Genomic DNA, 121,896 nt, shown 5'->3' with positions numbered 1-121,896 from the left:
TCATTCTCCCCGGTGTTTTTAGTGAGAGGCGTTACCAGCTTAGTACCAGCAGAGAGGAAATCGCTTCAGAATCTCTGGAGGTGGTGGCCTCCTAGAAAGATCGCCGGGAGGGGAGGAGTCGTGATTGTCCTGGAAGAAAAGCATGGCCCTATCCGGGAAGTCACGGCTTGCCGGGAGGCTGGGGTTGGCGACTTTGGATCCTGGAGGTGGCAAACGCGGGAGCCGACAACCTCGGAGCTGTGGCCTGAGCGGCTGGGGGTGGGTGGGGGGTGGGGGTGGGGGAGTGCTCGGTGTGTGCAAGTGAAAGAAACAGCCGGTCGGGGCTGAAACTGACCAGGGGCCATCCTTGCCTGGCGAGCGCAGCGAAGCCTGGGATCTAGCCTGCACCGACGGACGCCGCGAGCCCTGGGCCTCGCGGGGAGCGGCAGCCCCTCCCTTCCCAAGCCCGCGCTTCCGCCCGAGACCCGGCGGCAGCCGTGACCGTGGCTGCGCCGCGCCTTCCGCCTGCTTCTAGGAGCTGCTACCGCGCCCACAGGCCGCGGGAACGGAGAGCGTCCGGACCCGGGGACCTCCGCCACGCGCCGGAGACCCTCATGGAACTGGACGCGGGAGGGCTCCGCTAGCCCCACGTTTAGCTCCCGCCAGGGATGGGCTACTCGGCACCTGCGGCCTCTCGGGAGCGGGGACTTGGCGGGGTTATGACCGGCGGCTGCCGCCCGGGCGCGGTGGAAGGGAGAACGGAGGTAGCGGAGCTTCCTTCCTCTCTCACACTCACAGTGACACTGGAGGGCCAGACCCCCAGCGCGAACGGGTGGGGACCTCGGAGGGAACCAACTGGATCCCGGATTTCCTGCTGCCACCGGCGGCTGGGGGGTGGGGGGAGCGCCAGTACCAGCTCTGTGAGCCTGTAATGGGACTTTGCCGTTGTTGTCCACTACACCCTCCGCCGGGAGTGTCTTCCCGCTTAAAGTCGGCTGTGGAAGACGATTCTCCTCCTCCTTCCCTCCCTCCCTCACCCCTCCCTTCCCCCACTCACCTTCGTTCATCTCTCTTGCATTCTTCCCAAAGGGCCAAGGCAAATATGCACACGAGTGAACAACTTGATACTACAGTGTGTGAATGTGTGGTTTGTGTAGGGAAGCGGTAATGGGGTGGGACAAAATGAAAATAAAATTAGGACTATCTCGACTGTGTAACAATAACCTCCTCCCTTCCCACCCCCCGCTGCTAGCAGTCTCTCGACTGTTGTCCAACGGGTGACAAATTTTACACGATCAGACCTAGGAGGAAATTAGCCTGGGGTTACCGAGAGCTTTCTTTTCAATGTTTTGTTTTTCTGAAGCATATTCATATTCCTACCAAATAAGCAGCATCCCCAGCAGAGAATTTAGCATGCTATAGGGAGGCCATTCCTGGACACAACTGAGGCAGCTTCTGGGTAGGGTAGCTTTTGTCACCTCTGCAGCAGAGGTCACTAGACTCTGCTCAAGATGTTACATGAGGGGACAGGTGTTTGGGAACACACACTGCTCTAACGAACCACCCTATCCCGGCGGAGGGCAAATGCTTTTCTTAAGGATGAGATGGGCTGGTGAAAGGTGGAAAGCATAAACTGAACCTTGAATGTATCTTGCACGCGCCCCGCACTCCCGCTCCTCCCCAGCCTTCACAGAAGCAGCGACAGACTCCTCTCGACAGCCCAACATCCCCTCCCTCACTTGCTAACACCTGCATTAAAACACCGCAGTCGGAGGGGAGTGTCTGCGAAAGGCAAGCTCCCTGAGAGTCCTCTTGCTACTGCTACTGCGTAGTCATGGAATATTCTTTATTCAAGAGGCCCTTCTAGTTGATTCTAATCAGGCTCGGGTTATTTTGCCCCTGGTCACCAACAGGGGGCGGCAGATGCCCTGTGATACCCCCGCCGCTTGCAGGAAGGGCGTCCTGTTGTCTCTGGGAATCCAGTTTAATTGAACATGTGGGGTGAAAAGGGGGACCTACCGCCGGTTCGTTCGTCTCGGCAGCCCCGGGGTCTGGGGTCCTGGGCGCCTCCAGGGGCCCCTGAGGGCCTCCCTGTGCAGCGAGTGGGCGAAGCCATCAGTGCCCCTAAGCAGTGCCTGTAAACTTACCGGACAAAACAAATACGTTAACCATAATACGTTATGGTTAACACGATATACACACGTTGGAAAGTGTCACAGAATCGATTGAAGCTTTCGGTCGTTTTTAAAGTTCTCTCACTAAACAGAGAATTAGAAAGTACGGTTACCACGGGCTGAATGGTGGCAGTGGTAGGCTCTGCTCAGTTATTTTGAATTTTAAAAGGGTTTCTCTCGGAAGCTGGGAGCTACTGTTGAGGCACAGAATCGTCAGATAAGTGTGGAAAAGGTTCCGAGGCATCTAGCAAGGGAAACCAGGTGGGCTCTGCTGGTTCGGCCAGGGTGTGTGTCTGCGAGCGTGGCGAGGCGTGTGCCGAGGCGCCCTGTTCCTAGAGCGGGGAGCTGTGGCGGCGCGGATTGGTCCGGACCCAGCGGGATTCGCTACCGGCCGGATTTTCCTGAAAACCTACCTCGCTCCGTTAACTCCAGCTCTTGAGTTTCCAGAATTGTCAGAGAGGCGAGGTATATCGTCTTCAAGGCAATATTCCCACAGAAATGAGCAATTTTAAAAATCTGATACTTTTTGTAGAGCAGTAAGTTGTTTGGGAAGAAAAGAAAAATTAGAAGACGGTTGAAAAACAATTGAAGCCTGGCTATTACAGTCATCTCTAAATAGCTTTTGACAAGTGATAGCTTCCGGGTTTTCCGAATGAAAAAGGATGTATTCAATAATTGTAGCAAGGTTATGCCCTTACTCTATAAATCTCATGCACAATTAAAAACTAATTCCTAAAATACTTTTGCAAGGTAGGAGAAAATTAGTTTTTAATTGTAGACATCATCACAACATGGGGCTAAGAAGTTAATTGTAATTATGGACTAAACATATCGGTGGTATCTTAATGTTTTACCAACACTGTAATAGTTTGTGGAAATGCAGCCATAACTTCTAAAGAAGGGAAGAATTTCAACAGCACGCTTCATTGTCAGAAATTTCTTTAATGTGGAAAGTCCATATCATATTAAAATATAGAATCTTCCCGAAATAATGATGAATATTAATTAAGGTACTATAAAATTTGTAGGACAGTGTTAAAATATGTATTTGAGAAGGATGAGGAGAAACTGAGAAGAAAAGGACTGACTTGTCCAAGCGGGGGAAAAGAAAGTAAAATCGGGTAGGGAAATTGCAAATTGGGTGCAAAATCCTAAGACAAACCAGAGGCCCAGCTGCTCCTGTGGAGAGTCAATACTATAGCTGTTGAACCAGTGGATCTGGCTCATCGTGGGCTCTGAGAAAACGGACAGTTCTTTGTGTCTGACGCTAAATCTGAGCAATTTAAAATTTGCCAGTACCAACACTATTTACCTTCAAATGTGTGTAGTAAACAGTTGCACACTGAACATGGAAACATGTTTTATTATATGTTTTAAAGTGACAAAAATTGCACCAAGAGCCAACAACAAAAGATTTCTTAAAAAATTTTTGTTTGCCACGAATTATCAATACTATGAAATATCAGTAATATCAACTTTTAAAACAGTGTTTTGAACTGTAACACAACTTGACTTGTTTCCTTTATAATGATATCATTTTGTGTGCCACACAACAGCTGTATGAGGCCGATGTCATTATTTCCATTCCACATATAAGGAAACTCAAAGAGCCTAAACTATTTTCCTGAATTCACAAAGCTATCAACTAGAAAGCTACTTTTTGATTCTAAATTCCAGGCTTTTTAATACCATCTTGCTGCAAGCCGTAAAACTGCATTGAATCCCAATAATGGACACAAACTCTTTGACTATCAGATTATCTGGTGACTGAGCAAAAATGGGCAAACTCATTGCTATCACAGTTTGAGTGACTCAAAACTAAATTAAAAATAAAAACACCCACGTGCCACAGAAGATGTCAACCTCCAAATCATTTATGGAGGTAATAACGTACGGGGAGAAATCAACAATCTATGTTAAAATTTCAAAATTTTAAAATATAAACAAATTTCATGATTATTGTAGGTAGAATACCTAAAACTCCACTGTTTTTGCTTTGCCTGACTTACATGGATACAGAACTGTGTCCATGTAAATTTCCATGGCTGTATCCAAATAAACTTTCTATTTATTTTTCAATCTAAAAGAGGAAAATAAATTAACTGTTACTCAATAAGTGTAGTTTGTTTGCTAGATAATATATTTAATTATTCATTAAAAGTTCATGGAGGTTTGTAAATGATAATAAATATTAAAAAGGGGACTTTGAACATGAAAATGAACCACTGATATATTGTAAAATCTCATATTAGTTATCAGTTAGTTAATCTCAGCTAGTTATCTTGTGTTAGTCATTATTTCTGCCACTTAATAGTAGGTCTCTGATTATGAAGGAGTTTTGCTGCATTTGGGATTTTATGTTGCATTTCCACAAGTATAATGCATTGGTATGTAAATAAACTAGTGCAAATTGGTTATATTTAAAATACACCATTCATTTGGGGCCTTAAAAGATTTCTGGGGAAGAGTATGTTTGGATATGGTGTGATAACTGATCACACAGAGCAGTGATCCTTAGCTCCTCTTGATTGCTCCCTTTTCTCTAGTCCAACAATTCTCAAATATTTTAGCTTTGGGACTGCCCCCACTCACACAAACTTTGCTTATATGGGTTTCACCTGTTAATACTCATTGTATCAATATTAGAAATTAAAATTGGAAAAATGTTTAAAATGTTGGTTACTTAGCTTATAATAATAATCAGCCCACTACATATTAACATAAATGACATACTTTTAATGAAAAATAGAAAAAATTTCCAAAACCAAAAAAATTGAGAAAAATGTTTTATGTTTTGTAAAGCTCTTTAATATCTACCTGGATTTACTATTTAGCTGAATCTAAGCAACTGGATTTTCACATTTGCTTCTGCAGTCCATCTATTGTGATACAGTGTATATAGTTTAAAATAGATGAAGAAAATCTGGCTTCAAAGAGATATGTAGTTGGAAAAGGGAAACGTTATTTAAGTAGCTTTTCAGATTATTATGGGTATTGCTTATTACTACTCCAGAATTCTTCAAGTAGTAATTTTTTAAAAGTTAGTTGCACTGTGTAATAAAAATTCATATCTATAGACTTTTCACTTCTGTGGCATTAAAACTTACTGGTGTACCAAACGGACCTTTTACTCATACCTGATGAGTATGTTATGCTGCTGCTGCTGCTAAGTTGCTTCAGTCATGTCCGACTCTGTGCAACCCCATAGACAGCAGCCCACCAGGCTCCCCCGTCCCTGGGATTCTCCAGGCAAGAACACTGGAGTGGGTTGCCAGTTCCTTCTCCAATGCATGAAAGTGAAAAGTGAAAGTGAAGTCGCTCAGTCATGTCCGACTCTTAGTGACCCCATGGACTGCAGCCAACCAGGCTCCTCCATCCATGGGATTTTCCAGGCAAGAGTACTGGAGTGGGGTGCCAGTTATACACTGGTCATTTTGGAGACTGTTGGTTCACTGAATTATGCAGATCTTCCACATGTTGACTCATTTCATCACACAATATCAAAAATATCATGTTCCTTAATTTTATCACTGTTTTTCATCAGGAAACATTTTGCATGTCAGGATACTACTGGTAGTAGTAGTCGCTTAGTAGTGCCCAACTCTTTGCAACTCCATGAACTGTATCCCACTAGGCTCCTCTGACCATGTAATTCTCCAGGTAAGAATACTGGAGTTGGTAGCCATTTCCTTCTCCAGGGGATCTTCCCAATCCAGGGATTGAACCCAGGTCTCTTGCATTGAAGGCAGATTCTTTACCTTCTGAGCTACCAGGGAAGCCCTGTTAGGATACCGGTTTTCCAAAATTCTAATTTTTGTTTGAAAGTTCTGATTTTATCATTAGCAAGAAATACTATTGGTTGTTTGCTTTGAAGGACAGTTGCTCTTTATTTCTGAGAAAATACCTGCCAGATACTCAAGTCTGAGTAACCATAGTTTGTCTGTCACTTGTCCTTTCAAATAAAAATGCTACTCTGTGAAAAAAGTGGCTAATTCAACTTGAAACTCAACTGCACCAATGCTTTTCCTCAAGACAACCATTGTACTTCTGTAGGTAGCAGAAGCATTTTATGTATCCTTCCCATTTTGTCTCACAGGTTAAAAAGACATGCCCTGAAGGGTAAGGATTTGATAAAATTAATAATTTTCACTGCTTTCTCAAAGACATTTGTAAGTGAAAATGACTTTTCTTTCTTTTCCTTCTCTCTCTTTTTTTTTTTAACTGCAGGTGTGTGGTGATAAAGAATATATTGACTATTACTACAGCTTGATGCCACTCTTTTGCTTTCTGTTGAGGCAACCAGAGTTATATCCACTGTCAGTGAAAACATCAACCCTGTGAAAAAGGTAAATAGCCTCTTGATATCATCATGATACTAGCTCCAACCACACATAACCCCTGAAGAAATCTTGGGAACCTCCAGGATTCTATAGACCCCCTTTGAGAACCACTTTTCTAGTCCTAGATCAGTATTTAAGATATTTCCTTTTTTAAAAAATATTTAATTTATTTCTTTAAGCTGCACCTGATGGGCTACAGTCCATGGGTTCGCAAAAGAATCAGATATAACTTAGCAACTGAACCACAACGACAAGAACTAAATGAGGATGATGGTTTGGGTGATACATTTATTTAGAGAAAGGAAAGGAGCAAATGTCATGACATGTTATCATTTTTCCAAACAACATCAAATGGCAGCCATGATCATGTATGTGTTGCATTGCTAGTACTTAGGACATGACTTCTCATAATCAGTGTGTACGAATTCAAGTCCAGTTGTGATGCATTCAAAATATTGCAATCACTAGCACCCACCAGAGGTATGGCTTCCAACTGTAAAGGGCTTGTCCAATTTGTATGAACAAGCTGAAAAGCACAGCTGAGTTTTAGACAGTTCATTAGTTCTATTCCTTTGGGTCATGCAAGACTTCTTAAATATGTGAGAAAGTTCTGTTGCTTGAGTAATCACAAATCCATCCAGTTTGTAAATAGCAAAATGTCTGTATTTTACACTCTTCACACTTTCAGGCTTTACTGGCAGAAATTGTACAGTGGTAGAATCATCCCTAAATCCAGCAAGGGGAAGTGAAATTGTGCAGGGGATTTATTGCTGGAACCAATACCTGATTTTCATATTACTTCTCTTTTTGTAGTTAAATTTGTAGAGAATAACTCAATATGTGTGTGATTCAATAATATTAAAGAGAGGCCAAGAAATTAGATAAGGTTCCACGATTTACATTTCTTTCAACATGATTAAGATTTAGTTTTGAATTTGCTGAGTAGTAGGCCAATTCACACAAAGTGAAAGTGAAAGTCACTCAGTCGTGTCCGACTTTTTGCGGCCCCATAGAGGATACAGTCCATGGAATTCTCCAGGCCAGAATACTGGAGTGGGTAGCCATTTCCTTCTCCACGGGATCTTCCCAACCCAGGGATTAAACCCAGGTCTCCCACATTGCAGGCGGATTCTTTACCAGCTGAGCCACCGGGGAAGCTCAGTGGTCGCAAGTCTACCTTTCAATTCAGGGGATGTGGGTTTGATTCCTGGTTGGGAAAGTAGGATCCCACATGCCTCCAGGCAAAACTAGGCCTACAAGCCACAACAAAGAGCCTGCAAGTCACAGTTAAGGTCCCAGGCAGCCATATTCACGCAAAGTTCCCCATAATGTAGCATATCCAATGTCAGCATTTCAGTCTGAATTCCTGATATGAGAGGTATCCAAAAACGTAGCCTCTAACTACATATGAAATGTGGCCAGTGCCACTGAAGAACTTGATTTTTAATTTTAATTTTAATTCACTTAAATTCAAATTTGAAAACAGATTCTCAATTCAGTTATAGGAAGATTTAGTTATGTTTGGAAAAACTGATGTATATTAGCCTTCTTTTTCAGCAGTTAATTTTTGAAATCTGAACACCAAGTATTTCCAGTGAAAATTTAGCAACTAAATTGAAACATGCTATCAGATTTCAGTGACTTAAAAAGATAAAAAGAATAAAATACCTCATTGATTTTTTTATACTGATTCCATGTTGAAATGATAATATTTAGGTATACTGGGTTAAATGAAATATATTTAAAAACTTATTTTATCAGTTCAGTCTCTCAGTCGTGTCCAACTCTTTGAGACCCCATGAATTGCAGCATGCCAGGCCTCCCTGTCCATCACCATCTCCCGGAGTTCACTCAAACTCACGACCATCGAGTTGGTGATGTCATCCAGCCATCTTATCCTCTGTTGTCCCCTTCTCCTCCTGCCCCCAATCCCTCCCAGCATCAGAGTCTTTTCCAGTGAGTCAACTCTTCACATGAGGTGGCCAAAGTACTGGAGTTTCAGCTTCAACATCAGTCCTTCCAAAGAATAACCAGGGCTGATCTCCTTCAGAATGGACTGATTGGATCTCGTTGCAGTCCAAGGGACTCTCAAGAGTCTTCTCCAACACCACAGTTCAAAAGCATCAATTCTTTGGCACTCAGCTTTCTTCACAGTCCAACTCTCACATCCATACATGACCACTGGAAAAACCATAATCTTGACTAGATGGGCCTTTGTAGGCAATGTAATGTCTCTGCTTTTCAATATGCTATGTAGGTTGGTCATAACTTTCCTTCCAAGAAGTAAGCATCTTTTAATTTCATGGCTGCAATCACCATCTACAGTGATTTTGGAGCCCAAAGAAATAAAGTCTGACACTGTTTTTTACCCATTTCCTTTTACTAAAATATGTATGTGTATATATATATACATATATATATATATATTAATGTGGTTTCCCAGATAATTTAAAAGTACTTATGTGCTTCTTAAATTTCAATTGAATGATTATATTGTAGTGCATTTTCTTTCCATTCTGTGGGAATAAGAAGGCAACTGAAAAAATATTGTGTTTTAGTTTCATCTTCATTATATGAAATCTAGTTTTGCTCGAAGCAGTTGATATCTAAACATTCATTATGCACTTGATTATCATACTTCAAGGGATTTTACACTAAATTGGTATTGTTTTAAAATTCTGTATTATGTGGTACTGATCTGCTTTGTGTCAAATTTACATTCTGGGAATTTTTAACATTGAAGTTTTAAAGCAGTTTTAGGTTCACATAGTAATTGAACAGAAAATACAGAGTTACCATAAACCCCCCCGCTCCTCAAATGCACAGCCTCCCCCGCTATCAACATTCTGTACCAGAATGGTACATTTATTACAATCACTGGACCTACTTTGATACATCTTATTACCCAAATCCCATAGTTTACGGTAGAATTTATTCATGGTGTTATCCCTTCTATGGGATTTGACAAAGGAATCATTTTTTTTTTTAATTTGTTAGAAGTATAGTTGATTTACAATGTGTTCACATCCACATTCTTTTTAATATTCTTTTCTGTTATGATGTTCCCAGGATATTGAATATAGTTCCCTGAACTCTACAGTAGGACCTTGCTGTTTATCCATCCTGTATATAATAGTTTGCATCTGTTAATGCCAAACTCCCAGTTCTTCCCTCCCCTACACCCCACCTTGGCAACCACAAGTCTGTTATCTATATCTGTGAGTCTGTTTTTGTTTGATAGACAGGTTCATTTGTGTTGTACTTTAGATTCTACTTATAAGTGAAATCATATAGTATTTACCTTTCTCTTTCTGATTTACTTCACTTAGTATGATAATCTCTAGGTCCATGCGTTTTGTTGACTCTGGTATTATTTCATTCTTTTTTATGGCTGAACAAGAGTCCATTCTATAGTGGCCACAGGACTGGAAAAGGTCAGTTTTTATTCCAATCCCAAAGAAGGGCAAAGCCAAAGATTGTTCAAACTACTGCACAATTTACTCATTTTACATGCTAGCAAGGCAGTGCTCAAAATCCTTCAAACTAGGCTTCAACAGTACATGAACTGAGAACTTCCAGATGTACAAGTTGGATTTAGAAAAGGCAGAGGAACCAAATATCAGATTGCCAACATCCATTGGATCATAGAAAAAGCAAGGGAATTCCAGAAAAACATCTACTTCTGCTTCAATGGCTATGCTAAAGTCTTTGTGTGAATCATGACAAACTGTGGAAAATTCTTCAAGAGATGGGAATACCAGACCACCTTATCTGCCTCCTGAGAAACCTGTATGCTAGCCAAGAAGCAACAGTTAAAACTGAACTTGAAACAACAGACTGGTTCCAAATAGGGAAAGGAGTACATCAAAACTGTATATTGTCACCCTGCTTATTTAACTTATATGCAGAGTGCACCATGTGAAATGCTGGGCTGGACGAAGCACAAGCTGGACTCAAGATTGCCAGGAGAAACACTGATAACCTCAGATATGCAGATGGCACCACTCAAATGGCGGAAAGCAAAGAGGAACTAAGCAGCCTCTTGATGAAGATGAAAGAGGAGAGTGAAAAAGCTGGCTTAAAACTCAGCATTCAAAAAACTAAGATCATGGCATCTGGTCCCATTACTTCATGGCAAATAAGTGGGGAAACAATACAAATAGTAAGAGACTTTATTTTCTTGGGTTCCAAAATCACTGCAGTTGATTACTGCAGCCATGGAATTAAAGACGCTTGCTCCTTGGAAGAAAAGCTATGACAAGCCTAGACAGTGTATTGAAAAGCAGAGACGTCACTTTGCTGACAAAGGTCTGTATGACTATGGTTTTTCCAGCAGGGATGGATGAATGTGAGAGTTGGACCATAAAGAACTGAGTGTTGAAGGATTGATGCTTTTGAACTGTGGTACTGGAGAAGACTCTTGTGAGGCCCTTGGATAGCAAGGTCATCAAACCAGTCAATCCTAAAAGGAATGAACTCTGAATATTCCTTGGAAGGACTGATGCTGAAGCTGAAGCTACAATACACTGGCCACCTGATGGGAAAAGCTGACTCTTGGAGAAAACCCTGATGCTGGGAAAGATTGAAAGCAGAAGAGAAGGAGACGACAAAAGATGAGATGGTTGAATGGTATCACGGATTCAATGGACATGAGTTTGAGCAAACTCAGAGAGATAGTGAAGGACGGGAAAGCCTGGAGTGCTGCATTTCATGGGGTTGTGAAGAGTCAGACACGACAGACTGACTAATAACAGCAACAATATATGTATCACATCTTCTTCATCCATTCCTCGCTGATGGACATCTAAGTTGTTCCCGTGCTTGGCTATTGTAAATACTGCTGCTCTGAACATAGGGGTGGTGCATGTATCTTTTCAAATTACAGTTTTCTCTGGTTATATTCCTAGCATTGAGATTGCTAGATCATATGGCAACTCTATTTTTAGTTTTTTGGGTAATATCATACTGTTTTCCATAGTGGCTGGACCAACTTATATCTTGCCAACAGTGTACGAAGGTTCACTTTTCTCCACACCTCCTCCAACGTTTGTCATTTGTAGCCTTTTTTGATGGTGCCCATTCTGATTGGTTGAAGTGATACCTCACTGTAGTTTTGATTTGTATTTCACTAATAATTAGCAACGATGAGCATCTCTTCATGTGCCTATTGGTCATCTGTATGTCTTCTTTGGAGAAATGTCTATTTAGGTCTTCTGTTGATTTTTTGATTGGGTTGTTTGTTTTGGGTTATTGAGTCCTATGACCTGTTTGTATATTTTGGAAATTAAGCCCCTGTTGGTCATATCATTTGCAAATATCTTCTCCAAGTCCATAGGTTATCTTTTCCTTTTGTTCATGGATCCCTTTGCTGTGCAAAAACTTGTAAGTTTGATTAGGTCCCATTTGTTTATTTTTGCTTTTATTTCTTTTGCCTTGGGAGACTGACTAGGAAAGCATTAGTTGATTTATATCAGAGAATGTTTACCTATGTTTTCTTCTAGGAGTTTTTAAGGTGTTATTTAAGTCTTTATATTTAAAGAGTGTTATTTAAGTCTTTGGAGAAGGCAATGGCACCCCACTCCAGTACTCTTGCCTGGAAAATCCCATGGACGGAGGAGCCTGGTAGGCTGCAGTCTGTTAAGAGTCGGACACGACTGAGCGACTTCACTTTCACTTTTCACTTTCATGCATTGGAGAAGGAAATGGCAACCCACTCCAGTGTTCTTGCCTGGAGAATCCCAGGGATGGGGGAGCCTGGTGGGCTGCCGTCTATGGGGTCGCACAGAGTCGGACACGACTGAAGTGACTTAGCATAGCATAGCATTTGCATTTAAGTCTTTAAACCATTTTAAGTTTATTTTTGTGTGTATGGTGTGAAGGTGTGTTCTAATTCCATTGATTTACATGCAGCTGTCCAACTTTCCCAATACCACTTGCTGAAGACTGTCATTTCCCTATTGTTTATTTTTGCCTCCTTTGTCAAATATTAGTTGACCATAGGTGTATGGGCTGATTTCTGGACTCTCTTTTCTGTTACAGTGGTCCTTATGTCTGTTTTTGTGCCAGTACTATGCTGTTTTCATTACTGTGTGCTTGTGCTTAGTCACTCAGTCGTGTCTGACTCTTAGCGACCCCATGGACTGTAGCCCTCAGACTCCTCTGTCCATGGGGATTCTCCAGGCTAGAATACTGGCATGGGTAGCCATTTCCTTCTCCAGGGGATCTTCTCGACCCAGGGATCAAATCTATATCTCCTGCATTGCAGGCAGATTCTTTACTGTCCGAGCCATTTCCTGCCTTTTGACTCAAACACGTTGGCTTTTCCTGGGTCTTGAGTCTGCCAGCTTTCAGACTAGAGCACCACCATCAGCTCTTCTGCAGCTCCACTGAAGATCCCGGGATTTGTCAACCTCCATAATCACGTGTTATAATTGCTTAGTATTATTGTTGTTTTGCCACTAAGTTGTGTTTGACTCTTTGTGACCCCATGGACTGTAGCCCGCCAGGCTCCTCCGTCCATGGGATTTTCAAGGCAAGAATGCTGGAGTGGGTTGCCATTTCCTTCTCCGTTCATTACTGTAGCTTTGTAGTATTGTCTGAAGACTGGGAGGTTTATGCCTCCTGTTCTGTTCTTTTTCCTCAGGATTGCTTTGGCAATTCTGATTTTTTTGGTTCCATATAAATTTTAGGATTTTTTGTTCTAGTTCTGTTAAGAATGTCATGAGTAACTTGATAGGATCATATTAAAACTATAGATTGCATTGAGTTATATGGCCTTTTAACAATATTAATTCTTCCAATCCAAGAGCATGGACTATCTTTCCATTTCTTTTATTCATCTTCAATTAAGGAATCATTTTTTTAAATGTATGTTACATATGATGTTTCTGCTTTCCCATTAGTATACCTAATTTAAACACAGAATTGAAATAAGAGTTTTTAATGGTTTAAAAACAGCTCTTCTTAAAATGTCATATTGTTACAGAAAATTTGAAAATACATACAAATATTTTAAAAAAGAAAGGAAATCAACCTTGGTCTTACCACTCAAAAAAAAAAAAATCATTTGACAATATATTCTTAGTCTCTTTTTTCTTTGTATATAAGTATACATTATGATTATCTTGTAATATAGCTTAATAAATCTAATTTTTTTACAAATACTTGAACATTTTCCAATGTAATTATTTTTGAAACTGAATAAATAACCGAATATTAAACCTTTGAAAAAAGTGAAAGTGAAGTTGTTCAGTCATGTCTGACTCTTTGTGACCCCATGGACGGTAGCCTACCAGGCTATTCTGTTCATGGGATTTTGCAGGCAAGAATATTGGAGTGGGTTGCCATTTCCTCCTCCAGATATTAAACCTTTACCTGACATTAATGTTTAAAATTATTTTTTTAAGTTTACTCTTTGCCTTTTAATTATATTTATGATTTTTTTAACAGAGGTGCTTTACATTTTTATTAACCCACATATCAATCATTTTTCTTTATTGTTTCTTTCTTATCTATATTACAATTCAATAAATGTTCATTTTTTAAAACATAGAATTTTATTTTAAGAAACAGTTCACTCTGGGTTTTATTTTTTTATTATGAGGTAGGAGATATAGTTTTATTGTTTTTTAAAATAGTTAACCAATTATTCTGTTACCATTTATTAAATAAGCAATTTTTCCCAGTTAAAATAATGATAACATTTTTCTTTTTGGCTGCACCATGCGGCATGAGGTATCTTAATTCCCAACCAATGATCCAACCCACTGCTCTGCAGTGGAAGTGCAGAGTCTTAACCATTGGAAATCCCACAGAATGATAACTTTAACATATGCTAAATTCTCATCTATCCTAATACCATCCATTTCCGCTCAATTCATCTGTTCTTCTTTCACTGAGATTTTAAGTTATACAATTATATATTAATCTAGGGGAACTTACATCTTTGTAACTGTCAAATTACTTTAGAGGATAGAAGTGAGAGGAGGTTTTGTATATATGTCCTTTCCAGTTGGTCTATGTAGTTCATCTTTTGTAAAATATGTGTGACATTTCACAGTAATTACACTTTAAAAAACAACTTTGTTTTGGAAAAGTGCTTGATGGCATTGTCTGATTATAGGAATGGATTCTGAATAAGGAGAAAGCAGAAAGAGGGTACTGTAGATATTGCTAAGAGGACATGAAAGAAACTGGCAACTTACAATGGACCTTCTAAGTGAAGAAAAAGTAAACCAAGGAAGAGAGCAGGAAGACGGGGAAAAAAGAAAGAGAAAAGTATAAGCAAAAGGAAAAGTAATTTTTAAAATACTAATAAAAATTAGGCCAAGAAGAGATTATGAAAAACAGCTGATTTGTAAATGAAAAAAGAGCAGAGAAAAAGAGGGAGAGGGAGAGAGAGAGAAAAGTTGGTACAAAACATCTTACAAATTTTATGTTAACTCATGAAAGAGGCACTAAACTATAAAGGGAGGAAAAGCCTTCTCTTTTAGAAGCCTCAATATATACATTACAGGAAATTTTTTTTTGTAAAATGTAGATTGTTTTGGAATTATTTCCTAAAACCTTGTATCTAGATCTTTTATATATCTATATATATATCTATATCTATATATATATCTTACTTGAGCACAGAAAAATCTTAGAGCCTGTTCTTTATGCTTCATAATTTAATACCTGAAAAGCCTTGGCTTTATTAGTTTTTATTTGTGGGTAATTGTGAATACTCTTCCATTTATTATTTATGGGAATGGGAAACCTTTTACTGTAATGTTTAGTTGTTTGGATACTGATAAGTTAAAAAGATACTTAGAAATATATTACTAGCACTTAGATATATGGGGAAAAAATAACAGGATAATATATAGCTATGTTTAAAGAAAGGGAAATGCACAGTTTGGATTTAAAGGGAAACAAATTTGCCTGGAAAATTTCATGGATAGAGGAGCCTGGCAGGCTACAGTTCATGGGATCACAAGGGTCAGACACTATTGAGCTCACACACACACATAAATGAGAATACAATCTCAGGTTCCCACATTTCTTCCTGAGTTCACTTCAGTTCAGTCGCTCAGTCGTGTCTGACTCTTAGCGACCCCATGAACTGCAGCAGGCCAGGCCTCCCTGTCCATCACCAACTCCCGGAGTTTACTCAAACTCACGTCCATTGAGTCCGTGATGCCATCCAACCATCTCATTCTCTGTCATCCCCTTCTCCTCCTGCCTTTAATCTTTCTCAGCATCAGGGTCTTTTCACATGAGTCACTTCTTTGAATCAGGTGGCCAAAGTATCGGAGTTTCAGCTTCAGCATCAGTCCTTCCAATGAATATTCAGGACTATTCCGATGAATATTCCAATGAATATTCAGGACAATGAATATTCAATGAATATTATTCCTGAAGGTGGCAGTATTTCAGTGACTAAAAACGGATGACAAGTTGAATACCTACCAGGAGCTCTCAGACATCTATGAAGGTGTCATTTTGTGACCAGAAAAAGTCCCTTCAGTAATCATTTTCTGTTTCTTGGTGTGAGTCATACACCTGTAGGGACACATGCTGCCTGTCTGCTAACCAGTGACTCCTTAGGATGAGGACTATTGAGGTAGGATAACATTTTAGTTGCTCAGATATTGGGGAAATTTTTTTTTGCTGTCATTTGAGAGAGAGAGAAAATAGAAATACATTATTAAATTTAGAATTTAGTGCAAAGTAGAAAATGTAGAGAGACAAGAGGCAGAATGACATGTTTTTATGATTGACAGCTACCATCTTTAATGGGAAAGTGGTGGTTTAATTCATACTGTTATTTTTCTTAAGACAAACAAAATTTTCCAAGTGTTTGATAGATATAATGACTATATAAACCCAACTTAATTTTTGTCACTAATTAACTCATTGTTGAAAGTATTAAGAGCATTAACAAATTTCGGAGTAAATATCTAACAATCAAAAAATGAATTTTATACATTTTAAGCAGCAGATTCTGAGAAGAACATATGCACATGTATGTTATATGTATTAATTAAGTTACATATGGAGAGGTGAATACATGCAAGCACAAAAATAAATACAGATGAGCAAAACTGATTTAAAAAGTGTGTCAAACTGTAGTACTGTTTAATTTTATTATGACATTTTAAAATAATAAACATTAATGGTATTGATTGATGTTTGAGCGTTAACTCATTATTTATTTTGATCGGTCATTGCAGGCAGATTCTTTACCAGCTGAGCCACAAGGGAAGCCCAGGAATACTGGAGTGGGTAGCCTATCCCTTCTCCAGTGCGTCTTCCCAACCGAGGAATCAAACCGGGGTCTCCTGCACTGCAGGCGGATTCTTTACCAAGTGAGCTATCAGGGAAGCCCCCTTGATTGGTCAAGGCCACATTAAATTCAAATGGAATGATTTATAGTATTGTCTGATACTTAAACTATATGGATTATGGTTCTTACAAAGGAATTTGAAATGACAGAGCCCCAAGAGATACTGGGAATTATGTTGTCTGAAATTTGTCATCAGGAATGTAAACTGATTCTGGAATAGCAGCAGAGTTGCATTTTATTCAATTTATGGTATTTTAAAAATTCTTTTGAAGATAAAATATTTCCTGCTTATATTTTTCATCAATTGTGTCAAAATATACCTCAGTAGAATTGTAAATGCGTGTATGTATAATTATAACAATTTTAACTTTCCTCTTTTTTCTGTCCTAACTGTATAAACTGTGCCAGCTTATGTTGACATTTCATTTATGAGTATAGTTCCGTAAGGTTCTCGTTAGCTTAGATCTCAGTGTCAGTTAGATCTCAGTGTTTATATTTATAGACACCATAGGCATATCTTCTCATACATCCCAAATTCTAGTAAGTTAATACTCTCTTCTCTTGAATCATAGATGTAGTCTCTTTATTTCTACTCTATACTATCAATATTTACTAGAATGATACCCACTTTTAAAATCAGAAACTACCTTATTCAATTATTTGCTTTTTTTAATAGAGCAGTTTAGGTTTATAGCACAGTTGAGTAGGAAGTACGGGGTTCCCATACGTCTTCTGTCCAGATACACCTATAGCCTCCGCTACTATAACTCCTGCACTAGAGTGGTACATTTGCTACACTGACACCTCGTCACTACAAGTCCGTTATTTACACAGGGATCACTCTTGGTATTGTACATTCTGTGGGTTTTCAGGAATGTGTAGTTCTTCCCTCCTGGGCATAGTATCACTGCTATTGTTCATTTCACTTACACATAAGCATATATATATATATATATGTTTATGCATATATATATACACACATCATAAGCATACACAATCACATACATTGTTGGTATTATTATTTTGCAACAATTATCTTTTAGATCAACTAAGAATAAGAAAATGAATTTTTTTTTTTTGCCATTAGTTATTCATGCTCTGATGTTATTCCTTTCTTTGTGTAGATCCAAATTTCCCTTGTGGTTCAGCTGGTAAAGAATCTGCCTGCAGTGCAGGAGACCTGGGTTCGATCCCTAGGTTGGGAAGATCCCCTGGAGAAGGGAAAGGCTACCCACTCCAGTATTCTGGCCTGGAGAATTCCATGGACTGTGTAGGCCATGAGGTTGCAAAGAGTCAGACACAACTGAGTTACTTTAACTTCATTCAAATTTATAACCTCTGGTATTTTCCTTCTCTATGAAAAACCTTTAACATTTCTTACAAGGAAGGTCTAAGGCAACAAACTCTCTCAATTTTTCTTTGTCTAATAGTCTTTATTTCACCTTCATATTGAAGGATAATTTTACAAGCTAAAGAATTCTAAAGTGACTCTTCTCTCAGCACTTTAAATACTCTTTTCTTGTTTGCATGATTTCTTAAAAGAAGTGGAACATAATTCGTTTTTTAAAATTTACTTATTTTTAATTGAAGAATAATTGCTTTAAAATATTGGGTTGGTTTCTGCCATATATCAGCATGAATCAGCCATGGTATACATATGTCCCCTCCCTCTTGAACCTCTCTCTAACCCTCCACCCCAGTCCACCCCTCTAGGTTGTCACAGGCACCAGGTTTGAGCCCTCTGTGTCATACAGCAAATTCCCACTAGCTATCTATTTTATATATGGTAATATATATGTTTCAGTGTTACTCTCTAAATTCGTCCCACCCTCTCCTTCCCTCACTGTGTGGGATGTAATTCTTATCTTTGCTTCCATATAGGTAAGGTGTTTTTTTCTCTCTAGATTCTTTCAAGATTTTTCTTTATGTTTGATTTTCTGTAATTTGAAAATTATATGCCTGAGTGTGGTTTTGCAGGGCATGTATCTTGCTTGGTGTTTTCTGAGCTTCTTGGATTTGTGTTCTGGTATCTGACCTTATTTGGGGGGAAATCATCAGTCATTGTTGCTTCAAACTGCTTAATTCTTTTTGTCTCTTTCTTCTCCTTCTGATAGTCCCATTACATGTATGTTAGACCTTTTATAGTTGTCCCACAGTCCTTGAATATTCAGTTCTACTTTTTTCGTCTTTTTTCTCTTTGCTTTTCAATTTTAAAAGTTTCTATTGCATGTCCCCAAGCTCAAAGATTCTTTTCTCAACCATATCCGGTCTACATAGGGGCATGCTGAAGACCTTCATTATTCCTGTGATACTGTTTTTGATTTCTAGTATGTATTTTTGATTCTTAGAATTTTCATCTCTGCTTGTATTATCCATCTGTTCTTGCATGTTGTCTACTTTTCCCATTCTCAATCTGATCATTTCAACATACCTGCCATATCTGATTCTGGTTCTGATGCTTGCTCAGTCTCTTCAAAGTACAATTTTTCCTTTATAGTTGTTTGCTGAAATCTGGACATGATGTACTGACTGAAAGGAACTGCAGTAAATGGGTCTTTGGTGATATGATGGTATCAGGAGAGGGAAAACCTTCTGTAGTCCTATGATTAGAGCTCAGTCTTTTGATGACCCCGTGCTCCTCGATTGTAAACCTTACCTGTGTTCTTTTTAAACTCTTTCTTGTTTTTTTTTTTGGCCTCACAATGTAGCATGCAGGATCTGAGTTCCCTGACCAGGGATTGAACTCTTGCCCTCTGTTGTGGAAGCGCAGAGTCTTAACAACTGAACCATCAGGGAAGAATCTCACCAGTAATTCTTAATTTTCTCTACAGAAAACTAGAGAAAGCTGAGATTCCCCTTTCAGAGAAAGTTGAAATACAGCTGTCTGTATTTACCTTCCACAGATAGATTAGGCCCTGATAAAACCCCAGCAGGTTAGGCTCTGGTGAAATAGTTTCTCCTGAGAGCAAGCCTTGTTGAGAAGAACAGAAATCTCTGTCATATTTCAAAATAGTTACTTTCCCCTCTCCCTGCAAGAACCCTAAGGGTATTTTTCTGCCATCTTCACCCTGAGGACCTGGGAGAGCCCCTGGAGGTGAGACTTACAGCAGTTGGACCCCCTCCTGCCCCACCCACCTCTGTCAACACTGGATCTTTCTGAAGTTTTAAACTCTCAGACTTGTCCACATTGAGTCTCCAGCAATTCATCAAATTGAAGTTTAGATTTTTGACACCAATTCCCATGAAGTTTCTTCTGTGGGGTTTCTTGTCTGTAGGTTGTCATTCTTTGTAATCCCTGTCTGTCTTTACAATTTAAGGGGCAGTGTTTTGCTCTGAGACCTCGCTTCTCTTTCTAATCTGGGGGAGAGTTGTTGATTTTTCTGTTTGTTCAGTTTTTAACTTGTTAGGATGGAGTGACCACTTCTGAACGCCTTTCCCGATGGACTGGAAGTCTCCAGTCCTGTACTTTTTAATCACAAATGTGAGTCTGCTGTGCAGGGAAACTGAAGCAATGTACATATGTTCAATTAATTTTTATATCTAATGCTTTGCAAAGCTTTTGGAGAAAAACTTTAATGTGGTATAATCTTTATATTCTTCTGTGATGTACCAGAACAAGAGCAAAAGAAGCACAGAGTCATTCTGTGTTCATGCTGGTAGGTAAAACCTGAGGTATGCAACATTTCATTTTAAAAATTACTATCTATTTATTATGTGAGGTTAATGTAGATATAAGAAACCAAATGCACCCTCCCCGTCTGTGCCCTGACTCCTCCCTGACCCCCACTATAAGCGTGGAACTCACTTAGGAGGAACATAAGCACAAGTTGACTACATTCCTTTTTTACGTCCTTTCTTTGAAGTGTCACAAATAATTTTTTTTTAAACTCTCAAAATACAAAGTGTTCCTGACCTATTAAATATTTCTTCAGTGTAGTTAATTTTCCACATGGATTATTATCCCAGAAGGCTCATAAAATAAGTTTTTTTGGAGATTCTTGTTCTCTGTGACAACTATCATCCTTGACATTCAATAAGCAATCCATGCTGTTTTCCCAACTTTAGCTCTCCAGAAAAAGGGATTCCTAATACTTTGTAGGTATTGTTTTCATACTTTTCTTCATAAAATAATAGAAGCTGATGAACCATAAGGTTCAAAAATGATATAAAAATTCATAGGTGGGTGAAATTACCTTTGGTTGAGAGATCAAAACAGAGATCACAAGCTTTTAGTGTTTCAGGTCAGAGGGTGTACCAGTAGCTTTAAAGCTGTTCATGCCATTTTGTCTAGTTATTCCACTTGAAAGTGATTCCAGTTACAAAAGTATTCATCATAACATCATTTATAATAGCAAGACGATTAACATTAGGGAAACAGGAAAACCAAAATTCTTTTTATCTTTCTGGTGGAAATCTCAGCAGCTGTTTGGCATAACCTTAAAAATGTTTGTCGTCCCTGCCATTATCTTAGTTATCTATTTTTCAGCCCCTGACCAAGGGTAATTTCATTTACCTACTTTTACATCATTTTGAACATCATGTTCATCAGATTACAGAAAGTGTGTAGTTATCTTATTGCTGTCCATTAAACTGGAAACTTGTTGAAGTGAGGGACTTTGCCTTTCTCATTTGCATTTTTCTTGAATGTGTTACATGTAACTAGATCTTCAGGAAAAAAACAGATTAAAAACGACTAAGTCTCTCAAAGGAATTTCAGTTACCATGATTTAGTTAAATAACTCTTTGTGACCCCATAGATTGTAACTTGCCAGGTTCTTCTGCCCATGGAATTCTCCAGGCAAGAATAGTGGAGCGGGTAGCCATTCCCTTCTCAAGGGATCTTCAACAGATCAGGGTTCAGACCCAGGTCTCCCACATTGCAGGCAGATTCTTTACTGTGTGAGATAACTGGGGAAGCCCAGTTAAATAACACAGCCTCCCCTACCCCAAACAAGGTCTTCCCAGGTGGCTCTTGTGATAAAGAACCCGTCTGCAATGCAGGAGACATAATGAGATGTTGGTTCGATCCCTGGATTGGGAAGATCCCCTGGAGGAGGGCCTGGCAACCCACTCCAGTATCCTTACCTGGAGAATCCCATAGACAGAGGAGCCTGCTGGGCTACAGGCCATAGGGTTACAAAGAGTCAGACGTGGCTGAAGTGACTTACCGAAAAAAATTCCCCCCAAAAAAGACTCAAATTTCAGTGAATATGGTATGGTAATAGGGACTAGTTATATAAAGTACAAACATTATTGCTTACTCTTCAGTCTACAACTCTCTTCCTAAATCACTTTCTAGAAGAGGCACCATGACTGGTGATGACTGGTGTCCAGTCACATCACAACTTTCAAAGATCGTTGATTATTGGTCACTGGACATCTGTTACTCGATTTGTGCCCAAGCACCAAAGCGTGTAGTTGTGTTGCCTCTTTTGTCTCCCAATGATAAATCCACATAACATTTTTACAGAGGGTAATTGAAAGAGGAAATTGGCCAACTAAAATGAATATGCAGCAAAACAACAGTGGTAACACTGGAAAAGGAATTTTGAATCAAGTGTGAATAGAGTTATTGAAGAAAGTGCTGACCATGGTGATGTCAAGAGTACTGCTGTTCAAGAGAGTCTAGGTGTGCAGCCAGAAAGGAATGAAAGTGAACTTGTGGACACTTGTAAGGCACCTGCTTGTGTGAGGAAGACAATGAAGAAGCCCCAGAGGAAGTGATGGTAGCAAAAAAAAACCTTCATATTAAGGGAACTTTTGGAATTATTTCATAATATTAACAGTGTGAAGAATAAAATGATGGAAGCTGACCCAAATTTAGGGGCACCATAGTTTACCAAAGTGTAAAAACAGTGTTTGATTCTTAACATAAGCTAATATGATGAGAAGACAAGTTTTGTTCAAATTAATCTTGATAAGTTTTTTTTTACCAAGAAATAAGGCATTTTATTATTATTATTGTGCATTAAGTAAATGCTACTTTAACTTTTTTCTTTTCTCTGTATGATTTGAACAGTTTTAAATGTTTTGATAAAAATAGGAAATTTTCTCACTATTAACGTTTAACAGTGTTTATGCTAATTTTGTTTGATTCTGTCACCAAAATTAGGTTAAATAATTTGCACTATTCTGCATATAATGGTAAGAGTATAAAGCAGAATATATAATGTGCTCACTAAGATTACACTGAATTAAAAAACATCAGCAATATAAACATGCTAATACTCCCATAATAGTTATTTAAAAAGTTACCACCCCATCTCTTTGGCTATGAAACTATAATTCTTTTATAGTTAAAAATAAAGTAATAAAATAGAAAAGATAAGCTAAGATAGAAAACATTCAAAGTTAATTCTTCACTTTGGAAGCAAAACTTTAACTGTGTGCTCTTACAGGAGTGAAAAACCCACGAAGTTGCTTCACCTTCCTCCTCTAATCTACTGTCTTTGGTCTGTGTTTGATGCCTCCTTCCATTTCTTAGGACAGAAGTTGAAATTCTTCTGTGAGGTCCACTCTTTGTTGCTCCTTGATTTTCCTACTCACTGTGTCTCCTGTGTGACACTTCATCAAGGAATAAGTCCTTTGCCTTCACTGGACTCCTTTTACAGTCTAATCTCTCATCCACTGATACCAGGATTAGAAAATATCATAATATTGTTTAGTCATATTCATACTGATTTTTTAAAGTTCGTGTGTTCTTCAAAAGAATTCTTAAATGGAAGCTGAATGTACGAATCCAGTGACAAGCTCAGTGGAGGACTGGAGACCCATCTGATTTGGTATCAAGAGGAACCTCTGGGGATGAGGAAAGAGGGACCTTTGGGGCCTCTGCCTGCAAACCTCAGCTCTCAGAGCACAGTCGCAGCATCTCTGATTCAACTTACCAGTTATTCTTCACCTGCATGCTCAGGGTTTCCTACCATTTCAAGATTCCTTTTAAAGGCCCATATCTTTTCTTCTTTGAACCTAACCTTAATAAAGCACATTCAGAAGTGTTTTTTACTCATAAGTTTTACCACAAGGAGGCAGAAAGTTTACCGTCTCTCTAGATTTCACCTGCATGGTCTGGCAGATACAGAGAGGATAGGACACATTCAATCTGGATTTCTTCAAAATCAGTGACAAGACAAGCAAGGCTAGTGATATTACAAGGCTAGTCAGAAACCAGTGTTTCAATTGTTGCAAGATTGAAATTTAGGCACTATAGCTGGGGATGCATGATACAGTGATTTTTTTTAATTGGAGGATGATTGCTTTACAATGTTGTGTTGGTTTCTGCCATACATCAACAGGAATCAGCCACAGGTATACATATGTCCTCTTCCCTTTGAGCTTCCCTCCCACCTCCTTCCCCATTCCATGCCTCTAAGTTGTCACAGAGCCCCTGTGTTATACAGCAACTTCCCACTAGCTATCTGTTTTACATATGGTAATGTATATGTTTCAGTACTACTCTCTTAACTCATCCCACCCTCTCCTTCCCCCAATTTGACCACAAGTCCATTCTCTACATCTGCATCTCTATTCCTGTGCTGCAAATAGGTACATCAGCACCATTTTTCTAGATTCCATTTATATGTGTTAATATATGATATTTGTTTTTATCTTACTGACTTCAGTCTGTGTAACAGGCTCTACGTTCATCCACCTTGCTAGAATTGACTTTTTATGGCAAAGTAATATTCCATTGTATATATGTAGCACAACTTCTTTATCCATTCATTTGTCAATGGGCATCTTAATTATTTCCATGTCCTACCTATTGTAAATAGTGCTACAGCGAACATTGGGGTATATGTGTCTTTTTGAATTATGGTTTTCTCCCAGGGCATAGGCCCAGTAGTGGGATTGCTGGGTCATGTGGTAGTTTTATTCCTAGTTTTTAAAGCAATCTCCATACCGTTCTCCATAGTGGCTGTATTAATTTAAATTCCCACCAGCTATGCAAAAGGGTTCCCTCTTCTCCACAAGTGATAGGTTTTTAAAGTAGCCACGTCTGGTGTTTCACATGTCATGAGACTTTCAAACACACGCTAACCATACTGACTTACCTGTGAGTTGCACTGTAGATCATTTTGTTTTCTTTAATAAATGGCCATTTTGTTTTATTTCACTTTGTTCTGTTTTCTAAAATTCTTCTAGTCACGGCCAAGTCATCTAATATAAGAACTCTCAGTAAAAGCCCAATTACACTACAAAATGGTATAAATGTATGTTTTATATCTTGTCTTTATGAAAATGTATATCACAAGGACAAAGGAAGAGAATTCAGTGATAATTTGCATAGCAGAGTCTTCCAGGAGAGCAGTTTTGGAAATCCAGGAAGAGGATGATTTTTTTTTTTTTTAATTTTACTTATGATTAAAGCAACAAAATGCACTTCAAATGTTATTAAGTGCATTGAGTATTCTCCTAGACTTTTAAATTTTAAGTTCTTTGCTGTTTTCTTTTTGTTATCTTCCTAGTGATGCTGTTTTAGGTCAATTGACTCTGTTGATACTTAAGCAAGATTGGGATTTTTGTCAAGCACCTAGTTTTGAATTTTATCATGTAACAAAACAAATATGCCACTCTCCCATATGCCCTCCTGCTTACAATACACGTAGAGCCTTAATCAGTATAAATAATATTTAACTGCATTTGTCAGGAATAAATAGCTATTGTTGTGAAAGAATAATGGTATGGAGATACTATACTTTTGGGGAGGAGGAAGTGTAGCACAATGCTGTGTTTTCTAAACTGTTTTGATTGTATAGTTCCCAATATCAACATTTTTGAGTACAGTTTCAAAATATGTTCATTTATATATTTATAAATTACTTAAATTATATTGTGTGTTATTAGGAACATTCCAAAGTAGACTCAGAATACATTAATATTTAAATATAATTTGCTTTATTTTATTTTACCTTTGATAGTATAGCAATATGTTTAATAAGAGCACTGTTATTAAATATGCTTTACTACTTTTGAAAAAAATTTTGAGTATTTTCTTATATAGCAATTCAAAATTCTGGTTCTATATTTAATTTTAATCCTGCCTTCCTGGAAAAAATATCTCACAAAGATATATAGATTAAAATTAAAGAAATATATCAATTGGATAAACAAATTTTAATAGAGACAATTTTTCAGCTCTCTCCACTAGTTATGTTGAACTAGTAGAACAGTTCAACTTCAGTTGAAATTTGTATGGTAAGTTGCTATCTTCCTTCATGACAATCAATACTTATTAAAAATTAACATGAAGCTTTTATATTTTTAATATTGGGACTCAAATTAACCAAAACTTTTAAATTACAGAATAGAAAACTTTGTTTTCAAGTTTTTTATTGTACAGCTATGATGACATCACTTCTAGCAATAAAGTGATGGAAACATCTCTGAAGATACATTTTCAAAATTTTTTCTCTATAGCACAGTTTTCTTTTGAAAGCAATTATTATTTCACTTATTATCAAAGTGTTACCTCTTCCTCAAAAAGAAAGATAAAAGTTGATGTATTTTTAAAAAATCTGCTTAATAACATACTATTTGTAACAATTTTTCATTATAGAAAAGGTCAATAAATTAGGAATAATTTTCAGTTGTAAAAGAACAATGTATAATAAGTCCTTAGCTTTAAGAACTCTTAAGTGCTTTGTCATAAGATAACTGGTGAACTTCTATTTTCAATGGCTTTCAACAGTTGGCTACCTATAAGAATCAGTTCAGTTCAGTTCAGTCGCTCAGTCATGTCCGACTCCTTGCAACCCCATGAATCGCAGCACGCCAGGCCTCCCTGTCCATCACCAACTCCCAGAGTCTACCCAAACCCATGTCCATCGAGTCATGCTTTTGAACTGTGGTGTTGGATAAGACTCTTGAGAGTCCCTTGGACTGCAAGAAGATCCAACCAGTCCATCCTAAAGGAGATCAGTCCTGGGTGTTCATTGGAAGGACTGATGTTGAAGCTGAAACTCCAATACTTTGGCCACCTCATGCGAAGGGTTGATTCATTGGAAAAGACCCTAATGCTGGGAAAGATTGGGAGCAGGAGGATAAGGGGACGACAGAGGATGAGATGGCTGTAATCATTTAAAAATGAAACAAAAAAACAGTTCTCAGACTTCACTCCAGGAGATTCTGCTTTAATTGCTATGGAGTGGGACTTAGGTTGTGGTATTTTTCAAAAACGTCCCAGGTCATTCTCAGATGCAGTCAAGACTAAGAACCATTTGTATGTGTAGGGCAAAAATTTCCTTAGATACTCACTATCCTTTACTGTATGGGCTTTCCAGGTGGTGCAAGTGGTAAAGAACTCTCCTGCTAATGCAGGAGACATAAGAGATGTGGGTTCGATCCAGGGGTCAGGAACATCCACTGGAGGAGGAAATGGCAACCCATTCCAGGAAAATTCCATGGACAGAGGAGCCTGGCAGACTGCAGTCCTTAGGGTTGCAGAGTCAGACATCACTGAAGCGACTTAGCATGCATGCATACCTTACTGTATAGAATATAGTATACTATACATATATATATGGGGGGCTTCCCTGGTAGCTCAGATGGTAAAAGCGTCTGCCTACAATGCAGGAGACCTGGGTTTGATCCCTGGGTCGGGAAGATCTGGAGAAGGAAATGGCAACCCACTCCAGTACTCTTGCCTAAAAAATCCCATGGACCGAGGAGTCATATATAAATAAATACATACACATATATACATATATAATATATTGCAGTATATTACAAAGTATTGTGTATATTCTATTTAAGCTAATGTAACCTGTAAGTCCACTTAACTTGGTGCAGGTCAAGAGCATTATGTCCCAGTATTCAAGTGAAGAAAGGCTATGGTTTCCAAGTCAAATCCTCTGTTGTATAAAACTATCACCATTGCCTCTAGCTGTTGTGGTTTTTTTAAAATTAAAATTTAATTATTTAAATTTAAAAATGTTTACACTTTTAATTAAAAACTTTAAAGCACACAGTCTTAATCATTTTTAAGTATATAGTTCAGTGGTGTTGACTAGATTTACACTGTTGTATAAGAAGTCTCTAGAACTTTTCTGTCTTGTAAAACTTCAACTCTATACCAATCAAATGACTCCACATTTCCCCCTTCCCCCAGCCTCTGGCAGCCACCATTCTGTTTTCTGTTTCCATGATTTTGGATGCTCTGGATATCTTATATAAGTGAAATCACACAGTATTTGCCCTTTTGTGGCTCTCTAGTTGTCTTATTGCTACTCTCTCATGCACTTCATTTGTCATATGGTCATCTCACAGAGGAAGAGATGAAAGAAGAGAGCCATGTTTCCATACTATGTTCAATACTGACTGGGTTATATTCCTATTATAAATGAAAGTTCTAACATTTTTTTTTTCTCCAGCTATACAAAGATAGTCTTGTATAACTCGCTCAATGTCCTCTAGCCAAAGAATACCAGGAACATATCTGTGGTTGAACAAGTTGGGTTTATTCCTTGTTGCAGCAAGTGAGAACACATTCCATGGGAACAGTGATACACTTCAGTAAGAGGATGTTTAAAAAGACTTATTATGGGATTTGAGTGATTTTGAGGAAGATCTAAGCAAACAGAAAGTCCCTCTAGGTGGGTGCTATTAGGAAGTGAGGGCAATTTTGTGATTGGATATCTCAGTACATCTTATCCATAGAGAAGTGAGGTGAAAGCTATCCTTGGTAAAGAAGTAACAGAAACTCCTATTGGTCAGGAGGGGGTAACGTTTGGTATTCTGTGAGTTTTTCACAGTGACCATGTTTTGGTCTGTACTTAGATAAAATTTGGAGAAGGCAATGGCACCCCACTCCAGTACTCTTGCCTGGAAAATCCCATGGACGGAGGAGCCTGGTAGGCTGGAGTCCATGGGGTCGCTAAGGGTCGGACACAACTGAGCGACTTCACTTTCACTTTTCACTTTCATGCATTGGAGAAGGCAATGACAACCCACTCCAGTGTTCTTGCCTGGAGAATCCCAGGGACGGGGGAGCCTGGTGGACCGGAGTCCATGGGGTCGCTAAGGGTCGGACATGACTGAGCGACTTCACTTTCACTTTAGATTTAATTATGAAGTGGCATGTTTTGCCTCACTTTGCCATGGTCTCAGAGTGACCTTGTCTGATGCTGATGGTCTGTGAGATTATTTTTGTGCAACAAGAGGAAGTCACAGTCCAGATTTCAAGGTCAGTATCCAGTTTGTGATAACACAGAGACCTGACCAGGAGGGTCACACCAGTTCCTGGACTTCAGGAGGCACTATTTTCTTCTTCACCACTTGGAGAAATGTAGTTTTGAAATCAGGAAACCTGTGATTCAGTCTGTTTCAGCATTTACCAACAGCATGATCATGGGTAAATGACTTATTCTCTGTCACTTCAATTTCCTACCTAGAACCTATCTCAGTGGAACATGGTGAGCATTCAATGAGATAAAGCATTTAGAATGCTGAGCAGATTGATTTTTACAGAGTGGGAGCTCATGTTAGTAATAATAACCTCTTTTCATTCTCCTCATAGGGGATTCTTTTATTCATTTAAGAAACACTTACTGGATGATTGCCACGTATGGATCACTGTGCTAGGCGAACAAGACACACAAGCCTCTGCCCTCATAGAGCCAACAGTCTAGCAAGGGTTTCAGACAATTAAATAGGACATTTAATAGAGGGTGAAAGGTTCTATTACGGACTGCAGAAGTCCCTAAAATAGCATAACAGCCTCGGGGCACTGTCTCTAGAAGAAAGTGATGTTTTTGCTGATATCCATGTAATAGATGCACGGGGGTTATCTGAAGAGGAAGGCTCCTGCTAGCAGGAACAGCATAAGCTAAAACGGAAGAGTGAGAGAGAACATGACACAGGCTGTTTGGTGGAAAACAAATAAACAAATTAGAGACAACAGAAGAGAAAGGGAAAAAATGCTCACTTTTTCAGTGTATGCCGTATAAAATAGTTTCTTTCCAAATCTTGCACACAATTTTGTATGCCACTGCAATAGTAATTAGCACTCGTTAATTAATTAATGATGATACAATGCTTTGAAATACAAAGTGCAGCACATTTGCTAACAAATTGGTGATTAGCATGATTGCTGTTTCGATATAGCCTCTGTTTACTCTCTGCACTTGGACTTCCAACTGTCTGCTTGCCTTGGTGCACCACAGACAGCTGCTTCACAATGGTCTTGGCGTGGCGGCTGTTTTTGGCCTTCCTTTCCCTGGGTTGTGAATGAATCTAGGAATGACTAATAGTGGAGAGGAAAAAAGCGAATGACTTTCAATATCCTTTCCTAATAAGTTATTCTGTAATGTTTATCACTCTCTCACGTTCTGATTGGAGAAGGAAATGGCAACCCACTCCAGTGTTCTTGCCTGGAGAATCCCAGGGACAGGGGAGCCTGGTAGGCTGCCGTCTAAGGGGTTGCACAGAGTTGGACACGACTGAAGTGACTTAGCAGTAGCAGCACGTTCTGATACACCAAAATCTGGCTGAAAGTATTGGGAGTCTGCATCTGGTGAGGCAAATATACCAAGGGCTATTTTTGGTTTCATATTTAAATTTCCTTGATTAGGGTCCACCAAATAAATGTAACTTCTTGTGGCCTCCACTTACACCTCTACTATTGCACATAGTGTCCAGAGAAATAATGAGTAAATGAATTCTATGAATTGGAGAAGGAAATGGCAACCCACTCCAGTGTTCTTGCCTGGAGAATCCCAGGGATAGGAAAGCCTGGTGGGCTGCCGTCTATGGGGTCGCACAGAGTCGGACACGACTGAAGTGACTTAGCAGTAGCAGCAACAGCAGCTTGTATCTCTTCCCTTTATTAAAAAAAGAGATTTCAATGTTATCATCTTCTGCCATTTAAAAAATGAAAAAGAAAACAAGTTTTTTGTTTGTTTTGATTGTCAGCGAAGATCTGAAAGCACTCAGCTTATAATTAAATACTATCAAAGTGTTTTTTTGTTTGTTTCTGCGGCTAATAGCCAGGATAAGCAGGTATGGGTGGCAGCATCCTCTTGATAAAAATCACGTTGACTGGTAGACATAGTTCCATAAAAATGTTGGCTTTAACCCAGTCTGAAGGAAGTTTCTGGTGAAACATTTGTCTCCATGTATAGAAAGCGCTTGAGTGTCAGGTGACTCCTACACTTGGTTGGTCGCCTAGGTAAGCTGATGGCAATTAGGCTTGGAGGGCCTCCTCCAACAGACCTAGGCCTAGAAGTGGTTGAGGACTTGTTTGTGTTTCATATGCTGAATGTTTATGGCTCTCTTTTGGCCTACAGCATGGTCCCTACCATCAAGAACTTACTTCGGGTTGGGGAGAAAAGACACATTTACAAATATATTTATATTAAATTGGATAGATGGTGGCAAGTACAATAGGAGATGACAGATCCATGCTAAAGAGGAAGCAGCAGCACGGAGGGGGAAAATTACTCTGACCTGGGTAGTTTTCATGGTGGAGGTGGTTTTTTCTTGAACCAGAGAAATTATTTCAAATAGCATAGATGAAATGGTGGGTAGGAAATGGAGAGCATTCCAGGACTTGACAGTGGCGATCACAAGAACACAAAGAGAAGATGGCACTGGATGTTCAGGTCTATCTTGTCTATTAGGAAAGGGTGACCCAGTGTCCCAGTTTTGTTGTGATAGTCTCAATTTATACCCACGGTAACTGTGGTAAGCTGAATAATATCCCCCATAGATTCTGTGTCCCAGTTTTCAGGACCCCTGAGTTTGTTACCTTACATGGTTTTTAAAAAAAAGAGGGGGGGTACTTTGGACATATAATTACATTAGGGATTTGGAGATGGAGAAATTATCTTGGATTAGCTGGATGGGCCCAGTGTAATTCAAGAGTACTTTTGGAAGAGAGGCAGAAGGATCAGAGTTCGTAGTAGAAGACGGATGATGAAGCATGAAGTTGGAGTGAGGCTAGAAGGGGTGGCAAGCCAAGGACTGTAGGCAGCTTCTAGAAGCTGAAAAAGGCAAGGACACAGATCCTTCCCTCAGAGCATCTACCAAAAGCTAAGATCTTGAATTTTTATCCAGTGAAACCGATTTTGGACTTCTGACCTCTGGAACTGTAAGAAAATAAATTTATGTTGATTTAAGTCACTAAGTTTGTGATAATTTGTTACAGCAGCAATAGGCAACTAATACAGTAACTACACTGAGCCCTTTTACTCCGTCACAAATAACCTGGTCTGGTGATAAATTATATTCTTATTCTCTGCCTAGACCACAGTTATTTACAAATCCATGGTTCTATCAAAAGCAACTTTAAAAAGTAAAATTTAGGACCCCACTCCAGTACTCTTGCCTGGAAAATCCCATGGACGGAGGAGCCTGGTAGGCTGCAGCCATGGGGTCGCTAAGAGTCGGACATGACTGAGCAACTTCACTTTCTCTTTTCACTTTCATGCATTGGAGAAGGAAATGACAACCCACTCCAGTGTTCTTGCCTGGAGAATCCCAGGGATGGGGGAGCCTGGTGGGCTGCCATCTATGGGGTCACACAGAGTCGGACACGACTGAGGTGACTTAGCATAGCATAGCATAGGTCCATCTATCGAAATTGTAAGGGATTAGACCTTGGAGGTCTGAATCATTTCTCAAAGGGTACGGGGTGAGGGGGGTCACATTACCAACTAACCAGATTAAATGAGGCAAGAATCCAGAGGGATGTTATACAGACTCAAATAACATTCAACAACAATCTCGTATGTTCAGATTTCCCTGGGATGTTAAACAAAGGCTTAGCTTGGCTTTAGTCATGTCTTCTTATTCCATTTGCTGGACTCTGACATAGACAGGAAAAATAAATTATAGTGCAATATTTTCAGAACCATAGTTGCAGAAAAGTTGGGAATATTTATTTACCTTTTAGATTCAGGTGTACTCTTAAGTTCATTTACCTAGCAGCATCTCAGTTCGTTTTCCAAAAATATGGACAGAATATGTTCTTCTAGGTAAATACCTTAGTTGTATCTATAATCTATTTTAAAATAAATGCAATGGCATCACTGACTCAATGGACATGAGTTTGAGTAAACTCCAGGAGTTGGCGATGGACAGAGAGGCCTGTCATGCTGCAGTCCATGGGGTTGCAAAGAGTTGGACATGACTGAGTGACTGAACTGAACTGAACCTCTAATACCATGATTTCTTCAATTAAGAAGTCTCAAAATGTTTTAGTCAAAGAAAACCTCTCCTACTGCCAATGTCTATAATGTTTATATTGCTTGAGGGATTTAATCTTTAGTCACTTGTTTTTTATTTATAAAATGTTTTGATTCTTCAAGGATTTCCCACAAATTTCTGAGGCATTCTTTGTAGGAGAATTAATTTAAGATGGCAACTCATTCATATATGTACTCTAATGGTGTCTTGGCCCAGTTTATGATATAATAGAGAAATTAATTTCAGTAGTGACTAAGTAAAGCAGTAAAGTAATTCCATCTTTGTGACATTATAAAAGCCATCTATTTCTGTCTCATTTTTTCTCGAGCTTTTAGATTTGTTCAAATGTCTATATAAATGAGTGATTAAATTATATACTAATTTTAGTTTTCTGAAAGATATTAAAAGATTTATTTTTATATTTTAAGACCTTATGATATAAGTTCTAGGAAAATTATCACTTGGTCTTATATAAATTGACTATTTTTATCATTTGTATTGACAGAGTATTTATACCCTTTTTAATTTTCCTGTAGAAGGCTATCTGATTATTTAACTTTTCACAGCAGAGTATACATGGTTCTGATCTTGATTTTACTTAGTTTATTCTGCTTTAAATTTTAGACATTTTTTATTAAAGAAACTAAGGAAAAGTCAACAGAAGAAACAGAGACAGCTATATAGAATCAAAATAAAAATTAGCTTATGAAACAACAACTAGCATACATTAAAATAAAAACCTAGATAGCACTCTAGTAATTTGTGAGGAAACTCTCAGATAAAGTAAACAATTAAAGAAGTATAATTTATAAAAGAAAAATTTCTATCATGGCTTAATAAGTTCTTCATAACATTTTCCTTTAAAAATATCTAGGAGTTTAGATGGAAAAGGAAATGGCAACTCACTCCAGTATTCTTGCCTGGAGAATCCCAGGGATCGGGGAGCCTGGTGAGCTGCCATCTATGGTGTCACACAGAGTTGGACTTGACTGAAGCGACTTAGCATGCCTGCATGCATTGGAGAAGGAAATGGCAACCCACTCCAGTATTCTTGCCTGGAGAATCCCAGGGACAGAGGAGCCTGGTGGGCTGCCATCTATGGGGTCGCACAGAGTTGGACACGACTGAAGCGACTTAGCAGCAGCAGCAGGAGTTTAGAAATAAAATTATAGTATCTAAGAATCTATGAAGGTAGTAAGATGAAACAGTGTTAGGTGAACGCTGGAAAAAAGCAAGTCAAAAGAAGAAAAAATTGATGGTAAGAATAAATGTATATACATCAACTAATAAAGTATATGCAAATGTAGTGACTTATATAAATCAGTTTGAGTAGTACAGTCTCACATCCTCAGTAATTAGTTAGACTGAAAAAGTCTGTCCTAATTCTGGATAAATAGGAATTCAGTCTCACAGGACCATCTCCTTTTGTTAAACATTTTCATCCCTGACTGTATGAAGTAAATTGTTAAAGTGAACAAAACAGTTCATCCAAAGAAGCAAAGAGCAATAAGTAAACCAAAACAACACAGAATGTCCTAATCCATGTTTTCAGCAATAGTCTGAAATCTCTTCCCAAACTAAGGCTTCATGATTGCTACACAGGATGCTGCTGCTGCTGTCGTGTCCAGCTCCTTGCGACTCCATGGACTAAGGCCCCCAGGCTCCTCCTGTCCATGGGATTTCCCAGGCAAGAATAGTGGAATGGGTTGCCATTTCCTTGTCCAGGGGATCGTCTCGACTCAGGGACCGAACCTGCATCTCCAGCTTGGATGGCAGGTTCTTTAACATTGAGCCACCTGAGAAACTCTGCTACACGGACACTTTATCACAGACAGGGAGATCCAGTCTGTGATCCCATGTATGTCTACTTCTTAATGAAGACACATATTCCAGTCTGTGTATAGGGCTGAATTATTTTGGAATTATAGATACTTCGCATTCAGTTCAGTTCAGTTCAGTCACTCAGTCGTGTCCGACTCCTTGTGACCACATGAATCGCAGCACGCCAGGCCTCCCTGTCCATCACCAACTCCTGGAGTTCACCCAGACTCACGTCCATCGAGTCAGTGATGCCATCCAGCCATCTCATCCTCTGTCATCCCCTTCTCCTCCTGCCCCCAATCCCTCGCACCATCAGAGTCTCTTCCAATGAGTCAACTCTTTGTATGAGGTGGCCAAAGTATTGGAGTTTCAGCTTTAGCATCATTTCCTTCCAAAGAAATCCCAGGGCTGATCTCCTTCAGAATGGACTAGTTGGATCTCCTTGCAGTCCAAGGGACGCTCAAGAGTCTTCTCCAGCACCACAGTTCAAAAGCATCAATTCTTCGGCGCTCAGCCTTCTTCACAGTCCAACTGTCACATCCATACATGACCACAGGAAAAACCATAGCCTTGACTAGATGGACCTTTGTTGGCAAAGTAATGTCTCTGCTTTTCAATATGCTATCTAGGTTGGTCGTAACTTTCCTTCCAAGGAGTAAGCGTCTTTTCATTTCATGGCTGCAATCACCATCTGCAGTGATTTTGGAGCCCCAAAAAATAAAGTCTGACACTGTTTCCACCGTTTCCCCATCTATTTCCCATGAAGTGATGGGACCAGATGCCATGATCTTCATTTTGTGAATGTTGAGCTTTACTTCACATTACTGAGGTCGTTTTCTGAATGTTGAGCTTTACTTCGCATTACTGAGGTCATTTATTAGTCTCCATTTATGGCTTTTGTAAAATATCAAATTGGATATTTGAGTAGTAGGCATACTTCTAAAGTTTGTGGGCTGATTTGTAACATACCAGGGGGAAGAATTTTGGAGAGTCAGAGTCACTCTTTAGACCAGACAAAGAAATAAGTGGGGATGACTCAAAGTTCACATAAATATCGCACAGAAACCTCTGTGGGTGTATGTGAAAGAAAGCTGTAAATGGTAAGGTCACATGAACCAAGCATTTTATTATTTTTTTTTTCATTTTATATTTTAAATACGGCTTCCCTGGTAGCTCAGATGGTAAAGACTCCGCCTGCAATGTGGGAGACCTGGGTTCAATTCCTGGGTTGGGAAGAGCCCCTGGAGAAGGGAACGGCTTTCCACTCCAATGCTCTGGCCTGGAGAATTCCATGAACAGAGAAGCCTGGCAGGCTACAGTCAGTGGGGTTGCAAAGAGTCAGATGTGACTGAGCCACTTTCATACACACTCGCACACACACACATTTATAAGTATCAGATCAGATCAGATCAGTCACTCAGTCATGTCCGACTCTTTGCAACCCCATGAATCGCAGCACGCCAGGCCTCCCTATCCATCACCAACTCCCGGAGTTCACTCAGACTCACATCCATCGAGTCAGTGATGCCATCCAGCCATCTCATCCTCTGTCGTCCCTTCTCCTCTTGCCCCCAACCCCTCCCAGCATCAGAGTCAGAGTAACTACATTTACGACACAATTGACTTATAAATGCTAACTCGATATACTTTAATAAGCTTCCTTAAGTTCTGTCTCACAGTTTTTATCAGTATTAGTCAATGATTGATTACTAATAGAGTCATGTAAGCTAAACTTCAATTAAATAGGACTAGAAAGCTGTCAGTTAAGTAGGTATACTGATGCTGGGAGGAATTGGGGGCAGGAGGAGAAGGAGACGACAGAGGATGAGAAGGCTGGATGGCATCACTGACTTGATGGATGTGAGTCTGAGTGAACTCTGGGAGTTGGTGATGGACAGGGAGGCCTGGCGTGCTGTGATTCATGGCGTCGCAAGGAGTCGGACACGACTGAGTGACTGAACTGAACTGAACTGAACCCCTAAATATACATGAGAAGATTCAAAGAAAGGAAAGAACCATATGAATATAAGAAATATAGGCAAGTTTTGAATCATCAAATATCCCTTTATGAACATCAGTTGCAACTCTTTGGATGTAATATGGAAAATCTTCTATGGCAACACAGATAGGCGCACACACACACACACACAAACAGCCATTTACAGATTCCTAGATAGTGAAGACTTATTCATCATTTACTGGAGAAGAAATCTATTAGATTTTATATCTGGAAAAAATCATTTAAAATATTTATTCTAAAAAGTCTTTATTTTACAATTAGAACCTGAGCTGCAAAAAGATATCTTCACATGCATGAAAGGTCTAAAAACTACTAGGTGGCAGAAAATGTCACATCACAGGTGAGCTATTCCAGTCACAGAATGTTCCTTTAATTAACATGTATTGAATCTTCACAGCATATCTAATTCTAAGTGTTACAGATGTAGAGAGGTCCTATGGCCTGGTGGCTCAGATGGTAAAAAATCTGCCTGCAATGCAGGAGACACATGTTCTTTCCTTGGGTTGGGAAGATCTCCTGGAGAAGGGAATGGCTACCCACTCCAGTATTCTTGCCTGGAGAATCCCATGAACAGAGGAGCCTGGAGAGCTACAGTCCATAAGGTTGCAAATAGTTGGACACGACTGAGCAAGTGAGGAGAATAGAGCTAGGAACTCAGTTTCTGTCCCAGCTCTGATACTTCCTGACAAGATGTCTCTTACAACTTCAATTTTCCTATCTATGGGTTTCCCAGGTAGCTCAGCTGGTAAAAAATCTGCTTACAATGTAGGATACCTGGTTGTATTCCTGGGTCAGGAAGTTCCCCTGGAAAAGGTATAGGCTACCCACTCTAATATTCTCAGGCTTTTCTTGGTGGCTCAGATGGTGAAGAATCTGCCTCCAATGTAGGAGACCTGGGTTCAATCCCTGGATTGGGCATATCCCCTGAAGGAGGGCATGGCAACCAACGTCAGTATTCTTCCCTGGAGAATCCCCATGGACAGAGGAGCCTAGCAGGCTTCAGTGCATGGGGGTCACATAGAGTTTGACATGACTGAGTGACTTTCACTTTCACTTTCCTATCTATAAAATAATGATTATAGCATATAATAGAATATAACATTCTTCAAATGAGATTATGTGTGACCATGTTTTGTCAAAGATAAGACACATATGAGATACAATCATCATTATCTTCTGAGTTAATCTCTTTAGATATTTTTATGTTTATTATATAATAATAATAATCTAAAGTTAAGTGGGCCTTAGGAAGTAGGACTACAAACAAAGCTACTGGAGGTGATAGAATTCCAGTTGAGCTATTTCAAATCCTGAAAGATGATGCTGTGAAAGTGCTACACTCAATATGCCAGCAAATTTGGAAACTCAGCAGTGGCCACAGTTCTGGAAAAGGTCAGTTTTCATTCCAGTTGCTAAGAAAGGCAATGCCAAAGAATGTTCAAACTACCACAGAATTGCAATCATCTCACACGCTAGTAAAGTAATGCTCAAAATTCTCCAAGCTAGGCTTCAGCAATACATGAACTGTGAACTTCCAGATGTTCAAGCTGGTTTTAGAAAAGGCAGAGGAACCAGAGATCAAATTGCCAACATCTGCTGGATCATGGAAAAAGCAAGAAATCCCAGAAAAACATCTATTTCTGCTTTATTGACTATGCCAAAGGCCTTTGACTGTGTGGATCACAATAAACTGTGGAAAATTCTTCAAGAGAAGGGAATACCAGACCACCTGACCTGCCTCTTGAGAAACCTATATGCAGGTCAGGAAGCAACAGTTAGAACTGCACATGGAACAACAGACTGGTTCCAAATAGGGAAAGGAGTACCTCAAGGCTGTATATTGTCACCCTGTTTATTTAACTTATATTCAGAGTACATCATGAGAAACGCTGGGCTGGAGGAAGCACAAGCTGGAATCAAGATTTCAGGGAGAAATATCAGTAACCTCAGATATGCAGATGACACCACTGTTATGGCAGAAAGTGAAGAACTAAAGAGCCTCTTGATGAAAGTGGAGAGTGAAAAAGTTGGCTTAAAACTCAACATTCAGAAAACGAAGATCATGGCATCTGGTCCCATCACTTCATGGGAAATAGATGGGGAAACGGTGGAAACAGTGTCAGACTTTATTTTTGGGGGCTCCAAAATCACTGCAGACAGTGACTGCAGCCATGAAATGAAAAGAGGCTTACTCCTTGGAAGGAAAGTTATGACCAACCTAGACAGCATATTAAACAACAGAGATATTACCTTGTCAACAAAGGTCCGTCTAGTCAAGGCTATGGTTTTTCCAGTGGTCATGTATGGATGTGAGAGTTGGACTATAAAGAAAGCTGAGAGCTGAGGAATTGATGCTTTTGAACTGTGGTGTTGGAGAAGACTGTTAAGAGTCCCTTGGACTGCAAGGAGATCCAACCAGTCCATCCTAAAGACCAGTCCTGGATGTTCATTGGTAGGACTGATGTTGAAGCTGAAATTCCAATATTTTGGCCATCTGATGCAAAGAGCTGACTCATTTGAAAAGACCCTGATGCTGGGAAAGATTGAGGGGACGACAGAGGATGAGATGGTTGGATGGCATCACCGATGGCATCACAAACTCGATGGATGTGAGTTTGGGTAAACTCCGGGAGTTGGTGATGGATGGGGAGGCCTGGTGTGCTGTGGTTCATGGAGTCGCAAAGAGTCGGACACTACTGAGCGAATGAACTGAACTGAATATGTTTATTAGGTTCTGTAATATTTTGGTTTTATCAGACCACTGAGGGAAAAAAACTAATGAGCTTAATTCTGCTTAGGCTGGAGAATAAGTGTTTATAACATAGGTGTTTATTACATACCTTAGCCCTGTAGGGAAAGCCTTCAGAGGTTCACATACAAGAAACTATACCTACAGTTTCTTTCTTACCAAAAAGTTTTTCATGTTTTTACTGCAATAGTGGTTTTGTCCAAATAGCCACTTTACCCCTAATATATGACAACTGCCTGAGTATCTCAGGTCTTGCCCTTTGCTATTGCGATAATTTTCCTGGCTCACTCCCCTCACATGCTCCTCAGTCCATAGCTGGGGTTTCCTGATCCCCGCCTTTAGATTTAGCCTCACCCAAAGCTCTGACATCAATTAATCAATCCTGTTATTAGACAAAAGAACTTGACCCAGGATCTATTGAGTCTTGCTATTTATATTTGTGCCTGAGTTTTGGCGACAGATTCTGTCTTCCTGGATCCTTGGCTGCCTGCCTATGCTCAGGTTCTAGCCTTTGAGAAGCTGGATCTGCAGCAATGAAAGCAGGTTTCAACCCATAAGAATATTATCCAAATAATTAAAAGGTGCCAAATACTTTTTGAAAAAGATGACTATTACTATGATGAAAACAGGATGTGGAAATAGTGGGAAACAACAGTACTAAGGAATATAGGAGAGAGTCAAACGGTGTCTCCTTTTTAGATATGTATTCCCCTACTAAATATAGGCCAAGGCCTTTCCCAAGTGCACCATTAGAACTTAGCTCTGAACCTTAGTTCCAAGACTCTGTTGCTTCTAAACCTCTTTGATGCAGCTGTCTACTTGCGTTGGTCTCTAAGTTGCAGTTTTTCTCAGCTGATACTCAATGGTTGATATGTCCTCATTATATCAGCTAACTTCTCTGATACCTACTATTTATCTAACCACATGTTATCCATTACTATACTGGAAAGATACACTAATTTGATGTCTCCACTGTACTTCCTTGACATGTTGTTTGCTTAATCTTGATTTAAACCCTTCTAATGACAAGATCAGATCAGTTCAGTCGCTCAGTCGTGTCCGACTCTTTGCGACCCTATGAATCGCAGCACGCCAGGCCTCCCTGTCCATTACCAACTCCTGGAGTTCACTCAGACTCATGTCCATCGAGTCAGTAATGCCATCCAGCCATCTCATCCTCTGTCATCCCCTTCTCCTCCTGCTCCCAATCCCTCCGAGCATCAGAGTCTTTTCCAATGAGTCAACTCTTCACATGAGGTGGCCAAAGTACTGGAGTTTCAGCTTTAGCATCATTCCTTTCAAAGAAATCCCAGGGCTGATCTCCTTCAGAATGAACTGGTTGGATCTCCTTGCAGTCCAAGGGACTCTCAAGAGTCTTCTCCAACACCAAAGTTCAAAAGCATCAGTTCTTCGGCTCTCAGCCTTCTTCACAGTCCAACTGTCACATCCATACATGACCACAGGAAAAACCATAGCCTTGACTAGACGAACCTTTGTCGGCAAAGTAATGTCTCTGCTTTTGAATATGCTATCTAGGTTGGTCATAACTTTCCTTCCAAGGAGTAAGCGTCTTTTAATTTCATGGCTGCAATCACCATCTGCAGTGATTTTGGAGCCCCCCAAAATAAAGTCTGACACTGTTTCCACTGTTTCCCCATCTGTTTCCCATGAAGTGATGGGACCAGATGCCATGATCTTAGTTTTCTGAATGTTGAGCTTTAAGCCAACTTTTTCACTCTCCACTTTCACTTTCATCAAGAGGCTTTTTAGTTCCTCTTCACTTTCTGCCATAACGGTGGTGTCATCTGCATGTCTGAGGTTTTTGGTATTTCTCCCAGCAATCTTGATTCCAGCTTGTGTTTCTTTCGGTCCAGCGTTTCTCATGATGTACTCTGCATATAAGTTAAATAAACAGGGTGACAATATACAGCCTTGACGAACTCCTTTTCCTATTTGGAACCAGTCTGTTGTTCCATGTCCAGTTCTAATTATTGCTTCCTGACCTGCATACAAGTTTCTCAAGAGGCAGATCAGGTGGTCTGGTATTCCCATCTCTTTCAGAATTTTCCACAGTTTATTGTGATCCACACAGTCAAAGGCTTTGGCATAGTCAATAAAGCAGAAATAGATGTTTTTCTGGAACTCTCTTGCTTTTTCCATGATCCAGCAGATGTTGGCAATTTGATCTCTGGTTCCTCTGCCTTTTCTAAAACCAGCTTGAACATCTAGAAGTTCACGGTTCACATATTGCTGAAGCCTAGCTTGGAGAATTTTGAGCATTACTTTACTAGCATGTGAGATGAGTGCAATTGTACGGTAGTTTGAGCATTCTTTGGCATTGCCTTTCTTTGGGATTGGAATGAAAACTGACCTTTTCCAGTCCTGTGGCCACTGCTGAGTTTTCCAAATTTGCTGGCATATTGAGTGTAGCACTTTCATGGCATCATCTTTCAGGATTTGAAATAGCTTAACTGGAATTCCATCATTCCACTAGCTTTGTTTGTAGTGATGCTTTCTAAGGCCCACTTGACTTCACATTCCAGGATGTCTGGCTCTAGGTCAGTGATCACACCATCATGATTATCTGGGTTGTGAAGATCTTTTTTGTACAGTTCTTCTGTGTATTCTTGCCATCTCTTCTTAATATCTTCTGCTTCTGTTAGGTCCATACCATTTCTGTTCTTTATCGAGCCCATCTTTGCATGAAATGTTCCTTTGGTATCTCTGATTTTCTTGAAGAGATCTCTAGTCTTTCCCATTCTGTTGTTTTCCTCTATTTCTTTGCTTTGATCACTGAGGAAGGCTTTCTTATCTCTTCTTGCTATTCTTTGGAATTCTGCATTCAAATGGGTATATCTTTCCTTTTTTCCTTTGCTTTTTGCTTCTCTTCTTTTCACAGCTATTTGTAAGGCCTCCTCAGACAGCCATTTTGCTTTTTTGCATTTCTTTTCCATGGGGATGGTCTTGATCCCTGTCTCCTGTACAGTGTCACGAACCTCCATCCATAGTTCATCAGGCACTCTATCTATCAGATCTAGGCCCTTAAATCTATTTCTCACTTCCACTGTATAATCATAAGGGATTTGATTTAGGTCATACCTGAATGGTCTAGTGGTTTTTCCTACTTTCTTCAATTTAAGTCTGAATTTGGCAATAAGGAGTTCATGATCTGAGCCACAGTCAGCTCCTGGTCTTGTTTTTGCTGACTGTATAGAGCTTCTCCATCTTTGGCTGCAAAGAATATAATCAATCTGATTTTGGTGTTGAACATCTGGTGATGTCCATGTATAGAGTCTTCTCTTGTGTTGTTGGAAGAGGGTGTTTGTTATGACCAGTGCATTTTCTTGGCAAAACGCTATTAGTCTTTGCCCTGCTTCATTCCGTATTCCAAGGCCAAATTTGCCTGGTACTCCAGGTGTTTCTTTACTTCCTACTTTTGCATTCCACTTCCCTATAATGAAAAGGACATCATTTTTGGGTGTTAGTTCTAAAAGGTCTTGTAGGTCTTCATAGAACCGTTCAACTTCAGCTTCTTCAGCGTTACTGGTTGGGGCATAGACTTGGATTACTGTGATATTGAATGGTTTGCCTTGGAAACGAACAGAGATCATTCTGTCGTTTTTGAGATTGCATCCAAGTAATGCATTTCAGACTCTTTTGTTGATCATGATGGCTACTCCATTTCTTCTGAGGGATTCCTGCCCGCAGTAGTAGATATAATGGTCATCTGAGTTAAATTCACCCATTCCAGTCCATTTTAGTTCGCTGATTCCTAGAGTGTCGACATTCACTCTTGCCGTCTCTTGTTTGATCACTTCCAATTTACCTTGATTCATGGACCTGACATTCCGGATGACCATTATATCTAAAGACAAAGGACCACCCAATACCAACACTACTGTCTTTGAAGGGCAGTGGTGGTAATAGCAGAAGTGGTTGGCAGAGTGCTGGCAGAGCTGAGTTGAAAGTACCCTTTGCCCCATTTAAAAAAATGATTTAACCAATTGTCTGATAGTTTGCATGAGAGAAAACACACAAGGGTGCCCAGACTAGTGAAAAAATAAACCACCATCTTAGTTCTTTACTGGTTCTATATCAACATATAGTCTGGCTAAATATAGGAATTTATCCTACTTTCATCTCCCTTCAACATTTATAAATCTGTAAACTAACCTTTTGCTAAAGTGATACTAAATAATAAATGCTTAGTATCTTAGTTTGGCTTCTGGAAACATACTCTGAGTTGGAGATTTGTGTCCAGAAGGCTTACTGGGGCGTGTGCTCCAAAACAACCCCTATGAGGCAGTGAGGGAAGCAATGAATATGGAACAAAGGCTTCAGCGAATATAATACCACAGGAATCTCTGGAGCTGGGGTAGTTCTTTATAGTTGTTCTGAATTGAGACAAAGAGGCCTAGCCTTTGTACACACACACATGGATGAGTCACTGTGTGTGGACTGCCCCCGAGGCAAGCGGGGTGAACTTGACTGAGTCATCTCTTTCCCTGAGGGTAAGAGTTGAGAGAACTGAGTTGGGAATACTCTGTAAACAATCTGTTTCATAGCTGACAAAGTGTGTGCCTGATTTCTGAAGGGTGAATCTGGAAGGCTCCCCGCAGTATGTACATACATATGCACATACACATTCATAACAATATACACATATACAATACACATATATACACACATACAGATACACACACATACATACACATACATGTTACACATACATGTACACATTCGGCTCTAGTGCTGCTTAACATGGTTCCTTGACCTCACCCAGTACCTAGCTCGATCTTTTTATTTAAATACAGTTTCTCAAGAGAGAAGTTAGTCCTGTTTCAACAAGAAATCTTTCTGGAAATTGCAAGTTCAAATCAGGTTAGTTTATACTCATATCAAAAAGTCATTTTAGAGTCTAAAAATAGCATTCTCCCTACCTCCACATTCTCACCACTGTCCCAGAGCTTCACCAGAAAGCTTTTATAATAAATTATTTGAAATGTTTCTAAAGGTATTTCTTTTTCAGACAGAACAATACTCTCTTGTACAAAAATCTATATCTCAGCTAATGGCTAAGGATTACACTGACTAAGCCATAATGAGGTCACCATATCAGGTTAATATAAAGGATATTTCTCTTTAGCCTTTTGGGCCTAAGTGTCAGAGTGGTTATTCTACTATGATAAAAATTCTATATTCTTTTTAATTTATAATAAGAAATTCCATTATAGTAGCACCCTGACCATAATTGCTAAACTTGGACTCAGTTATTTAGTCCATTTTACTCCCAGCTGACACTGTCAACACTTTTTAAAGATTCTTTTGATGATACCAGACTAACTCCTTTTTTGTTATTGTAATGAATTCATTACTGAATTCATTGGATTAATTGATTAAAAATGTCCTATCTTGGTATGAAATTACATTAAATTAATTAAATTACATTAAAATATATCCTATATTATGACAAATTATATGTTACTTCAGTCTCTTGAATTTTGGGGGGACAGAATATATTATTACAATGGCTTCCCTGATGGCTCACACAGTCAAGAATCTGCTTGCAATGTGGGAAACCAGGGTTCAATCCCTGGGTCAGGAAGATAGATCCCCTGGAGAAGGAAATGTCAACCCACTCCAGTATTCTTGCCTGGAAAATCCCATGAACAGAGGAGGCTGGCAGGCAACAGTCCATGGGGTTGCAAAGAGTTGGACACCACTGAGCAACTAACACTTGATATTATACAATAATGTTTAAACTGATTATCAGTTGCTCAGTCGTGTCTGACTCTTTGCGACCCCATGAATTGCAGCACGCCAGGCCTCCCTGTCCATCACCAACTCCCGGAGTTCACTCATGTCCATCGAGTTGGTGATGCCATCCAGCCATCTCATCCTTTGTTGTCCCCTTCTTCTCCTGCCCCCAATCCCTCCCAGCATCAGAGTCTTTTCCAATGAGTCAACTCTTCACATGAGGTGGCCAAAGTATTGGAGTTTCAGCTTTAGCATCCGTCCTTCCAATGAACACCCAGGACTGATCTCCTTTAGAATGGACTGGTTGGATCTCCTTGCAGTCCAAGGGACTCTCAAGAGTCTTCTCCAACACCACAGTTCAAAAGCATCAATTCTTCAGCACTCAGCTTTCTTCATAGTCCAACTGTCACATCCATACATGACTACTGGAAAAACCATAGCCTTGACTAGATGGACCTTTGTTGGCAAACAATATCTCTGCTTTTGAATATGCTGTCTAGGTTGGTCATAACTTTCCTTCCAAGGAGTAAGCGTCTTTTAATTTCATGGCTGCAGTCACCCTCTGCAGTGATTTTGGAGCCCAAAAAAGTAAAGTCTGACACTGTTTCCACTGTTTCCCCATCTATTTCCCATGAAGTGATGGGACCGGATGCCATGATCTTCATTTTCTGAATGTTGAGCTTTAAGCCAACTTTTTCACTCTCCTCTTTCAGTCTCCTCTTTCACTTTCAACAAGAGGCTTTTTAGTTCCTCTTCACTTTCTGCCATAAGGGTGGTGTCATCTGCATGTCTGAGGTTATTGATATTTCTCCCGGCAATCTTGATTCCAGCTTGTGCTTCTTCCAGCCCAGCATTTCTCATGATGTACTCTGCATATAAGTTAAATAAGCAGGGTGACAATATACAGCTTTGACGAACTCCTTTTCCTATTTGGAACCAGTCTGTTGTTCCATGTGCAGTTCTAACTGTTGCTTCCTGACCTGCATATAGGTTTTTCAAGAGGCAGGTCAGGTGGTCTGGTATTCCCATCTCTTTCAGAATTTTCCACAGTTTATTGTGATCCACACAGTCAAAGGCTTTGGCATAGTCAATAAAGCAGAAATAGATGTTTTTCTGGAATTCTCTTGCTTTTTTGATGATCCAGCAGATGTTGGCAATTTGATCTCTGGTTCCTCTGCCTTTTCTAAAACCAGCTTGAACATCTGGAAGTTCACGGTTCACATATTGCTGAAGCCTAGCTTGGAGAATTTTGAGCATTACTTTACTAGCATGTGAGATGAGTGCAATTGTGCGGTAGTTTGAGCATTCTTTGGCATTGCCTTTCTTTGGGATTGGAATGAAAACTGACCTTTTCCAGTCCTGTGGCCACTGCTGAGTTTTCCAAATTTGCTGGCATATTGAGTGCAGCACTTTCAGAACATCATCTTTCGGGATTTGGAATAGCTCAACTGGAATTCCATCACCTCCACTAGCTTTGTTCGTAGTGATGCTTTCTAAGGCCCACTTGACTTCACATTCCAGAATGTCTGGCTCTAGGTCAGTGATCACACCATCGTGATTATCTGGGTCGTGAAGATCTTTTTTGTACAGTTCTTCTGATTGTAATGTTAGTCAAATTGGTTATTGAGAGATGTTGTTCACAAACATTCCCCCCCGGCCCCCAACCACCAATAACTTGTTAGGGTAGGGATCAGATTCTCCAATAATATTTTCCCAAGGTGTTCAAGCCACTGTAGACCAAAAACCCAAGTTCTTCTTTTGACATCTTATTACTTCATTCTTATCATTTGCAGTATCATCATTATCAATGACTAATTATTATCTCTACCATAGTGATGGACATTAAAGAAAAGGATAAAATAAACTCAAAGTAATGAGGTGAAATGAACTTGTAAATAAAGTGTGTAAGACAGTAGTCAGTAGATTACATTTATTAAGTGCTTAATAGTGGCAGGCAATGTCCTAAGAGCTTTTAGTGTTTTAATAGTAGTGTAAGGCAGAGATTATTTCTGGATTTTTCAAGTGAAATCTAGGCAAAGACAGGATGTACCCCAAATTACACAGCTAGTGATATTGTGATTTTATTCCAGACAGACTGGCTCCAGAGTAAATGTTCCTAACCATTATATCACAATGACTTCTAATAAAGATAATTATATTAGAAAGATTATATTTGCTCCCCCGTTTCTATATTTTTTAATATTTTCACTGTGATATAAATTATTACTTCTGATTTTTTTTCTTGAATCAAAGAATGAAATGGTAAAAGGGAACATTAGCCAAAAACCAATGACTAAAGTAGAAGATTTTAAAGATAAGTAGTTAGTGATATGTAAGGAAGGGGAATTTGTTCATGCCCCAGTCTGTTGTCATGATAAGAAATCTAACATTTGGGGATATGGTAAAGGATGATGTGAGAGCGAGAGATATTGGAGTTAGATGCCACTTTCACTTTTTAAAATTTGGGGCCTGTGTCTTGGCTAATGGTTCTTCCGGAACCTGAGATTGCATGAGAAGTGCAGTGGCCCAACTGACAGCCACAATTGTTAGACCTAATATGAAACTGGTTAATACAGGCTCATAAACAGTTACATCTGTTTGATGTAACTAACTTGATTATCTTATAAAATCTTTTGATTTTTAATGGTATCATGTAGCTCAGAGTCATTGTCCAGCCCAAAGTAACAAATTTATCTTTTTTTTATTTTTTATTTTATTGGAGTATAGTTGATTTACAGTGCTGTGCTGGTTTCACAGTTGGCCAAAAAGTTCATTTGGATTTTCCCATAACATCTTATGAAAAACCTGAAGGAACTTTTTTGGCCAACCTAATATATCTATTCTTTTTCAAATTCTTTACCCATATAGATTATTACAGAATACTGAGTAGAGTTTCCTGTACTATTCAATAGTTCCTTGTTGGTTGTCTATTTTATATAGTAGTGTGTGTATGTTAATCCCAGACTCCTAATTTATTCCTCCCCACCACGTTTCCCCTTTGGTAACCATAAGTTTGCTTTCAGAATCTGTGAGTCTGTTTCTATTTTGTAAATAAGTTCATTTGTGTAATTTTTAAAAATTAGTTTCCACGTATGAGTGATACCACATGGATATCTGCCTTTCTGTCTGGCTTACTTCCCATAGTATGATCATCTCTAAGTCCATCCATGTTGTTTGCTGCAAATGGCGTTATTTCTTTCTGTTTTATGGTTGAGTACTATTCCTTTATGTGTGTGTGTATGTATGTGTGTATATATATACCACATCTTCTTTACTCATTCATACATATTTTCTTGGAGGTAGGGGATATAGGCTCTGGAAAAATGACATCATTAAGAATGTAGTACTTGTCAACCCTGTCTCTTTCTCTTGATTTCTCCTTCAGAAGGAAGAGAGATGCCTGTTTTATACCTCTGTCTATTGGACACTGCAATTTTATCTTTTTAAACACATTTTTTAAACAAATTTTTAAATTTTAAACAAATTTTATCTTTTTAAACACTCCCCAGACCAAACTACGCAGCTGTTTGGTCTGTAACAAAGTACCACAGAATGAGTGGCTTATAAACAGCAGAAATTTCTTGCTCACAGTTTTGGAGCCTGGAAATTCGAGATCAGGGTGCCAGCATGATGGGGTCAGGGCCCTCTTCCAGGTGACACTTTTTCTTGTATCCTCATGTGGTGGAAAGGGCTAGGGAGCTCTGGAATATCTCTTTTGTAAAATCACTCATCCCATTTTTAAAAGTTCCACTGCATGACCTAGTCTTCTTCCAAAGGCCCTGCCTTCTAACACCGCTATACTGAGTGTTAGGATTTCACTATACAAATTTTGAGAGGGTACAAACATTCACCATTGCACCAGCTTTTTTTTTTGTATCAGTCTAATATTTTATATACTAGTATTAAATAAATGATGTTTTCTCACTGATAGAATATTTCCTTCTCTTCCTTCTCTTTTGACACCCCTCCCACCCCCAATTAAAGCAGCTAGTTGTTTTGAGCTCAGTGCCTCATTGGAAGAATGTCACAAGGTCAGAAAGAGCAACCAAAAGTGTCTTCCTGCTTTTGGTCTAAAAAACCCTAAGGTACCTTGGGGAAATATCATAAGTGAAAGCAATTCCTTCCCATGAGTCACCAAAGGGAAAACATCTCCCCCCAAACCTGTATTGAAGATGGAGAGAGAAAATGAGGAAATGAGAGAAGTTATGGGGATGAATAAGAAGATGGCTGGACCTGATAGGGCTCATGCAGCCAAGAATGAGGGCTGTCTGAGGGCAGGGCCCTGTGAGAGGTATTTTCAAGTGTCTGAGGGCTCACTGAGCATGGAGTCTGTCCTCGTCACCCAGAGGACACAGTTGCCTTTCCCATTGAAATCCAGTGAGAACTCGGCTGGGTGATGTCCATCAGGAGTGCTCTTGCCCATCCTGGAGCAAGCCTTTGTTCAAAACCAACCTCTGTCCAACTACATGCTGTGAATAATTCTCTCTTTCCCCCAGTTTTCATCCATAGGGGAAGAGTGAGTCCTTGAAGACTTAAGTCAGATTGGGGAATGGAAATCTTGACAGGCACTAGCTCAATGTCTACAACATCCCATAAGCAGGAACAATGTAAAACCCCTACTCTTTGGCAAAACTAATACAATTATGTAAAGTTTAAAAATAAAATAAAATTTAAAAAAAACCTCAAAAAAACAAAAACAAAAACAAACAAACAAAAAAAACCCCCTACTCTTATTCACATTTTTAATTGAGGTAGGTATCATACTTAATAGTTCTATGACATTTTGATTATCCTTGTTTCCCCCTGTATTCCCTTACTTATTTGGATGTTTCTTTTCAATCTTTGTCTCCTTCCTTTTCTCTATACATTTTACAGTGTTGGTGTTTTTTTAAAGTTCCTTTCATTCCTCTTCTCTTTTTATTTTACACAACTTATAGAGACTGAGCTCATCCACTCTCATGACATTAACTACGACTAACATCGCAGAGATTCCCAAATCTGTTCCACCAGCTTAGACCCATTTCTAAGCTCCAAATTTACCTATCAAGGTCCTCAGTAAACATCTACTATTTGATGTACCACAAACATTTCAAATTCAGAATATCTGCAATTCAATTCATTATATTTCCCCACTCCCAACTTTCTTCTTGTATTTTAAGAATATCACCACCATTCTCCTCTCTTACAGATTTGAAATCTGTCAGTCACCCTTTTGGTCCCCCTGCCCCATCCTTGCATCCAAATGACTTTCTAAATCAAATCCTTTTGAGTGTATAGAATTCTGGCCCTCATTTTTCTTGTATGGATTACTGCCTGATATATGGATTACTGCCCTCTGTACAGGGTTCCCTGCTTCTATTCTGCTAAATTCTCAAAAATGCAAATATGTTTATTCTACTTCTCCATATAGCCTTTGGGATAAAGTCTGAAATCTAGTAAGGCCTGCAAGGACCACTGTGAGGTCAGAGATTAGGCTGGTCTTGCTGAGATGAAGAGGATAGGTTTGTTTAGCCATGAGCTGGCCGAGGAGCTCAGGATTTCAGTCTCTGTTTGGACCTCAGTGTGGTATATGAGAGCAGATTGCTGGCTTCCTTTAGGCATAAGTTCAGTTCTTCAGCTTTGTTGGGCATCTTTGGAAATATCAGAAATAGCATTCAGTGCTACAGTAGTTTTATGTAAAAGAGAATATTTTCAAAGCATAATATGCTTTAATCTTTTGTAATTTGCTGTACTTGAAAATATTCATTTGTTTCAGAGGATGCTTGTTGTGTGGGATTACATACATTACATCAAAAGAACAAAGAAAAAGGGTTACTGTCACCTTCTAATATTCAAAATAAGACTTTAAGCAAGATGATATATTAGAAGATCAGTTTTTGTAGAACAGAATTGTAAAACTACCTCAGAATATAAAAAAAAATGAACCTAGAGAACTCAGAATTTAATGTTTCTTCCGTAAGTGTAAAAAAGATTTCCCTTTATCTATGACCTGTACGATGAAACGTGTTCCCTCAGAATCTACTTTTCCTCCTAGACACAGTCTAGATTACAGTTCTCGGCCTCTCTGGTATTTAGGCAGAGCTGTGTTACTGAGTTCTGCTCAGTGGAACCTGAGTAGCAGCGATTTGTGTCATTGTCACAACCTTACGTGTTCCCTAGCAGTCTCATAGGTAGGATTGCTCAAGGCTAAGAGAAAATCAGAACTGCATGATGGAAAAGACTTTGTCCCTGTAGGACCATGAAGAACGGTATCTGACCAGCAACACATGCATTGAACTGTGACACTGTAACTGAGATATGAACTTTCTTTATGTTAAGTCATAAATATTACAAGGTGTGTCTGCTTCAGTAGTTTGTGTTCTCATAACTACTACAAAGATAGGATTTTCAAAGCTCTTACTAGGTCCAAGAGATTGTGAACAGGAGGAAGGGAGGAAAGACAAAGAAGAAGAGAGTGAGATTGCCAGGCAGTGAGTTCGCTTCATCTCTCCAGGCTTTGGCTTGGACGTAGAGGTGTGGTGTGTTAGAGAAGCTAAGGAAACACCAACTACCTAAGGGCTTTTGCTTTTTCTAACATGTGGAACTCAGGAAAGAGATGCCTCATAGACATCTCCACACCAAGCTGAGAGTAATAACTCCAGCAGAATGTACTGTAAAGCTCTATAAAGTTGGGTGGGCTGGCAAAATTCCAGAACTTATCTTTCCTAAGTCACTTTCAATTCCTAAATTGTGACTGTAAATATTTTCTCATCCCCTTGAAGAGGAATACAAAATTCCTCTGGCTGGAGAGCAGGCCAATGTGTTGGAGGAGAGTCGGTATGGAGAAAGGGGTGAAGTGGCCTGAGAAAAGGGTTACAGACAGAGCTAGATGTGTGTGTGTGTGTGTGTGTGTTTGTGTGTGGTCTGTGACACTAGAGAAGGCAGAGATGGAACTGAATCCATCAAGGAGGGATATTGAATCATTCCCACCATACGGACCAACCCATAAGTTACATCAGTGTCCCAGGGTCATCCTTAAAGCTCAGGAGGGTACTCTGTTAGGTAGTGGACAAAGGATCCTGATGTGGAGACAGAAGCAAGGGTCAGAAGACCTTTCTGACCCTGCTATCTGGAGATAACATGAGCCACACACACCCCTGTTTTCTGTAATCTGTATATCATTTTAGGGATGAAATATCTGAAGGACTTAGGAGTGAGTTATCCAAAAGAGATTAAAAAAAAAGTCAGATAGGGGAAATGAAATTCTGGTAGATTGGATGTTTAAAATGAATGGAAATAGTGTGAAACAGAAAAAACTAAAATATTATAAATCGATAATTTAAAACTGTCACTACTTAGCTGGGCTTCCTGGTGGCTCAGCAGTAAAGAATCTGCCTGCCAATACAGAAGACATGGGTTCGATCTCTGGGTCAGGAAAATCCCCTGGAGAAGGGAATAGCAACCCATTCTAGTATTCTTGCCTGGAGAATCCCTTGGACAGAGGAGCCTGATGGGCTATAGTCCACGGGGTCACAAAGAGTCAGACACAAGTGAGTGACTAACACTTTCACTTTCAATACTTAGCAGGATGTTGGTTCAAAAGGAAGATTAGGCATGTTTGAAAGATGAAGGGAACCAAGTAGTATTTCCATATGAGAGTACTTTAGGTATGGTAGCATTATCTGCCCTCTGTTTTTTCTTTTTTAATAAAATCATCTCTTCAGTTCAGTTCAGTTACTTTGTTGTGTCCGACTCTTTGCAACCCCACAGAAATGGTATGAACCTAACAGAAGCAGAAGATATTAAGAAGAGATGGCAAGAATACACAGAAGAACTGTACAAAAAAGATCTTCACGACCCAGATAATCACGATGGTGTGATCACTGACCTAGAGCCAGACATCCTGGAATGTGAAGTCAAGTGGGCCTTAAAAAGCATCACTACGAACAAAGCCAGTGGAGGTGATGGAATTCCAGTTGAGCTATTCCAAATCCTGAAAGATGATGCTGTGAAAGTGCTGCACTCAATATGCCAGCAAATTTGGAAAACTCAGCAGTGGCCACAGGACTGGAAAAGGTCAGTTTTCATTCCAATCCCAAAGAAAGGCAATGCCAAAGAATGCTCAAACTACCGCACAATTGCACTCATCTCACACGCTAGTAAAGTAATGCTCAAAATTCTCCAAGCCAGGCTTCAGCAATATGTAAACCGTGAATTTCCAGATGTTCAAGCTGGTTTTAGAAAAGGCAGAGGAACCAGAGATGAAATTGCCAACATCCGCTGGATCATCAAAAAAGCAAGAAATCCCAGAAAAACATCGATTTCTGCTTTATTGACTATGCCAAAGCTTTTGACTGTGTGGATCACAATAAACTGTGGAAAATTGTGAAAGAGATGGGGATACCAGACCACCTGATCTGCCTCTTGAGAAATTTGTATGCAGGTCAGGAAGCAACAGTTAGAACTGGACATGGAACAACAGACTGGTTCCAAATAGGAAAAGGAGTTCGTCAAGGCTGTATATTGTCACCCTGCTTATTTAACTTATATGCAGAATACATCATGAGAAATGCTGGGCTGGAAGAAGCACAAGCTGGAATCAAGATTGCTGGGAGAAATATCAATAACCTCAGATAAGCAGATGACACCACCCTTATGGCAGAAAGTGAAGAGGAACTCAGGAGCCTCTTGATGAAAGTGAAAGAGGAGAGTGAAAAAGTTGGCTTAAAGCTCAATATTCAGAAAACGAAGATCATGGCATCCGGTCCCATCACTTTATGGGAAATAGATGGGGAAACAGTGGAAACAGTGTCAGACTTTATTTTTTTGGGCTCCAAAATCACTGCAGATGGTGACTGCAGCCATGAAATTAAAAGACACTTACTCCTTGGAAGGAAAGTTATGACCAACCTAGATAGCATATTCAAAAGCAGAGACATCACTTTGCCAACAAAGATTCGTCTAGTCAAGGCTATGGTTTTTCCTGTGGTCATGTATGGATGTGAGAGTTGGACTGTGAAGAAGGCTGAGTGCTGAAGAATTAATGCTTTTGAACTGTGTGTTCGAGAAGGCTCTTGACAGTCCCTTGGACTGCAAGGAGATCCAACCAGTTCATTCTGAAGGAGATCAGCCCTGGGATTTCTTTGAAAGCAATGATGCTAAAGCTGAAACTCCAGTACTTTGGCCACCTCATGCGAAGAGTTGACTCATTGGAAAAGACTCTGATGCTGGGAGGCATTGGGGGCAGGAGGAGAAGGGGATGACAGAGGATGAGATGGCTGGATGGCATCACTGACTTGATGGACGTGAGTCTGAGTGAACTCCGGGAGTTGGTGATGGACAGGGAGGCCTGGCCTGCTGCGATTCATGGGGTGGCAAAGAGTCAGACACAACTGAGTGACTGAACTGAACTGAACTGAAAAGAACCAGAGCACGCCAGGTACTCCCTGTCCATCACCAACTCCCGGAGTTTACTCAAACTCCTGTCCATTGAGTCGGTGATGCCATCCAGCCATTTCATCCTCTGTCGTCCCCTTCTCCTCCTGCCCCCAATCCCTCCCAGCATAAGGGTCTTTTCCAATGAGTCAACTCTTTGCATGAGGTGGCCAAAGTATTGGAGTTTCAGCTTCAGCATCAGTCCTTCCAATGAACACCCAGGACTGATCTCCTTTAGGATGGACTCGTTGGATCTCCTTGCAGTCCAAAAAAGGACTCTCAAGAGTCTTCTCCAACACCACAGTTCAAAAGCATCAATTCTTCGGCTATCAGCTTTCTTCACAGTCCAACTCTCACATCCATACACGACCACTGGAAAAACCATAGCCTTGACTAGACGGACCTTTGTTGGCAAAGTAATGTCTCTGCTTTTGAATATGCTATCTAGGTTGGTCATAACTTTCCTTCCAAGGAGTGTCTTTTAATTTCATGGCTGCAGTCACCATCTGCAGTGATTTTGGAGCCCAAAAAAATAAAGTCTGACACTGTTTCCACTGTTTCCCCATCTATTTCCCATGAAGTGATGCGACCGGATGCCATGATCTTCGTTTTCTGAATGTTGAGCTTTAAGCCAACTTTTTCACTCTCCTCTTTCACTTTCATCAAGAGGCTCCTGAGTTCCTCTTCACTTTCTGCCATAAGGGTGGTGTCATCTGCTTATCTGAGGTTACTGCTATTTTTCCCGGAAATCTTCATTCTAGCTTGTGCTTCATCCAGTCCAGCATTTCTCATGATGTACTCTGCACATAAGTTAAATAAGCAGGGTGACAATATACAGCTTTGACGAACTCCTTTTCCTATTTGGAACCAGTCTGTTGTTCCATGTCCAGTTCTAACTGTTGCTTCCTGACCTGCATACAGATTTCTCAAGAGGCAGATCAGGTGGTCTGGTATTCCCATCTCTTTCAGAATTTTCCATAGTTTATTGTGATCCACACAGTCAAAGGCTTTGGCATAGTCAATAAAGCAGAAATAGATGTTTTTCTGGAACTCTCTTGCTTTACCCTAAAGCAAAGTTCTTTTTCTTATTTACTTGTCCTCTTGTTCCACTCTCAAGCCTCTTTCCAAATTATCTTTTTTGCTTCACCTTCTCCACACCCCCGTATCTCTTGGTCTAAAGGAGAAAGAAGTTTTTCTGTTTTATTCAGAAGCTCACTTTGGACTTTGCTAGGCCCCAGTTTGCCTGAGATATGGCTTTTCCTTATCTTCTGCCATTTCTGAAGACAGGAAAACTCTTACCATCAAAGTGTCTTACAAGTTTCCAGGCAGAGGAGAAGGTTGTGGAGTTTTGATAGAAGTCATTTCTTGGACATCTGTGAACCAAGTGATGCCTTGTGGTATCTCTTTGTTTTGTTGTCTTTACCAGTTGAACTTTTTTGCATTGATAACAAGTAGTTGAATTTAACTTAAATTTGGATCCGTAATTCTTTGCTTAGAATGTCTGCAAAAAGATATCTTTGTGCTGCAGCACTGAAATGAAAATAAATTCTGTACACAGAAGATTGCCTGTCATGTACTGCTGGAGGGTGTCGAAGTGTCGAGAGTGCCAAATCTCTTGTAACAGAACACAGGCTTTCCAAAACAGGGAAAAGTTCGTGTGGCTAATTTCTTTTTCACATAGGACCATTTTTCAGTATTAGAATATCAATCTGTGAAAAGTTTCAGGCTAACTTTTAAGAGAAGCTATTTGACCTATTAGAGATAAGAAAGCCTTCTTCAGTGATCAGTGCAAAGAAATAGAGGAAAACAACAGAATGGGAGAGACTAGGGATCTCTTCAAGAAAATCAGAGGTACCAAAGGAACATTTCATGCAAAGATGAGCTCAATAAAGGACAGAAATGGTATGGACCTAACAGAAGCAGAAGATATTAAGAAGAGATGGCAAGAATACACAGAAGAACTGTACAAAAAAGATCTTCACGACCCAGATAATCACGATGGTGTGATCACTCACCTAGAGCCAGATATCCTGGAATGTGAAGTCAAGTGGGCCTTAGAAAGCATCACTACGAACAAAGCTAGTGGAGGTGATGGAATTCCAGTTGAGCTATTCCAAATCCTGAAAGATGATGCTGTGAAAGTGCTGCACTCAATATGCCAGCAAATTTGGAAAACTCAGCAGTGGCCACAGGACTGGAAAAGGTCAGTTTTCATTCCAATCCCAAAGAAAGGCAATGCCAAAGAATGCTCAAACTACCGCACGATTGCACTCATCTCACACGCTAGTAAAGTAATGCTGAAAATTCTCCAAGCCAGGCTTCAGCAATATGTGAACCGTGAACTTCCAGATGTTCAAGCTGGTTTTAGAAAAGGCAGAGGAACCAGAGATGAAATTGCCAACATCCGCTGGATCATCAAAAAAGCAAGAGAGTTCCAGAAAAACATCGATTTCTGCTTTATTGACTATGCCAAAGCCTTTGACTTTGTGGATCACAATAAACTGTGGAAAATTCTGAAAGAGATGGGAATACCAGACCACCTGACCTGCCTCTTGAGAAATTTGTATGCAGGTCAGGAAGCAAGACAGAACTGGACATGGAACAACAGACTGGTTCCAAATAGGAAAAGGAGTTCGTCAAGGCTGTATATTGTCACCCTGCTTATTTAACTTATATGCAGAGTACATCATGAGAAATGCTGGACTGGAAGAAACACAAACCGGAATCAAGGTTGCTGGGAGAAATATCAATAACCTCAGATAAGCAGATGACACCGCCCTTATGGCAGAAAGTGAAGAGGAACTCAGGAGCCTCTTGATGAAAGTGAAAGAGGAGAGTGAAAAAGTTGGCTTAAAGCTCAACATTCAGAAAACGAAGATCATGGCATCCGGTCCCATCACTTTATGGGAAATAGATGGGGAAACAGTGGAAACAGTGTCAGACTTTATTTTTCCGGGCTCCAAAATCACTACAGATGGTGACTGCAGCCATGAAATTAAAAGACGCTTACTCCTTGGAAGGAAAGTTATGACCAACCTAGATAACATATTCAAAAGCAGAGACATTACTTTGCCAACAAAGATTTGTCTAGTCAAGGCTGTGGTTTTTCCTGTGGTCATGTATGGATGTGAGAGTTGGACTGTGAAGAAGGCTGAGCGCTGAAGATTGATGCTTTTGAGCTGTGGTGATGCTTGAGAGTCCCTTGGACTGCAAGGAGATCCAGCCAGTCCATTCTGAAGGAGATCAGCCCTGGAATTTCTTTGGAGGGAATGATGCTAAAGCTGAATCTCCGGTACTTTGGCCACCTCATGCAAAGAGTTGACTCGATGGAAAAGACTCTGATGCTGGGAGGGATTGGGAGCAGGAGGAGAAGGGGACGACAGAGGATGAGATGGCTGGATTGGCATCGCTGACTCGATGGACGTGAGTCTGAGTGAATTCCAGGAGTTGGTGATGGACAGGGAGCCTGGCGTGCTGTGATTCATGGGGTCGCAAAGAGTTGGACGCGACTGAGCGACTGATCTGATCTGAATATGTAATGTATCAATGGAAAAACAAAATGTCGAAGTTAACTGAATAAGAAATGCAGAGGAAGAAATCCTCATATAATTTGATGTGACTTGAAATTTACTGACAAACTTTTAAAACGTCAAAACCACAGGCACCAGTGACAGCCAACTTTAACCAACCTCCAGATGACTGAAAGTGACTTATTAGAGAGGAACGCCAGATCCTCTAGATTCTCACATGCAAATATTGTGAAGAAAGTTTAGGTAGAATTCTGGTTTAGGTATTAAAAAGAGAAAGCTTAGATTGATAGATGAATGGTATTTTTTAGTTAGTTTTAAAATAAATTAGTACATGTACTGTAGTGCTTACATTTTTAACTTGAAATGTCTTGATGTGAAAGTGAAAGTCACTCAGTTGTGTTATACTCTTTTCGACCCCGTGGACTGTATAGTCCATTGAATTCTGCAGGCCGGAATACTGGAGAGGGTAGCCTTTCCCTTCTCCAGGGGTTCTTCCCAACCCAGGGATCGAACCCAGGTCTCCCGCATTGCGGGTGGATTCTTTACCAGCTGAGCCATAAGGGAAGCCCAAGACTACTGGCGTGGGTAGCCTATCCCTTCTCCAGGGGATCTTCCCAACCCAGGAGTCGAACTGGGGTCTCCTGCATTGCAGGTAGATTCTTTACCAACTGAACTATGAGGGAAGCCTGAAATGTCTTAGAGTGTGTCTTATAATCAGTGGTTTCTTAGACTCAAGAAATTTAGTTATAGTGCTCCCCCTCTTTCATGCTCTTGTCTCTGCCATCCAGTTGATCTCTGGAAACTCACTACCTGTCATTTTACAATCCAGTTCCCCTAAACAGTTTCCTGCCCTATAAATGTAACATGCTCTCTCAACTCTTTATACCTGTGGCACATCCTCTGCTTGGCGTTGTTGTTTGTTCAGTCACTCAGTTGTGTCTGACTCTTTGTGACCCCGTGGATGCTACACAGCAGGTTTCCCTGTCCATCACTATCTCCCAGAGCTTGCTCAGATTCGTGCCCATTGAGTCGATGGTACCATTCAACCGTCTCATCTCCTGTCACCCCCTTCTCCTCCTGCCTTCGATCTTTCCCAGCATCAGGGTCCTTTCCAATGAGTTGGTACTGTGCATCAGGTAACCACAGCATTGGAGCTTCAGCTTCAGCATCAGTCCTTCCGATGACTATTCAGGGTTGATTTCCTTCAGGATTGACCTGCTCTGTTCTTTAGCTATTGAATGCAATTTTCCTGGCATATTTCTCAGTAGTTTAAGACTCAGCTCTGGCGTCACTTCTCTAAAAAATTTTCCCTGACTGTGTACCGCCTCCATATTGTACCCTGTGCTTATCTCTGGCACTGCACTTAGAGTGCAAATCTTATATTTTTACTCATATCAATTCAACAACACACAAACAAAAGCAAACATATTTTTCATGCAGCATGGCCCCTAAATGGAAGCCAAATTCTTCATCTGGTGCTTCACTGAAGAATCTCTGATCTGTTTCCGTACTGGGGGTGTGTGATCGCACTGTGTGATGGGTTTACTGAGTTATTGCAGTTTGTTGTATAGAGTTGCTGGGCTCAATTTGCAAAAAGCAGAACTCATTCTACATATTTTAAGCAGGATAAACTATAATTCAAGGAATCCAGCTCATACATATTCATCAGAGTGCTGGAGACCATTGCTAAATTTTTCAGAAAAAATTCCAGAATACTGCTACCTGGCCTGTCAGGAGTGCTGCTGCCTCTCTCAGAGCAGGCATGTGGAATTAGGAGTGACCCGTACCTGCTGCTGTTCGGGGGTCAGGGAGCCAGCACTAACCCAATCGCACCTACCTCTGGACCCCCACAGAGCATGATATGGGCACTGGGACATGGCTGCGGAAAACCCAGATACCCCAGGACTGTGCCTCTGAGTAGGAGGAAGACTGGATGGTGTTCACTTGCAGATTCAATCTCATGCAAAGAATTGAAGGACTTATCCAGTTTGCACTGGAAACCTGGTGGCAAGGGGTTCTGGACCAAGTAGTTTTATCTGTTCTACTGGTGCAGGTCAGGGGGTGCTCTAGAAAGCTGAACTGAATGCTTATATCTAATTCCCTACATCTGCCATAACCAGGTGTGCTGTGTATCTCGAGCAAGGTAGAGACCTTTCTTGGGTAACTTTGTTTATACATTAAAACCAACATCTCACATGACTGTAAATCCACGATCTGTTCTAAGACAATGGCCTCTTTGTCTTAGAAGTAGACTTCCAGCTCTGAACAGTGACCGCGCTCTACTCATCTTTGGAACACAGTGGCCAGTACCGTGACTTGTCAAATGAATGAGGAATGTATGCATCAATTAACTGGTGAATAATAAAAAAAAAAAACCAAAAACCAAACCCTGTGTCCCTTTGTCCTTTTTTTGATTCAGCCAGTAGTTCCTCTGACTTTTCTTTACTGTCTGAGCCACCAGGGAAGCCCCTTTGACTTTTTCTAATCCAATGGTTCTCAATCAGGGGCAATTTTGCCTTTCCCAGGGGACATTTAGAGATGTCTAGAGACATTTTTGAGTATAACTATTTTCAGGGAGGAGTGCCATTGGCATCCACTGGGTAGAGACAGGCTTGGTGCTAAATATCCTATAATGCATAGGACAGACCCTGAAACAAAGGATTATTCAGCACAAAATGTCAATAGTGCTGGGGTTGAGAAATCTGCTCTAATTACTTTTTCTTATTCTGTCTGCCACAATATTCTTATGTCAATAGATCAGAGCCCTCGAGAATTTGGACTTTCTCAAAATTTAAATCCTCATCTGTCTTTTTCCTTTTGGCAGGGGTTTCCCCCTGTCGCCTCTCTTTCCATGTTAATCATTCTGTCCCCACATGTATTAATAATGGACCTCAGGGACACAGACTGGCCTTTAAGCTCTTACAATAGAATGTTTCTAGAGGGAAATTTTGGAGTGTCTTTCTTCAACTTCTTAATTTTATAGCTCTAGATTTTGAATTAAAATTTCATTCAACTTACAAAATATCTTTAAAAAATGGGAGATTTTATTCTAAAATATTTAGAACCTCGATGGTCAATGTATCAATTTTACTGAATTAGTTGATTTTTTACTTTACTCTTTCCTCTTTTGACAATCATCTGTCCAGTAGTCTTCAAGAGCAATGAAATCTTGCTCCCAAAATGAACTTCCTAGAAAAATTCAGTACTTCTTTTAGTTTATAGAAATATATCCCTTTTCATAGTTAAGTACTTCTGGAAGTGTAAATATATCACAATTAGATAATTAATGTAATTAAATGCTTATAATTAAAACATCAGTACTTAGTCATAATTAAAGTCATATATGTCTATGATCAGAACAGGGAGTCAATAAACCTCTTAAAGCCTGAACTAAATGAAACTCAGCTTAAGCATCCAACTCTTACTGAGCAGCTACTATTCCCCTCTGCTTGCCATTGAGAATACATTAGTGAGCATATTATATCCAGTCCTTACCCTCATGGAGCTTTCATTATTTAGTTAGGGTCTCTCTCTACTAGATAATCACACAAGTAGGATTTAATTACTATGGTGAAAATCTTATAACTAAAAATCACAAGATGGTATGAAAATAAATAGGGAATCTGACAGTATTTAGAAGTTAATCAGGAGAGTTTCTTAAGAAAATAGTGATTGAATTCATACCTGAAAGATGAAAGAGTTGGCTATGCACAATCTGGAGGAAACAACATTCCTAGCAGATGCATCTATAATATCTTGAGGCAAAAAAAGAGTTTGTTCAGAAAACACAGAGAAGGATTTTGGATGTAATATGTAGAACTGGGAAGCCATGAAATGGTTTTAGTAGAGGAATGATTTAATCAGATTTACATTTTAAATGGGCTTCCCTTGTGGCTCAGCTGGTAAAGAATCCGCCTGCAATGCGGGAGACCTGGGTTCGATCCCTGGGTTGGGAAGATCCCCTGGGGAAGGGAAAGGCTACCCACTCCAGTATTCTGGCCTGGAGAATTCCATGTACTGTGTAGTCCATGGGGTCGCAAAGAATTGGACATGACTGTACGACTTTCGCTTTTCACATTTTAAATGATTGCTGTCACTGTTATGTGAAAAATGGAGTTGGGACAAGGAAAAGTATGTTAGAGGAAACTGGAGAGAGGGTGATCTGGGTAGCCAGGTGAGAGATGATGGTGACTTCAATTGGAAAGCAGATCAATGTGGGGGCAAAGTCAACTGAATTTGTGATTGTTTTTTGGGGGGCAGAAGTGGAGTGGAGTGTGGTTAGGGGAGAATCACTGAAGGAGAGGAAGTGTTAAGAATGGTTCACAGACTTCTGGCTAGAGAGTCTGGGAGGATGCTGATATCATTTACCATGATAGGTAACGCTAGAGGAGAAGCAGTTTGGGGCAAAGTGGTTAGAGATGATTAATTTATTTGGAGAGCATACTCTGTTTCAGATTCTTATAATACATTCAAGTGTCTCAACTAGGGATAATATAAACATTTGGACAAATGAGTCTGTAACTCAGAAGAGCAACCTGGGCTGGAGATACGTTTTAAATACTATTGCCTATAGATGGTGTTTGAAGATACAGGAATAGCTGAGATCACTTTGGGAGAGAATTGAAGAGGGACGAAGACTGAGCCCTGAGGAAGTTCTACACAGAAAGATGGGTAGAAAGGGAAACATCAGCAAAGCAGGCTGAAAATGAGTCAGAAGAAAAACCAAGGAAGTGTGTACATGGAAAGATGCAAGGCAAGGAAAGAGATGGTTACTAGAGGGAGAAGTGGGATCCTGTGTACTACAGAGGAAGCTAGGAGTTTAAATAGGGAAGATGTGAGCATTTTCACTGACTTGGAAACATGTAAGTCATCGGTGGCTTAATGCTAGAATCTAGGCAATAAGAGCAGAAGCCAGGTCTATGACCATACCACCCTGAACACACCCGATGTTGTCTGATCTTGGAAGCTAAGCAGGGTAGGCCCTGGTGAGTACTTGGTTGGGAAGAATAAAAGCCAGACTAGAATGGATTGAGAATAGTAGTGGAAATTGAAGCTATAGCTATATATTTTATAACTGGGAGACTAAATAAGGTTTTAGTTGGAAATTTGTAGTCTAGTAAAATTTTGTTTTGTTTTTTAAGATAGGAGAGACACTTTAACAGGTGGTGCTGGGAAAACTGGTCAACCATGTGTAAAGGAATGAAACTAGAACGCTTTCTAACACCACACAAAAAAATAAACTCAAAATGGATTGAAGATCTAAATGTAAGACCAGAAACTATAAAACTCTTAGAGGAAAACAAAGGCAGAGCACTCTCTGACATAAATCACAGCATGATCTTCTATGACCCAACTCCCAGAATAATGGAAATAAAAACAAAAATAAACGAATGGGATCTAATTAAACTTTAAAGCTTTTGCACAACGAAGGAAACTATGGTGGTGGTGGTGGTGGTTTAGTCTCTAAGTCGTATCTGACTCTTGCGATCCCATGGACTGTAACCTGCCAGGCTCATTGTCCATGGTTTTCTCCAGGTGAGAATACTGGAGTGGGTTGCCATTTCCTCCTCCAGGAAGGAAACTATAAGCAAGGTGAAAAGACAGCCTTCAGAATGGGAGAAAATAATAGCGAATGAAGCAACTGACAAAGAATTAATCTCAAAAACATGCAAGCAGCTCATGCAGCTCAATACCAGAAAAATGAACAACCCAATAAAAAAGTGGGCCAAAGAACTAAATAGACATTTCTCCAAAGACATATAGATGGCTAACAAACACATGAAAGAATGCTCAACATCACTCATTATTAGAGAAATGCAAATCAAAACCACAATGAGGTATTATCTCACGCCAGTCAGAATGGCTGCCATCAAAAAGTCTACAAACAAATGCTGGAGAGGGTGTGGAGAAAAGGGAACCCTCTTACACTGTTGGTGGGAATTAAACTAGTACAGCCACTATGGAGAACAGTGTGGATATTCCTTAAAAAACTGGAAATAGAACTGCCATATGACCCAGCAATCCCACTGCTGGGCATATACACCAAGGAAACCAGAAGTGAAAGAGACACATGTACTTCACTGTTCATTGCAGCACTGTTACAATAGCTAGGACATTGAAGCAACCTAGATGTCCATCGGCAGATGAATGGTTAAGGAAATCGTCGTACATATACACAATGGAACATTACTCAGCTAAAAAGAATGCATTTGAGTCAGTTCTAATGAGATGGATGAAACTGGAGCCTATTATACAGAGTGAAGTAAGTTAGAAAGAGAAACACCAGTATAGTATATTAATGCATATATATGGACAAAGACGGTAACAACAATCCTATATGCAAGACAGCAAAAGAGATACAGATGTAAAGAACAGACTGTTGGACTCTGTGGGAGAAGGCGAGGGTGGGATGGTTTGAGAGAATAGAACTGAAACATGTATATGACCATATGTAAAATAGATGACCAGTGCAAGTTCAATGCATAAAGCAGGGCACTCAAAGCCAGTGGTCTGGGAGGGGGATGGGGTGGGGAGGGAAGGGGGAGGGGGCTTCAGGATGGGGGCGCTCATGTGCTCTTGTGGCTAATCTGTGTTGATGTGTGGCAGGGGCTACTACAGAGTGTGAAGTGACTGTCCTCCAATTAAAATAAATAAATAATTTTTTTTTAAAGGAGAGACAATAGTATGTTTAAATGATTACCAAGGGAGTTCAGTAAAGAAGAAAATTTTGAAGTTATGTAAGAGACAACGGATATAATCCAGAGGGGGAAGTTCCTGAGAAAGTAGGAGGAGGTGGGATCCATAGCACAGATGAAGAGACTTTCCTATGATGGAAAATACTTCCTATTTAGTTAACAGGAGGAGAGAGATAACAAATGTGAAGTTTAGAATATATAAATGTGATTCCTTTAGAGTGAAATATGACTTAAATCCTCTTAGTGATCTGAGGTTATTTGCATATATACCTCCAGAGCTTGAAATTAGTAACCATGTTATTAGGAGATTAAGATGTAGGAGTACATTTGTGGATGCCTTCCTACCTGAGGAGTACTTAAGAGATAAGGTGCTATAATCTTATTTGAAAGGAGTTGATATCTCTGTCATTCCACTGGCATGGAGCCTGGGTACCTTCACACTGCAGGTCTCACTTCTCATGCCCACAAGGTGATTTGATAAGTATCCCCAGGCAAACAACCAAAATAAAAGTTGATGGGCACTGAACAACCATGTGCTTATAGACTTCATCAGGATTGAATAACACTTTGGGATTCGTTTTTCACCCTTGTTTGGACAGCGTAGGAGTAGAAGGATTTGCTAGGCTCCTGAGATGCCGAGGCACCTTTGGCTGTGATAGTGGCAGTGGTAATGTGTCGGTAAGAATCGTGTTTGACCGCAAGAGACAAAAAATTCCACCACATTGGCCTAAACAATATGGGTTCACGTCATATAATAATCAGTTGTTTGATACAGATTTCTGGTGTTTCAGGGACAGAACAGTGTCAGGGCCAGCATCTTTGTGTTCTCTTGATCTTTCCCCACGTCCAGCCATTGTTTCTGCTTTCAAAGCGAGAAGAAGTAGGAACTTGGAAGTGCTTACTAGTTACATGTGTCCCTCTTTATCAAAGAAGAAAAATTCCGCAGAAATCACTCCGGCAGATCTCTGCTTACATCCGGGGCCAGAGGGTAAAGGAAGCTGACAAAGTATATTCTTGACTATGTAGCCTCTTTGGTGGAGGCATCATGGTGGAAAAGGGTGGGAAATAACTCTTGGGTAGTCCAATCTGCAATGTCTGTCACTTGGCAACAGGGGACTGAGGAAGCACTCCAGGAGGAGACAGAAGTGGCAAGTCATGGCCCGGGCCAAAGCAGAGGAAGTGAGTCACCAAATAGCAGTGGCTCTGAATAGACTGAAAACAGGTTGGTGTCTGAGAAAAGAAATCTTTAGGAAGAATGTGGTCTCTAAACCATTCCTTGGGAGCTTCAGGATAGTATCATATCTGTTTTACTCACCAACATATTACCAAGTACTTAGTGTGGTATCTGGTATATAGTAGGCTTTCAGTGACTGTTAAATTATTGCATGAATGAATCCTCTATGACCATGGTGAGATAAACCCAAGACAATAGTAGGAGGAACCTGGTGCTGCCTCACTTAATTTGAGATGTATTTCAATGGAGTTGGGGCCAATTTGGCAGATTAAAATCATTGATTTTGACAGACTGAGAGGAGGACATAGCTTCTTTGTTTTCTTTTCCAATGTATGTCCTAGAAAGGGGCCTATTTAAGAAAATTGCACAGAATTGAGGAGTTTGGGATTGAGATGAGTTTCAGGGCTTCTTACCCACATAGGGACAGCAGGAGAGCACAGTGGGGAAGACGGGTCCAGTGTAACCCAGCCCTGTCATGTCCACACATGTCTTTCTTTAAAGGATATTCTGCACATTCAATTAACAAGAGACCAGAAGAGTTGGCTCGGGAAATTTCACTCCTGATTAAAAATTCCATTTGTCTGTGAGCTGAGCTTATTTTAATAAATTGACAGAGAAATGAATCTGAGGCTGCTAGTTCTTTAGTCCATTTAAATGAGTCATAGTGAATTGAATCTTTCCAATTTTTTCAGTTTTCTTTAGGCTGCTCAGTCATATATTAATAGTATTCTCAAAGTTATAAATACATTGAAATAGATTTTACAATTGTGAAAGTTTAAAAGCTATGATTTAAAAAAAAATAGAAGAGGGGGAACTCTGCAATCTATCTTCTCTTAGATTCAGGAATTTTAAAAAATCTGAAACTTATATATAATCATTTTCTCCATGTTATTCTTGAATTCCTTTACATTGTTGTTATGATCAAAGTTCTGCAAAACTTGCTTATTGTAAAAGTCATTTTCAGTGGACTGAAAAAAAAAACTTCCTACTCCTCCTTAGAAATTACAAAAATAATTAACTTGTTGGAAGCCATAGAAGAACCAGAATGTTAGAACAAATAAAGAGAAGAAAATTAAATTAGGATCCTTTTTCATATATTTTCTCAGGGTGGAGAGTTCTTTTCTTAATTGAGAGACTGTAGGGAAATAATAAGGAAAAACAACTATGATCTTACAGGTGGTGCTAGTGGTAAAGAATCCAGCTGCCAGTGTAGGAGACACAAGAGAGGCAGGTTTGATCCCTACATTGGCAAGATCCCCTGAAATAGGAAGTGGCAACCCACTTCAGTATTCTTGCCTGGAAAATTCCATGGACAGAGGAACCTGGCAGGCTACAGTCCATGGGGCTGCAAAGAGTCAGATAAGATTGAGCAAAAGTAGCCATAATTAATGTTGCTTTCCTAGTTAGATTATAATTTGCTCTGGGGCCTCCCCTGTGGCTCAGCTGGTAAAGAATCTGCCTGCAATGCGGGAGACCTGGGTTCACTCTCTGGGTTGGGGAGATCCCCTGGAGAAGGGAAAGGCTACCCACTCCAGTATTCTGACCTGGAGAATTCCGTGGACTGCATAGTCCAGGGGGTTGCAAAGGGTCAGACACAACTGAGTGACTTTCACTTACTCACCTGTGTTTGAAATTCAGAATAAGGAACATTTAATTGTCTCCATTATATATAATACAATATATTTAGGGACTTCCCTGGTGGTTCAGATGGTAAAGAATCTGCCTGCAATGCAGGAGACCAAGGTTCAATTCCTGGGTTGGGAAGATCTCCTGGAGAAAGGAATGACAACCCCACTCTGGTGTTCTTACCTGGAGAATTCCATGGACAGAGGAGCCTGGTGGCAGGTTATAGTCCATGGGGTCACAAAGAGTCAGACATGACTAAGCAACTAACACACACACATAGTAAAACTTTATTCTATATTATGATGAGTTTTGTGGCCTAAGGAGCACCAGACCCACCATCTGGTATCTGGTCCAGGCTCTTCTAAGATAGGTAACTTTAGGCAAGTCACTTCTATCTATGGAGGTTCAAGGTTCCTCTTGAGAGAGTTGGACTAACATTTTGCTCCTCAGTCTTTTTCTGCCTCAACATACTGGATAGTTGCAGTATTCAGTAATAAATTCACTAGTAATAGTATATGTACTAGGGTTCTGCAGAGAGTCCAAATGAATAGAGTAAATACATGGGAAGGGATTTATTATGAGGGATTGGCTCTTGTAACCATGGAGGCTGAGAAATCCATATGTTAGATGCTGAGTTAGGGACTTTTCCTCATTTCATTCTCAGCACATGAAATTGCATTATATTTTGTGATAATCCCCAGTTTAGAGAGAGGGAAATTGGCTCAGAAAATTTAAGAAACAAAGCAAGGTCACGCAACTAGTGAGTAACATATCTCTTATTGAAAAGTGAAAGTGTTAGTCGCTTAATTGTGTCCGACTCTGTGACCCCATGGACTGTAGCCCACCAGGCTCCTCTGTCCATGGAATTCTCCAGGCAAGAATACCAGAGTGGGTTGCCATTCCCTTCTGCAAGGGATCCTTCCCAACCGAGGGTTGGAACCCAGGTCTCCTGCATTGCAGACAGATTATTTACCATCTGAGATACCAGGGAAGCTCTATCTCTTATTAATTCAGGGCTATCTAATATTTAAGTGTTTGTTCTTAGCCCCTACATTATGCTGCTGCTTATAGTCATGATTCTCAAATGGGGTGGTGATAAGTTTATGCCTCTTGACCCATGGAAAAATCATGATGTTGATCTGCCAGGAGATTTTAAAAAGCTCACTTGAATATAACCGAACTAGGTGATCTTTAGGCTTCTTTTCACAGATAACATTTATGACTTTGGGATCCTACTGCTGAGAAGGAAGGAGCAAGATTGAATCCAATAAATTCTGCTGCTTTTTGTTGTCCTCAGATAGCCTGCACAAATCTGCCACTCATCAGTTCCTCCTTGTCTCCTTCAATAACTCACTGTCTTCAGAACAGCCTCTGATCAGAAACTTCATTAAGTCAGCTCTGACTTGTCTTAGATCATACCTCTTAGATAACATATTGAAAATGCCAGTTGGGTCACCTGTGGTGCTATTCTAATTAGACTGCCTTAGGCATAATTTTGTTAATATTGCTATAACAACAAATAACCCTGTCACTGATGCCAGTGATCCAATTACAACCTGTACATCTAGCAATTATTATCTTTATAGTTGGCAAGGATAAGTTGACTGAGGGTCACTTATAAATGAGAGTCATACCCACATTTCAATTTTCTGATATCCAAAAGATGTGTCATACCTTCAGGATCTTTTCTCATGAGAGCACTCCTTCTGAAAGGACTGGCAGAAAAGAATGCATCATCAGACTCTCACCTGGGCACATTTTTATGCACTTCTTTTCCTTTCCTGCATAACAATTGGAGAGAACAGAGATGTCTAAAAGTAGGTGAGACCCTTGATTGAAGGAGAAGATTGGAAGAGTCCTGTGGAGAGCTGTTCCTGGAAGCTTTTTCAGATTCTTTCGAGCTAAAATGTAACCCCAAAATAGAAAGAGGATGACCGTCACATTTGGTTTAACTGCCTATGGAGGCACTGCCTTTTTTAAAAAGTGTTTTCAGAGCATATGGTGTAGTGCCTTCTGCCTGGTGGTATTGTGCTTAGGGCCTCCTTCATAGCTCAGTCAGTAGAGAATCTGCCTGCAATGCAGGAGACCTGGGTTTGATTCCTGGGTGAGGAAGAATCCTGGGAAGAATTCCTGGGTCGAGAAGATCCCCTGGAGAAGGAAATGGAAACCCACTCCAGTATTCTTGCCTGGAGAATCCCATGGACAGAGGAGCCTGGCAGGCTATATAGTCCATGGGGTCACAAGAGTCAGACACGACTTAGCAACTAAACCACCACCACTGTCCTTATTATATGAAAGGCTGCTCCTCCACTTCAGCTGTTTCTCATTCCTGTTGTGAGTTTTCTTTTTTCTTTCCCTTGTCCTTCCCCTTCTGCTTTGCTCTGCCTCTGACTGGGGTACATATCCCTATGTCCTACACTCTTCCACTTCAAGCTTTAGGTGAAAACAATGGGCTGGGGAAGAGGGAAATGAGTGGCTATGCAGACTTATACTATCTTCGTTACAAGAGCCTCACAAGGGCAATATTTTTACCTGCATGTTCCATTGGTCCAGCCATAGTCCTGCTCCACTAACTCCATAGGCCACTGATAGTTCATAGTTCAGAGAGGCTTGGAGTTCCATGCTTCTCACATGGAGTCCAAGTAGATTGTATTCCAGAAGACAAACAATGGAGCAAAGCCTACACGTTTTACTGCCCCCTCACCATCTGTAATGGCTCCATCACCTTTTATTGAATACCACCATGTGCCAAGACTTAGGCCAAGTGTTTTTCATGTGTTAATATAAACCGTCTCCCTCCTATTCCAGTGTCCAGTCCCCTCATTACTGTAAAAGATGACTCTGGTCCCACTTCGGCTCTTATTCCTTGGACTAAATTTTCAGGAGCCACATGGAGCCTTCTCTCTCTTGCCCCAAATCTCCCACCTCAGCTTTTCATCCCTACAGTTCCTGACGTGGTCCCCATTGGAATCCTGTCCGTTGTCTCCCTCTTCCTCAAGGTATCTTCCTGGTACCATCAACCTGTGAAATTTTCACTCTACTATCAGAATCGGGGCCCCTGATCTGCATGTTGGGATACTGCTCTTTTAGTTATTTCCCTGAATACAGTTTGGCGTGAGAATGCACAAAAGCTTAGCTCTGTAGTTAAATGCATGCCAGTATCTCAGGTGTATTGTGGTTCAATCAACTTTTACAAGTTGGCCCCAAACCCAACTCTAGTGCTGTTTCTTTGTAATATGTGTCTTGAATTGAATTCAGTGAATTTACAAATGAAGTTTTGGAGCATAATCTATTGATATGTTAGGGACAGTCTATATTTTGGATGTATATATTAATAGGAAAAGTTGCAGTTTTGTAGCTTGAAGAATTAACCTTAAAACATTGCTTTTAGGAATAGCAATGTCTTTTTCTAAATGAGACTTGAGTTGTGTCCTGTGACAAAACTAAATTAAGTTTTAAATAAAGTATGTGGCTTTCTACTCCAAATCAAAGCAACCAGCCAAAATAACTGGCAAGTGTAGAGAAAGCTATTGGAAAGTAAGTTCTTTTTTCATGAAAGGAAAAGAAAGTTTGTGTCATTTCCATCTCTTTTGGTTTACATCGAGCTCAGCTAGTTCCTGGCATAGAGTCACATTTCAATAAACGTTGGTGAGTGTTGGTTTTGAATAAATAGGATGCTCTAGTGTCTGTATCTTTGCTAGCAAGTATTCCAACTGAACTAAATTATTTATCTTAAATTGAGTGTCTTCCCCCGCTGCCCCAATACTTTTCTCTGATGCTTATTTTTGTAGTGTGCAATTAAAGGTTGGTGAATGGCTGTTACAAATGATGGCATATTGGTTGAATGCCCAGACTAGGAGGAGAGGGTCACACCCTATCTTATTCTTGTCACACTATTCTTTGGACGAGGGAGTCAAGAGTTGGTTTGGAGCTTTTGTATTCAGTCTGTCACTTGGTTTATTGTTTGTCTGGAGTCCTTTATGGTTGATGAAAGGAAGCAGAGTTCTAAATGGGAGCTCATTGAGTCAGGATCCATGTCTGTTCACCTTCATGCCCTCTTTTAACATCTAGCCTAGAGAAGGAAGGAAATAACTACCATTTGTTAAGGATCTACTGAGTCAGGCACTCTTCTGGGCAGGTTATATACATGGTCTCATTTAATTAACACAACAGCCTTATGATACAAATTTAGAGTTGAAAAAACTGAAAAATATAAGGCTTAAGGAATTTGCTAAAATCATGTAGTTATGAAATTCACCATTGTATACTCAACTCCTAGCAGTGCCTTATACATAATAAAGTTCAGTAAATAAATACTGTTCTGTCTTTAATGTTCCTGCTCTTTTCATTGTCAAATGCTGCCTATCCAGTATTTGTACTTAATTTGAGAGCCCCAAGAATGGTTTGAGACATCTGGTGAATGCGCAGGGGTTTTCATGTTTCATATATGTTATAACCATTCATCTAGTTATACCCACTTTTTTGTGGAGGAGGAGGATGCTTTCTTTTCTGTATTTTTTTTAATTCAAAAATATTTACTGAGAATCTATTGGTAAAATGGGTTATGGTGTTCAAGATAAACAAGTAAGTTTCTATCTCTAACACAAAAAGCTCAAAATGTTATGAAGGAGACACATGTGAACACACAATGACAATATGTATTACATGTATATAAAATCAGTGTCACCACTGACAGGGATTTTGTGAGAGTCTCCAGCTTCTGCCACAGAGAGACTGAGGTAGAGGTGTCTGAGGGGAAAAAAAATATTTGAGACTCAAATGATGAATTATTTGCTCATCAGCTAGATAAGAGAAAGGCATCCAAGGCCATAGGGGCAGCAAGAACAAAGATACAAGATTTGAAAAAATCTGCAAGACATTCCCAAGTGGTGCTAGTGGTAAAGAACTGGCCTGCCAATGCAGGAGACATAAGAGACAAGGGTTGGATCGCTGGGTTGGGGAGATTCCCCTGGAGATGGGAATGGCAACCCACTCTACTATTCTTGCCTGGAGAATTCCATGGACAGAGGAGCCTGGCGGGCTACAGTCCACAGAGTCTCACAGAGTCAGACACGACTGAAGTGTCTGAGCACACACACATGCAAGACATTCATGTGATTGGATGGTGGTTTGCATGTAAATTTATCATGGAAGGATGAGGATGAAGAAGTAACTTGTTAATAAATACCATACCATTTATTTCACACTTATTGTATGTCAATTAGATTGCTAAGGGCTTCATATAATCATCATCATCATCATGCCTGGCAATAACTTATGATTATTATTTTTATTTTAGGAATAAGGACACTAAGCCTTTGGGAATTTAAGCTTTGGCTTAATTCCAAAGTCACACGACTAGTGACTGACAGAGCCAGCTCTTGAACCAGGTGAGTCTGACACCAAAGCCATCGTGCCTTACCACTATAGGACACTACTTTCCAAATGTAAAAATTCAGGATAGGAATGGTTGCGTAGGCTCTGCTGAGAAATCTGGATTTTATTCTCCTCACTATGAGAAATAATAAAAAGATTTTAGAACTGTTTTAAAAAAAGCCCACTCTCTCTTTGACAGGCTTGGCAATATATTTCTGTATATCCTCAGGCAAGGGAAAAGAAAATATAAACACATGGGACTACATCAAACGAGAACGCTTTTGTACAGCAAAGGAAACTATCAACAAAATGAAAAGACAGCCTGATAAATTGAGAAGATGTTTGTAAATCATATGTGTAGTAAAGAGTTAATATCCAAAATATGTATGAAGAACTCATACAACTCAATAACAAAAAAAATACAACCTGATTCAAAATTAGATATAGAACTCGAATACACATTTCTCTAAAGAAGACACACAGATGGCCAACAGTTCTATGAAAAGATATTCAGCATCACCAGTTATTAGGGAAATGCAAATCAACACTACAATGAGATATTGCTTCATGCCTATTATCAAAAAGACAGTAAATAACAAATGTTAGCAAGGATGTGGAGAAAATGGAACCTTTATACACTGTTGATAGGAATGTAAATTGGTAAAGCTACTATGGAAAACAGTATGGAGATTCCTCAAAAAATCAAGAGTAGGACTACCATATGATCCATCTATCCCACTTTTGAGTATTTACCCAAAGAAATATGAAAACATTAATTTGAAAAGATATATGCGCCCCTTACTTCATTGCAGCATTATTTACAATAGCCAATATGTGGAAATGACCAAAGTACCTACCAGTGAGTGGATGGATAAAGAAGTTATGGTTTATATACACAATGGAATACTACTCAGCCATAAAAAGACAAAATCTTGCCATTTGCATCAACATGGATGGACCTAAAGGGTCCATTATGTTCAGTCAAATAAATCAGAGAAATTCACTTATATGTGAAATCTAAAAAACAAAACAAACTGGCAAACATAACTAAGCAGAAACAGATTCACAGATACAGAGAGCACAGCAGGAGTTTGCCAGAGGAGAGGGGCATGGGGATGAGTGAAATAGGTGAGGGAAATGAAGAAGTGCACACTTTAGTTACAAGTCATGAAAGTGATACATACATACAGAATAGGGAGTACAGTCAATACATAGTCAATAATAATGTAATATCTTTTTATAGTGAACAGGTGGCGACTCGACTTACCATGGTGATCATTTTGTAATGTATAGAAATATTGAATCACTATGTTTTACACTGGGAACTAACATAGTATTGTAGGTCAATTATACTTCAAAAAACAAATGAACAAATAAACTTACAGAGAAAGGCTTGTGGTTACCAGAGGCAGGGGATGGGAGGAGGGGAATTGGATAAAGGTGGTCAAAAGGTACGAACTTCCAGCTTAGGTAACATAAGTACTAGGGATGTGGTGTATAATGTGAGTCATATAATTAACACTGCTGCATGTTATATATAAAAGTTGTGAAGTTAGTAAGTCCAAAGAATTCTCATCACAATGAAAATGTTTTTATTTTTCATTAATTTTGAATTTGTATGAGATGATGGATGTTCACTAAATTTATTGTGTTCATTTAATGGTGTATGTGAGTCAAATCCTTCTGCCATGCACCTTAAATAATGCTGTATGTCAGTAAAACTGGGAGGAAAAAATGAAACTTTCTAGCTACCTTTTTCCAGCCTGTGGAATCACAAACAAACAAAATAAATGAAACTAAACCAAACCCAACACACAGATAGAGAACAGAGTAGTGGTTACCAGAGGGGAATGGGTAGGGAGAGGGCACAATGGGTAGAGGGGGTCAACTGGCGGTGGATGGAATCGAAACCTTTGGTGCTGAGCACACTGTAGGGTGTAGAGAACTAGTGTATAATGTGGTACAGATGAAACTTACGTAATTTTATAAACCAATGTTGCCTCCATAAAAATAAGTTAAAAATTATCTTTATTTCATATAAAAAATTACCCTTTTAGGATCGGATTATGGACATTGTGGAGCCTGGGATACCGAGAAGGAAAACGTTTCATTCATAGAGAGATATTATGGCTTCACAACCCAGATAATCCCAATGGTATCATCACTCACCTAAAGCCAGACATCCTGGAATGTGAAGTCAAGTGGGCCTTAGGAAGCATCATTACGAACAAAGCTAGTGGAGGTGATGGAATTCCAGTTGAGCTATTTCGAATCCTTAAAGATGATGCTGTGAAAGTGCTGCACTCAACATGCTAGCAAATTTTGAAAACTCAGCAGTGGCCACAGGACTGGAAAAGGTCAGTTTTTATTCCAATCCCAAAGAAAGGCAATGCCAAAGAATGCCCAAACTACCGCACAATTGCACTCATCTCACATGATACTAAAGTGATGCTCAAAATTCTCAAAGCCAGGCTTCAGCAATATGTGAACCATGAACTTCCAGATGTTCAAGCTGGTTTTAAAAAAGGCAGAGGAACCAGAGATCACATTACCAACATCCACTGGATCATTGAAAAAGCAAGAGAGTTCCAGAAAAAACATCTATTTCTGCTTTATTGACTATGCCAAAACCTTTGACTGTGTGAATCATAATAAACTGTGGAAAGTTCTGAAAGAGATGGGAATACCAGACCACCTGACCTGCGTCTTGGGAAATCTGTATACAGGTCAGAAAGCAACAGTTAGAACTGGACATGGAACAACAGACTGGTTCCAAATAGGAAAAGGAGTATATCAAGGCTGTATATTGTCACCTTGCTTATTTAACTTATATGCAGAGTATGTCATGAGAAATGCTGGATTGGATGAAGCACAAGCTGGAATCAAGATTGCCAGGACAAATATCAATAACCTCAGATATGCAGATGACACCACTCTTGTCACCCTTTGGCAGAAAGAGAAAAAGAGCTAAAGAGCCTCTTGATGAAAGTGAAAGAGGAGAGTGAAAAGGTTTGCTTAAAACTCAACATTCAGAAAACTAAGATCATGGCATCTGGTCCCATCACTTCATGGCAAATAGATGGGGAAACAGTTCAAATAGTGACAGACTTTATTTTTGGGGGCTCCAAAATCACTGCAGGTGGTGATTGCAGCCATGAAAATAAAAGACCCTTGCTCCTTGGAAGAAAAGTTATGACCAACCTAGACAGTATATTAAAAAGCAGAGACATTACTTTGCCAACAAAGGTGCGTCTAGTCAAAGCTATGGTTTTTCCAGTAGTCATGTATGGATGTGAGAGTTGGACTATAAAGAAAGCTGAGCGCCAAAGAATAGATGTTTTTGAACTGTGATGTTGGAGAAGACTCTTGAGAGCGCCTTGGACTGCAAGGAGATCCAACTGGTCCATCCTAAAGGAGATCAGTCCTGAGTGTTCATTGGAAGGACTGATGTTGCAGCTGAAACTCCAATACTTTGGCCACCAGTTGTGAAGAACTGACTAATTTCCTGACTAATCAGGAAAAGACCCTGATGCTGGGAAAGATCGAAGGCAGGAGGAGAAGGGGACGACAGAGGATGAAATGGCTGGATGTCATCACCGACTCAATGGACATTATGTTTGAGTAAACTCCGGGAGTTGGTGATGGACAGGGAGGCCTGGCATGCTGCAGTTCATGGGGTCACAAAGAGTCAGACACAACTGAGTGACTGAACTGAACTGACTGAACTGATGGCTTGAACCAAAACAGAAGTGGGGACAGAGACAGAGGATAGATTCCATGAGTTGTTGGAAGATAAACAAGGAAAGATTTGATGATTAATATAGCAAGTAAGGGAGAAGATGAGAGTAATTTCCAGTTTGGTGATGTTGATAGTTTCCACTGAGATGCTGTTAATAAAAAGGATACTGGAAGAGAAATAGGTTTGAATCATAGGAAAGAAGAGCTACTAAGGTTAATTTTAGGAAGTAAAGAGTTTGAGACTCATCCAGGTGGAGAAGAAAGTAGTCACTTGGAACTAAAGCTGAAGATGTCCCAGGAGAGGCTGGGTTAGGACTCCTTTGACTTGGGAATGATTAAAGTGAAGCATCAGTATTTTAAGGGAATTATTAGTGGCAGGGGAATCGTCTAAGAAACTGAGGAGGATCTGCCAGAGTGATGGGAAAAGGATCAGAAGACAGAGCTTGGAAGACTTGATTCTAAGAGCTGTGGAAAGAGTGGGAGAGGAGGAGGTGGAGACAGGCAGGTGGGCTCTCAAAGAGTATGATGGGAGATCAGCAAAAGAGGAGGGGAACACAGGAATGAGGCAAACAGATACTGGTATAAGCTGAGCACAAGAACTGGGAGTTGGTGATTAACCTGGAGGAAAGAACAGTAACAACTGATTAAGTCCCTACGAGGCACTGGAGGAGGAAGGTGGACAAGAGAGGCATCACTTCCTCTGAGCCATGTGAGATGGAGGTGCGTAGGCTGAGAGGCAGGTTAATTTGAAAGCAACTATTTTTTTGCATGTAGTTTCAAATTGAGTTATAATTTTAACAAGTCAGGTGAGAGCTTGTCTAGGTGATGATAATAAATAATTGACTCAAGAGCAAAATCTTCTTTCCTCACAGGGAACTTTTGTAAATTAACAAGACAGTCATCATTAGGGAAATTTTGAGATCCTGAGAAAATCAAGTAGTGTCCTTCTCACTTTCTTCTTCTCTAACATCCTTATGTGGGTACAAAACAGGTGAAAACGAACGTCGTGGGGAATCCCTGAGAGAAAAATGAGATCCACGGAAGAGTCGAAATGATAGCCTGTCAGAACTTTATACTTATCAAGTGCCTCGTGGCTTTTATTTCCCATGTTCCCTACCCATTCCTGTGCTCTCGTTTTTCCTTCTGCCTGGTACACCCCTCACCACCTCCTCCTTGCCACACCACTGCCCTCCACTTTACCTCCTTACTACAAGGCCCCTCAACCTTCCTACTCCTCTGATAGCAGGAACACTTTTTATATTGCTCTTTGCTGCCCATCTGTCATACCTTAGAGTTGTGTGTATGTCTTTTGCTTGTCCAACTGGACATTATGTGTTTACACAGGGAATGTCTTCTACTTTTTCTTTTACCCTCCACTGTCCCTTGCTGAACAAATATAATGATTCCCTTTTTATACATGACAAAAAAAAAAAAAGATAGATGAGAAACCATAAAGCTTGTGAGTATAGAATTTAAGACTGTTCAGAACTGAGGTCTTCTGATTCCAGGCTTTTAACCTAAACTCTTTTCCTGTCTAGAAACGTTAGACAAGTGCTAAGGGGGCACCTAAGGGAGAAAAAGTGAAAGTGTGCATTAATATAGAGGCTCAGATGACCCAGGAAATACCAGCTGAGTCACTTATTCTCCCAGAAGCTGCTTGTGAGGTCATCTGCCTGAGTCATGGCAGACCTTCCCTAGTTACTCTGATGTGAGGGGCACATCCAGTGGGCTCGGCTAGAGCTCAGCTGTTCTTTAAGATGAATGGATAAGAAAGCTGTGGTACATATACACAATGGAGTATTACTCAGCCATTAAAAAGAATACATTTGAATCAGTTCTAATGAGGTGGATGAAACTGGAGCCTATTATACAGAGTGAAGTAAGCCAGAAGGAAAAACATAAATACAGTATACTAACACATATATATGGAATTTAGAAAGATGGTAACAATAACCCGGTGTACGAGACAGCAAAAGAGACACTGATGTATAGAACAGTCTTATGGACTTTGTGGGAGAGGGAGAGGGTGGGAAGATTTGGGAGAATGACATTGAAACATGTAAAATATCACGTAAGAAACGAGTTGCCAGTCCAGGTTCGATACACGATACTGGATGCTTGGGGCTAGTGCACTGGGATGACCCAGAGGGATGGTATGGGGAGGGAAGAGGGAGGAGGGTTCAGGATGGGGAACACGTGTATACCTGTGGCGGATTCATTTTGATATTTGGCAAAACTAATACAATTATGTAAAGTTTAAAAATAAAATAAAATTAATTAAAAAAAAAAAAAAAGGATATCTCTGGTAGTCAGTAGAGAAAGAGAGTTTTCTGCTGCCTTTGCTATGCTAATGCTAAGTCACTTCAGTCGTGTCCGACTCTCTGCGACCCCAGAGACGGCAGCCCACAGGCTTCCCCATCCCTGGGATTCTCCAGGCAAGAACACTGGAGTGGGTTGCCAGTTCCTTCTCCAATGCATGAAAGTGAAAAGTGAAAGTGAAGTCGCTCAGTCGTGTCCGACCCTTAGCGACCCCATGGACTGCAGCCTACCAGGCTCCTCCGTCCATGGGATTTTCCAGGCAAGAGTACCGGAGTGGGGTGCCATTGCCTTCTCCATTTCTGCTGCCTTTACTGGAATGGTCTTTTACTATGTTAGCACTGTTAGCCCTTTGTTAGCACTGTTACCTATTTGACAGATATCCTTGTTTTAAGTAGGTATATGATAGGATGAAATTAAAAGACTGCAGCCATGAAATTAAAAGACACTTGCTCCTTGGAAGAAAAGTTATGACCAACCTAGACAGTATATTAAAAAGCAGAGACATTACTTTGCCAACAAAAGTCTGTCTAGTCAAAGCTATGGTTTTTCCAGTAGTCATGTATGGATATGAGAGTTGGACTATAAAGAAAGCTGAGTGCCAAAGAATTGCTGCTTTTGAACTGTGGTGTTGGAGAGGACTCTTGAGTACCTTGGAGTGCAAGGAGATCCAACCAGTCCATCCTAAAGGAGATCAGTCCTGAATATTCATTGGAAAGACTGATGCTGGAGCTGAAACTCCAATACCTGGGCCACCTGATGCGAAGAACTGACTGACTGGAAAAAACCCTGATGCTGGGACAGATTGAAGGCAGGAGGAGAATGAGATGACAGAGGATGAGATGGTTGGATGGCATCACATACTCAATGGACATGAGTCTGAGTGAACTCCGGGAGTTGGTGTTGGACAGGGAGGCCTGGCGTGCCGCAGTCCATGGGGTCGCAAAGAGGCGGACCCGACTGAGCGACTGAACTGAACTGATGACAGGATGATCCATGCTGCCCCTATCACATACTGACATATTTTCAGTTACTTTTGTTTACATCTTATCTGTACATTTGTAAAGAAAGGTCAAATAAAATGCATTTGTAGATGAACAAGTTGTAGTGTATAATTATTACCAGACTGGCTCCAAGCAATGTTGTGTCTTCTTAGCCTATTTCTCCCTTAGTTTCTTCTATACTCACCTTAGCTGCTGTTTCCTCATTTGAAATGTTCTTTGCTAACTGCCAAAGCCCTCTTTCAAATGATTAACTGAGAGTAGTTTAAAATAGTACATTTGCCAAGAATATTTGTAGTTTAACAGCTTATGATTCTCTATTGGTAGATTTCATTTACTAACTAGTGGTGAAGGAAACTTTTTTTTTTTGCAGTTAATTAGCATGATATTTAGAAAAATTACATTACAATGGCAACCTCCTATTATGTCCCGGAATGAAGTCCACCCTGGATGTGTAGTATTTATATGGTTCATCAGAAGAAAAAAAAAAAAAGGCTTTGTCATATAATATTCTATAGTGGTATAGTGTCAAGATTTAACTTAGTTCACAAATCCATCCTTGGATTTTGCCTTTTCCTCTGTATCAAACCTGTAAGATATGGCATTTATCTCATTTCATGAAAATGTGAAAAAAACCCAAACAACCCAATACCATATTCAGCTTTTCCCCCTTTTCCAATTGTTTGATAGAGATGAAGCTGAAAGAAAAATCCCAATTTTGGAATAAATATTTTCCTGGCAATACCTTGTCCTTTCAGTGCCTTACATTTTTATAGCTCTAACTTTGTCCATGTTATCTTTTGCACTCTATGCTATTTAAAATTTTGTTAGTAGAATCTGTCTCTGTGTCACAGATCTTATCTGCAGAGGCCACTAAGACAATAGTGGGGGCTACTAAAAGTGTTTCTCATTTTGGACCCCTTTATTCTTTGTTTCCAGTTATCTATGAAACGGGCACTGGAGGAGTCCTCATTAATTGCTTTTGGGAAAATAAGAAACTTGGCAGAAAATGCATCACAATTGTCTAATGGGATGATATGCCTCAACTTACTGTAGACATAAAGAAACTTTGCAGGCAGCCAACGCACAGTGAGCTAACTTTACTACCAAGGAGTTCACAGCAACCACAAAGACATGTGAATGCTTGGCATAGCCAGGTTACATTTATTTTGTACCAAGCAAAGCAGAAAATTACTCTATAGTCGAGTTACTTCCTCTTTTGAGGAACCAAAAAGACAATAAATGTAGTTGAAAACAGAGACACAGATGGTGGTCAAGTTTGTGATAGGCCCAGTGAAAAGACAATACTTCTGGGTTATGACTTGTGGTTCCTCAGGAGGGAGGGTTGGCCTGGAAAGAAGCCACTGGATGAATTCCTCTAACTTGGTTGCGCTGAGGAAAAATCTCCACTTTCCTCCATGGACAAAAGTTAGCTTGATCCATGTATTAAAGTCTGGGTAAATATAAATATTTGACTTTGCTTTTTGGAAGCTTCTTAATGCATTTTGATAGTTACTTTTCTCCAGAGCTTTGATCTGGGGAGATATTGTTTTTTCCTCAAGATGATCAGTGGACTTAGGATAACTGAGCACTTTCTCTGGTTCTGCTGAAGAGATTTCAGAATCTATAGAGGTCAGTGTGTTCTTCAGAGTTTCTGATTGTGTGACTTTGTGAAGAAGTTCTAGGATCTCTTTACCCTTTTCTCCATCCAGGACCTCTAAACAATGTACATTGGAGCAAGAATTCTGGTTTCCCAGCTCTGTCACCTTCTTCTTTAAAGCATCAACGTCTTCCTTCACAGAGAAGATATCTTCAGCTGTTGCACACTGTTTATTTTCATTAACATTCATTTTGGTTTCCAGGACTTGCATCTGCTTCTGAAAGAAGTCAGTCTTTTCCTGGATTTTTGATAATGCACAGATCATGCCAGTCATTTGGCTGAGGAGTTCAAGCTGGGTGGTTTTAATATCTTGGAGCATTACCAGAAGATTCATTTCTTCATCAGCATTAAGGTCCTCTTGATCACAATCATGGGAAGTCATAGTTGGACATCTGGTTGAATTCGGATACTGATTCTTACATTTGTGGTAAGCATTTTTAAGAGATTGTCTGATCTTGGAGAAATTTGAATTCCACATCTGCCCAGCAGCAGCTTTTACCCTTTTGGCTTGAAGTTTGTACATCTTGCATAATGAAACAAGAGACAAAGTGTTGGGAAACCTGACCAAAATCAAAGAAAGAAGCAAACAAATCGAAGAATGAAATGGTTTTTCTCTTACTCTTTGTTGGGTATCTTTCCCGGTGACATTGTTGAATGTCCTATGGAGAACATCAAGGACAATAGCAGGCCCTCTTCGATGGTTAGCTTCTTATAGGGCAGTTCAGCTGGAGAGCTCTGTGAAATACTGAGCAATTGTGTGAAATCTTTCATAGGTTGACCTGAAGCTGATGTCACAATAGCTGCTGGTCTAGAATTTCTTTAACCTTAGGGCTGTAACTGTCAAAAGTTTTAGTCACAGGACTCTTTTTCACTTGTAAAAATTGAGCACCACAGAACTTTTGTTTATGAATTATTATCACTCAATATTCCATATTAGAGATGAAAACTAAATAAATCTTGATATTAATTCATTAAAAAAGTAAACCCAATACATGTTAACATATATGACATTTTTATGAAAAAATAATTATATCTTCCAAAAGAAAAAATCATGAAAACCACAGCATTGTTTATATATTTGCAAATGTTTTAAATGCATGAATTAATAGAAGACATGCCAGGAGAAATATCAATCACCTCAGATATGCAGATGACACCACCCTTATGGCAGAAAGCAAAGAACTAAAGAGCCTCTTGATGAAAGTGAAAGAGGAGAGTGAAAAAGTTGGCTTAAAACTCAACATTCAGAAAACTAAGATCATGGCATCTGGTCCCAGCACTTCATGGCAAATAGAAGGGGAAACAATGGAAACAGTGACAGGCTTTATTTTGGGGGGATCTAAAATCACTGCAGATGGTGATTGCAGCCATGAAATTAAAAGAGCCTTGCTCGGGGAAGAAAAGTTATTGACCAACCTAGACAGCATATTAAAAAGCTGAGACATTACTTTGCCAACAAAGGTCCATCTAGTCAAAGCTATGGTTTTTCCAGTAGTCATGTATGGATGTGAGAGTTGGACTGTGAAGAAAGCTGACTGCCAAAGAATTGATGTTTCTGAATTGTGGTGTTGGAGAAGACTCTTGAGAGCGCCTTGGACTGCAAGGAGATCCAACCAGTCCATCCTAAAGGAGATCAGTCCTGGGTGTTCATTGGAAGGTCTGATGTTGAAGCTGAAACTCCAATATTTTGTCCACCTGATGCGAAGAGCTGACTCATTTGAAAAGACCCTGATGCTGGGAAAGATCAAAGGCAGTAGGAGAAGGGGACGACAGAGGGTGAGATGGTTGGATGGCATCACCAACTCGATGGACAAGAGTTTGAGTAAACTCTGGGAGTTGGTGATGGACAGGGAGGCCTGGCGTGCTGCAGTCCATGGGGTTACAAAGTGTCAGACACGACTGACAGACTGAACTGAACCGAACTGAACTGAACCTTGATTCTCATATCTGCTTCTGCATTTTATCTGTTGTTTTGGAAGAAGTAGATGAAGAAAATATGGCTTCACATAAATATATAAATGGAGAGGATATTTTAATGACCTTATCAGTTAATTACAGCTTTTATTCTTTCTACCCACTAAAATTTGACAAATGATAATTGATTAGAAGTTAAGTATATTGTGTAATCTTAGACCAGAATAATACTGTTACATTAAAATTCACTGGTCTATCTTCAATTTTTAATAGATGTGTAATATCATGCATTGGTCATTTGGAAAGTAATGATTCACTGAATAATGCAAATCTTTCAAATGGTAGCTCATTTTATTATATAATATCCAAATATCATGTTCATTAATATCCCACCAATCTCACCAGAAAAGTCTTTGAGTATTGGCAAGAGGCCAAGCTCGTGGTGGCAGATAAAATTTTCCAAAATTTTAATTTTAGCTTGCAAAACTTGAAATTTATTAAGCTTGTTAGTTGTTTTTCTTGAAGTGACAGGCTCTCTACATCCATTTTTTTTTTTTTTTGCAAAAATGCTTGCCAAATACCCAAGTATGAATACCATAGTTGGCTGCCAGTTTTTCTTTCAAAACTATGTTCCATGAAAAAAACAGCTTATTTGTAACTCAAATAAGTACTTTTCCTGGAGACAATTATATTTCTGTAAGCAGCAGAAGTGCTTTATGGGTACTTCACATTACATCATGCTTAATATTAAAAAGACATACAGAAGGTTAAGATTTAATAAAATGTAAAATTTTATGCTTCATCAAGGATGTTCTAGAGCTAAGCTGGCTTTTTCTTGTATGCCTTCTTTTTCTTCTTCTCTGATTGAATGGAGGTGAAAAATACAATCACTATTGGTAGTTTAGTACTTTTGCCTTGGCTTGTGCTAAGGTATCAGTTTTACCCACCATTGGTTTTGCAATGCCATTTGGAAAATTAAAATGACATGATAACTATGTATGTCAAGATATAGTCCCAGTTTATTAAAGAAGATATTCCTTCTTGGATCAGTGCCGGTTCCAACCCTCTACTAAATCATTCTTTCTCCTGTTTATGTTTAAATGCAGGGCCAGCTTCAGCCTAGGTTTTGGTATAAACTCTGAATTTAAGCAAAAGTAGTTTTAGAATTTTGGCTTGTCAGTGATACCTGGGATTTTTACTTTACTGTCCTGTCTTTGAATCCCAGTTGAGTAACCTTTCCAAAACTTCTAGAAACTTTACCAAACTCTTGCTGAGAAGAAATGTTCTCCAAGAGGCAGACTATCACCGAAAGTAATTTGGAGCCAGAAAAGGTAGCCTTCAAAGCTGTCCCATTTACTTTGGCCAAGACCATCTTATCCATCAAGCACTACAAATACTTAGTACTATGACATTTCAAGGGCCAATATGAATAAGTATTCAAGAGGTAGGGAAAAAAAAAAAAAAAACCTGTGCTCAGAATATCAAAAGATGCAAGATTGAAACCATAAATGTTTAATTAAATATCTCCAGAGTGTACTATTATATCATCTTCATTAATTGTTAAGTTAGTATTAAAATTTCATTACATTTGGAGGCAATTTGTACATTAGGTATTCTTGCTTTACAGAAATTCCCAATTAAATTGCAGGGACTGCTTGGAGCAATTACTCCCTCCAGGTTAATAACAGCTAAGACTTATTGGATACATACCAGACATTGTTCTAAATATTAGCTTAATTAACTGAAATCAGAGAAGTCAAATAACTTTCCTTTCTGCTAAAAAATGGGCAGAGTGAAATTTCAAATCCTTACATGGGCCACTTGTTTCTCTATTGCCACACACACAAATATAATAAAAATATGTATTTGTCAACTCAGAAAAAGACATTTTGCTTTTTAGAAAAAATACACTATATATTTATAAAAACTCATTTTCATTAAATTTTCAGAAATATGAAAAAATTAATTGTTTGCTTATTCATCAAAGCTATTTGAAGAACTTTGTAAAGACTTTAGAAGTTGAACTATCTCTAATTCAAGCAAGTAAACACGAACATTTAGAGGTTATTCTTGCCTTAATGTAGTGAAAGTATAGCAACTATAATATAAACAGATTTAAAATTTTTCAACTAAAAATATTCATGTATACTGATTTTTTAAAAAATTTTATTTAGTTATTTACTTTTGCCTGCTCTGGGTCTTCACAGCTGCATGGGGCTTTCTCTAGTTGCAGCTGGTGGGGGCTGGCTGCTCTTCACTGCAGTGCTCAGACTTCTCATTGAGTTGGCTTCTCTAGTTGTGGCACACAAGCTCTAGGAGCTCAGGCTCAGTAGTTGTGGAGCATGGGCTTAGTTGCTCCGTGGCATGTGGAATCTTCCCAGACTCAGGATCGAACCTGTGTCCCTTACTTTGGCAGGGAAGTCCCTATACTGATTATTTTTATAAAACAAAAATGAATCTAGTAGTTTTGATGCAAACATAAACCTGTCTGGGTTTTTAATTATTTATCTATTAATGTTAATGAAAGTAGCTTCAGCCTATTTGGGGCTTGTTGGATAGTGAAGAGCTGTCCTCATGGACAGTAGCCTGCCAGGCTCCTCTATCCATGGAATTCTCCAGGCAAGAATACCGGAGTGGGTTGCCATTCCCTTCTTCAAGGAATCTTCCCAACCCAGGGACTGAACCCGGGTCTCCTGCATTGCAGACAGATTTCTTTACCATCTGAGCCACCAGGGAAGCCCTGTAGTGGGAGAATGCAAGTCTATTGATTAGAGTGAAGCTGTGAGAGTAGTCAACACGTGAATGAATAACAGGAATTGAGCTGACCCCTTCCCTTTGGGATCTTACTAGAGATATGAAGCCATTTCTGCTGCTGCTGCTAAGTTGCTTCAGTCGTGTCCGACTCTGTGCGACCCCAGAGACGGCAGCCCACCAGGCTCCCCCGTCCCTGGGATTCTCCAGGCAAGAACACTGGAGTGGGTTGCCATTTCCTTCTCCAATGCATGAAAGTGAAAAGTGAAAGTGAAGTCGCTCAGTCATGTCCGACTCTTAGCGACCCCATGGACTGCAGCCTACCAGGCTCCTCTGTCCATGGATTTTCCAGGCAAGAGTACTGGAGTGGGGTGCCATTGCCTTCTCCTGAAGCCATTTAGGACTTCATAATATTGAAGTAACCAAAATAACTTGGCAGACTGGAGCGTAGTTGCTGACTCTTATCAAGGAAAAATGTCCTCCAGGTGGATGGCTTTTAAAGAATGATACTTGGAGCCAGAAAGGTTAGGGTGCAAGGCTCTCCTATTCATTGACTCTGTGTGCTTAGTCAAGTTACTAACTTCTCACAAGAGTGTAAAATGGGATAATAACAACACCTATTTTGTAGAGTGATTTTGAAGATTAAAGTGTTCAATACTTGTAAACTCTTTCTGCTCCTCTCTAACCACCTTCTTACTCTCCTTTTGAATGAGAGAGGAAATTAGCTCTGCTCTCCTTGTCCCTTACTCTGCTTTTCATTCCTCTGTTTCAGTGAAGAGGCCATTCTGCCATTCTCTGACCAAGATGTAAAGCATGTGCTGCTCACTGTTCAAAATCTACAAAGGCAGATAAATAAAGCATTTGGATTAGAAAGACACGAGAATGCATAAACAAGGTCTGACAAACTGGCATTCTGTCTCCTAGTACAGCTAGTGTAGCTCGCACAACCAGCCATGGTGTCAGGCAGCGGGGCAGGTAATAACCACTGGAGAGATGGCTCTAATAATAGATAATATTATTCATGTTTAAAATGCTGGTGTTTTTTGAGTAAGTTAACTATAAATTAATTATGGTAGAGTCATGATTATCTATATAAAATCACCCTGATTTACATCTTTTTAAACATGGTTTTTGAGTTGGGAGAGGAAGAAAAGGGGAAAGTGTTAGTCATTCAGTCATGTCTGGCTCTTTGGGATCCATCCCACAGACTGTAACCCACCAGATTGCACTGTCCATGGAATTTTCCATGCAAGAACACTGGAGTGCGTAGCCATTCCCTCCTCCAGGGAATTTTCCCCACCCAGGGTTCAAACCCCAGTCTCCTGCATTGCAGATGGATTCTTTACCATCTGAAACACCAGGGAAGGCCCCACTGGGAGAGAATGGGATAGAACCAGGTTTATCAGAACCTGCTCCCCAACCAACCCAAATATCACTTGTTACATACAGACTGAGATAAAAGATTGAGAAAACAAGAATCATAAAGGTCTTTCAGATTTGGTTAGGGTGGCTGACCCAAGGGGATAACAATATATTCATGAGGACGCCCTAATCCAATGTTACACAAAGTAACAAAGCTCTTTTCTTCTACTTTTCTTCCTCTTTAGTCATGAGGAGAAGAGAATGAGATTGAAATCAGAGTTGTTGTGCAGGATCATGGCAGGAATGCAGAGGAAAGCAGAAGCATAGTGCTTATGTGACAGGCAGAACGTGGTGCAGTGATGCCACTCTCTCAGCTGCATAAACTGATAAAACTGAGTGATACTGATAAGACGAACTGGTTAGAGTGATACATGGGGTGAGGGGGCCACTTCTACTCTGTGGCGCCAATAATGTTTATTCAGTTCAGTCACTCAGTCGTGTCCAACTGTTTGTGACCCCATGAACAGTAGCACACCAGGCTCCCTGTCCATCACCAACTCCAAGAGTTTACCCAAACTCATGTCCACTGAGTCGGTGATGCCATCCAACCATCTCATCCTCTGTTGTCCCCTTCTCCTCCTGCCTCCAATCTTTCCCAACATCAGAGTCTTTTCAAATGACTCAGCTCTTCACATCAGGTGGCCAAAATATTGGAGTTTCAACTTCAACATCAGTCATTCCAATGAACACCTAGGATTGATTTCCTTTAGGATGGACTGGTTGGATCTCCTAGCTGTCCAAGGGACTCTCAAGAGTCTTCTCCAACACCACAGTTCAAAAGCATCAGTTCTTCGGCGCTCAGCTTTCTTTATAGTCCAACTCTCACATTCATACATGACTACTGGAAAAACCATAGCCTTGACTAGACAGACCTTTGTTAACAAAGTATTATCTCTGCTTTTTAATATGCTGTCTAGGTTGGTCATCACTTTCCTTCCAAGGAGTAAGCATCTTTTAATTTCATGGTTGCAGTCACCATCTGCAGTGCTTTTGGAGCCCAAAAAAATAAAGTCTGTCACTGTTTCCCCATCTATTTCCCATGAAGTGATGGGACCAGATGCTATGATCTTATTTTTCTGAATGTTGAGCTTTAAGCCAACTTTTTCACTCTCCTCTTTCACTTTCATCAAGAAATTTAAAACCACAATGAGGTACCATTTCACGCCAGTAAGAATGGCTGCTATCCAAAAGTCTACAAGCAATAAATGCTGGAGAGGGTATGGAGAAAAGGGAACCCTCTTACACTGTTGGTGAGAATGTAAACTAGTACAGCCACTATGGAGAACAGTGTGGAGATTCCTTTAAAAACTGGAATTAGAACTGCCATGTGACCCAGCAATCCCACTGCTGGGCATACACACTGAGGAAACCAGAATTGAAACAACATGTGTACCCCAATGTTCATCGCAGCACTTTTTATAATAGCCAGGACATGGAAGCAACCTAGATGTCCATCAGCAGATGAATGGATAAGAACACACTGGTCATAGCAAACACCCTCTTCCAACAACACAAGAGAAGACTCTACACATGGACATCACCAGATGCTCAACACCAAAATCAGATTGATTATATTCTTTGCAGCCAAAGATGGAGAAGCTCTCTACAGTGAGCATAAACAAGACCGGGAGCTGACTGTGGCTCAGATCATGAACTCCTTATTGCCAAATTCAGACTGAAATTGAAGAAAGTAGGGAACACCACTAGACCATTCACGTATGACCTAAATCAAATCCTTTATGATTATACAGTGGAAGTGAGAAATAGATTTAAGGGCCTAGATCTGATAGATAGAATGCCTGATGAACTATGGATGGAGGTTTGTGACATTGTACAGGAGACAGGAAACAAGACCATCCCCATGGAAAAGAAATGCAAAAAAGCAAAATGGCTGTCTGGGGAGGCCTTACAAATAGCTGTGAAAAGAAGAGAAGTGAAAAGCAAAGGAGAAAAGGAAAGAGTCCAAAGAATAGCAAGGAGAGATAAGAAAGCCTTCCTTAGCGATCAATGCAAAGAAATAGAGGAAAACAACAGAATGGGAAAGACTAGAGATCTCTTCAAGAAAATTAGAGACACAAAGGGAATATTTCATGACAAGATGGGCACAATAAAGGACAGAAATGGTACGGACCTAACAGAAGCAGAAGATATTAAGAAGAGGTGGCAAGAATACACAGAAGAACTATACAAAAAAGATCTTCTCGACCCAAATAATCACGATGGTGTGATCACTCACCTAGAGCCAGACATCCTGGAATGTGAAGTCAAGTGGGCCTTAGGAAGCATCACTACGAACAAAGCTAGTGGAGGTTATGGAATTCCAGTTGAGCTATTTCAAATCCTGAAAGATGATGCTGTGAAAGTGTTGCATTCAATATGCCAGCAAATTTGGAAAATTCAGCAGTGGCCACAGGACTGGAAAAGGTCAGTTTTCATTCCAATCCCAAGAAAGGCAATGCCAAAGAATGCTCAAACTACCGCACAATTGCACTCATCTCACATGCTAGTATAGTAATGCTCAAAATTCTCCAAGTCAGGTTTCAGCAATATATGAACCGTGAACTTCCAAATGTTCAAGCTGGTTTTAGAAAAGGCGGAGGAACCAGAGATCAAATTGCCAACATCTGCTGGATCATGGAAAAAAAAGCAAGAGAGTTCCAGAAAAACATAATTTCTGCTTTATTGACTATGCCAAAGCCTTTGACTGTGTGGATCACAAAAAACTCTGGAAAATTCTGAAAGAGATGGGAATACCAGACCACCTGACCTGCCCCTTAAGAAACCTGTATGCAGGTCAGGAAGCAACAGTTAGAACTGGACATGGAACAACAGACTGGTTCCAAATAGGAAAAGGAGTACGTCAAGGCTGTATATTGTCACCCTGCTTATTTAACTTATATGCAGAGTACATCATGAGAAACGCTGGGCTGGAGGAAGCACAAGCTGGAATCAAGATTGCCGGGAGAAATATCAATAACCTCAGATATGCCGATGACACCACCCTTATGGCAGAAAGTGAAGAGGAACTAAAAAACCTCTTGATGAAAGTGAAAGAGGAGAGTGAAAAAGTTGGCTTAAAGCTCAACATTCAGAAAACTAAGATCATGGCATCTGGTCCCATCACTTCATGGGAAATAGATGGGGAAACAGTGGAAACCATGTCAGACTTTATTTTGGGGGCTCCAAAATCACTGCAGATGGTGACTGCAGACATGAAATTAAAAGATGCTTACTCCTTGGAAGGAAAGTTATGACCAACCTAGATAGCATTTTCAAAAGCAGAGACATTACTTTGCCAACAAAGGTCCATCTAGTCAAGGCTATGGTTTTTCCAGTGGTCATGTATGGATGTGAGAGTTGGACTGTGAAGAAAGCTGAGTGCAGAAGAATTGATGGTTTTGAACTGTGGTGTTGGAGAAAACTCTTGAGAGTCCCTTGGATTGCAAGGAGATCCAACCAGTCCATCCTAAAGGAGATCAGTCCTGGGTGTTCATTGGAAGGACTGATGCTGAAGCTGAAACTCCAGTACTTTGGCTACCTCATGTGAAGAGTTGACTCATTGGAAAAGTCTCTGATGCTGGGAGGGATAGGGGGCAGGAGGAGAAGGGGAGGACAGAGGATGAGTTGGCTGGATGGCATCACTGACTCAATGGACGTGAGTCTGAGTGAAGTCCAGGAGTTGGTGATGGACAGGGAGGCCTGGCGTGCTGCGATTCATGGGGTCGCAAAAAGTTGGACATGACTGAGCAACTGAACTGAACACATATACATGAATTTAGAAAGATGGTAATGATAACCCTGTGTGTGAGACAGAAAAAGAGACACAGATGTATGGAACAGTCTTTTGCACTCTGTGGGAGAATGCAAGGGCGGGATGATATGGAAGAATGGCATTGAAACATGTATATTATCATATGTGAAATGAATCACCAGTCCGGGTTCAATGCATGATGCAGCATGCTCCTGGCTGGTGCACTTGGATGACCCAGAGGGATGGATGGGGAGGAAGGTGGGAGGGGGTTTCAGGATGGGGAACACATGTACACCCATGGCAGATTCATGTCAATGTATGGCAAAACCAAACAATATTGTAAAGTAAAATAAATAAAACTGAGAGTAAAATAAAAAAAGAAGCTCTTTAGTTCTTCTTCGCTTTCTTCCATAAGAGTGGTGTCATCTGCATATCTGAGGTTATTGATATTTCTCCCGGCAATCTTGATTCCAGCTTGTGCTTCCTCCAGCCCAGCATTTCTCATGATGTACTCTGCATTTAAGTTAAATAAGCAGGGTGACAATATACAGCCTTGATGTACTCCTTTTCCTATTTGGAACCAGTCTGTTGTTCCATGTCCAGTTCTAACTGTTGCTTCCTGACCTGCATACAGGTTTCTTAAGGGGCAGGTCAGGTGGTCTGGTATGCCTATCTCTTTCAGAATTTTCCAGAGTTTATTGTGATCCACACAGTCAAAGGCTTTGGCACAGTCAGTGTTTATGACACCACTTTAAAATTATATGAAATAAATGCCAAAAGAATATGATTAATGGAGATGAAGAAAGGATAGAATGATTATTTTGATCATTGGTAATGATAATTTAATTTTTCACTATAACTATAATTTTATGGTCTCTTTCTGGTATGCCCTCAATATATTTATTCTCCAGTCAAATTACTACCGTTCCCTTAAAAGACAGCCTGATAATACTTTCCTTGCCCTATCCTATTCTTATTCTCCCTGTATTCTTATCAATGCTACCAACCTGTTCTGGGGCCCTACACAACAGTTAGTGAGTCTCTCTCCTCTCCAGATTGGGAGCTCCTTGAGGAGAGAGACTTGCTTTTCAATTTTGTATCTCCAGTGTCACAGATTCTAGTATATGGTTGGTGCTCAGTACATTTTAATACAATGAATGAATGAATGAACTTGTGAATGATTGTCAAGGTATACACTGGGTCTCTCTGTACCTATTTCTATGGGTAGCTAGGGAACATATTGCTTGCTTCATAAAGGTAATCTGTGATAACTTTTTTCAATTCCTGAGGGATCATTTAGCATTTGGGGATAGGGATTTGGTAATTGTTTCCCTGAAGACTTGAAGCAGTTAAATGGCAGGAGAGGTAAATCAGGTAGATGGAGATAATTACAAACCTGGAAACAGCTATGGTGTGGATCAGAGAAAGAGCCCAGTAAATAATGATAACAGCACTGGTATTAATGGCACTGATCCTGGAGGTGACTAAGGTGCCAAGCATACTTCCTCTGCAACAAATGAAGTTTTTTAGGCCCCCAGGGAACCATGGGTAATCAGTGTATTCTCCAAGCCCCAGCAGGAATGCCTGCAAACATATTTGTCATCAGCTTGGGTATGTGGGTGCTTATCTCTTTATTCATGTCATCTTATACTCTGAACTCGAAATTTACAATGAACTCTATCCAGCTTATCTGGACATACTGTTCACCGTTTAGTTCCAGTACCCTGGGGGCACATTAGTATTTTATGTAATCTCTCCTCGCTGTCATCTTCCTCCAGTTCTTTCTGTTAGGCTTGGCTCTGCCTGGTAATATGTTATATAAGGAGCTTGGTTTCTCTAATTCTTAACTTCACCTCTTGGTTTCTCTTCTCAGATATTACCTTTAAACCTCTACTCCCTTTACCTTATGATTGACACTCTTTTTTTACATTGCTTTATAAGTCGTGATGTGCACAATTGATATAGCTATTAAATGGTTCAAAAAAGGAAGAGAAAGTGAAAGAAAAGTGTTTTTGCTTAACTATCCACTTTTCTTTAATGGAACCAATGAATAAATCCAGTTAGTCTTTAAACACCTCTGTTTCACTGAATTTATATCATTTAGCAGATCTTTTTGAAAATCATTATATGATGAATTCTTCCCAGTGTTAATTTTTTGTTTTGTTCCTGAATTGCTCTATACTTCATTTATACAACCCCCAAAATTAAAAGGTATGGATTTAAAATGCAATCATAAAGTATAAAAACTGAAGAATGTTAGTTTTCTCATTTCTAATTATGAATACTGTACTTTGGATTACAAGATTCAAGGAGCTATCTTCTTTAAAGTTTTAAAGATTATAATGTGGAAGACTGCACTGGCTTTCCTTAATAGTACTCACCTTAAAAGACATCTGTTATTGTGGCATTTTGTGTTTCTGAGGGAATTTGCAACAATGTTTCTGTGAAGTAAATGTGTATTTATCACTTGGCTCTAGTTTTCCTTCTGTTATTAGTCTGTTCTCTGTCTATCTTAGGCCTATTACTTCCCATTCTGTTTCATCTGTACAATAAGAACAACGTGATGCCATGGCAGATACTCAAGGAGTGTCATAAAGGTTAACATGAAAATTTCCGCTGCACCTAATTTTTAACTTTGTATAATATCTCTTACTTGAAAACCATAAACTATATTATTATTATGCACTGTTTCTGCAGTGTTTTTCTTTAGGAATTTCATTTTTAGAATCATCGCCTCTCTTCGTTTAAACCTACCTGCATCCTTCCTCCTGTATCAGTTTGAGTTTCAAGGATCTTATTTAACTTTCCAGATGTATTATTTCTCCTTACACACTCTGATTGCACACAGAATAGAAAATGCCAGAAGGCGATTATAGAACTGAAGGTTGTTTTCTCTTCCTTCTCTATCTAGGTATTTGCAACTGTGATCTAAAGGGGAAAGTACTTAGCCATTGTTTTAGATATTTATTGAAGGCTCCCCCCACCCCAACCAAGAAATGTGTATTGCTTCTGCAGCTGTTTCTGCATGCCAGCTAGAGTGGGAAAGGTATTTGGCAATGTTTCCCTGGTAGCTCAGATGGTAAGTAATCTGCCTGCAATGCAGGAGACCCAGGTTTGATCCCTGGGTCAGGAAGATCCCTGGAGAAAGGCATGTCTACCCACTCCAGTGTTCTCGCTTGGAGAATGCCATGGACAGAGGAACTTGGAGGCTACAGTCCATTGTGTCACAAATAGCTGGACATGGCTGAACAACTAACAGTTTCAACTATAAGACTGAGAATTTATGGGATTTTTTTGGTTTTTCTAGCCATTTCTTTCTTGAAAATTGACGTCTGTTTTTGGTGGTCTGAATGTAATGTAAGTATCAAATGACAGAAACAGAGAGTGATAAGGCAGTTCTATTAGACACATATTTCAATAATTTTCAGCTTTAGCTTTTGACACTAATGGCTATGATTCTCACTATAACTTGTGAGAATTAATTACCACTCATTCTATTTATGTGCCCAAGTTGCTCCTCCACAATGTAGCACAAAGTGATAGCAAGCTAGTTTAAGCCCTTGGGCAATTTACATATTAAAATAGGTAGAAATCTTTATCATGACCTCCACTGGACTTCACATTTAAAATTTTCAATGGCACTTAAAAAGAAAAAATAAGATATTTCTGAAAATCACATTCTTTATTGTTAAAAAGTAGAGCTGAAATAAAAATGGACACCCAGGCTAACTTTTATGATTGAGAAAGTGACATAGCTGCTTGTGTTGTTCTGTGCTTAGTTGCTCAGTTGTGTCTGACTCTTTGCAACCCCATGAACTGCAGCCTGCCAGGCTCTTCTGTCCATGGGGATTCTCCAGGCAAGAATACTGGAGTGGGTTGCCAAGCCCTCCTCCAGGAGATCTTCCCAACCCAGAGATCGAACCCAGGTCTCCTGTATTGCAGGGAGATTCTTTACTGACTGAGCCACCAGGTAAGCCCCACATAACTGCTTAAAACCTAATAAAACAAAGATCTTAACTTTTTTTTGACTCCAGTATTTGTTTACTAATCCTATGAAAGCTTGGCATGCTTTCTTAGGAAACAGCATATACATACAATTTTGCATATAGTTTTAGGTAATTCACAGACCTGCATCCTCTCCCTTGCCTCCACAGGCATTTATGGGCACCATAAGAGGTACCTCAAGTTAAAATTCCTGACTGTAAGAGAAGGATTATTCTTGCTCCAATTTCTGCTTGTGGGTGTTTTGCTTCTAAGGGGTCTGGTAGCTTTTAGGTAATTTTGTTCCAGAATTTAGAATGTGTGAACTGCTAAGAGTGAAGAATGTTGATTATTGGGGATAAAGGGAGGGAGAGACCTGTAGAATGCAAGTGACTTGGGAGTGGTTCTATGAGAACCTTTAAAAATGAATGAGATCTGTGTAGATAGAAGTTGGGCTTCCCTGGTGGCACTAGTAAAGAACCCATCTGCCAGTGCAGGAGACTTAAGAGACATGGGTTCAATCACTGGGTCAGGAAGATCCCCTGGAGGAGGGAATGGATGCCCATTCCAGTATTCTTGCCTGGAGAATCCCATGGATAGAGGAGCCTGGCCTATGGAGTCGCAAAGAGTCAGACACAACTGAAGTGACTTAGCACACACGCACACACACAGAGATGAAAGTTAGGTCTTCCAGGCTGTTTGCACCATGAAGTCAGGGTCTCTGTTTGGTTTGTTCTTCACCACACCTAACATGGCACCTCCTATATGCCCCTAGGCTTTCAATAAATACTTACACAGTGCTTTGTGCCTCACTTCTACTGAGGAGCATGAGTCAAGGGAAGTGAAAGTGAAAGTCACTCAGTTGTGTCTGACTCTTTGCTACCCCCATGGACTAGTTCATGGAATTCTCCAGGCCAGAATACTGGAGTAGGTAGTCATTCCCTTCTCCAGGGGATCTTCCCAACCCAGGGATCTCACCCAGGCCTCCCACATTGCAGGCGGATTCTTTACCAGCTGAGCCACCAGGGAAGCCGTGCATCAAGGGAAATGGCCATCAACTCAGGGCAGAAGTTCTGTTACCCACTCTCCCAAGGAGATAGTTCCCAACAAGGATCCTCTTGCCCCATGGTGTTCAAGCCAGTAGAACGAGACCAAGTTTGGCTCAGACACAAAGGAAAGCTTCATTCTTTGATCAAAGAATGGAGAGGTTCCAGATTGAGCTCTAGGGTACATACCCTCCCCCACAGAAGGAACAGCTGAGGGCGGGGCTGCTTTATAGGGATCTTGTCAATGGGGAGAGAGGAGGGAGTTCTGGAGTTCATGTGAAGCTGTTTCCGTCAAGATGGCACAACGAGCAGGCGCAGCACGCGTCCTGCGGCTGCCATCTTGAGCAGTGTCCTGCGCAGTGCTTCCCTGACAGTCTGCTGAGCTGAGGGAGCGGGCACAGCCACCATTTTGCACGAGGAACTCTGGTCTGAAACTCTGGGTCCCAGGCCTCCGCACGTGGCACCCTATGAGCAAGTGAAACTAGACCAAGCACAAAGGAGAAGAAAAAGGTTAGACTTTTTTTACCAGCTAGATTCTGTTTTCATTCCCCAGGAATGGTTATGGGCTTTGCTGGTGACAAATCTCTCTTCTGTCTTTTGTCCTGCTCCTTATTCCTGAGGGGTGAAAGTCCATCTTCTGTAACTGCTTTCTGTTGATTATAGGTGCCTGTTATCATACCCTGGGTAGAGTTCTGCTCTAGAGCAGAACTTCTCCTCAGACGATTTTAGATATGTTTGTCATAGGCCTCCTTTAACATGTAGGTGTCTAGCTCTTTTGCCTGTAGGCAAACCTGTTCCCTGATGTTGAGCCTCACTGCCATGGCCTGCATAACCCTGCTCGCACTTCTGTTTTTCAGAAAAGGAGCTTCAGGTCAGAGGAAGATTCAGAATGTCACCTACATACTGGAGGAGAGTTCCCTCCTCTAGATGTAGATCTATTTTAGGTCTTTAGCTGAAATTTCCCCAAAGATGGTGGAGAAAGTTTTGTTTACTTAGGGCAGGGTTATTCAGCAGAATTCTTTTTGCTGTGTGTTTGGGTTCTGCCACTCAAAAGCAAAAATTTCCTGTGATTCTGGGGCTAATGGAATACAGAAAATAGCATCTTTTAAATTGAATACGGAATACCAGGTCCTAGTGACAGTAGAGTAGCCAGCAGGGTATAAGATTAGGGATCACTGGGTGTATATCCTAGGTGGCCTGACTGACTGCCCCGAGGTCCTGTACTGTGTGGTATTCCCCACTGGGTTTCTTTTTAAGGAAAATGGGGGTATTACAGGCTGATTGGCATGGTCCAATAAGGCTCTGGTCATTTAGGTTCTGTGTAACAGGAGCAATACCCAATAAGGCCTCCCCACAGAGAGAAGGCCTTATTTTCTATTGGATCATGTTTGTACTATCATGAAACTGACTCCTATAACTATTCCCACCCATCCCTGGGCCCAGACCTCAGGATTTACAGCCAGGAAGTTTGTCCTCAGTCATTAATGGTATCATCTTGTACCTTTGTCTAAAGGGACACCAATCTCTAGTTTGTCTCTCATTGGTGGCCTTCAATTTATGTAAGAGTCCAGCCATGAAATTAAAAGACGCTTACTCCTTGGAAGAAAAGTTATGGCCAACCTAGATAGCATATTCAAAAGCAGAGACATTACTTTGCCAACAAAGGTCCATCCAGTCAAGGCTATGGTTTTTCCTGTGGTCATGTATGGATGTGAGAGTTGGACTGTGAAGAAAGTTGAGTGACAAAGAATTGATGCTTTTGAATTGTGGTGTTGGAGAAGACTTTTGAGAGTCCCTTGGACTGCAAGGAGATCCAACCAGTCCATTCTAAAGGAGATCAGCCCTGGGTGTTCTTTGGAAGGAATGATGCTAAAGCTGAAACTCCAGTACTTTGGCCACCTCATGCAAAGAGTTGCCTCATTGGGAAAGACCCTGATGCTGGGAGGGATTGGAGGCAGAAGGAGAAGGGGATGACAGAGGATGAGATGGCTGGATAGCATCACTGACTCGATGCACATGAGTTTGAGTGAACTCTGGGAGTTGGTGATGGACAGGGAGGCCTGGCGTGCTGCGATTCATGGGGTCGCAAAGAGTCGGACACGACTGAGTGACTGAACTGACTGAAGAAGACATGGCTGTTAGTATGTTCATCCAACTTGCATTCTGCAGTGGCTCTACAAATGCCTTTTCTTGAGCCTTCCCCAATACCTGCATAATTTTACAACTCTTGTGAAAGAGTTTGCCTGGGTCTGGTGTTCAGAACCGAATAAATTGCACTGGTGTCAACTAAGAACTCAACAGGCTTTCCCCTATGTCCCATGTCAGTTGGGTCTTTTAGGGGTCAATTGGAGTGCCAGCTTAGGAGCCCTCTGGCCTCACCATTCTTCATCTGTTTGGACCATATGCCTTGAAGGGTAGTGGCCAAGATTTGCCATTTCTATTCTCCTTTGGGGGTGATAAGCGTACTCCTTTCCATTGTCCCTCTGGTTTACATATGGTGCAATGATTGGGTCCTAGTTTCCATGGGGGCTAGGGGTCACTTATCAAGAGTTGAGAGTCTCTATGGGTGGTTAGTCCAGATTCCCATGCTAATTGGTTGATTTGGAAGGCAACAGTTAGTAGGTGTGCTTGCCTCTGAGCTTTTTTATCCTTTGACTTTTCTTCCTGTATATTTTGGTTATTAAATACAGAGTAGGCTACCCCGATAGGTGAGGTAGGGATATCTGGTTCTATTTCCAATTTCTGAAGTCTACATGTAATGTCAGGGACACTTTGGGACATGAGATATGACCTCAGCTTTGCATTCCCTTCCAATGAGTCACAGACAGTGGTAGAAGATTTGCACATATTCCCTGAGGAGTTCTAGGAATGCTTAAGGTTTTCTTTTGGTTCCTGATTGATTTCATTTTTCTTATTCTAATCGACAGTTTTCTTTCCTGCTGCCTGGATGCCCTTTAGAATTATATTTTTATAATGGGTCAGTCTCTGTCTTCCACCTTGTTCCATTATCTGGGTGGTCCCAGTTGGGTTCATTATCTGGGACCATTTAATTCCCTGGTCTCAAAATAGCTTGACCTGAATTGTTTCTGTTCTCTTTATCTGGCCTTTTCTTCCCCCATTAGGAAGAGGTTCTGGGTGTCAGCCCAAGTGAGCTCATAGGTCTGAAAGATTCCCCTATCAGATTCAGTAAACCCCTCTAGATATTTCCTCAACCCCTTTCTCTGAGTCTTCCAGTTATACAGATCAGAAGTGGTAGATTGGTATATATCTGGCTGAGCACTTATTCTCCCTCAGGGACCTGCCTCAAAGGGAGTATTTTTCCTGATGGCTTGTTGGGCCCTTGCTGGTAATTAGTTACGCTTCACGTAGAGGGATCCTTGGGCTTGTGGCCCAAATCAAGATATATCATCTCAGTGAAGGAGAGTGCGTATCTATTTATCTTGTTTCAGTATTTATTTATTTGGCCACCCTGGATCTTAGCTCTGGCATGCAGGATCTTTTTAGATGAGATATTTGAACTCTTAGTTGTTTGCACGTAGGATCTAGTTCTGCACCCCCTGCATTGGGAGCATGAAATCTTAGCCACTGGACCACCAGGGAAGTCCCCCTATCTCTTTTGAAGGCCTTTGTTTTGATAGAAGGACATGTAACAAATTGTACATAGGGAATTTTATCTGATGTCTTTTGTCTCTGGCATAGCAGGTCCAATTGTAAAATGATGTTGTAATTTAGAGATGGGCCAACTTTCCATCTCCCAGCCAGATTAGAGCCAGGGTGTCTAAGTACTGAGGAGGTAGTTGGAGTGATTTTGTGACACTCAAATGCTATAAGATTTGACCCAAATAAGCTTTCTGATTCAGGAAATTAGGAACCAGCACCAAACCATTAATGGATTTCTTGAAAGACTAAAATAGGAGGCATACGATATGGACTCTGATATAATTGAGGGTCTCCCTTAAATTTGTAATGGCCTGTGCTTGGGATAGTAGTTAGTCCCTCCTCAGTCAGAATATCTCATGAGAGGTTAGATGGACTGCTCTGAGTCAGAGCAGCTTAGCCATGTTAGTTCCTGACCAACTTGGCCAGTGGGGAGTGGCACAGCTGTCTGAGGAGGTGGTCTTCTCTTTCGTACTTTCAGCTGAAGAGAAGTTTTTGAAATCTCACGAGGTAAAAGCTACAAACATGAGGGATTTCCATGGGGTACTCCCCAGATTGCTGAGGGAGAGAGCCTGTGTAACCTCAGTTGAAAAGGAAACACCCAAGATTCATCTCCCAAGCAGTGGGAGAGGAGAGGTCCAGCAGTGGGTATTTCCTGTACTTGCCAGCAGCTCACCGGGCTTCCTGACAATGGGAATGGCTCTCAGGGCTCCCCAGCCCACTTCAGAGAAACTAGTGCTGACTAGAAAAGGTCAGGCCACCAGTTGCATACCTACCTTAGGACACGGACACACTCAGGGATTCCTGGTGCTTTTCCCTGAACTTGGGTCAAGTGTCCTTCTTCCATTTTGTCAGATGGTTCTTATTACCTGGGCCCTTTCCCAATCTCACTATAGACTAATGGGACTGGCCACTTTCTTTTACCAAACCAAAAGTGACTATGGAGAATGCTACTGTTAACCCCTGGAGGTTGGCACAGAGAGCATAAAGATCAAGTAAAGCTTCTACCAGTCTGTAGAGGTGTCAAGAGGACAGTCCTACTAGTGAGACAGAGGGCAAGTCTGTCATCCCTCCCTTTTGTCCACAGGTCCCCTCTGTCCCCAGTCATCCAGTACTGTAGGAAGGCCACTCAGAGGTGAGGGGCAGTGAGTTTCAGTCTCTGATCCCCAGCAATGCCACAGTATGATTTCCTCAAAGGGGAACAGTCCATATGTCTCTGGGGGCCAGGCTGTATGGGCACCACACATGGTTATCAGGTTCCTGGGCAGAGTTGCTCTGAATTTGTCTGAAGGCTGCTGCCATTCTGCACTGTCAGAGTTACCCAAAGGTCAGAGTTGATCATTGTCACACAGACCTCTCAAAGCCTCTGCTGTCCTTCCACTTGGAGCCAGTATGGGCCGAGAGCCCAGTGAATAGGTGCAGACAAAAAGGTCAAGGTCTGTCCGTTTGCAGTTGCCAAAATTTTGTTACTTATCCTTTCAAGTTGGATCCCAACAAAGATCCTCTTGCCTGGTGTCATTAGAGCCAGTATAACAAGACTGAGTTTGGTTCAGAAGCAAAGCTTATTCTTTGATCAGAAAATGGAGAGGTACAAGCTCACGTTCTAGAATACACACTGTCCCTGAAAGGCCATAGGTGGGGCTGCTTTATAGGATTCTTGTCAGAGGGACAGAAGGCAGAGTTCTTGCAAGTCAGGTGCAAGAAACAGCAAATTGTGCTGTTTCCCATGCTCCAGAGAATAGTGCTGGGTGAAGCATCTCTGCACATGTCCCACTAAGCTGAAGTGGTGGGTGCAGCCATCTCACATTAGGAATTCTGGTCTGAAGTGCTAAGTGCAAGGCCTTTGAATGTGGCACCATATAAACAGAAGAAACTAGACTAGGCACAAAGGAAAAAATTGGTTAGACTTTATTACCCAGATTATATTTTTTATTTCCTGAGACCTGTTAAATGGGCTTTGCTGGTAAAAATTCTGCTTGTGCCTCTGATATAAAGTGACTGAGATAAATTTTGGTGGTTTGTTTAGGTATCTCTGGTGATCAGTTGAAAGCATGAAACTGTTTTATAAGAGATCTTGGGGGGGTCAAAGTTTCAAAATTGAGTGTCTTAATTTTACTGCTAGTGAACTAAGGATTAGCAGGTATGATACATCCAACATTTTATTATGAAATTCTGATAGCCTATGGGACTAGAACTTGCAGTGGTGATTCCAAATCTGAGAACTAACTTCTAGACCTAAATTTCCTGTAGCAGTGGAGGAGCCTCTATGTTCACTGTGGCTCTTGTAGCTTGTGGTTTTCACCCAAGTTCTGCAGTTTATTTCTCAGAGTGAGGAGGAAAGAAGGAAAGGCTTTTTGGAACAACTAAGTCGGCTTTCATTTTCACTTTCTCTCCTCTTTTACCCTTTTTCTGGGTTCCTCTTCGCACCTGTACACATGTGGGATCTCTACCTGCTGAGTCATCACAGTAGAGTGGTGAGTCAGTTTGTGGCTTTCCTTTATTACACGATGTGAATTACCTGTTAGCTTTATTTGATTTAATCCTGAGTCACTAGTGGGCATTTCTCTTTCCCTTTCTATATAATTTATGTATCTATACATATATTAATGTCAATGAAAAAATTAATCAGCTGATCTAAGAAAGAAATGGAAAATTTTATTCAAGCCAAACTGAGAATTATAACCAGAAAACAGCATCTCAGAATGCTCCAGGAACTGCTGTGCCCATTAAAAGTCAAGACACAGTTATATATGTTTTTAGAAACAAAGGGCTGTGCAATAAATGGCATATTGTTGAAACTTTACACAGTTCAGATCTAGGCGTCATTGTGGCTCCTTACAAGATCAGGAAGGAATGTTATCTTTTAAGGAGTTGCCTTGCTGATGCTAGGAGAATGTTGCTTTTTGTGATTGGGCAAGTATTTTTGTCCAAGGGGGAGATTTGGTTGATGTATAACGCAGATACACAATGCACAGTAGGGAGAGGAAAGGAAGCCAAAGGGCATAAAGCGATTTTTATGTTTAAATTTTTCTTATCTTGCCATAAAATATGAATTTTACTTCATATTAGTCTACATAATACAAGTGCCAATGAAATTTTCCCTTTTAAAATCCTGACTTTACCTGGAACAGCCCTTTGTCATTGGCATAGTGGTAAAGAATCCACCTGCCAGTGCAGGAGACGCAAGAGACGTGGGTTCGATCCCTGGGTTGGGAAGATTCCCTGGAAAGGGAAATGGCAACCCACTCCAGTATTTTTTGCATACCTGAACATGTGAGTGTGGTGGCAGTGATACCTCCTTTCTCAGACTTGGGGGCTCTATAAAGAGGGACAAGAATTAGCATGTCATTCCTGCCTTCTCTTCATCCCTTCAGAGAAGAAGTGCCTTTGCTTAAAATGCTGAGTTTGGGATAAGAAACTGGGAACGCGTACCTCCTCTCTTTCCTCCTTCCCTTTGTCTTGGGACTTGCTTGCCAGCTGAGAGCTTTTCATTCTGCCCTCCACATCACCAGCTAGACAGGGGCTGACTCTGTCCCCTGCCCCCAACCCAGCTCAGGGGTTCAGCGCAGAGCTGAAGCTCAGAGAAATAATCCGATTCTGAGGTTGAGTATTAGGAAGACGATGTTTGCCATACATTCATGCCATGTCTGTCATAAAGGTGACATCTTTTTATCTCTGAATTGCTGTATTCTTCTGCTTGTTTCAATTATAGAAACTAGGAGAGGATAAACAGCATAATTTACTCACCCTCTCATACACCCAACAAAATAGGCTGGTTTTTAGTCATTGCAAACTTGGATGATGTTACTCAGCCAGTTCTTTTGGAGAAGCTCAGAGTAAAACCTGTAGAGAGTGGCCTGTATTTGGTGAGAAGCCTATGATTTGAAATTCTGATTTTAGGTGCAGGGTTTATAATTTAGATGTGACCAGACATCTCTTTTTTTCTTGCTACTACAAATATCAGAAAGACCATACTGACCTGGTTTTTTAAGAGAGTGTTGTGAGTAGTAAACTGAAATTACCAGGTGTAGGTACTTCAATCCGTTGCTTAAAATTTTCTCTTCCACTGTTTCCTTGTCTGTGATATAGGGGTGATAGTGTTTCACAAAGTTGTGGAGAGGATTAAATGGAAAAAAATGTACTTGAGAAACAATTCAGTACCTGGTCCATCACAAGCATTCGATAAATATTTAATAAACATCTATGGTGTGGTAGATGCTGTGTCACAGAGAAGTATTCTTTATGAATCAGTGAACTCAGGGACCTGACATTTTGCTGTCTGAGATAGAACCATTTACTGTTTATAATAGCCAGGACATGGAAGCAACCTAGATGCCCATCAGCAGATGAATGGATAAGAAAGCTGTGGTACATATACACAATGGAGTATTATTCAGCCATTAAAAAGAATACATTTGAATCAGTTCTAATGAGGTGGATGAAACTGGAGCCTATTATACAGAGTGAAGTAAGCCAGAAGGAAAAACACCAATACAGTATACTAACGCATATATATGGAATTTAGAAAGATGGTAACAATAACCCGGTGTACGAGACAGCAAAAGAGACACTGATGTATAGAACAGTCTTATGGACTCTGTGGGAGAGGGAGAGGGTGGGAAGATTTGGGAGAATGGCATTGAAACATGTAAAATATCAAGTAAGAAACGAGTTGCCAGTCCAGGTTCGATGCATGATACTGGATGCTTGGGGCTAGTGCACTGGGACGACCCAGAGGGATGGTATGGGGAGGGAGGAGGGAGGAGGGTTCAGGATGGGGAACACGTGTATACCTGTGGTAGATTCATTTTGATATTTGGCAAAACTAATACAATTATGTAAAATTTAAAAATAAAATAAAATCAGAAAAAAAAAGAGGCAATAAGAAATCAGTCTGTTACTGGTAACTTTGTCTTTTCCTCTTCCATCTATTCTCTAAATTTATCTTTTTATTTTTAATTCAACTAGTGCCATTTTGGTCCTATAGATCTAGTTTCTCAATGGAGTTTCCTTTAAAGATTATTGGTATTTCCTTAAGAAAGAGGGAAATCCAGTAGTCAGCTGCCAGGTGGTAGGTCTCTTGGTGCCGTCCAAACCGACTCCCGGCAGAGGGGACAGGTGTGAAGGCTGCAAGGTCGCTTGGCTCATGTTTGCAGACTCCTAAACTGAGTTTGAGGTACAAAAGGAGAGGTAGGAATGTTTTCAAGACAACCTCAAATTTTTCTTCCCTATCTGTCTGGAAGATAAAACAAGTTCCATGAGACTTTTAAAGTTTATATATATATATTCCTGTAGAATAGCCAACGTTTGTCTTTGTAAGTGCTCATGAGTCATAGGCATTGGGGGTGGAGGATGGGAGTTGTGGTTGGTTCCTTGAGCCTTCAACATGTCACCTACTTCACAGTGGCTCTGTCACAGTTGGTTCTTCCTAGGAATGTGCTGAGGAAGAGGAAAGGCTACCGCATAAAGTCAGTCCACACGTTTACCATCTCTAGTCCCGTCTCCCTCCCAGAACTGGTAGACTCCAGTCACCTCCTACAAGGGTCATTGTTCAAGAAGAAAAAGAAAAAAAGAGAAGGAATTCTTTCTCATTTAAAAATGTCTAGGCCTACCGATTTGTTTGTGTCTACATTATTTAAGGCAGTGAAGAAACCATCTCTTCTCTGTGCAAAAGAAGGAAGAGTCTCTCTCTCTCTCTGGGTGGCCTTAGGAGGTTTGTCCACACAGGTGTGACTGACACTCTAGTGTTTGGCTTGGTGAGGTGGTGGAGAGAGCCCTGGGCAGAAGGCTCTGATTCTACTTGTCAATTGTGTGTGTGCACGTGTGCGTGTGCATGTGTGTGTTTGCTCAGTCGTTCAGTCATCTGACTCTTTGTGACCCCCATGGACTGTTGCCCACCTGGACTGCTCTGTCATTAACCATCTGTAACAGAGCCCCTGGGCTTCCTGGTGATTTTCAGAAATGAAGGGACTGGACTCAATGATATCTTAATTCCAGTCCAATTTCAATATTAGAAAAAATGTACCTTATGATGCAGAAGGAGGATTTAATTAACTTTCAGATTTCTGAATAAAAAAAATTACCCCTGTTGTATTAAATGTTAAACATTCTATGACATACCACATTCATAATGTAAACCCGCTTTTATATGCTTATTAAGCTTGAAGCTTTTAAAAACACTGCTTGATTATGATCCAATATTTGGTTATTAACAAATTAAATTAAATATTTGCCTATTTAATTGAGAATAATTGTGTCATGCAAAAATAATTCAAGAGTTGGAGACTCTTCCTTCATTAATGTCTGCTTCAGTTATTAGAAACATAAAAGTAGTCTGAGATCAGGAAAATTCCAAGGTTATTTAAACTGCATTTTATTGGATCAAAGATGCAGTTTTTGCTCCTCATTTTAATATTGCTGAAATTAGAATTCAACTTACAATAGATGGCATCTTAGCATTGTGTTGTATTATAGATTACTTAGTGATGCTTTTCTTAATGATACTTAAAATAATAGCATGCTTACAATTAATGGTGTCCTAGTTTTATTGAAATACAGTAAATAATAATTTACAATAAATACCAAAATTTTAGACTAGCTTTCTAGTCTTACATAAATGCAGTATACATCAGTTCAGTTCAGTTCAGTTCAGTCGCTCAGTTGTGTCCGACTCTTTGCGACCCCATGAATCGCAGCACGCCTGGTTGGGGACAGGGACGAGCTCCCCGCTGGGGCCTCCTGGCTGCACTCACAGTCCCGGACGGATCTGCAAGTAGGAGGGGCGGGGGCCATCACCAACTCCCGGAGTTCACTCAAACTCACATCCATCGAGTCGGTGATGACATCCAGCCATCTCATCCTCTGTCCCATTCTCCTCCTGCCCTCAATCCCACCCAGCATCAGAGACTTTTCCAATGAGTCAACTCTTCACATGAGGTGGCCAAAGTACTGGAGTTTCAGCTTTACCATCATTCCTTCCAAAGAAATCCCAGGGCGGATCTCCTTCAGAATGGACTGGTTGGATCTCCTTGCAGTCCAAGGGACTCTCAAAAGTCTTCTCCAACACCACAGTTCAAAAGCATCAATTCTTCAGTGCTCAGCTTTCTTCACAGTCCAAATCTCACATCCATACATGACCACTGGAAAAACCATAGCCTTGACTAGACGAACCTTTATTGGCAAAGTAATGTCTCTGCTTTTGAATATGCTATCTAGGTTGGTCATAACTTTCCTTCCAAGGAGTAAGCGTCTTTTAATTTCATGGCTGCAATCACCATCTGCAGTGGTTTTGGAGCCCCCCAAAATAAAGTCTGACATGGTTTCCACTGTTTCCCCGTCTATTTCCCATGAAGTGATGGGACCAGATGCCATGATCTTCATTTTCTGAATGTTGAACTTTAAGCCAACTTTTTCACTCTCCACTTTCACTTTCATCAAGAGGCTTTTTAGTTCCTCTTCACTTCCTGCCATAAGGGTGATATCATATGCATATCTGAGGTTATTGATATTTCTCCTGGCAATCTTGATTCCAGCTTGTGCTTCTTCCAGCCCAGCGTTTCTCATGATGTGCTCTGCATATAAGTTAAATAAGCAGGGTGACAATATACAGCCTTGATGTACTCCTTTTCCTATTTGGAACCAGTCTGTTGTTCCATGTCCAGTTCTAACTACTGCTTCCTGACCTGCATACAGGTTTCTCAAGAGGCAGGTCATGTCGTCTGGTATTCCCATCTCTTGAAGAATTTTCCGCAGTTTATTGTGATCCACATAGTCAAAGGCTTTGGCACAGTCAATAAAGCAGAAATAGATGTTTTTCTGGAACTCTCTTGCTTTTTCCATGATCCAGTGGATGTTGGCAATGTGATCTCTGGTTCCTTTGCCTTTTCTAAAACCAGCTTGAATATCTGGAAGTTCACGGTTCACGTATTGCTGAAGCCTGGGTTGGAGAATTTTGAGCACTACTTTACTAGCGTGTGAGATGAGTGCAATTCTGTGGTAGTTTGAGCATTCTTTGGCATTGCCTTTCTTTGGGATTAGAATGAAAACTGACCTTTTCCAGTCCTGTGGCCACTGCTGAGTTTTCCAAATTTGCTGTATACATGTTAAACCTTAAACATAAATCCAAATTTCATGAACCTAAAATATCCTAACATGATCATTTAAAGTACACAAAGCTATGGTAAACTTTTTTCATTCAGTGGAAGTTCCAACTTGAACCTAAGCTGGAATTTAACATGGGCATGTTTAGTGAACCTGAGGCGGCTTATGAGATGCTAACATATATGAATTGAGTCATATGGCATGCTCTCAGAGGAAGAAGAATGTTCTGTTTTGGTGTCTGCAACTGGACATAGGCATATCAGTTGGGTTCTCTGGGAAGCAGAGAACTGAGGGGTCAGTTGGAAGTACAAATAGTTTATTGGAGAAACATTCATGAAAGATAAAAGCAAGAAGAATTGTATTGAACAGGGAAAGCCTATAAATTTGACGAAGTCTTGGGCAATCTACCAGGGAGGTCTGGAGCAAAGATTGTCCGTGAGATTGAGTTCCCTACTGAGCAGAAATGTCTTGGCTAGGGCTATCCAAAGACAGCATGGACTCTGCTTGAAAGCTGAGGTGGATTCTGAGCATGCTACAGCTGTAGACTCAGCAAACTGTACTCCTTGCAGGTAAAATTTAAGGTCTTTCTTGATGGGGAATTTGAGAACTGCTCGGGATAGCACAGTGTCTCTCTTAGGTTAGCAGTCCTAATCCAAGGACCCTTGTCTGAATCCTGTAGTGCGAAGTGTGTCAACAACTATGTGGGTCTGAGATTTTACCCTTTCTGCAAGCTAACAATGTAGCCTAGTGCAGTGTCATGGACATGAGACTCCTCAGTCAAGGAGAGAGGACTTTATTACTCATGGCACAGTAGCGAGCATGGTTGCATGTTTCCATAGGGTGATGCAAAGAAGGCTACGTGATGTCTATGCACACAGTGGGGTGTGCTACAGGAGGGGAACCTCGAACCTAGGGAATCTCAGTCTGTCATAATTGCAGAGAGCCTGCCTGACTTTTGCCTGTTCCCCAGTGGACAGCAAACAAATTTGCCCTTTGCTCCAGAGGCAGACATTCCATCTTCCGCAGCTTTTGGCTATGCAAACATCCTTAGAAAGCTAATCCAGAGCTAAGGAAGCCAGTGTCTCTACCCATGAGATATGCAGAAATGTGAAAGACCCAAGGAGAATTGTCTCCAAAAATGTATTACAAGCAGAAGCTTAACGGGAGTATTTTTGCAAGTGATTCTGAAAGACAAGAGGCACAAAGTAGAGAAAACTCTGCCTAGGTCTAAAGTGATGTGTTGACTCATGTAGGGAGAAGGACATTCTTCCTACTTCTTGCAACAGAAGGGACTTCAGCTCAGAGAGAATTATAAGGGAGCCCATGCCGCTTATCACCTGGAGGGTGTGCAGTTAGAGGAACACCAAGAAACAGCATTATCAACATGAATATCAGTTCTCTCACTGACTTCTGCCTCGGTGTTTGCCTGTAGTGAGTTAGGCCACAGCCTGAAAATGGTAAGATTCTAAAAACTTTGGAAATACTCTTTCAGGACCTCTAAAGATAGTTGAGCAGGGGAACAAGAGCCAACTTTCATGGGACTGGTGTCTGTTCCCTCTGCAAGTGAGAGTAAGCGGCAGAGAAATTTGAGATGTGATCATTCCTATTATCCTGCTAGCCCCTAAAGGCTGGGGAGGCCTGCTTCAAGAAACTCAAGTCATACCAGTCATGCTTGTTCAGGAGTTCTCATGAGCTCTTTGATATATGAATGGCTATATTTAGTAAGTCTTTTCAGCCTAATTATAGTTGACAGTGTATCTATTTCCATTTTTGTCCTTTAACCTTCCTTTCTCCAGAATGCTGAAGGAAAGACTGAATAAGTAAGTCATTTCATGTGGGTTAAAAAAAAAGATTTAGACTTAATGAAGGAATTTCTCATTCATTTTCAAAGCTCAGTTCAATATTTATGTCTTCCTTGAAGCTGGTTTATTCCTGATCACTGTGGTTTCTTCCTTCTTCAACTCATATAACTAAGTCTAGGAATGACAAAACTATTTCATCATGTATACTTAATCAGTTGGGAGTAAGTAACAAGAGTACTTTGTTGAGAACAGTGAGATCAAGTCCCAGGTCCTGGGAAAGGCAGCCGCGAGCAATGTGGTTCATGAGGTTGGCACTGTGGGGTGGCAGATGCCTATTATATATTTAAAGACACTTGCCCAACTGGTTTTTAAAAAGCTTTTCCACAGAAGACAGATTTTTTTTTATTACACAGAACAGTGAAACTTCATGAAACAAGTGTTCTTTTTCCAAACAGTTTGAAAAACATTGCAAAGTATGAAACTCTTGAGAAATAACGATGAATATTACCATAATGAAGACTATATGTAATCTAGAATCTTCAAAACTTTTTTTTTACTACAGAACCTCTTTCCTCCAAAATATCCTAACAAACTAGTCATTATGTAACACACTGTGATAAGCTCTGTGTTATTGTCTTGTATAAAAATATAATTTTGAATTATTTACTTTTTCATGTTTTTGTTTCTCTGCAGCTGCACTATAAACTTGTTGAGAACAGGGATTATGTCTTAAACTTCTTGAATGTGTCACAGACTCTAAATCAATGCCATGTACATAGTTGGAGTTCAATATGTATTTTTTTGATGTCTTAACTAAGTTCACCATGATAATAATGACTGCTATAGACACTTCACAGGTTCATTGGTGTATTACCAGTGCTTAGCATGTTGTTAGAACTGAATTAAAATTTGTTGCAAGTTAGAATTATGTGTTAAGACAGATGAAATATTAAGATAAGTCAGTTCTTGAAATAAAGGCGCCTAGAGGTTTTTGAGGCAGTTAAACTTTTTTATTTTAATTTTTTCAGTCCTATTGAGATATAATTGACATATAATATTGTAAAAGTTTAAGGTGTAAAATGTGATGATTTGATACACATATATTGTGAAATGTTTACCACAATGAAGTTAATTCATACATCCTTCACTTAATTGGGCTTCCCTGGTGGCTCAGACGGTAAAGCGTCTGCCTGCAATGCTGGAGGACTGGGTTCGATTCCTGGGTCGGGAAGATCCCCTGGAGAAGGAAATGGCAATCCACTCAGGGCACTCTTGCCTGGAAAATCCCATGGATGGAGGAGCCTGATAGGCTATAGTCCATGGGGTCGCAAAGAGTCAGACACTGAGCAACTTCACTTTCACTTAATTAGCTTTTGTTGTTGTTGTTATTTATGGTGAGAACATTAAAGCTCTACTTTCATGGCAACTTTAAAGGCTACAATGCGGTATTGTTAACCATGGTCACCATGCAGTACCTTAGATCCCTGGAACTTATCTTAAAACTGCAAGTTTGTACCCATTGACCAACATGTCCTCATTTCCCCCACTTCTCTGCCCCTAGCAACTACCTTTCTACTCTTTGTTTCTATGAAGTTGGTGTAGTAAGATCATATGGTCTTTCTCGGTCTGACTTATTTCACTTAGCATAATGTTGAACCAATTTTAAATAAAGACAGTGGGTTCATGTTGCAGCAGAAGAGAATGCAGTAAAAATATAAAGAAGAGCCTGACTGAGTCTTGCTTCCCTGGAACTGGTTATCTGAGAAGGGTTGGAGGGGTGGGGTGGGTGTCCCATCTGCATCGAAAGTGCAGTTTGCTTGGAAGCTTGTGAAGCAGTATAGCAAGAAATGAAGGCTGTTTTTCTGGTTAGACTGCTAAGTTTAAGACTTAGCTCTGCTACTTGCTAGCTGTATAACCTTGAGTTAATCTCAACTGCCTATCTGGAAAATGGAATAAAAAGAGTGCCTACCTTGTAGGATTATTGTGAACGTTAAATGAGATATTTAAAGAATTTTCATGGTGCTTGTTCCATGCAATGGGGAGAAATCAATATAAGTAATCTATTATTCTTGCCAGGGTAGGTTAGAGAAAGCACAGAAAGGTCTTTGAACTTTTTGGATAGCAATGTAATATAAGTCTTTTTTCCTTGATGTTTTCAGATGTCTCTTTTTTCCCTCAATTTTTGCACTCTTGTTATATGCTGTGCCTTGTGTAGCAGCAGGATCAGTCAAATTTGTACTGGAAAGTCATATTGTAATGTATGATATTTTACTTGAAGGTTAGATACATTTTTTTGTATCACTTGCTGATCCAATGCAGTGCTTTCCTAGTAGTTATATGCTCAGGAAATGATTATCAAACATTAAAATGTTCTAAAATTATGTCCAACATTAAAAATAAACAGATAACTTCCAAATATGATTGTGAATTAAGAGGTAACTGATTCTTTGAAGTATGACGAGATATGTTAGCTGGCTAGATCTCTGAATTTCTGCTTTGTATATGTTTTCTTATAATAGATGCATATTTTCTTAAAGTTTCTGTTATTTTAGATGTTAATTATTTCAGTGTAAACTTCTTGGAGCCTACTCTTAGAGTTGGTTCTATTCTCTAACTCCCAAGCCTTTATTTGCATAGGTAAATAGCCATTTTCCTCTTTTTTTTCTATTTAAAGTTCGTTATTTAGTTCCTTTAACAGTACCAATAATTCTAAGTTTAATACTGTCAGATTTAGAATTACATATTTTAAGACAAATCCTCAGTTGTATTAGTAAAAATATGATATATGATTGTAACAAAGATTCTTAAACATCCCATTTGTTTCTCATTATTTCTGTTGGCTATTTAGGCTTTACTCAATTTAGATAAACCATGGCTTGAACACCAGCTTAAGTTTTTTCATGTTCCTTCATTAAACCATGAGGTCTACTTTGGAGCTTGGCTGGGGGACTAGAAAAACATAGCAAGAAAGAAATAACTTGATAAATCTCTTGAATCCTTACTGTGTTTTGGAAACTTGTTATATCATAAACCTCATGGCAATCTTATGAAGTAAGTATTAACATTATTTTACTGAGGAACTGGAACCCTAGAAAAGTTAAGAAACTCATCCAAAGTTAAATTGGTAGTAACTAGTTTAAGTGGGATTTAAGCTTAAAGGTCACTCTTATCCAAGTCTTAACACTACGCAATGCTATCTTTTACCTGTAACTTTTGACATGGTACAGAGGGTCCCCAGTTTACGATGTTATGGTTGGACTTACAGTTTTTTGACTTTGTGATGATATGCATTCAGTAGAAATTGTGTTTAAAAATTTGAATGTTGATCTTCTCCTGAGTTAGTAATATGCAGCCTGAAATTCTCATGATGCTGGTTGGCAGCAGCCACCACAGCTCCCAGTCAGCCACGCCATCCCCAGAGAGAACAACCATTACAACCATTCTATTTCTCACTATTGATTGAGATATTCAGCACTTTACTATCAGTAGGCTTTGTGTTGGATGATTTTGCCCAACTGTATGCTAATGTAAGTGTTCTGAGCATATTTAAGGTAGAGGAGCCTGGCAGGTTACAGTCCATAGGGTTGCACAGGGTCAGACAAGATTGAAGCGGTTTAGCATGCACACAGGCTTAGCTGTGATTTTCAGCAGGCTAAGTGTATTAATGCATTTTCTACTTACAATATTTTTGACTTACAATATATTCAACTTATGATGGGTTTATTTGTAACCCCATTGTAAGTCGAGGCAGTCTGTAGTACTGTTTTTATAGTTAATATATGAATGATTAATCAACAGTAGCCCATCCTGGACTGCTCAAATTGCCAGGGCATTGGAATACCTCCCACCTTTCTTCATACATACTCCAACTCTCTAAATACACTTAATCTCAAAAAGAAATAAAAATGTTTCATAGTAACTTTAAAAAGCTGTAATTTGTTCTACAGATTTGAGTCTAGTTCTCTTGTTTTCACATTCACTCAACACCTACTGAGAATTCCCATTCATGTTGAGCTCCCATTCAGCTAGTAAGGGGCAGACACAATTCTAAAGCTATGAATAAGAAAATCGGGATAAATACCATTGTATAAATCTTTCTTTTAAAGCCAGAATTTGAGATTTAAATAAATGGCTATCTTGATTACCTACTGATCCTACTATGAGACTGAGGTTTTATGTCTCTGACTCATCTGAGTCTTATTAGTCATCTATAAACCAACTAGAACATAATGAACATGAGGAAGAATTATTTTGTTTACATTATAAAGTATTTCAAAGACATATATTTGTCATTATCAACATATGTACTTTTATTCACTATTAGTTTTTTCCCATAAAAGCTCTAAGCTTAAATTTGAGCTCCATCTGGTAAGTTTTCTGAGACTGTTATCATCCTCAAAAAGCTCACAAAATGGTAAATTGGAAGAAAGAAGGCAGAGAATTTTGCTCTGGACAGTCCACCATATGATAAGGAGATTCTGCGTAAATCCTGTGTTAGGAAAACTTTCATGCATCACTGAGCTTGTAGGAAGAAAGGAAAATCTCTGAGAGGCCCAAACACACAAGCACATGAGGAAGAAAACATATAAAAAATAATCTATGTTGTAAAATCGGAGGATTGAGTAAGCATCAGTGAAAAATCAGGCTTACACTGGTTGTAATGCCAGAGCTAAGATAAGGAAACTAAGCCTTAGGTATGTAACAAAGTTGAGTGACTAATACCAAGACTCCCAGATTAAGCTGTGGATCTTGGAATGGACTAGTGTGATCTCATCAGTAGTGCTAACTGGGTGTCAGAAGAAACAAATTTAATTCTTCTCAGGATGATAATGTATTCAATTTAGGCTTTCATGTTTTCCCAAAATATTAGTGAGCAGGGTCTATTAAGAAAGGTGAAAACTAGTAGAAACCTCCTGCTTTGAGTTGTTCAGTTCAGTTCAGTCTCTCAGTCGTGTCCGACTCTTTGCGACCCCATAAATCGCAGCACGCCAGGCCTCCCTGTCCATCGCCAACTCCTGGAGTCCACGCAAACCCATTTCTATTCAGTCGGTGATGCCATCCAACCATCTTATCCTCTGTTGTCCCCTTCTCCTCCTGCCCTCAATCTTTCCCAGCATCAGGGTCTTTTCAAATGAGTCAGCTTTTCACATCAGGTGGCCAAAGGATTGGAGTTTCAGCTTCAACCTGTCCTTCCAATGAACACCCAGGACTGATCTCCTTTAGGATGGACTGGTTGGATCTCCTTGCAGTCCAAGGGACTCTCAAGAGTCTTCTCCAACACCACAGTTCAGAAGCATCACTTCTTCTGTGCTCAGCTTTCTTTATAGTCCAACTCTCACATCCATACATGACTACTGGAAAAACCATAGCCTTGATTAGACGGACTTTTGTTGACAAAGTAGTGTCTGTGCTTTTTAATATGCTGTCTAGGTTGGTCATAACTTTCTTTCCAAGGAGTAAGTGTCTTTTAATTTCATGGCTGCAGTCACCATCTGCAGTGATTTTGGAGCGAAAAAATAAAGTCAGCCACTGTTTCCACTGTTTCCCTATCTATTTGCCATGAAGTGCTGGGACCAGATGCCATGATCTTCGTTTTCTGAATGTTGAGCTTTCAGCCAACTTTTTCACTCTCCTCTTTCACTTTTATCAAGAGGCTCTTTAGTTCTTCTTCACTTTCTGCCATAAGGATGGTATCATCTGCATTTCTGAGATTATTGATATTTCTCCCGGCAATCTTGATTCCGCTTGTGCTTCCTCCAGCCCAGTGTTTCTCATGATGTACTCTGCATATAAGTTAAATAAGTAGGGTGACAATATACAGCTTTGACGTACTTCTTTTCCTATTTGGAACCAGTCTGTTGTTTCATGTCCAGTTCTAACTGTTGCTTCCTCACCTGCATACAGGTGTCTCAAGAGGCAGTTCAGGTGGTCTGGTATTCCCATCTCTTGAAGAATTTTCCACAGTTTATGGTGATCCACATAGTCAAAGGCTTTGGCATAGTCAATAAAGCAGAAATAGATGTTTTTCTGGAACTCTCTTGCTTTTTCCATGATCCAGCGGATGTTGGCAATTTGATCTCTGTCTGGTTCCTCTGCCTTTTCTAAAACCAGCTTGAACATTTGAAAATTCACAGTTCACGTATTGCTGAAGCCTGGGTTGGAGAATTTTGAGCATTACTTTACTAGTGTGTGAGATGAGTGCAATTGTGTGGTAGTTTGAGCATTCTTTGGTATTGCCTTTCTTTGAGATTGGAATGAAAACTGATCTTTTCCAGTCCTGTGGCCACTGCTGAGTTTTCCAAATTTGCTGGCATATTGAGCACTTTCACAGCATCATCTTCCAGGATTTGAAATAGCTCAACTGGAATTCCATCACCTCCACTAGCTTTGTTCATAATGATGCTTACTAAGGCCCACTTAACTTCACATTCCAGGATGTCTCCTCTCTATTCAGTGTTGCTGCTGTTAAGTCGCTTCAGTCATGTCCGACTCTGTGCAACACCATAGACCGCAGCCCACCAGGCTCCCCCATCCCTGGGATTCTCCAGGCAAGCACACTGGAGTGGGTTGCCATTTCCTTCTCCAATGCATGAAAGTGAAAAGTGAAAGTAAAGTCACTCAGTCGTGTCCGACTCTTAGCGACCCCATAGAATGCAGCCTACCAGGCTCCTCTGCCCATGGGATTTTCCAGGCAAGAGTACTGGAGTAGGGTGCCATTGCCTTCTCCTATTCAGTGTTACCTTTTCTTTTTCTTACCTTCTTTTCTTTCTTTCTTTTCTTTTTTTTCAAAATATAATATCACAGCTACACTCTAGAAGTTGTAGTGAATCAGAAATGAAGCAAACCCTTGCAGGGGCCTAGCTTAAAATAATTTTAATTCCTAAAATTACATAAGGTGACCCCAGATTGTTAAAGCCCTTAACCATACTTGCCAAAAGAGATATCACATCTTTCTCTGGGAAGCTAATATAGGCCTAAATTTAATTCTAAAAATATTTTTATGTAAAATAGCTGTGTGTATGTGTGTAGTTGCTTAGTCGTGTCTGACTCTTTGTGACACCACAGACTGTAGCCTACCCAGGCTTCTCTGTCCATGGGATTTTCCAGGCAATAGTACTGGAGTGCATTGCCATTTCCTTCTCCAGGGGATCTCCCCAACCCAGGGCTCGAACCTGGGTCTCCTGCATTGTAGTCAGACGTTTTACCGTCTGAACCACCAGGGAAGTCACATACAATAGCTGGCACCCAAGTAAATAACTAATAAATGGGCACATAAGTACGTAAGAGGACATGATCAAAATTTAATAGAAATAACAAATAATGGAATTGATCCACTGGGAGTCTAAAAAATAGAGGTACCAGATAAAATGTTAAAGTAGCTATGCTATTAAATTAGCTATGCTATGTTCAAGATAATTTTAAGAGAATGAAATGGAAACTCTAGAACTAAACACATTTTTAAAAATCACAGGAAATGAGAATTCAATAATGAGTATGACATCAGGTTAAATCTAACAGATGAATCAGAAGATAGTTTGAAAAAAAATTTTTTTTTAAGATAGAAAATAGATGAAATACTTCAGGATGCTAAGGGAATAGCCTGAGACATGATTAACATATGGATAAATAAAGTTCCTGGAAGAGAGGTGAAAGGAAATAAATGCTGATATATTTGAAGTGATAATGGACTTTCAATTTTTCAAAAATGATTAAATACATCAAACTACAGATCAAGGTACTTTATGAAACCCAGGCAGGGTAAATAAAAGCAAAATTACACATATGCACAGCATGGTAAAACTGGTGAGCTACGAGGAGAAATACACAAAAGCAGCTAAAAAAAAAAAAAAACACTTTTATAACCCAAAGAAATCAAAATAGGATTAACTGTCTAAACTTCATGGTATGTAGCTAAAGCCATGTTGAGAGAAATTTTTGGTTTTATAGACATATATTAGAAAAGAACAAAGCTTAATGAGTAAATGGAAGCATGGAGGCGAGAGGACAATGAAGACAGTGCTGAAAGAAAATGACTGCTAATCTAGAATCCTATTTCCAGTGAAAATTTTCTTTAAAAGCATTTTTCATACAACCAAAAACTGGGAATTCATCACTGGCAGATCCACACTAAAAGAAATACTAAAGCATGTCCCTCAGTAGGAAAGGAGGAATGATTCCAGAAGGATGATTGGAAATGCAAGAAAAAGTAAAGAGCACCAAAAAGAGTAAATTTGTAGGTAAACCTAGAGAAATGTTTACTGTTAATAATAATAATATTATTGCCATCTTTGGAATTTAAAATAGGTAGTTAAGATATCTGACAACAGCATCATATAAATATGGAGTAGTGAATACAGAGATCCTGCATTGTCTTGGAAGAAGTGAAAGTACTAAATTATGTTAGACTTGGTTAAATCTAGAATCTATGCTTCTACCTCTCAGGATAACCCCCATTCCAATAAAAAAGGACAGTAAAGAGGGTTTAACTAAAATAGTCAATTATTCAAAGGAAATCAGAAAAGTTAACACCAAATAGTGATATTCATAGCTTGATTTTGTGTGATCAGATAAAATTTACTAAAATGTAATGTGTACTATGCCAGATCCCTTGCAAAAGGGAATGGCTACCCACTCTAGTATTCTTGCCTGAAGAGTTCCATTGACATAGGGGCCTGGCGGGCTACAGTCCATGGGGTCTCAGACAGTTGGACGTGACTGAGTGACTAACACTTTCAACACTTTATGCCAGAAAGCATGTCTAGACACATTTAAAGGGATTAAAATAAAATAGAGTATGTTCACTGACCACAGTGGTATTAAGATGAAAGTCAGTAAGCTAAGTAGGAAATCCCCTAAATGTTTGGAAAACAAGCAGTATGCTTCTAAGTAATCTATGAATTGAAGAAGAAATTGCAATGGAAATTAGGAAATATTTTTAAATGTTAGAAAATACTACTTGTTAAGCTCATGGCATGTGGCCATACTGAAAAACAAATTTTTAGTTTTGAATGCACACAAGAAGAGAAGAAAGGTTAAATGAGTTAAGCATCTATCTCAAGAAGTTAGAAAAAGTATAATTGAATTCTGAAGAAAGTATAAGGAGGATAGAAATTTTAAAGAGAAGAAAAGAATCAGTGGTAGATTTTTAATAAATGATAAAGATTAACAAAACCAAGAAGTGATACTTTGGTAAAGAAAAATAAAATTGACAAACCCATTATGAGATTAATCAAGGGAAAGAAAAAAAGGAGAGCAAGAAGGCAGAAATACTTAACATTGGAAATGAAAAGGTGACATTCCTATAGATCCTGTGTATTCAATTCCATGCCAATAAATTTGAAAATTTACATGAAATTGAGAAATTAGCAAAGAGTTGGCACAACTTAGAGACTGAACAACATCAACAACAAAGTCCTAGAAAAACATAACATAGAAAGAGATACAAGAAAAAATAGAAAGTTTGAATATTCTTGAATAAAGGCATTTGCCAGTGAATTTTTTTGAATACTTAGGAAAAAAATGCTAATATTATAATTTTTTTCTGGAGAATAAAATAGGAGGAAATACTTCCCAGCTTACTTTCTGAGGCCAGTGTAAGTTTCATAATAAAAATTTAAAAAGGATTTGCAAAATGAAACTTATAGGGCAGACTGGCTCATAGTTGTGCAGGTCATAAAGTTTCAATTAGGAAATTGAATCAAGTGATATATAAAAGGCAAAAAATATTGACCTAGTTTGATTTAGTATATTTCAAAACAACAACAAAAAAATCAAAACAAACTACGGCAAGCATCATATTCAATGGTATAATGTTTCTGTCAGAGATAGGAAGGATACTAGTTATCATCACTTAGTCAACATTTTGCTGTAGATCTTAGCCAGTAAATCAGGAAAAGAAATAAAAATATAATTGGAAAGAAACAAACATCATTATTCATATACAATATAATTTGGTACTTAGAATATCCAAAGAATCACTGATAAATTATTGGATTAATAAATGATTTTAGTAGGTTTGATATATGCAAAGTCAATATGAAAACATCATTTATATTTTTTATGTATCAGCAATGAGTTAGAAAATAAAATAACAATTGTAATAGTATTAAAAAGACCACAACAGATATCTAGGAATAAATATGACAAAAGTTGTGCAAGACCATTATTCAAAAAGAAAAAAACAGTAAAAAGTACAGAGAAAAAAATATTAAGGTCTAAATAAGTGATAGAATATATTATATTCATGGATTGAGTCAATATTTTAAAGATATTGGTTCTCCCCAATATAAGCCACTGAATTCATTGCAATACCAATAAAAATTCTGATGGATTTTTATGTAGAAATCAACAAGTAGATGCTAGAACTCATATAATAATGCAAAGAGCTAAGAGTCAAGAGTAGTCAACTATCTTGAAAAACAAGTTTCGAGAACTTGCTCTCTCCAATATCAAGCTTATTAGGAAGTTATAGTAATTACAGTGTGGTGCTGGCACAAGAATGGATAAATAGCCCAACATAACAGGTTAGGGTCCAGAAACAAACTACTTGGTTTGTGATAAAGAATAAATTACAGAACAGTAGGAAAAGGAAGATCTGTTTGATAAATGCTTCTGGGTCAACAGATACCAACATTAGCAAAAGTGATACCTAACATCACATGCAAATATGAATTCCAGGTGGATGTAAGATCTTTCTGATAGATAAAAGTAGTATAGAACATTTTCATGACCTTGAGGATAGTGATAGATTTCTTAAGTAGAATACACAAAACATTAGTTGTAAAAGATAGATATGACAGTGTGCTGCTGCTGCTAAGTCACTTCAGTCGTGTCCGACTCTGTGTGACACCATAGATGGCAGCCCACCAGGCTTCCCCGTCCCTGGGATTCTCCAGGCAAGAACACTGGAGTGGGTTGCCATTTCCTTTTCCAATGCATGAAAGTGAAAAGTGAAAGTGGAGTTGCTCAGTCATATCCAACTCTTAGCGACCCCATGGACTACAGCCTACCAGGCTTCTCTGTCCATGGGATTTTCCAGGCAAGAGTACTGGAGTGGGGTGCCATCGCCTTCTCTGGGATACGACAGTGTACATTAAAGTTAAGAGCTTGCATTCATCAAAGGATTGAGAAAGCAGGCCACAAAGTGGAAAAACATATTCATAACACAATCAACAAGAAGCCTGTATTCACCAGAATGTATACAGAATTCTTATAAATGGATAAAATATAAAATTCTTAGATATGGATAAGAATACTACTACTACTAAGTCACTTCAGTCGTGTCCAACTCTGTGTGACACCACAGACGGCAGCCCACCAGGCTTCCCCGTCCCTGGGATTCTCCAGGCAAGAACACTGGAGTGGGTTGCCATTTCCTTCTCCAATGCATGAAAGTGAAAAGTGAAAGGGAAGTCGCTCAGTCATGTCCAACCCTCAGCAACCCCATGGACTGCAGCCTACCAGGCTCCTCCGTCCACCTGTCCACCCACTCCAGTGGGTGCCATTGCCTTCTCCAGGATAAGAATAAGAG

The 121,896-nt window shown here is 39.9% G+C and overlaps 1 protein-coding gene and 1 long non-coding RNA gene across 2 annotated transcripts; one reads left to right on the top strand and one right to left on the bottom strand.

The window, feature by feature from the left end:
- Window positions 1–285: 285 nt before the first annotated feature.
- Window positions 286–79,050, top strand: LOC139182618 (uncharacterized). Its single transcript, XR_011566137.1, has 4 exons — window positions 286–743; window positions 6,381–6,499; window positions 73,151–73,241; window positions 75,285–79,050. It is a non-coding gene; the product is annotated as an uncharacterized lncRNA (long non-coding RNA).
- A 1,224-nt stretch (window positions 79,051–80,274) lies between these two features.
- CCDC54 (coiled-coil domain containing 54) lies at window positions 80,275–82,740 on the bottom strand. The gene is made up of 2 exons (XM_070787269.1): window positions 82,562–82,740; window positions 80,275–82,465 (listed from the first exon to the last, which is right to left on the bottom strand). The coding sequence occupies exon 2, from the start codon at window positions 82,463–82,465 to the stop codon at window positions 81,479–81,481; it is 987 nt and encodes a 328-aa protein (XP_070643370.1). The 5' UTR covers window positions 82,562–82,740; the 3' UTR covers window positions 80,275–81,478.
- Between the last annotated feature and the right edge of the window lie 39,156 nt (window positions 82,741–121,896).

The sequence above is a fragment of the Bos indicus genome, chromosome 1, assembly GCF_029378745.1.
Source record: "Bos indicus isolate NIAB-ARS_2022 breed Sahiwal x Tharparkar chromosome 1, NIAB-ARS_B.indTharparkar_mat_pri_1.0, whole genome shotgun sequence".
Lineage (NCBI taxonomy): Eukaryota > Metazoa > Chordata > Mammalia > Artiodactyla > Bovidae > Bos > Bos indicus.
Note: the sequence above shows the minus strand (reverse complement) of the source record. Positions and strands in the feature narration are given on the sequence as shown.

What these genes read in the sequence shown, in the direction of transcription:
- CCDC54 (XM_070787269.1), bottom strand. Translation starts at nt 82,465, where the DNA reads ATGTACAAACTTCAAGCCAAAAGGGTAAAAGCTGCTGCTGGGCAGATG.